Genomic DNA, 144179 nt, shown 5'->3' with positions numbered 1-144179 from the left:
AGTTATACAAATCTGGTTTCACACACGCACTTATCGGATTGTAAAAAGAACCCACAACTTGTGTTTAAAATACAGGGGTGGGAGGGGTGGGGGGAGAAATTGCGTCTTATAATCCGGACAATACAATAAGACATTTTTCGTATTGAAAAAAAAATACAATAATACGAACTATACCGAAGTTTTTTTTTTTTAAAAAGCTAAACAAATGTTCATATGAGTTTACAAATTACTATGCAGGCTTTGTTATGAGTACACATAGGTCGGTTGCCAGCAGAGAGAGGCTTAAAGGCATTTGGTGAGAAGCTCTTGGGGCAGACCTTGAAGTTTAGCAGCCGAATGTCCAACATCCATTTGAAGAATGGACGCAAATGTTGTGAAAGTTTTGGGTTGAATGTGTATATGAGGCAGATATTCCCACAATAGCCTTTTTTTAACTGTTGGGCCCATCTGTAAAGCCAGGACCTATAAAGCCTGCCATGGAACACGAGGGGTTGTTGTGGCCACCACCACGTCTGGCCGCTGTTGTCTTAATGGCGCTGATGTTTATACAACAGGTAGTAATTTAAGGCTGAGTTAACCGAATTTAGCATATTGCTGTTTAATTATTTATTACAAATAAAGTAATAAAATCATCACCTATAGCAATCCTCTGCCGGTTGAAAACATTCCGACAGGACGTGCAGTCATGAGGGTTCGTTTGAACATACTGCACCGTGAAGGTCAGTACAAGTTTGTAAAAGGGGGTGGGTTGGAGGCAGAGGACTAGTTCCAATATCATTTTCTCCTGATGGTTGTCACGGCCGGGAATCAAATTTAGCTCCCCGAGTTCACAGTGTAGTGCGTTAACTACTGCACGACCGCTCGATGCCTTAGCATATTCGTGGAAAAAATGTCAGCAGTGTATTTAATATAATTTAGAGTCTGTAGATTTCGAGCAATTTTTAGGACAAAGTGTTATTTCGCAAAGTATTACATATCTATACTTTTGGGTCCAAAAATAAATAATCATGCATTTTAACAATTAATCAAACATTTAGGCTTCTATTGAAAATAACGAGTTGTTATTTAATTTGAATAATTGGGACAGAAAGCACAAAATTGCTCAGTTTAATCAAATGGTACAGAAGCTTATTGGCTATGTAAATTTATATGGAAAAAAAAACATTACGGGTTTCAAATTCTTAATTAACTGCATGATGTGTTTAAGGCATTAAAAAATATGACAAATTGTCTTCTTACTTATGTTTCATCCACTGGTAACAAAAATGGCTCAGGAATAATTTTAGTAGAAATGTCCTAAAAAATAATAAAAAAGGTGTCAGTTTTGTTGCCAGATAAAAGGGTAAAAAACCAATGATTAAAATTCTGACTTGATAATCAAATCAGCTTTCATTTCACATTCCATAATATATAGTCCATGGTTCAGAGCAGAAATTGTTACCACGTATGGTAGAACAACTTTATTAGTCCATGTTTTTTTTTACTATATGGCTAATGAAAGTGAATAATTTGATAACCTTACTCATATCAAATGGTCATAACATAATTCACCTTTGCTGGGCAGAAAGAAATTGGAACCGCTAAAGTTATTCCACCTCAGATGGTACTGACAGTGAAATATCTGGCCTGAGCTCCTGGACTTATAATAATAAAGGTGTTCTACGTCAAATGGAGAGCAATTTGACCCGCCATTAGGCTGTTTAGTTGAAGACAGGGAATGGGAGAGAGGAGAAATTGTCTTATGAAACAAGTATAAAATGCAATTGTTTTGAATAGGAAATCACAGCTTAACCTGGTGAACTCAGAATAACTGAGAATCCACCATTCATCCAAAATCATTGTCAATTATTATCATATTTATTTCGAATGTTGTCAGTCCTCTAATACACTATTTTAAAAAAAGTGTAAGACTGGAATTGCAGCTAATTACAGTTTGCCACTGAAATATAACGAGAATAGAGCACGGATGGGAAGTTATGGCGTCGCTGTTCGTCCACGCCGCTATGAACCCCGGTGACCCCATTTTAGCCACGGCTAACATCGGTGGTGAAGTGATATCCGAACCAGTCCTGCGCCCCACCGGTATCATGAGCCCGAACTGACCGGCGCGGTGAAGTACGGTCAAACAACAACAAACGTGGCGTGGGGAGGCCCTCACCCGGCAGTGGACGTACAGAGGGCCTCAAAACAATAATCACAATTTTGATTGTGGTTTTCACACCTGATGATGATTGCTTGTGTTGCAGTCGAAACGTCGTGAGAATGTTATTTTTTATATTTTTATTATTTTTTTGTTTCCCTTCTACGTGACTTTACCGAAAGAACTAAGACTATAATAATCACTATGTTTTGTTATTTGAGCACAGCAATTACGATTTCAGATTACATGGTCATATATGCATCACATGCACACGCATTTACTGTCTTTTTTTACTTTTAACTTGTGCAGAACGACTGAAAGGGTGGAGCTGTACTGCCGTCAAAATTTATAAGCCTCTGGGCTGGCATTTTTAAAAGTGATTCTCACATATGTCGAAGCTTCAAGATAAGAATATCCATTACATATAAATGGCATGGAGATACAGTACCACTGAACTATTCTGTCCATGTCACTTTGATTCATGGCGACATCAAAGGCTATTATTTAAAATATATATACAGAAACATCGTATTGTGCGTGACATGTCTGTACCGGTAAATGTGAAAGCAGCTCACGAATGCACACTCCATCTCTATAGTGATCATTTTAGGTCACATTAACGGCTATGGATGAGGTGGAGCGGCGACACAGTAGTTAGCACACCGCGATACGGACCCAGGGACCAGAGTTCTATTCAGCAGCGTGCGATATCTGAACCTAGTCGTGTGCACCCCGCCACCCCTTACATACTCGCACTGAAGAGTGTGGTAAAGTATGGTCAAACAGACCTCGTGACTTACACACGTGGAGACAATTTCATCCAGCAGTGCATTGAAAAGTGGCTGTAAAAAGTACTCTACATATATATTTTTTACTTCTTAGAATGGATATACTGATTAAACCATGAAAAGGCCGCTTTGTCCATTGTTTCAGTGAATATTTAATGATTCTTAGCTACACGTGGGACTGGAAATGGGAAGAAATTACGGGGGGGGGGGGTGGAGCTCATGAATGCACTCCTCACCCCCTACCAGACCATACCAACTGAGCGTTTGCACATATTTGTAAAAAAAAAGCACACCTTTTAAACGATCGTACGTATGTTTTCTTCCCACGTTCCGTTTGGCAGATCCAGCGTGTAACAGACAAACACTTGCAAATTATATATATAATTATATAATATATAGAATTATACCTCGTAAACTTACGTATAATTACCAACCGCGACCATCCTTTGGACATAATTGTCCGTTCGTCCCTCCCTCCCTCCCAGCCAGCCGGCAAAACTTTTTTTTTAAATCTCATTTAGAGCCCTGTCTCCACCTTTCTCTGACCTTCTCTGTGCTGTATATCCCAATTGATCTCAATGGTTTAGTTTGTCTCCGTCTCTCTCTCTCTCTGTTGTCTCTATGACTTTGTTGTTACCTCTTCCACCTCTTACTCCCTCAACATTCCTCTCCTTCCTCCACTGTATCTCACCCACTTCCCTCCCCACATCTCTCCCTGATTCTTCTCTCTTACCTCTCGCCTTCTCCTTCTTCACACCTCTGCCTTGCTCACCTCAATCTCCCCGCGGGCCTCCTTAATCCTCCCTGCCGCTGATTGTTGCATTCCCTCCTCGGTCTACTTTTTTCCCATCTTGCTCTGGCTTTCTTCTCCGTTTCACGCCCTTCCACTCTCTCCCTGCCCCTTTCCTTCCCTGTTCCCCTTCGTCTCTTCCTCCTCTATCTCCCTACCTCACCTCCCTTCTCACCCGCATCCAACGCTGTGGGATGCGGCTGATGTCATCCCGTGCGCCAGCAAGTCAGCCAGGAATCCAGCCAGCAAATGTTTTTCTCATATACAGGTAGACCCCGATCTACACGAGTCCGTTTAGCACGAATCCGTTTTTACACAATTTATCGGTGAAATACACCCCTTCTGCACTCATCCATTTTCTATGCTTCCGTTTTCTCTTTCTCTGCACTCCACCCATCACAGGTCACATGTGCAGACGACAGTACTCTTCACTCTAGGCTACCTTTGTCATCACCATTGGAAACCTCATTTGCCAGTAACAAAATATGATAATTGTTTTTTTACCCTTTTATCTGGCAACAAAACTGACACCTTTTTTTACATGGAGTCATGTTTACATTAACCACAATACCTGCGGTCGGAATGCAAATAAAAAAACATAACTCTGATAATGTATGCACTGTCCTTGAAATTGATTGGTCCACACCCGACACAGCTTTCTTTAGAGCCTCGTCTCACATGGTGTTGGACCAGAAGACGCCTTTTGGCGCCTTTGGCGTCTTCTGGTCCAACACCATGTGAGACGAGGCTCTAAAGAAAGCTGTGTAGGGTGTGGACCAATCAATTTCAAGGATAGTGCATACATTATCAGAGTTGTTGTTTTTATTTGCATTCCGACCGCAGGTATTGTGGCCAATGTAAACATGACTCCTTGTAAAAAAGGTGTCAGTTTTGTTGCCAGATAAAATGGTAAAAAAACAATTATCATACCTTTGTCATCGTTTATTTTATTTTAAAAGGTTATTCATGCATATAATATCCACAAAAAGGCAACAATAAAAATAATTAACCAAAAATATAGTCATAATAAATTAGTAATAATTATATATTTGCCGATCAAGTTGGGGAACTTGGAAAGAAACCACCCGCCCCCCCCCCCTTATCAATGCAATTTATTTATTTATTTATGGAAATTAGTGTTCGGTGAACACGATTTCACCTTGCAGGAAGATTTTCAAGAACGCATCTATCATGTTAATCGGGGACTACGTGTACTGTATTATGAATCAAATAGACTACCAGACCACTACACTTTTTCCCTGGTTCTTAATGGAACGCAGTTGAGTTCAAATGTCCACTCCCACCATGGCGCTCCGGTTCGTTCCGGCCCATTTACACCCCTGGTGTCCAATGCAGCCAGAACAATCTGGAATGCTGTTCTGGTAATTACATCGCCATGCCACATCATTCTCGCCTTATTTTGCCCAACATCTGTTCATAGTATTAGAGGAATATAGGGTATAATAATATAGGGTTATTATTATTATGGATGGATTATAGGTGTTAGTGCCTCACACATATAATCCACGCTCCAAGCCAGCCTAGCAGTGTTCTGGAAAGTGCCAAGTGGCAAGTGAAGCCCTGGTTACACCACATAGCTCGTGGTAATAGCAGAAACACACATTTCAATTTATGAATATAAATGTATGCGCTTGTTTTTTTTGTTAGCCGGTACTGCACTCATTTTTGTCTAATACACCATTCTGTAGAGCCTGACAAATGAAACAAAAATTGCAAATGTTTGGATTGAATATGCATCTGTATGCAATGGCGGAGCCAGAATTTTTTAGGTAGGGGGGGGGGTCAACCCCTCCAGCAATGAGAAATGATCGAGGAGTTGTTAGTAAGTAAGGACTTGTTAGTAAGGAGTTGTTAGTAAGGAGTTGTTAGTAATAAGTAAGGACTTGTCCCTTGCTTTTTATTCGACGCATGTGCGACGATGGCGCAGCCATCGATCGAGGGTCGAATTGGAACCGCGTTGTGTGATCGCCATCGCGCTCGCTGAAGGTGAACGCCTTCAGGGAAGTCGTGTACTGTGTACGCAACTGCGCACAATTCTGGGTCACTTATAACCGCTTTGCCGTTACTTATTGCCAATTATGAACTCAGACTATTGTCCTATCATCTCATAGAGTCCCTGGCACGTAATAATATGCTACACAGTGGCAGTGGGGGTCGCAAAATGCCGATGTATTACTAATACACCCCAATGATCCAATCGAAATGAGGGATTTCGATCGGATCATTGGGGGGGGGCACGTGTCACCCCCCCCCCCCCCCCCACTCGCTCCGCCAGTGTCTATATGTGTAAAAATGTAGGAGACGCTGGCTCCTTTGGAAATGATTTCAGTTTGATTCAACTGTCGCACATGACACGGTGCTCTTGACAGGTTAAATCGAACGGTTAAAACTTGCCTTCATCTCAACAATTGAAGGTCGCAACCCACATTCCTGGGTAATTAAAACCAAAGAAACATTTTCTGTTGAATCAATATTAGCCGGTCAGGTGGCTGAGCAGTGCAGCGAGTGGTTCACAAGCGGAAGGTTGCGAGTTCAAATCCTGACTGGGGTCAAGAACATCTGTACCACGCAGTGGGGACGTCGACAGGGGTTGTCCTATTTATAGAATTGTCCCCACATAGGAATGTGGAATTTTTGTCACTGGTTCAGGGGCTGTAAACAGAAGGTGAGCACGACTTCGGTGTTCATTTGAGCAAATATATGACGTTGATTTGTTCTTACTGGAATAATAATAATAATATACATATTCAACGTGTAATTGCACAATTGCAATATCTTCATATTGTCATCTTGAAACTGGCTCAATTTCCACGGTTGACCCGAAAACCATGATTTTCTGAGCATATCAGAAACCAGATATTCCTTCAGTTGGACATTTACAGAACTGTTGAAATGCATTTTTAAAAAAAGTAATCATGCGTGGTTGATTGGTTTTGGTGTACAACGTTCAGAGATAAATGTGCATGAAGCATCAATATGCCTGTCTAGTAATGTGCACGCACTCTTTGCTATGAATATCAACATGCTTCAACAGATCCATCCTTCGCGCTCACCAGTGCAGAAAGGCAAAATTGGACAATTCTTTCTGAAACGCTTATGGAAAATAGCTGACAGATTCAGGCTGTCTTTCTCTCAGTACAAATTCGTCTGTAATCCCTAAGGTAATGTATAGTGTGATAGTAAAAAAAAACACAGGGGGAAAAAAATCACGCATCTTTTTTCCAAAAATCAAGTGCGCAAAAATTGTTGATATGAAATTGTGCCTGCAATCAATTGCAACGTAACATTTTCCTGCAGTCTGCTAACAAGAAATGCAATGAATGTAAATTAGGTTTATAAAAGAAATGAAAACCCTATATACACGTGAAACGGTTTCACAGGGTTTGTGTTGCATTTATATCTTCATATTTAACCCACACGGGACAGATGTTTCGTTTTGAGAAGTTCCACTTTAACAACAACAACAATTCGCGGTTTTTGAGTGCAGGCCCCAAGTCCCAAAACACCAGTCTGTCGGTAACAAACGGCGCTATTGAAGGTGTAATGGCGAACAGTTAATATCTTTCTTGAATCGAGCAAGGTTATAAGAACTTTTGAAAAAACAGATCGTGGGAGGGAATTCCAAAGCCCCGCAGTGGGAGGATAGAAAGCATCGTTTGAAGTGTTTTGATCCTCATAGTAACACAACTTTATAATCACATTTAATTCATATCGGATCATGTCTACGATTACTATTGTGACCCCCCCCCCCTCCCTCCCACCACCCATTACAGGCAGACAGACAGAGCTAATGCGTTGATGCTTTCAAACTTAGTGGGAACGTATGTTGAAAGGAATTGTCCTACAGATAGAGGCATTCTTGAATCTGTTACATACAAGGGAGATTTCTGTAAAGTATATTTGTATTTCTTTATAATTTATCACGAATCTGTTTTGTTTTGTTGAACATTATCGGGTTTTATTATTGGGATGAGTGTACAGAGTAATATAAATCATAACATGTTAATTGGCTGTTTTGACCACAGCCACTTAAAGATGATGGTGATGTGAGTTGGCCTCAAGGCATAGTGATATTTTTTTCAAATTATTTGTGGTTATTTCCTCTCCCCCCCCCTCCCCCAAAGACATATTTATTCAACTCTGCTATTTTGCATCATGAAATGAGGCAAAAGAAATCAATTTGGAAATCTCACTGAACAATGCCCTCCATCTTCTTTAGTTATTTCGGTAAAGTCACGTAGAATGAGAATAACATAATAAATTGATAAAATAAAATAACACAATAATATTCTCACGACGTTTCGGCCACAACACAAGCGGCCGTCATCAGGTGAAGGGGACGAGACTGTCTGGAGGACAGCGCTGGAGGGAGAAAGCCACGCTGAGGTCACGACCTTTAAGCTGTGTGAGAAGAAACAAAGCGCCTTGGCAAAGGAATTAGCATATAATTTAGCATTGAAATGGCTGAGTGATTAGCTTGTGACTGGTCACAGAAAAGGCTATGTTAAAGTTAAAGCATACACATCCGCAAAGGCACCCCTTGACAAAGGAATTAGCATAGAATTTAGCATTGAAATAGCTAAGTTAAAGTATACACATCCGCAGAGGCACTCCTTGACAAAGGAATTAGCATAGAATTTAGCATTGAAATAGCTGAGTGAATAGCTTGTAACTGGTCACAGAAATAGCTATGTTAAAGTCAGAGCATATACATTCACCGAGGCACCTAGTACAAATCAAACAGGAGAATTTAGCATTGAAATAACTAGGCGAATTTAGCATTGACATAACTGAGTGATTAGCTTGTGACTCATCTTCTTTGGTTCTTTCGGTAAAGTCACGTAGAATGAGAATAAAATAATAAATTGATCAAATAAAATAACACAATAATATTCTCACGACGTTTCGGCCACAACACAAGCGGCCTTCATCAGGTGAAGGGACGAGACTGTCATAGCAGGATACCACCGCAGTCAGTATGCAATGCTGTAGTCATAGCAGGATACCAGCACAGTCAGCATACAATGCTTTAGTAATAGCAGGATACCACCTGCTATGACAGCGCTGTCCTACCAGACAGTCTCGTCCCTTCACCTGATGAAGGCCGCTTGTGTTGTGGCCAAAACGTCGTGAGAATATTATTGTGTTATTTTATTTTATCAATTTATTATTTTATTCTCATTCTACGTGACTTTACCGAAAGAACCAAAAAAGATGAATCATTGCAGTCACGAAAGCTTTAAATCGAAATTTAGCTTGTGACTGGTCACAGAAATGGCTATGTTGAAGTTAAGGCCTACACATCTGAGCTATTCACAGTAACTGGGTATACAATACAATATATAATGAATACTATATAGTGAACCAATAAAAAATACTAAAATATAAATTACCTCAATGTTATCAATAAACTCTATATTCTCCAATCAGCTAAGGTACCAACAATAAATCGTTATATATCAGAATGCTATATGGCGAAAAATGGGTGGTTTCTTACCCTCAACTATAGCAACACGGATAGCTACGGGTCCCGTTCAGACGGACGAGTTCATCCATGGTCGGAACAGAGGAGGGGGAGAGAGACAGCTGCGAGGCGCTGTTATACTCCATGTTGTAAACCATACCATTAACCGTGGTGTGAGATTTATTAAGAGTCAATGCCAGCGAAAGAGCTGCGGTCTGAAGGTCATCGTAAAATACAATTAATTAAGAACGTAAATGTTTAAAACATCTTTCCAATGGTTACTAAGCCAGAATCCATCTTCTCGGTTGAAATTGTCTCTGTGCTTGTATATGTGAATGGCCTCATGAACGAATCTCTCATGGTAGCCGGTTGGTTTGCAAAGAACCTCCGTCTTGGAGAAGTCAATGTCCTGTGAGCCCACTGAATTATAACAGTGATCTGCCACGGCAGAGGAGTTCGTTCTACCGTGTTTCAAGTCTGCTTTATGTTCGCGGATGCGGTCCGAGATATGTCGTTTGGTTTCTCCAATGTAGCTACTACCACAGAGGCACTTTAGTTTGTAAACGCCCGGGTACTGTATGTCTGGAACAGCATCTTTTACAGATGGAACTAGATCACGGATTTTATGTAATGTGTTGAATCGGACCTGGATCTTGTGTTTATTCAGGATTTTGGAGATCTTTTTAGTGACCCCTGCAATGTAGGGTAAGGTGATGGTTTTGAGTGGCTCCACAAGAGGATCCTTCTTCATGACTGGAGTGATGGCTTTGCGGATTGTGTAGTCGGAGTAACCATTAGCCCTGAGAGCCTGGTGTACGTGCTTGAGTTCACTGGTAATGTGTTCCTGGTCGGAAATGCATTGGGCTCTAGGGTATAGAGTCTTGATGAGGGAGTTCTTCTGGGATGGATGGTGGTGGGAATCCGGTTTCAAGTAAGCATCTGTATGGGTAGCTTTCCTGTAGACAGAGTGGCTCATTGAACCATCATGTCTCCTTTTAATTAAGACATCCAAAAAGGGTAGTTTGCCATCTTTTTCGACCTCCATGACTTCTCCAAGACAGAGGTTCTTTGCAAACCAACCGTCTACCATGAGAGATTCGTTCATGAGGCCATTCACATATACAAGCACAGAGACAATTTCAACCGAGAAGATGGATTCTGGCTTAGTAACCATTGGAAATATTTTTTAAACATTTCCGTTCTTAATTAATTGTATTTTACGATGACCTTCTGACCGCAGCTCTTTCGCTGGCATTAACTCTTAATACCTCTCACACCACGGTTAATGGTATGGTTTACAACATGGAGTATAACAGCGCCTCGCAGCTGTCTCTCTCCCCCTCCTCTGTTCCGACCATGGATGAACTCGTCCGTCTGAACGGGACCCGTAGCTATCCGTGTTGCTATAGTTGAGGGTAAGAATCCACCCAATGCTAAATTATATGCTAATTCCTTTGTCAAGGAGTGCCTCTGCGGATGTGTATACTTTAACTTAGCTATTTCAACGCTAAATTCTATGCTAATTCCTTTGTCAAGGGGTGCCTTTGCAGATGTGTATGCTTTAACTTTAACATAGCCTTTTCTGTGACCAGTCACAAGCTAATCACTCAGCCATTTCAATGCTAAATTATATGCTAATTCCTTTGTCAAGGCGCTTTGTTTCTTCTCACACAGCTTAAAGGTCGTGATCTCAGCGTGGCTTTCTCACTCCAGCGCTGTCCTCCAGACAGTCTCGTCCCCTTCACCTGATGAAGGCCGCTTGTGTTGTGGCCGAAACGTCGTGAGAATATTATTGTGTTATTTTATTTTTTCAATTTATTATTTTATTCTCATTCTACGTGACTTTACCGAAAGAACCAAAGAAGATGAATCCTTGCAGTCACGAAAGCTTTAAATCGAAATGCCCTCCATGTGTCAGATTATTTTATGCAGAAGAGATTTCTTACCGGACAGCTCGACAACATCGTTCAAGTTGTCTTTTCATCTTAGACATGAATGCAGTGACGCTTTCAAATGCACCCTGCTTCCAGATTTTAATCAAATGCCTGACTAAAACCGATATTTTTTGTTTAATTATCAGACCTGGAATAATTAAAATTGGAATGTTACGTGCTGAATTTTCAGTTGTGGGAAACCGTTGGTGACTGAGCTGAGACCATCAATTCCTTAAAGGGGATGACCCAGTTTCATTATTGGCGGCTGCCTGTTAATATTTTGCTGTTATAAATTTGCACATGATAAGCCACTCTGTTGAGCTATCATTTGTGGCCAGGTCGCTTCTAAAAAAAATAAGTTCATACCTCAGGGGACTTTACCTGGTAATATTTAAAATAATAGTTTTTTTCCCCTTATTGGTTCTTTCGGTAAAGTCACGTAAAATGGAAATAAAATAATAAAAATAAAACATAGTAAAATAATATAAAATTCTCACGACGTTTCGGCCACAACACAAGTAGCCTTCCTCAGGTGACGAAACAGAACTGTCGGGAAGACAGCGCTTTCGTGAACCCTGCCAAGCTTGGCAGCGTCTTTTAAGCAGGGTGGGAGGAGCAGAGCGCCTTGACGAAGGAATTTACATATCAACAGAAGGATTTAGCATTGATGCTAAATCCTTCTGCTCCTTCTGTTGATATGTAAATTCCTTCGTCAAGGCGCTCTGCTCCTCCCACCCTGCTTAAAAGACGCTGTCAAGCTTGGCAGGGTTCACTGAAGCGCTGTCTTCCCGACAGTTCTGTTTCGTCACCTGAGGAAGCCTACTTGTGTTGTGGCCGAAACGTCGTGAGAATTTTATATTATTTGATTATGTTTTATTTTTATCATTTTATTTCCATTCTACGTGACTTTACCGAAAGAACTAAGAAGATGAATCCCTGCAGTCACGAAAGCTTTAAATCGAAAAACAATTGTTTTATTTGTATATTTTTAAATGATTTGTTTACCTTTCCTATTGTGTGTTGTTGTAACGTTCTGACCCACCCCGACTGGATATCTGTGAACAAGAGCTTTGTTGCTCATTGGATTCCTCCTACAGCATAAATACATTTTCTGATTCTGAACCCAGGATCGCAGTGTGCTGGCTGTTACTGTCTGTGCCGTCTGGCCTTTGATCCACCCGGCTACTTCTCAAATAACAACTTTTAACTGACATGATTACTTTGGCTCACATGACCGCATGTCTGAGGAAGTCCCATTGTTCACCTTTTCACATGTTTATATATCTATGACAATGTATTTTAAGAATATATAATGTAAGGAAACTTGTTACCACGGGATAAACTGTTTGGGGGAAATGTCTGTGAAAATAGGTTTATTATGCAACATAGAACGATAATTATTTACACACCCATCAGAACAGATAGGTTTAATATCTAAGAAAATGCAAATTATTTTGCAGAAGCCTTATAGATCTTGATGTGAAGCTTTCGTGACTGCAGGAATTCATACTCTTTGGTTCTTTTGGTAAAGTCACGTAGGTAGAAAATGTTTACTAATAAATCACGACGTTTCGGGAGCAACACAAGCCACCGTCTTCAGGTGAAACAATGCAGCAGGCGGACTGCTGAGGAGGAAATGTAGCGAGAGTTTTCACAGAGAGAGCGACTGCAACCAAAGGTTATATAAGTTTGTGGTGGGTACAACCCAAGGGTAAGTGGGTGGGACTAGGGATGGAATTTGCAAGTCAATGTAACCGCAGAGAGGTTTGGGGTGGGTGAGCTCGGCTCATCCGAGGATGGGGGAGGGGGCTGCCGCAACAGGCGAGAGGGTGGGGGTGAAATTTACAAAGGGAAAAAGGTGATAGACGGAAAAAAATATGTAAAACTTAGCAAACTTAGAAATGTAATGCAACACAGAGAATCGGCCAACACAACAGTTAACACTTTACCCGGTTGATCAACGTCCTTCCCAAAGATTGCTAAATTTTGCATCCATATTCTCGATTGATGTCAAGTCTGAGTTGTGTGGAAATCCTCCCCGTAGAGGCGGTTCAATCTTGATTTGAAGCTTTCGTGACTGCAGGAATTCATACTCTTTGGTTCTTTCTGTAAAGTCACGTAGGTAGAAAAAAATAACTAATAAATCACGACGTTTCGATAGCAACAAAATTAAAAAATCTTTGGAAGGACGTTGATCAACCAAGTATAGTGTTAACTGTTGTGTTGGCCGACTTTCTGAGTTCAATTACTCTTCTAAGTTTGCTAAGTTATATATCTTTTTTTTCTCTTTTCTCTCTATCACCTTTTTCCCTCTGTAAATTTCACCCCCCCCCACCCTCCCGCCCGGCACAAATTCTGTGCTAAAGCCATGGTCAGAATAAATAACTAAATTAATATATTCAAACTTCATTGATTGTGAAGGGCTTTGGTGACGCCCGTGGCAGGCACAGGAGTGCAGCGATGCAACAGCGTCAAACGAGGTGAACAACGCAGCTGCAATTCTGAGAACGACTTTCCCTCACATTACACTGAGCCGCCAAATCTCATGAAGGCCATTGAATTTACGGTTTATAAATGGTTCATGCTGGACCGATGCGCAGTATAGAGCCTTACACCTATTGGCATCGTGTCATCGTCAAAGTCAGGAGAGGACATTGCGTTTCCTTAAGAACAGCCAGCTTCCCAGCCAATTAAAGTGAGACGTCATAAAAGTCATCAGCGCTGCAGTTTATAAATGGCTTATGCTCTTTGGAGACATTGCAAGGCCTTGCACCTGATCTGTGCAACAATTTGGTTTGTGAAAGCCACGAGCGGACATGCAAAGAACAACGTCGAGCTTTCAATTTCGGGCTGGTGTAACCATAATTGATCCGTGTTTTTTCTGTGGTCAGCCAACCAATGCATGAATATAGCTTACTGATTGACACAGCAGTGTTATAAGAACCCAAGAGCGCTCACTGAAAATTCACCATAAACACCAGGCAAGGTCATGCGAGAGCTTTTGGTCTGTTCTTAATGGCAGCAGGGTACATTTCACAAGTAATGGTGTGTAACCAGGATCATTGCCTGTATTAGTAAACCTTGATGCGTGTGCGTGCGTGCGTGCGGTTTTGCATGTAGAATGTGAATTTTGTTCCAGCGATAAAACAAATGCAGCCAATGGTGTCGACATTCTTCGGTTCCAGATAATACCGAACGAACACACGTGGCTCGATTACATTGGGTGAATGGAAATGAGACATGAAATTAGACTTTTTGTCGTCCAATTCCACTCCAGTATTCATTGTATGTGCATGCCCTCATCTTGTTTTGTTTAACATATCTCTATATAAATTACATCTTCGGTGGGACAAATGTTTAACATTTGAATAACTTGCTTTTTTTTATCTTGCATTGCAAAACGAGGAAATCCAGCAAAGTGGCATTCAACACTAAATTTTTGTAACTGGCCACTCAAAGTGAACATTAAACTTAAAGCTCCGTACTTACAGCTTGGCATTCGAGACGCAGTGAGGGCACATATTGTGGCACCGAACTTGGACGTGTAACACCTTAACTTAGGCTGTTATTAGTCTTGTTGCAGATCATTAACCTTAGCAGTGGGCCACTCAAGAGTCACACCGCGGAAGGTGAATTTGCTTTTTTTTCCCCCCTGCTTCTTGTTGACACACTTTGAGCGCGCTTTATTGTAAGGCTGATCTATACCTGCGGGCAAAACTCTGCACCGATTCCCTCTGCCCGGTTCAGTTGACGGTAACAATGGAGCCAGCGTGCTGCTGGGTGCAATACACAGGGGCGGAGCCAGGATTTCAGGCCGGGGTGACATTCAACACATTTTAATTTCAAGAATGATTAGAGAGTTCAGACTGTTGAACTAGACGCCATCGGTTGGCGACACACTCTGACAATGCAGTTGCACGGAGTCCGCCAGACCGAGTGTCGTACACTTATACGCAGAATGTCACCTCTGTCACCCCCCCCCCCTGGCTCCACCCCTGGCAATACATATATCGAATTGTGTCGGTATTACAGTGTTTGAGAATGCTGCTTTGGTGTAATGGTTAGGAACACTTGGGACTCGCAATCCAAATGTCACACTGATTGTATTCTCTCGGAGCAGCAGTTTAAGGAAAGTGCAAGTTTCTAAAACACTCCCCACCCATCCCACCCACCACCCCGTGGCCTTCTGACTTTGTCCACCCAGAAGGATACATGGATGAAAGGTCACACACGTCACCGACGATTGCGTCATCTCAGCACACCCCGGCGGTATCGTTGCAATCCATTTACAGCACCTTCTGCCGCCTTGGATTGGTTGAAGGACCTTGACATTCAATGATGACATCTATACAAACTGTTGCTTGCATGCCGTACGAAGGAGGAAGAAGGAGAATGGATAAACCAGAGTTTGTCTCTTGGCAGTTTGCGTGCGTGTCGTGGGGTAGAGAGTGGCGACTCCACACCTCTTTTCACGACATACGCAAAGCGTGGAACACGAGGAGGGATACATTTCTTCTCAAGGGTGCTCGCTAAAGCTTCCTCGAACGATGGCACCAGCAGTGAACTGAGAAAGCAATTGCAGGGATTCACCTTTACTTATTTTCTCTACATCTCTCGCAACATGTGTTTCATGTCCAAGAAATGAATCCCGCAAGCCCAGTGGGTGAGGCCGACATTAGTATTCCTGTAACGATTCGCTCCCCTCGCAATGGCGAATTTTCAGGATTCGGGGTCACGATGTAATTCAGATATCGATTTTATTTTATTTGACGAATGTAGCGGCCTCTAGTGGCAGCAGGGATCTTTTGAACCCATCGAATGCAAGACGTAAAATAGTGAACAAGCGAATCAATTTCGCACCTGTACCCATTAATGTTTTCTGAGTCTGAGTTTTTACTCGATGTGACATTGAGGAAATTAATTGAATCTGAAGATGAAAGTCTGACTGCTGTAGTTTATTCCTTATTATGAGGGTGCCAATCTAGTGCGGTGTATTGAAAAGCGGGAACGTTAGGCAGTTCTATCGAAATTGTCCTTTGCCTTTATACATCCACGGGTAGAATTATAACCACAAACATCCATCTTAATCAACATGGTCAAGCATATGTCAGTTGATGGCTCGTTTGGTCAGATAACAAGATACGAAGCAAATAAATCATATATTTTCATGGAAAGACCATAATTCGAACGATGTGCACAGAACGACTTGTGCAAACTCGCTTCAACAATTTTTTTGGAGTGGAATTTTCAAGAACCACCCACACAAGGCAGCCGCGTGCACTTCTTCCGTGCATTTGCAGCGTGTGAGTCGTGGTGGTCGAGAAATTAAGATTCTGCTTGTTAAGCACAAGTTTAATGATCCCTTTTTGCACTCAACCTCTACTCGACCATCAATTACATTCCCTCTACCCCACTCTGCTCACTACCTTTGCACATCTCTCAACTGCGCACTGGGGTGTTGGCCGGCCCTTCATTACCCCCGCATTTCCCAGCGTAATCGCCAAATTAATCTCACCATCTCCGCTATAAATTGCCTGATTGGCCCTCCTCAGTTGCTTAACCTTTTCACCTTCCCTGAATTGAAGCGCATGTTATAATGCCCTTTTTTTTTACCAAATGGAGTTTTCCCTGAGGTATGGATTTTTATGAAGTTGATGTATGGCTTTCACGTCACCGTTTTAAAATCCGTACCGTTTTAAAATCCTTGTTAAAAAAACAAGAGTGGCCAGAAAGGTGGACTTCAGCAGTAGAGAGATGGACTTTCAATCAGGAGATATAGCTCGTTGAACATTCTGAATAAAGATTTACTGAGCCCATCATCCTTTTGGGGTTGATAAAAAATAAATCCTACTTTGTGTTACTTGTAGATAGACTCATCCCCGCCGTAGGAGTGTAGAATGTTGACCCCCAGCTAAGCGCTGTACCGCCTCAATGCTCTTTTTAGCAGGAAATCACTCTTTGACTTTAAACATGAAAATTCATGGACGACTAAATAAACAATGGAACGCTACGTAATATTCGCGTGGGATTGTGATATTAGCAATAGGAAACTTACATATGCAAAGGAGTCAAGTAACTTTAAACACTTGACTCCTATACTCGTGACGGTGAAATGAATTTGATCTAAAACAAGAGTGACCTATTGACCTTTAAATACCATGACGTCGGTTTGCACGATGAGGAGTGGACATTGCTGAGTGGCTTTCCCATCTTTGTGGCCGGATATATTCCAGAACCGCATTGTTCACATCGAATTTAAAATGCATTGCCTAAGCTAAGTCATGGACGTCGAAAGACGCGACCCGCATATCAATGAATGTGTGCACAAACGTGTGTCCGTGCGCCGGTGTAGTGCTGTGTACATTGAAACCAACGTGGGATGCACATTTTATTGTAATTGAATTTAGAGAAAAGCAGTCAGTTGATACGACTTATTTACAGCCCTTTGTCAGTTCACTGCCAGATGAAGATCTTTCCCAATTAGTGTAATTAATGGATGTTGTTTGACCATGCCTCTCCGTGCTGGTCAGTGCGGGTTGATTTAAGGGCTGGTGGCAGGGGTGGAATAGAGCATCGACAGCTGCATTAATGGCGTTGCTATCCATGGCCGGGATTTGAACTCGAGTCACTGGGTTAGAAGTTGTAGTGCGCTAACCACTGCGCAGTGAAATTATTACCGTGCCATGTTTATTGCCCCTCGCTGCATTATACACTGGCACGAATATATGGCAAACTTATGGAGTCGCCACTGTTGTTCATTGCCCATTCTAGTTTACCAGGCAAATCGCTATCTTTACTTTATCATCTAACCAGATCGATTCAGCATAAACATTAACATTGAGTATCGATAATCGTCAGCCATTGTCAATCCACTGCTGGATGTAGGCCACCCTAAGCTGCGGCCATCTGTCACGATTCGATATGAATAGTCACCATTCGGCACACAAGCTGAATTCATCACTATATCTCCACGGTGAGTGTACTCTCTCTCTCTCGCACACGTTCCATTCCTTGGCTGCCCACACACCTTGATTAGGAGCTTTCGTGACTGCAGGAATTACTCTTTGTTTTTTTCGGTAAAGTCACGTAGAAATAATAAAAAATAAAATTATATAATAGCATACGACGTTTCGATTGCAACACAAGCAATCATCATCAGGTACAGAAGAGGTAAATTTAAGAGAGAGAGGAAACACATAACCCCCGTGTCCCCTGGTGTGTCTGTGTTAATTCCCTCTACTTAAGGTCTGCATATATATCTGCGGTTATGTGTTTCCTCTCTCTCTTAAATTCAGCTCTTCTGTACCTGATGATGATTGCTTGTGTTGCCATCGAAACGTCGTATGCTATTATATAATTTATTTTTTTATTATTTCTACGTGACTTTACCGAAAAAAACAAAGAGTAATGCCCACACACCGTCGCTCTTCACCATTGGCCATGGTCCCTTCTAGCGAAGTGCGCTTCCCAAACCCACTCACTTTTATTCACGGTTTGAATGACGCCTTTCACCCGCACGTGTTCTGCGGCCGTCTGGAACGCTCTTCCTTCCGATGTTAGGAAGCCACTGGAGCTGTGCACATTTAAATCTAGATTGAAAACTCATTCCTTTAGGATGAATTTTTGTGTTTAGTTTGTTGCCCTTCCCCCGCAGCTCCGGTTAGCGTGGTTGGCTACGTACGAAAGAAGTTCAACACATACATCCATATATACTGCAATTGTATGCAGTCACGTCTTTGACACAATGTAATTTTAGTGGTTCAATGCAATGGGGGGATACTGTGTGATCTCAATATGTTAAAGGGGCCGTGCATAAATGACGTCGCGTACCTGGGGGAGTGGGGGGACAGACATTTGTGACGATGTGTGACGGTGGGGGGGGGGGGTTGAGAATGTGACGTCACATCAAAATGCGCAACTTTAAATAAATATAGAATTGATATAACAATACTAATTGTTATAACAACACTAATTGTTATAACAACACTCCTACAACATCAGAGTGCAGCGCCACATTAAATACGCACTACAATGACAATAGTTTAAAGCGATTTGAAGCATTTTTTTTATTTAAAGCTTTCGTGACTGCAGTAATTCATATTCTTAGCTCTTTCGGTAAAGTCACGTTGAAGGGAAACAATGAAATAATAAAATATATAAATAAACAAATACACCGTTTATAAATAAATACATTTATGCAAACCGACACACCTGATGACGACCGTTTGTGTTACGGTCGAAACGTCGTGAGAATTTTTATTGTTTTATATATATTTTATTATTTTATTGTTTCCCTTTAACGTGACTTTACCGAAAGAGCTAAGAATACGTTTTGAAGCATGTTTTATTTTCAAAATGGAAATATGGTTTGGGGGGGGGGGGCAGAGCTTTGTGACGTCATATTTGAGGGGGGGGGTCTGACTTTTTGTGACGCCGTGTGACGAAGGGGAGGGGGGTCAAAAATCGTCCAAAATCGCGTGACGTCATTTATGGACGGCCCCTTACTGTGCAATGGCAGCACAACAGAGCACGAAATGCTCAACGTGTGTTATTTCCAAATGTTATACAACAATAAAATTTAATAAAAGTATTCCAAAATCTTCATGCTCAGGGAACTTTGTTTAGCATTTTTGCCCACTTTTTTATGTGCAGCTCTCTGACGCGTTTTCGGGTTCGTAGCACGTGTTGTTCTGCACGATGTCCGACGTTTCACTCCGCGTTACTGGACACCTCAGGAACACGCGGTACAGCCTGACAACACATCAGAGAGCTTTGCGGTGTAATCGTGAAAACCTACTCATATATTAAAATAACATATGAATCATTTGGCGGGACCCCGGTGTCCCGCAAAAATCAGGTCAATAATAATAATAATTATTATTTTTCAGTCCGCCCCACTACGTGACCCCGACAGCAACGCGCCGCCCGCCCAGACTCGCCGTGCCAACAAGCGCCAGCAACAGGCGGCGGCGATCACCACGACGGGCACCACCCCACCGACCAAACGCGAGCCCCGGGGGGGGCGTCCGCCGCAGTCGCGCGTGGCGACGACGAGGCCCTCCTGGTCAGCCGTCGATCCTCAGCTTCTTTGGCAAAGCGAGCCTCACTGCCACCCCCAGGCGGTGAATTTAACGTGTTTGTGTAATTTTTTCAACTTTTTACGAAACTTAGTGTCCCCGAGTAGCTCTCGACGAGGCCGATCGATTGACCGCTAGTTTTGTTGTTGTCGGTAAGGTAACAAGACTCGTGTCGCTACGCGGTTTTTCCCACCCCGGGGCGGTGATGGGACCCCGGGGTCCCGCCAGTTGCTTCATTTGCTGATGTATTAAAATATTGTCTCGACTTTGTACAGTGATCACTTGCTTAACTATGACGGCATATACTGTACTTTGTGATATATTTAATATTCCAATTTCTTTCTAACATTAATTTGTAGGCAAGGAATGCGTCTGTCCTTGGAGGCCTTCATCCAACAGTGGATAGACCACAGCTGATGATGTTGACTTATTTATCGGATAACCTTTTAAGTTGGGCTATTAATCTATGAAAACAATGGAATGCTGGCGTTGTTTTTGTTATAACTATTATAGCTAAGGTTGGGCGTCATCAAAAGCCTTTTTCATTTGGCGTCAGACAATATTGTTGCCAAGGAATGGAATCTCTATTTGAGGCGTAGCACAGCACTACGTTAATTTGTAAAGGGAAAAAAAACATGCTCAGGATGTTTTCACCTTAATTAACTTCAGCCAGCGTGAATGTGTACATTTTAAGTGTCTTAAAATTCCTCGCAGACTGCAAGGGAGAGGCTGGGGAACCCTTCGGCTCGTCTTGCTTTTCCGACCCCGTAGAAGACTGCTCCATAGTTGTCGCGAATTCACCGCTGGGTCCGTCGGGAACCGAACAACAAGAACGCGCGCGCGTGTGCGTGTGTGTGTGCGTGCCCTGCTCCCGCCATGGCTTCTACACGTGCATCCTGAGATGGTCCACACCCATTCATTGCACTCTTTAAAATGAAGAAAAAATAATAAACGCCCAGACCCTAAACTGTCAGCACTTAGTTAACCGTCAAAACACGTTGAATCCCTTGACGCGCGCCACATTGTTCACTCCGTGTCACTCAATGGGCCTCATCCGAAATAACCTGACCGACCGATTAGCACGTATAGGCGGACACTCCAGTGAGGTCTGTTTGACCTTTTTATATATTGACTTAAAATGCGTTTTGCTGTCTTTTTAAGCTGGCTGTAACACATTGTTAACTTTGAAAACAAAATTAAACAAAAAATATGACTCCTGCAGGGTACTTTCACTGTACTTTATTCACAAAGATCTGAAACTGTCACCGTGGCTGGATCAAAACAACTACAATGGCTGTTCTGTGCGATTTTCAGCGCACTCCCTGGTGCTGAAAAACTGATTCGACACGATTTATATCGAATTTGAAATTGTATTACTTCCACAAGCAAGTCTTATAATTTACCACGAGTTATTTCCATTATTCTTGCATGCTTAAAGGCATTGACGCACTTTCAACAGAAGATTTGGTTTAGAATTATCTGACAGGGTATGCGAATTATATCCGTGCATGTAATAACCATGTTAATGTATATTATTTATATATCTAATAAAGTCTGACAGAGCCTCAACACTTATTATTCAGGAGGGTAATGCCTCGAGATGCTTGAGTTATTGAAAGGGGAATCCAGAGCACCCTGCAGAGACACTCCCAAGAAGAGGAAACTCTCCAAGCTGTGCACAGGTAGATTCACAAATCCACTGCTATACTACCATCTCATGGTCAACATCACATTGCAAATATTCATAGTACAGGACGACTATAATGCGTAACATTTTAGAAGAAAAATTCCACATTTAGTCTGCATAAGTGGACAATCCTATCCATTCACTTGTCTGAAGTAATTATAAAGTGCTTCATTCATATATACGTAATTCTATTTTCACCCCTTTGTTAATACAACTGTTAAATGAAGGCAGGCGCATGATGTGCCACTCAGGGAGGCTAGTTTGACCATACTTTGCTCGACTGGTCAGTGTGAAATGGTGAATGGAAGCCCAGGACCAGTTCAGATATCACTGAACACCGTTTCTCGCCCATGCAGGAATTTAATTGGGGTTGCTAACTGCATAGCGCAGCATATAAGCACAAAGCCATTGCTCCGCTCCAATGGTATACGTAACAAACCCTTAACACAGTATTGAGACTTTATATGGCAGTTCTGAGAAAACAATCTGTCTCAAAGGCTGAAAACCATAATTATATATCCATGTTGAACCTTACATCAGGTGGACGTGCATGGTTAATGTTCGTCTCAGGAATATAGTGTGGTCATTTTTCTTACCGTTTGCATGACTGTTCGACAAGTTGAAACATTAACGTTGCTGCTCAGAACAATTGCTTGGAATAATATTGACTGCCACCTACTGGCTGCAGATAAGTTATGCTAATTCCGACGAAAATATTTCCCTTGCCTTAAAGCCCCGGGTGTGCATTTTATTTTCGTCGGTACAGGTGAAGGTAGAGGGACATCCCTGCAATTGCTTGCACGCGCCACTGCTGCTGAATAGGCCCCTGCTGGAGGAAGCTCTAGGGAGTCCCTCCAGGTGTTCGGCCTACTTTTCCACATTGGCCAAATGTCGTGGAAGAGGTGGGAGTGCCCACACTTTGTCGCACCATACACAAACTGCTAAATCAACTGAAGCGTATACAGTGAGTTGATTCCCCAACACCTCCGATTAGCACGGTTGGCTATGTACGGCGCCAAAAGAAGTTCAATGTACATACACATTCATACCGCCGGCGACCTCTGGATTGCAAGTCACAACACCACGGCATTTCCAGTGGGTATTTTATACGAATTCTTTGAGAATTTGGCGAAAGCGTTAAAGTAACGCATTATTAAAATTGACACCCCCTTCATTAATATTAATCAGTGCTAGGCTCCCACGTTAACCCACATTGTCCAGCATGGTGAAGTATGGTCAAACAACCCCTATGAATGGCATGCAATAGGAAGGCCTTCATCCAGCAGTAGATTGACGAAAAGCTATAAAAAATAAATGTCATTATATAAATATAATACACAGTCATTTGGATAAATTGAATAGCATCGCTTGGTGGAAAGGCAAGGGTTGCAGCAATATTGATATATTGGCTCCAGCCATAGCAATATGGAATTTTCACCACTGGCTCAGGGCCACCATTGGAGATGAGCGCCTGAGGTTCACTGTGCCCTTTGCGAGACAGTTGTGATATTCACGGACTTGGTCAGATAAGCGCGCAAAGACAACCATCTCCCGTACAGCGTTTCGACTGCTAGGGGGCATGTGATGTTTGTGAACACTTAATCAGGCCAGCATCTTGCACGAGAAAGTGTCGTGGCCAAGTCCACGCTTGAGCACCTTTGTCTTCCCAGTACTGATGTTTAGACACCACTCCGAGTGCTCACTCAAGGCTGAGTCGACCTTATAATCAAATTCAAGTCGCCGGGTTTGATAGTGCAGTGTGCTAGCCACAGTGCCATCACTCAACCACATGCTTACATTTTTTTTAAATGGCATTGTTTATCCTACTCACATTTCACGCTACTATTTCTGTACAATAGACGATGCGTTCTCTAAAACAGCCCTCAAAAATTCCGATTGTCATTTGAGTCAGGCTGCCTCAACATTAGCCACTGTGCATTTGATTGTGTCTCTTGGAAGCATGTGTGATTATATCACTGTGTGTATAAGTTAAATAATCCATCCTGCATAAGAGGTTTTTTTGGGGTTAGATCGCCTAAATATATAAATGTGTCGTTAAAACCCGCCACCACTCGACACACGTGACAACCCCTACTAGTTGGCTGTGTCGGGTGGTGGCGGGCTTTAACGACACATTTATATATTTACACGATCTAACCCAAAAAAACCCTCTATTATGGATGATATTGGTCGCGAAAGCCTACGTGTTAAACTAATCCATCCTGGTTAGTTCGCTGTGCTTAGCATCTTCATAAGATCGTATTTATTGCAGATTCTATTTTTCTCAAGGTCAAAATTAATGCTGAAGAGATGGATAAAATCTGTTTTGGAAAGGGTATTGTTGGAAATGCTAATGTCGTGGTGCCATAGGACATGTCCCGGGGCCACAATACATATTACAGTACAGCAGCATAATTTCAACTTCACTATTTTACCTTTTAGAATTAGAAGAAAGTATAGGAATATATGTGCAATGATTTATAATCACGTGATACATCCCCTACATTCACTAGCGTGAACAAATGATGATACACCAATAGAAATAAACGTCACAGCAATACTTGAAAATACAGCCATCGTATAACCTCACTGTGCATGCATCCTTTTGCCTAATGCTGGCCATAGTATTATCAGCGCTTTGCGTTTTGGTTAAATATAATGCGGTATAGCGGCACATCGCTGTGTACGGCCTTGGCAAAAAGGCATTTCGTGATGTACTTCTGTTGGTCACCAGCCAGGTTTTATCCGCTGCTAGAGGAAGGCCTTCCATATGTCGTTGTCATCAAATTCCAGTCTTGAGATGTCACGATTCATCCGACTCCCGCTCATGAGTCGACCTCATCGCTCCCTGTCCACGATGGCCATTCTCTCAGGTGTGTATTCTCCGTGTATATATACGCGTTTGTGAACTTTTCAGAGTTCTTGTTTTCCTTGTTTCATCGGAGGCATAGACAAGGGGCACCAAAAACCATCTCGAGTTGTAAAAATCGTTACACAAAAGCTCTTTTTTGAGTAAATAAATAAACATTTGGCGTCATGAATACAGGATTCAGCACGTGAGTGCAGTATCGAGGCCCGGCACGCTAATCGCTCCTAGCTCTTAACGAGAATAAATGCGCACGTGTTTCCCGCTGTAGGTTTCGTCTGTACACATGTGCACGGTGCACAGCTGACAAAGCTGATAACAAAAACAAATCTTATCAAAAGGTCATCACCGTTAAAACAGTTGAAAAAAAATGTCGTTCACATTTGTATATTGCCAGTGGTGACGCACAATATTTGTATGTTGTAGCTTTTTTTTTTAAGAATGTGGAACACTACACACTTTCCGACGTGTAAACATAAGGTGTGCATGCTGAGTTCGATACTTGTTGTTATCGAGATTTATTCGTGATTTCAGGTGCGATCACATTCACAAGGATGGGCTGTGTTGAAGCGTAAAATTGTGGAAGTATAATTTTCGTATAGTTTGTGTGGATTGACGGTCTGATTTGTTGTTTAAATAGCAGCCTGTTGTGCAGTGGCACACACACCCACAACACTGACGAGAAAATAAAATTGTAGCAGACTATTTGTTTGTCAAATAAATGAATATTTATTTTTCGTGATTTAGAAGTTTGACTCTTAAAACGCGTGCCATAACACAGCTGATTAATTTTAAAAACAACTCAACGTAATATATACACAGTAAAAGTTTTACTACCCGGCTTCGCCCGGGTCTTGGATTCTTGTCTTGGATTCATACACGGCATACACGGAGGGTGGGGGGGGGGGATGCGTGACGTCAGCAGGCACACTGCGTGACTCTGCCGCATGCGGGTGACATCACAGATGTGACGTCACCACTCACTTGCCGTGCAAAATATATCCATTATTGCGCCCCCCACACCCCCCCCCCCCCCCCCCCAAAATGTAAAAGTCTATTTTTATACTTTTTACATTGTGTACAGTCTGGAAGCTGCCCACATGCCAAATTTCAAGTTTGTTGCATGTCGGGAAGTATGTTAAACATTTCGAACATTCACACATTTCCCTTTCTTACATATATAGAAAAACTTTGACAATGCCATTAGATTATTGCTTTTTTATTGAGACTTTCCAAATAAATGTAAGATACGTCACATACCATATACATGTATGTGAAATATATATAAATAGTTACCCATGCAGGTACAGTTTTCGGAATCTGTGGTCTTGATTTACAGACAGCCCCCCTGATGTGTTTTCAGGTTGCATTGCCTGCTGTTTGGAACGACGTCTGACATTTCGCACCTCGTGCTGGTAGCTTGGTCAGGAAATTTAATCGTAAAAAACAAGCAGCGGTTGACTACTTTAAAAATTATACACATCGCGTGAGAGCGTGCACTTCTCTATTCGGTTCCTGATAAAGTTCACTCCAGCACCACCAGGCACGAAACGTCGGTCATCGTGCCAAACAACGTGCAGTCCAGCGAGCGTGAAAACAGATTAGGGAGCTGTACAGCACAACCGTGAAAACATATGCAGCTGTTCAATTAGCCGTTGTTAATGTCATAGTAACGAGAAAATTTATGTAATACGTGTAGGAGAGCCATGGTTATAAGAAAAAAATAATAATGCTGGTATTTCACGCAATTGTCTATTTCATTAAATTTCACTCCGACGGTCATAATAAAGCTTATTTTCAACGGTGTGCGATAACACATTTTAAATAATGCACGTGATGGAATGAATACATTTTATATGGCTGTAATCAATGTATTGAGTAACCTGTGAGTGTGAATAACCCTCTTCAAATTTTTATTTGTAATTTTTAAGCAAAGCTTATTTCGGAGTTGTACAATTCTTTCGACCAGCGATCCCCAACCTTTATGACACCAGGGACCGGTTTCGTGGAGGACAATTTTTACACAGAATTTTTGCACAGAACGGGGAGGGGGGGGGGGTCATCATTGGGTCTTTCCCCCCTTTTCAAAGAAGCTCTCCAGCGACGTTTGTTTTTTTACTCATTGTGGCTACTAGGGGTTAGAGCTTGTGGGCTTTATACCAACACTGTGACTGAGACAAGCGCGCAGTGCGGGAAAGAGGCGCGGACGGAAGTGGTAAATGATAAAATAATGGGGGCGGGTTCCACGTGCGGACTCACCGCTCTCACCTCCTGCTGCTGTGCGGCCCGGTTCCTAACAGGCCACGGACCGGTCCGCGGCCCGGGGGTTGGGGACCCCTGGCTATAGACCTTTAACATGGAGTGAGCGTCAAATATTTAAAAAACTATAACGGTGAACGGACCACATACTGAATCTTTAAACATTGTAAACCACGTAATTAACGCACTTAAGACATTCAATGGCCAACAGTTGTGTGAAGCCGAGGCATTTAAACAAGATAGATACAGCCCGTCTATTCCTGTTTGACGCTCTCACCCTTGCCTATGATTTCCCTATATAATTAAAAAAAGCTAAGCAGGTATTTTGCCTGGTTTAGGACTTTACTGCCTGGAAATATCAGGTGCTGTAGGTTTGGACTACAAGGTGTCCAGAGGATGTCAGTGTACAGCAATGGATTCTTGAATCTAGCTTTCCAAAGCTTTGAGTGTTACCTTCTCGTATGGATTTAATCTTTAACCATATATCTCTGCTTTCCTTCCATATGCCCAGCGCTCAATCATGGAATTTTGCCAAACAACGTCATGCAGTACCCTCTCTTTAAAATCTGTGTTAATACTGGATATATGAAGAACACAATTGTTATATATTTGCGTTTTTGACAAAGTTGCAAGCCTATTGTGAAGTGACATGCCTCTCCAATGTGTTTTCAGGTTATCCGTATTACGTTTTGTTTGGCACAATGTGTGATAAAATTGCTCTGTGTGCTGGGAGATTCAGCGGATACTGGTTCACCAAAAACATCGTGCCAAACAAGAACGTGGCATAACCAAAAAGAAACATTAGGGGAACATTCCAGCACAACTGCAAAACCTACATAATATTAATCTATATGTATAATGCATCCCACCACATTGTACTGAACACTAATACGCAATGTGGCATTATCTCATGACAAACTTATCACTGTCAAAATTCAATTCCATTTCTTGCAGCCAGAAAAAGTACAGCAATTACAGCAATCGACAAGAGTCCCAAGATACCCAAGACAATGGCTGCGATTTCGCCAGCCGTCAGCGGACCCGCTTGTTGGTTCGTTGTTGGCACAACAGTGGTCGAAGGAGGAGATGTGGGCGAGGCAGTAGAATTCGTCCCGTTCGCAGTCAATCTATTGTCGTACATGGAACGGTAGGACCGCATCATTGGCCCAGAGTTATCGGGCAGCTTGGCGTTCTGTGCCATAGGCGAGCACAGCCGCCGGGCAGGGATGGAGAGAAGTTTAACTCCACTGAAATCCGGTGGCTCAATGCACACCGGCGCATCGAGCACAACACCGGGATTGCTCCCGAGCCAGTTCTGGAGATACCGAAGCGAACAATCGCATGCCCATGGGTTTCCATGCAGAGTTATCAAGCGCAGCTTCGAAAGCCTGTTGAAGAACCCACTCGGAATCTTGGTGAGCAAGTTGTTATCGAGATAAAGCTCTTCAATTGATCTCAAGTCAGCAGCACCAGCGGTTGAATCGATCTGCGATATTTGATTGTTGGACATGTCAATGACTTTAAGGCTCCCAGGCAGACCTTTTGGAAAATGGGAAAAACGATTTTGGCTGAGGTTAAGATAGAGTAACTTTTCATGGATTTTCAGGTGGCCGTCGACATTATCCAGCAGGTTGTTTTCCATGTGGATTTTTTTTATATTGATAGGAATCCTCGAAGGCAACACTTGCAGGGATGTTTTAGCGCAGTCCATCGATGTTAAATTGCAGCGGCATATGTCCGGGCAAGAGGAAACGAGAGCTAGGTTGGTGCAGATTAAAATCGCCAAGAGAGTCATCGGTTTGCCCATCTTTGTACTTCTCTTCCAGAAAACAAGAAAACAAGAGGGTAAGAAAAACGTCAAGCGATTACACAGCACTTAACCTCCACTTCGTGTTCAAGCCGAGACATCCAATTGTTACACACTAGCTGCTGCAAACGGAGTGATTGTGCTTTTACTCAACACTAAATGTAATTGTGGGATACAAGAAAATGACACCATCATCTGTCCTGAAATTTGTTTTGAGGAATTTACACCGTTTCCATAATTGTTTAATATTATTATAATAACATTATGCTCTTGTCTAAAAACTTCTCATAGGATTCTTAAAATATTTTACTTGCACTAATGCCAATTAGTTTCTGAGATAAGTCTCAACACTCCTTTGTTCAAGAAGGTCTGGCATTGTGTGGCCAATACCATTCATAAGCGAGAAGAAACCAGGGAACCCCGAACAAAACCCACACATATGAGAGAATTTATACTCCAAAGCGTTGCACAGATGGATTCGATCCACAGACAATCCAGTGAGTGGACCAGATTTATCAGTGGACTGCATACAATGTTTGCACTGCCATCTCTTGGCACCTCGCACTCATCACAGCCAAAAGGTAAACGATAAATTACGAATATGAAGTGTAAGATGCAAAATGAAATCTTGCATTTACACTGCTGTCCTTCCAGCAGTATCTCGCCAGAGAAAGGATGATCTCGAACGCTCTGTCGTGGTGGCCCTTCCACCCGCAGTGGCACGGACAAGCAATTCCACCTTTATCTTTTAAAATATATACAGTCTTTTTGTTATTCGGCAGTAAGAACATGAAATCACACTTACTTTTGGCAAGCTTCCTCCGGGAAAGCACGCTTGGGTATTTCGTAGGTGACGCTGACAATTGTACGCGTCGGTGTTTTGCGCTCCCTTTTAAAGCCACTGATCCATCATTTATGGATTAAGAGGCGCAGTGCATTTACGCCAATTACCTGAGAAAGAATAGACGTATTCCATCTAATGTACAGCAGAAAAATGTGCTCCCATTATCCGCAGCATATCAGATTAATCTAATGACTGTGAAATGACAGACCTCACCTAATCACAATGGGTACTGCCCCTGTGTTTTTTTTTGGGGGGGGTGGTTGTGCCGCACTCGTGTTGTTTGGCTCCGCGTCCAACGTTTTGCGCCCACGTGCTGGGAGCTTGTTCAGGAATGCAGCAAGGAGTTCCCAGCACGTGTGCCGTGAAACGTGAGACGTCGGTGCCGAACCGCACGCGGCATACAGCAACGCGCCTGGACAAGCTGTACTGGAACAGCACAACCGCTAAAATCTACACAGCAGCACATGCATTCATTTCATCCAAGTCGTATAAATTAGTAAACTTCTTAAATGGTAAAATGTTGCATCTCTCGTGTTTAAAGTCTATCCCCTCCCCAGATAGTTATCATAGAAATTGCATTTCATAGTTTGAATAGTACACATGCAACATCAATGGTCCACGTCCCTTACGGTTCAATTAATTGTCACGATTCAGGGTCGTGATTCTCATTCAGTAATTGATTGTTTTTAACATTGTTGTGAATGTAGCGGCCTCTCGTGTCTGGAGGTATAATGTGAACCCAACCTATTTTAGATTTTTTAACAAACATGATTTAATGCAGGTATAGTTTATGTCAATAATATATCGATTTTATGATTTTGGAGGGTTTTTTTTCTCACATTTTATTACAACTGTGTTATTTCCACCATGTCACAAAAGTTTTATATTCACCTGATTATGCTTCTAAAATTGTACGATTGTAAAGTTCTATGATAATGCATGTACGGGCGCCTTGGTTTAAGAAAGGCACCTTTAAAGAAGTAAACTTTTGATTTCATTTGAGAAGTCAATGATTCCTTTCACATCGAGAATCCCCTCCCCCCCCCCCCCGAAAGAGATGTTTACACAACTTCCCCTAAAGAGTCCCCCAAGTGGCCTGATTATAGTGTCCACAACAGGAAGACGAGCTTTCGCACAAATTCTGCTGTAAGACTGTTTGCCCGCATGGCGAATCAAACCAATTCTTTGAAACTCCTTTTTCGCTGGAATTCAGGCAAATTAAAAGCAAACGCAAATGTGGTAAGTTACGGTTTTTGTTGTTGTTGTGCAGTTATTAGCGACCAGGCCGAGACCATTACCGTGCCACTCTTGAGAACCCAGCTTAATCGCGCGTGGTTGCCCAGATTCACATTTTGGGATCTCGGCAGTGCCAGCTCATCAATCCGATCCCCGAGCCTCTGAGCTGCCGCTTCTTAAGAATCTATATCAGTGGTATGAATCGTTAAATCCCTAAAGCTTTAAAAACCGTACCTCACACCACCTTCCAACGTTGTATCTTCCTTGAAACTGTCTCGGTGATTTGCGTTGATTTATCAAGAACCGATAATTATTCCCTAAAAGGGGATACAAAGATATATATATATAATGTGGAATGTTTTAGACAATTGCCCTTATTTATAGCACCTGTGCTCTGAGAAATTGCCTTTGGCCAGAAACATTCCTTCAATATTTTTTTTTTCCCTTTCATGGCAGCGTTATTGACAAATGTATCGAGTTGTTGTCATTTGTGAATACGTACCACTGTCAACGTAGGATCACAACATATCATGTTATTCAAGGCATTTCTGTTTTAACGTTCTGATCTTTCACGATTCCATTCAGATTTACACGTGCACGTTGTTTCTGTGTCCGGGTCTGAGCAAGTTGACTGTTTCTTCTTCTTCCTCTTCCTCATTCTCAGCCCAATTCCTAATTTTCAGCCCAGTTCCTCATTCTCATTCCTGTTCACCACGACACAGTTGAGTGGGTGTGCGTGACTATGGTGTGTTATACAATTCTCGGTGAAACTAAACAAAATCCATTGTTCCGTTATGGAGATTTAAATCCCGCGTGGCAGTGATGCGATAGCACATGTGCTATAAGGAAAGATGATTGACACTTATTGACGCTTAATTTCCCTCCACTGGCTACAGTGGCTGTCAGAAATAAGTGCAAACTGTAGTAGATCGTGGTTGGCAGGGCATGCTGCTTTCTTATATGTTATTCAAAATCAGAATGTGTATTTAGACTATAGGAGGAATCCCATGAGCTATGAAGCTCTTTTTCACAAATGTCCAGTACGGGCGGGTCAGCAAGTTACAATAACAAACAGCACAAAAACACGACAGGGGTGCAAAATAGAGAAAAATGCACTAAGTCACCAAATATGAATAAATACTACATTTATTACAGAAGCCAGATTAATCAAGCTTGGGCAAGGCAGAAAAAACAACAACAAAAACAGGCCCAGACCACACCAAGATAACACACAGTCCCTCAAAAAAAAAAGGTTGGCTACGTATGGTGCGAAAGAAGATCAACATATCATAGGGACCTTTCTTTCCAGTATTAAAATACGCAGACATGATTCCTTGCAGAAGGTTCCTGTTTGGTGTTTTGACATCTTAACACCTGTTTTATTGCCAGAAGGGTAAAAACAATTATTAAGCTCAACATACAAACATCGCTACACAGGTAAGGATAAAAGTTCCAAATTATATTCGCAAACATGACTGTATCCAGCACTAACCTTCTGCTTCATGATATTCTTTGGAGACAGATTTAAAATAATAATGGGCCTAAAGACAATAATTTAGAGGGATCCGTTCTTATGGCATTGTGGCCAATCTGCGTAAGTATTCACTTTATTTCTACTATTTTATTGTTATTTTTTCTATCTTCGTGACTTCACCGAAAGGACAACAACAACAACAACAAAAACACCTAAAAGTGACCATTTAAATGTAACATTTCCCCCGTGAATACTTTGATAATTTTGCATCTGTCCTTTATTATTCAAGTGTACGGCCAAAACAGTGCATCGCTCTCTTTGTTTGGATAGTTTCCAGCCCGTTGCGTCACTCTCACGCTGGATGGAGGTCTCCCCATAAACCACGTGAGCAATGGGAGGACGTGTGGACGGCTGGTGACCACGCTTGCCCGGTGCAGGGTGGCTAATGGAGGGGCGCGCGGCACTCTTACTTGCAGGCAATACCCGCCAAAATGTGCAACATTCATCGCACGCCTTTAACTGGCAGCCCGCGGGCCACACGTGGACCACAAAGACTCTTGGAGTGACCATCGTCACTGGGGGGGTGGCTATGGCCCGCTGAGAGTCGTGGTACGCCAACACATAGAGAGATTAACGAGATGACAGGGAGATAAACAACAGGTTACGGTTGCCATCCGTCCAGGTTTCCCCGGGATTGTCCTCGTTTTGAGGAACCTGTCCTAAGCTGGAAAATCTGTAATTTTTATATATATCCATTTTAAAAGTCGCGGTTGTTATAAGTTGTGCAATAATACACCACTCAAGATCACAACATTTACAAGCAATCATCTCCTCTGCCAGGAATACGAGATATTATTATCCCCATTATGTCCTGGTCGTCAACAGAGAGATGGGGGAAGCTCTAAGCACGAGATAAACATGAGCGAGACGCCCGTGTGACGTCATTGCATGTGTATATACGTCATTGCATGTGTATATTCGACATGTGTTCTCACGTGGCTTGCCAGCACACGCTAATTTTATGTTATCTGCTGGAAAATATAGTTGAGGATGCCTGCTATACGTGAATCAAGAGATTGTATCTTAATGTGGTGGACATCCGAAGTTCTTCAAGTGTACACGTGTAGCCAGTACATACTTTTGGTAAATACTGATATGACTTGTGGCTGGTTTATCAGAAATTGGACAAGATAATATGGATACAAAACTTTATTAAATAACATACTTTGCAAAATATCGAAGCACAACCTTTAAGCAGCAATGCTAATTTAGCACATTTTAAAGCAGCTTTCAACGTGACATATAACATATTTCTTGTTAGTCGTATTAAAAAGTATAACATAAGTGAAAACTATGTTGTTGAATTCAAAAGGTATTTTTTTAAAATTAAATACTGTTTACAGGAGGCGAAGAATATTTTTGCCCCATTAATAAAAGTTAATCTTAAAATATTTTGTATTTCAATTCACTTTACTGAGAAACGTATGGCATTAGCTTCAATGTGGCAACATCATCCACGAAAAGATTGTACCATATGAGCATTAGAACACGTGCATACATTCAAGCAAACACTTTATTGATACTGTACGGAGCTTAAATGTACATCGATGTTTTTGTAAAAAAAAAAGGCTGCAATAAATCAAAGCGGCCAGGTAGTGCAGTGGTAGAGTGAGCAGCTCGCAGTCGGAAGGTTTGCAAGTTGGAGGTTGACTCAACCCACAATCCTTCCGAGGTCGATAAAATTAGTACCACTTTGTTGTGGGAAAGGCACCAGTGATTACCCTATGAATAACCTTGCCATCTGCGATATGAATGCGGAAGTTTCACCACGGGCTCAGTGCTGTAGACGGGAGATGAGCAGCACCATGAATGATCATATGAGCAAGATAACCACTAAATGTTTAACTTGACAATGGACTATCAATGGAAGTGTTTCGACGTAAAATAATTTGCATAAATTAAAGCAATATAAGCAATTCACTTATAAACAACACCGATTTGGATATTGGATCGTTTAAACACAGTGGAACAGAGTTTTGATTTTACATATATTTTTTTCAAATTTGCAGCACAAACATGTTTTCCTTAAACAAATATTTAAACACTTAAAAAAATATAGAGATTAAACTGGTTTTATTGCGTAATAAAATCCACATTTGTTGATGAAAACAAAGCGTAATTTTTTACTTCAACGTTGGGCAGCTCTTAGGTGACAACATTTCCCCCAGATCGAATACCGAACACAAGCAACCCCAAATCACTCGTTGGTTCTTTCGGTAAAGTAACGTAGAAAGAGAAAATAATGAATTAAATAATAGCACACGAACTTTCGATTACAACACAAGCAATCGTCATCAGGTACGAATGAAAGAGAATACAAACCTAGTAAACTTAGAAATGCAATGCAATACAACACAGAGAGTCGGCTAACATAACAGTCAACATCCTACCTGGTTGATTACGTGTTGTATTGCATTGTTTCTCTTTCATTTGTACCTGATGACGATTGCTTGTGTTGCAATCGAAACGTCGTATGCTATTATTTAATTTATTATTTTCTCTTTCTACGTGACTTTACCGAAAGAACCAAAGAGTAATTCCTGCAGTCACGAAAGCTCCAAATCAAGATTTTAACCCCAAATCACACATAAAGTGATTTGAAAATAGTAGGGTGCTGTTGCAAAACAAAAACTGTGCATTTATCGCTGTATATGGGAAATAAGAGATGACCGGGGCTGAACTCTGGAAAGTATTGCTCTGCCCCCTTCCTCTATACCATCTCCCTGCCCAATGCTGGTGGTGGGAATTTCGGGAGATGGGTCTTGGTGAGTTGAGTGTTAGGGGTGCCTCTAAAGAGATTCCATAAGAAGTTAAGCTCTGGTTTTTCACATGAATTAAAACGTCCCGGTGTGATGTCAAGTTCATCCAAAGGTTTTTGAAGAAACATGTTATTTCTTTACACTTTACAATGTAAAAAAAAAAGTATGTTTACAGTATCATTGGTTTGTTTTCCATGCACAGTATAAACGAGCACAATACATTCAGTATCGATTTTATGTTGGAATCATTTAAAGTAATTTGCAAATTAACCGCGACATTCCTGCATTACACACCATTTCCAAAATGTCTAAAGTTGTCTTAAGCCAGGAGTAGGGAACCTCCTGCCTACGGCTTCATTTGCTACAGTCCACAACCACACGAGGCCAACTATTTTAAAACAGCCCTCAAATGATCTTTATCCGTCACTGCAAGCATCTTAGCGGCATCAAATTGGGACTTGGGGGTAATCTTTTCGACAAGGCAAACACTGTTCATACATTTAGCACGTTCAATCGCGTCTGTCACAGCAAGGGCCTCTTTGTACAAGGTGGAAAAAACACAAACACTTTGTGTCACGTCATTATTATACACCATCAATTGTGTGTTTATGTGTGGCCAGCCAAACGGTACTTGAATACAGTATTTGTGTATTCGGTCCCCAGCAAAAAAAAGAAATGTTCCCCAACCGCTGTCTTAAGCTCACACCAATGTACGTGTATTAATCAAGCTCATACGATGCATAGATCCACTCGGCTCTGGCAGAGCTGCACCTGTAACAAGGTCAAAAGCAAACGGTTGAGTCTCTCCGGTCATGGCAGAGATACAGATGAGATGATCTCGTTGCACTTCGCCGTTTTTCGTGTCGGCTGAGAGAGCTACCTTGCAGCCCAAGATGATTGTCGACACCATGAATGCAATGCATATGAAGGTCATCACAAGTATGACGATCGCGTACGTCTTTTTACCACATGGACCGTGACATTTATCCACATTCATCGTTGCAGTTGTGACCTGTTGTTTGTCTTTTTTGTGACCCATTGTTCCTTTCTCAGAAGTAATATCATCTTCGTCAAAGCTGGTAACGTATTCATAGTTTGCTTCCATGGCCTCGTCATTGTTAGGACCCTCAATCATCGAATTTATTTTGAATTTGGTCAGAGATGTCTGATTGTTAAAATGTGTATTTCTAGCATCAACCTGGTCGTCCTTGTTCATCACCGGCTGCACGTGTTGATGTTGGTCATCGACGAAAGTCGTGGATGTTGTTTTCTTCGTCTCACTCACATTCGTGGTGCTTGCAGTCACATGAAGCCAAACACCCCAAAAAATGGCAACTGCGTACATCTGACGCATGTTCATTAGAGGTGCACCTGTTAAAACAAGTCACGTTTAAAGCACGTGTTAGCATTGTGTAAAGAGACTGTGACAGCATGCAACGCGACAATCTAGGCATGCGACGATGCGTGGCATTGATTTAAAATGGATTCTTACACTCACAATGCAAGCGTTAAAAAAATGTGTGTGTAAAATTTTCGTAGTTTAAATTCGTTTAAGGGTAGAGCAGTAGAGCAGTGATTAGTGCACTGCCCTATAAACCAGGCGGCCTGAGTTCGATTCCCGGCTACGGCTAACATCAATGGCGAGTGATACTTGAACTGGTCCTATCTTCCCCCCACCTTCACCAACCCGCACTGCCCATAATGGTGAAGTATGGTCAAATACTGGCATGGGGAGGCCTTCATCCAGCAGTAAACGAACAAAAGAATACAAGTCATGATATGTTGTATGTGATTGGTTCACATGAAACCATGCCGCAGCGATAGCCACTTCATGCACCACAGCAAAATAACAAATGTTACTTGAATCAATTCGTGACTGCCAAATTGTGACCATTCGTAGAATCGTGATGGGGGGGGAGGAAACTTGCTGTATGCCTCTGTGAAACGTGAGAAAGAGTGCAGGCCATCATTGCTCTTTTTGTCGAGAGGTCGCAAGGATTATTGAATCATTATAACGCGCATGCCAAGGACGACTACTAACAACCCGTTTCCGTTTCTTGAGCCGGGTGTATTGATGTAGGCCTGTGATGTAGCACTCTGGAGGCAAGCTCGGTGGATCACACAAATTTGTGAGACTCACAATGCTCCTGTGCTGCGAGGTGGCTCGGAGTTGGCAGTACTAACAAGCAAATGATTGTGGAATCTGCCTGTGCGTGCGTTTGAGTGTGCTGTCCTCATATCGGTGGGGTTCTCCCGAGTATGCAAGTTTTTCTCCCGCAATATAAAACACTCTTTTCACAGAATTTAACAAATATCCCATTGCATGACTCTACCTGGAAAAGAGTGTTGAGAATCTGAGGCTTTCTCTGTTAAATAGATTGTATCAATGTTATTATTACTGCATACCAGGATGAGAAAATGTTAACAATCAATTACGTATTTTGACGATACTGCATTGGCAGTGCTTCACAAACACAAATACTCAACAACTTAAATCGTCAACACTGATGTTTCTTTCCAGGCAATGGTCCTTCTTCAAAGCACGCAACATGTTTCAGGGACTCCTCTACTTACGAACGAGTTAGGTTTCAGAGGTCTATTCGTTCGTCGATTTGTTCGTAATTCCAACTTTACTCGCATTGATTCCAAACGTTGTTACGGCATGTACACTAGATGTCACTTGTTCTTCACGTTCTGCAGATGCCACTACTGCCAGTTGAACTTTCGAGAGTTGAACTTATGACTCTCGGTCCGAACAGGCAACTGGACATACAGACCAGGTTTGTTCGTATCTCTGAAAGTTCATAAGTCAAATGTTCGTAAGTAGAGAAGTCCCTGTACAAGATTGTGCATGGTGGTGGTTGTGGAGAGCGGTAGTGTAGCAGTTAGCGTGCTGCACTACGAACCTGGCGACCCAGGTTCGATTCCTGCTCACGGCCAACACTAGTGACGATTATCTGAACCGGTCCTAGGCCTCCCCTAGGTCAACTCAGCCTCAAATTAGTACCCAGTGCGATGTGTAAACATCGCCACTCGGGAGACAAAGGCGGGCGGGCGTGGTGTTGGACACCCACCCCCTCGTATTCTGTACCGGCCTTCATAGGTACTCGTTAATTGCACTAGCCCCAACAGTCTGTTACAGGCTACATGGGCGATATTTGTCTTTGGTGGTGGTACACACCTGTATTCCAGTGGTACAAAGGTGGGGTAGTTGTATCACGAAGCAATCACCTTCCAGGACAGCACGCTGCGTGTGAAGAGAAAGTAAAACATAGAGATTGCTGAATTGTGTGTGCAGAGTTTGCGGTGTCCAACTCCGTGAGTGTCTGAGCACTCACGTGCAACATTTCTCAACAAGCAGCTGGCCAAGTATAGCAGGCAGTGCCGGATTAAGCTAGTGCGGGGCCTCTAGCATATGTGTCGTGAGTCCAACTGAGTCGCAGATGTTGTTCCTTTTAAAGGCAATACATTTAATTGTAACACGTAACACAAAGGGGCAACTGCCCCTTCACCAGATACAGGCTAGGGTGGTGACCACCCAGCTAACTACGCTATACAGAGGAGTTACTGCTACGAAGGGTTGGGCCCTCAATCGGGTCCGCGACCACGTGGTTGCCTCGTAGGACGTAGAGCTTCCAGCTTGAGACTTAGAGCTTCCAGCTTGAGACGTAGAGCTTCCCGCTTGTAGAATGCAGCTCCCCCCGGTCTCTCTCAGGGACCCACCTTATATCCCCCCCACGGGTCGGGGCCACTCCGCCCCTGGCCCCGCCCGCCTTCTGGAGCCTTCTAGCTCCTCTTCCTCGATCCCTCTCGAGAGCTCTCCCCGGACACGTGATCACCCCCTAGCCCCCCCCCTCCCCCACCTGGGGGCCTCTCTGTGGACACTCCAGATCACGTGTCTACGGGGTCAACCAGAGTGCCATGGCCCTGGGCAACCCTGTCCTTGGGATGACTCTCTCCCGCTCCCCCTCGTGGAAGCCCGCACCGCACGCTATGCGTGGTGCCCGCGTTATCCCAGCACTCACCAAGCCCCGCTAGGGCTGGTACTACACCCACCCACGGGGTGTACGCGATGACGGTGCATCGCACGCCACGACACTTCTGGGCCGGCACCATACAGTGACATCCCCGATGTCACTACATATTTTATAAAGTGGCCCTAAATAAAATTAAAAGTAAATATTAAAACACAATTTTTTTACTTGCATAGTAAAGTAATTGCATTTGTTAATTTGCTATACAGCCAGACTATACGACAAATCGCTCACCTTTAATACCCAGTCGTTCATAAAAGTTGAAGGCGGTATAGTACTATAGTAATAGAGCAAGTGCAGAATCGCTGAACTGGGATTGATAGCTTGAAAGCGTTTAGCGCGGGGCCCTTGAAAGTGCGGGTTCCGTAGCATATGTAGCTACTTTTGCTCCTAGGATAATGCGGCACTGATAGCAAGTGAAATATGGTCGTGATAGAGTGGGCAAATAAAAGCATTACTTTGCACTATATAGCATTGTAGAATTGGAGTTAAAACGATTATGATTACTCATTTACCTTATATTTATCCTGAATAAAATATATCCTGGAACATGGTTTGGTTCGTGCACTGTGCTATAATCTTAGCGACCTGCGTTTGATTGCCAGCCACGGCTAACATCAGTGATGGGTGACATATGGACAGGTCCTGGGTCACATGCCCCATCTATCACCAACCCACACTGATCAGTGCGATTAAGCATGATGAAGACAATCAAGCAGTGGACTGAGAAACAGTTATACATTACTATTATTATTCTGACAATTACGGTACCGTATATTTCTTGCTAATCTTAATACAAATAACTCTCGTGAGAAAACACCATTCTGTGATCAATTCCAACTTCGATGACGACAACCACAAGGCGACGAAAACAATTTACAAAAGCAGCAACCACGACCACAACAATTGACTGCGGCCACAACTGGAACCACAATCAAAGCAGTGGCAACTACTCCAAAACCGCCACAACGACAAATACGGCAATCGGCAATAGCCACCAACAACGAAAACAAATAACAACGGCAAGCAAAACAAACACGTGGGTCTTTACCAGGTGTGCAACCCAGTATTTTCAGAAATATAGGCATGGAAAGATCGACAGACGAACGCTCCATGCCGTTCAGTGGTCGATCCAGTCCCCCCCCCCCCCCCACAAACCTCCCCTCTCTATCCGATCATAGCGCAAGTAGGACAGACAGCCATCAAAGCCTCCAGGCGCTCCTCAACTCCCCTCTCTCTCGGTCGCGGTATGCGCAGTTAGGATTTTGTTGCTGTTGTTCGGCGCGTCGCGAATATCGAGGAAGTTGCAAAGTGAGAGCCATTGAATGAAAAGATTGGCGAGAAGCACTGAAGCAATGCACGACATCAACACAGCTGTCAACCCGTTACCAGTGCCCGACCTTATTACAGACCAATTCAGACCTTATTGGTCACCCCGTGCCCTTATAAACCTCAACGTTCATCCTGCAAAGTCCCATCACAAGGGAGAAACACAAACAAATAGACAAATTTATTTTGCCCGTATTCAAACGGCTGTACGCCGAATCGACCTGCAAAACTCAATTTCCCTTCACAAGAATACGGATAAACGGTATGGGTTGACACGGTATGCGACCACGACAGCAACAATCATCACCGCGACTGCAGTACCTGCATGACAAGTGGTGGTGTTGGTGGGGGGGGGCATCGTTTGACGATTTGTATTTCCACTCGTCTTTAATATTTTAAGATACTATTTTTTGTTTATATGTATAATACCATTTTTAGTTCAAAAAGTACAACTATAATCAGTATAAATTGAGAACCCCGTCCTTATGACTTGTTCACATTTCTTCAGTGTATTAAAAATGATTTAATCCATACTTCTTTAACCGTGCGTGGAAGTGGATACAAACCGTAATATTTTATCTCCCCATTTGTCAGTCGTTACACTTCGATTTATAACCGGTCACAATTCGTGATCACAGCGTGCAAATCTTGAAACGTAGATGAATGTTGTTTATCATTGCAATAGAAAACAGTGTAGAATAATCGAGTAGCAGCATCTATTTGTGTCCGAATTAACTGTAAAAAAAAACCCTATTGACTTTAAACATCTTGTGCCGTACTGCATTATTCATATTTTCTATGCTCATGAATTCATGAAAACTCTAATTTCCCTGAGAATAGGTTTTCCCAAAAAATTTTCTGGCAACAAAACAGTTGTGTTAAGATGTTAAAACACCAAACTGAAATCTTTTACAAGGAATCATGTCTGCATTAACCACAATACTTGTGGTCAGAATGCAAACAAAACACATACTCTGATAATATATGCATTGTCTTTTAAACTGATTGGTCCACATCAGAGACAGCTTTCTTTTGAGCCTCGTCTCAAAACGGTGTTAGACCAGAGGACGCCAAAAGGCGAACAGCCAAAAGACAATGCCACTATCAGAGTAATGAGAGGTCGGGGTGAGCATCTACATCATGGGACCTAATTTCCCATGATGTATTAATAGTTGTAAAACAAAACACATTCCAACACAAGCCAATTAAATTCCACTACTCTAATAACAATTTCAGCATTTTCGTTTAACGGGGTGAAACAGATGGTCAGCCCACTGTCAATCCACCGCTGGATAAATGAAGACCTCCCCAGACCTTTCGGTCATGAGTGTTGTATGAGCACGCTTCAGCACGTTGCTGGTGAGTGGTGAAACGGGAGGGGAACCCAGGACCAACTCAGATATCGCTCAACACAAGCTGCTGTTGTTATAGCTGTGGCCTGCAGGAATTCAAACCGCGTGCCATAGCGCAGGACACCAACCAACGCATCACCTTCTTAACGTGTCCGTCCCGATTCACCCCTGTTTTAGACGTCACACGTGTGTTCGTTACATTGTCAATGTGCCAAGCACTTACCTTGTACGCTTCAATCTGCTTTTGTTTTACTTGAGTGGGTAACCCGCAAATATGAGACCCAAGTACGTTCGGTTAAAAGAAGAATGTGTAGCATTGCAGCTTCAACAAGCGAGCATCCACGTGCAAATATTGAGCGTTCTTCCGCAGATTAGCGATTTATAGCAAAAAAACCACGAAGGCAGCCACAGGAAGCTGCGTTCGTGTGTACTGCGCATGTATTTCCATACGTTGGTTCAATTCACGACATTTGCTAAATATCATATAGAAACTGATATTTTAAGTGTATTTTTTCTTCCTCGTTTTACAATACTTTATTAACATATACAGTGCTGTGTAACAAAAAGCTAGTAATACTCATCTCTACCACTTTTTTCAGACGTTCACACATGCTACCGTTTCGTACATGTCTGTATACCTCAATCCCCCAGTGAGTCGGATATGCGACGTTGTACTGATGTTATACTGATATATGTACAGTGAGGGAAAAAAAGAATTTGATCCCCTGCTGATTTTGTACGTTTGCCCACTGACAAAGAAATGATCAGTCTATCATTTTAATGGTAGGTTTATTTGAACAGTGAGAGACAGAATAACAACAAAAATCCAGAAAAACGAATGTCAAAAATGTTATAAATTGATTTGCATTTTAATGAGGGAAATAAGTATTTGATCCCTCTGCAAAACATGATTTAGTACTTGGTGGCAAAACCCTGGTTGGCAATCACAGAGGTCAGACATTTCTTGTAGTTGGCCACCAGGTTTGCACACATCTCAGGAGGGATTTTGTCCCACTCCTCTTTGCAGATCTTCTCCAAGTCATTAAGGTTTCGAGGCTGACGTTTGGCAACTCGAACCTTCAGCTCCCTCCACAGATTTTCTATGGGATTAAGGTCTGGAGACTGGCTAGGCCACTCCAGGACCTTAATGTGCTTCTTCTTGAGCCACTCCTTTGTTGCCTTGGCCATGTGTTTTTGGTCATTGTCATGCTGGAATACCCATCCACGACCCATTTTCAATGCCCTGGCTGAGGGAAGGAGGTTCTCACTCAAGATTTGACGGTACATGGCCCCGTCCATCGTCCCTTTGATGCGGTGAAGTTGTCCTGTCCCGTTAGCAGAAAAACATCCCCAAAGCATAATGTTTCCACCTCCATGTTTGACGGTGGGGATGGTGTTCTTGGGGTCATAAGCAGCATTCCTCCTCAACCAAACACGGCGAGTTGAGTTGATGCCAAAGAGCTCCATTTTGGTCTCATCTGACCACAACACTTCACCCAGTTGTCCCCTGAATCATTCAGATGTTCATTGGCAAACTTCAGAAGGGCATGTATATGTGCTTTCTTGAGCAGGGGGACCTTGCGGGCGCTGCAGGATTTCAGTCCTTCACGGCATAGTGTGTTACCAATTGTTTTCTTGGTGACTATGGTCCCAGCTGCCTTGAGATCACTGACAAGATCATCCTGTGTAGTTCTGGGCTGATTCCTCACAGTTCTCATGATCATTGCAACTCCACGAGGTGAGATCTTGCATGGAGCCCCAGGCCGAGGGAGATTGACAGTTCTTTTGTGTTTCTTCCATTTGCGAATAATCGCACCAACTGTTGTCACCTTCTCACCAAGCTGCTTGGCAATGGTCTTGTAGCCCATTCCAGCCTTGTGTAGGTCTACAATCTTGTCCCTGACATCCTTGGAGAGCTCTTTGGTCTTGGCCATGGTGGAGAGTTTGGAATCTGAATGATTGATTGCTTCTGTGGACAGGTGTCTTTTAGAGTGTGCTCCTAATCTCAGCTCGTTACCTGTATAAAAGACACCTGGGAGCCAGAAATGTTTCTGATTGAGAGGGGGTCAAATACTTATTTCCCTCATTAAAATGCAAATCAATTTATAACATTTTTGACATGCGTTTTTCTGGATTTTCTTGTTGTTATTCTGTCTCTCACTGTTCAAATAAACCTACCATTAAAATTATAGACTGATCATTTCTTTGTCAGTGGGCAAACGTACAAAATTAGCAGGGGATCAAATACTTTTTTCCTTCACTGTATTGTAATATACAACGCAAGTGTTAAAATGTGAGTGATATTACATGGATTGTCTTTAAAAGGACAGCACAATCACACTGATTTTACACCATCCATCACTTTAATATCGCGCCAAAGGATTTACGAGACGGGTAGAATTATTGGTTGCACAAACGTGGCCGTTTAACATCACACACGTGATCTACAGTATAAGTATTCTAAATAAGCCTGAATAAGCAATTGCTCATGAAGTAATTGTTGGAAAATAAAATTACCCTTTAATAGCAAGATTACTCAGCACGAATAGTGTTGCTAACTGCAGGTGTTCGATTTAAATGGTCTAATAATACAGATTTTTCTAACAACAATTTCTCAATGCCAATTGTTTCTCCTAAACAGATACAGACGTACACTATTTTAATAGCAATGCGTAAGTGAAACAGTACGCTACAACCGTTTGGGCAAATGTTTTCAAATAATCCATGGTTATTCACTCTGGGACTTAAGCTGACTTTAGGAGATGACATGGTCCATTAAACCCCACAGACCACCCACACAACTAACTTTCATATGACCCCATGGGCAGTTTAGCATGTAAAAAAATGTACACAATATTTTATTGATTCAGCAGTTTTATTGTACGAAACGTATCCCTTTGCAATGCAATGGTTCGATGCATAAGTGTGCACTCCATGTCTTTCCGACATGCGTTGTTGTCCCTGCGTTCAAGGTTTCCAATTCCTTAATTTAATTTCATGGGACCCTTGCCTCTGTGTCCAAGGTTTCCCATGTCTTAAACCGCTCTCAGTCTGCAGAACGGTGTGAAGGACGCGCATTACCTTTCAGAACATACTGGCCTTCGGTGTGGTTGTTAAACTCAAACGTATCCTGATAAATCCAGTGTTCCACATTATACTACAGCACACCTTACAGCACAATCCAGTTCAGTTCCATTTGGCAGTATGATGGAAATGGCTGGTACTAAGCCATTCATAGCCAAATACTGCCACTCACATAACATAAATATGCATGTAATGACATATTTCAAGGCCATATCCTTAATACACCTATAAAACACCAATGTCATACTGGCAACAAGCTTTAAAATAGAGGAATAAAGCTTCATGGAGAAAACAATTTTCTTCACAACTGACTGGTGGGATTTTTAGTCTTTACTGCACATTGCTACGAGAAGAATTGTCCCATGTTGTCAGTTGTCATGCAACAATACCCATGGCCATAATGTCATTACAGAATGTGTAGAGAATGATCACTTTTTAATAGCTTGTGAAGAGAATTGGCTCCTTTCAAAAGTGCAATTTTATTTAATCCGAAGCTAATATTATACTATCAGCATTACTTCAACGTCTACAGGGTAGACACTAGAAAATTTACTTTAACAGTCCACATAACCTTTCAATAGAAAATGTTCAGTTGTGTTTGCTTTATGACCACGCAAGTCCTGATTGCGAGTGTCAATGTTTCACAATTAGAAATGTACAATATTGGTCAGTTATTAAACAGAATTATTACTTATTTAAACATAATAGCCATGCATGCTGTTAGCAAAGAACAGTAATAGAATTAAGTGTGATCTTAAGTGTTTAAATGTTTAACATTGCTACATATCAGCCAATCGCAACTACAATTCTGAGAATACAGTGTGATGCGGTTGAGAATGTATTTCCCCCTTTTGCAAGCTTAGCATTCATGACCAATTTTTAAATTTGCGAAACAATGTTTTATTCACCTTTAACATACAAATTATTTTAATGCAGCTGCCATAAAAGTGAGACCATTTTGTCCGTTTCAAAAGCCCCCTGATGAACTTCACTTAAGCTGCGTCACATGTTCACCCATGAGCTGATAATTGCGCATTGTGTCTATTTGGTAAATGCTCTTAGCTAATACGTTGTCCTCGGAGCCGTCGTTTGTGATGATTGCATTCCTCAGAGTGGGCAAAAATACACCCGGCCACGACGTTGTAGCTCACGGTCGAACTCATCACAGCAGGCCGACTCACAACCTCCTCAATCCTCCTGCCCTCGACACAAAGGAGCAGGACCGTCACCGCTAGGCGCCGTGTCTTACCGTAGCAGTCCCCCACCCCCCCACCTCCATCACCTCCCTATTAGCGCGTTTGGCTACGTACGGTGCGAAAGAAGTGCAACGTACATCGTCGTCATTCCTCTGCGACCCATTCCCAACAGCAGCAGCAGCAGCAGCAGAATTCCATCTCTACGCCCACGTTGGAGAGACACTCCAAAAGGCCGCACCGATGTCTCGTGGCTTTCAAGAGGCACTGCATTGATGGGCTCCGTGCTATTAAAGTTACCGGTCATTGGTATCTGTGAAATATCGTTACAAATTGCGTTGGTTTCATTGTTCTGCAGTGACATCAAAACACACGGATACCACATTGCTGCATTTAAATTACATTCATTCTTTCATGAAGTAATTTAAAAGAACGCAAACCAGCTCATTTTCTTTTTTAAACGTAAGTTGAAAAATATGCCCGTGCTGCCCTTTAATCAACGTATTATCAATTAATATTACGTCACGCATCGAATCACGTGTCTAAGAATTTGCGTTTTAAATTAATATTCCGTATAGTACTTTATGTTGTATGTAATGGGATCACCTGACCCTTGCAACAACTCGAACCCACAACATTCACCAAAATAAAAAAAAACGGATTCTGGACAACTCAAAATGCCTACCGGATCGCTTTCCTTTCACAGTTGGTGACTCAGTCTTGTCCTGTCAAGGGAGAAATATCAATAAGAGTTTCACAAGAGAAATATCAAGAAGAACATACTGTTCCCATTCTTTTCATTGCCCTATCTTTAAGAGTCACAAGAAAGGAGAATGGTAATGGTTAATTAATTTGAAATGAATATCGGTCCAATCACATTCCACCTACACAGAAAAGGAGTGGGCGCTCTGACACTATATCTTTGTGGAAACTGGCAATTTGCCAGGTTAGCAGCCCACAAGCTGGGAGAGGGCCAATGGTGCCACCAATACAGTGTGATACAGCCTACAAATGGACAAGTCTTACGCAAAATGTGAGACTTGGGGATTTTAGTTCAGATGATTTACGCCTGTTGTAATGGCACTCAGCCAAAAACACGACACTCCTCCATCTGACATTCCTAACGCACTCAACTAAATTGGTCCATTATACTATTAACTATGCCCTGCTGTTTTTTTTAATCGTAAACAGATATAAGTGTCTAGCTGTGTTCAAATAAAAGCATATTGTGTTATTTAATTGTTGACGGGTTTCTGTTATTCCACAGCTGTGTTAAATAGTGCAAGTCATCAACAGATCTTTAAATATCACGTTAATTGGAAGCCAATTTTTTAAAGTAATAACACAGCAGCGGTGGTGTACTTTTTTTTAAAGAAAGAGACATAACTGCGCTCTGTAAATAGGAGTTTAACATTTATTGCTGGACGATCAATTGAGTGTGAGAACTGTTTGATAAGGGTCAAGTTGGTGGCGGTGGTTTCCTGTGAACTGCAGACTTTTCCGTAAACCCTTGTCAAATGCGACCACGAAACTTATTTATTTTAAATCCCACCCCCCCCCCCCCACCACATCATGATTCATGCATTGTGAGTCAAAATGGAACACGACAGAATCCAAAATACCGTGTGTTGTTATGAAATAAAAACTTTGACCGGTACAAAATTGATATTTTTTTGTGATGAAAATATCATAACGTATTCAGAATCCCATGTTTACTTTCGCCATGTGCGCGGTTGTGTATTCATAAATGTGCGCATGTTCATTGAAATGTAACGTTCCGAATTTTATAAGCGAAATAATTCGACTAAAAAATATATAAGCACATTTTTAAACCGTGTTAGTGTTACACATAGCAAGCTCCAAAATGCAGTACCAAATGTGTTGCATCTCTTAATCATTTTGAGAGGCAGGCAATTTGCTTTGGAAAACAGTACGGTGGACTTCATGAATTTACATTGAAAGCTAATTTCTGTAGATTGAATACTCATTTATTTTAAACTTATTTTTGTGTATAGTTTGTTGTCCTTCCACCACACCTCCGATTTGCAGGGTTAGCTACGTACGGTGCGAAAGAGGTTCAACACACATCCATACATATTGATATGTTTAAGCTAAAATAGAGGTGATCGTATTGTAATGTTGGTCGATCCAAATGCCAAAAAGCCAGGGCATTTAATGACACCGCATAAACCAACCCCATCAACGTCTGTCGTTTGTGGGCAAAAAACAGTCTGAAACAGAAATCAACTGTTTTTTTCTGTGTTTAGTCTGGGTAACCTTGGAGCTCTTATCAGATTGAAGGTCAACGATTTTTGTTTTTACAAATTGTATATTTATAGAATAATTTCTATTGCAATATATTTCATATTTGTCACGGCTGGCTACGTACGGTGCGAAATAAGTTCGACATACATACCTACGTGTTAAAAAATAAAGTTAATAATTTGGTTTACAACAGTGTTCTGTCCAGGGTTAGTGTGCAGTATTAATAAAAGAGAATGACTGCATACACGTGAAGGATGGCAAAGCACATTGACACATCAGTAACATCCATGCTCAGGCGCTGATACATCGATGTTTGACCCCTTTGATAGCATTAAAACATCGACGATGTATTCATTTCGACGTGGTGTTTTTCACGCCCGAAAATTAGGCTGAAACATGTTTTGAGCGCCTTGATGGACAAAAAAAAAACTGGTTCCTCTCCAAACGTCATTGGCAGATGTATATGTAGTGGATACAAATGGAGAGAGAGACTTCTCTGGAGGCAACACGTTTATTCTGACAATAACAAAATCCCTAACACAACGGGGTATCTGCCCTTTCCACCAGGTAACCTAAGGAGGTAGTCCCTCCAGGCTAACGAGCCCGAACACAACTGGGGAGGCTATCGGAGACCGGAGCCCGACTCGGGTCCGTGTCTTGTCTTCGGGGCTTCTCTTCAGGGTGACGGCTTCAGGTCTTCAGGTGTACAACAGCAGTCGGGGCTTACTTTGCCCCTGGCCACGCCTCCCTTCTCGAGCCTCCGAGAGGGACCTGGTCCTGGTCTCGTGGTCCCCCAGCCCCGTCTTTGGGGGCCCCCGGGCTCGTACCTCCGGCCACCAGGCCTCCGGGTTCATACAGAGTGCCAAGGCCCCCTGTGAACCCTTCCACCATACCTGGCACTTTCGCCCCCTATCCTCTGGAGGCTGGCACTGCACGTGAAGTGCAGTGCCATCCATCCTTGATACACACAGCCCGGCTCACACATCATGCTGTGGCATCCCACGATGCCACTACATCCCCCCCCCACCTCTCCGTAGCACTCAGCCGTCCAGGCTGACAACTCTCCCCTGAAGCTCAGCCAGCCCGCAACAGCAACATAACGACAACGTGTGCCTCAATAGCAACAAGAACACAGCAAAACACAATCCCAACAATAAATACCCCAGCCCACCTATACAAATGTGCACTATTTACAAATATACATAGCGACCGGAAAAAGGGCAGAAGCAGGGATAGAGGAACAACGCAAAGCGCGCGAAGCGCACGACCCCGCACCCCAACAACCACTTTTTACCAACACTGTGTTCTATCACTCGATATTACAATAAAGGCAACGACAAAAATGGCCTGACGAGTGAGACACGCAATAAACGGTGTGGGGGTGTGTGTGACTGGGGGCCATGAGAAACGAAGAGTTTTGGACCGAGTCCTCGTTGCCGGGCCCCCAGGGGAGGTGGGCCCACTCACCCCGGAGGACCCGGGGGGGACTTGCAAGTGTGGCGGATCAGCCGATTCCGCACAGGGATAATCCGGCTGGGCAAAGGAGCTTCCGGCGTCTGGTGCCGGGGGAGCAGAAAGTGGTGGCGACTGGAGGGGCGTCAGTCGTGCGGCATCTGATGATGAAGTTACAGATTTCCGCTGAGGATGCACCTAAGCAGGCACACTCCGCAGCTCATCGGACACGTCACACACTCGGCCCCTGCATTGTGGAGGTGAGAATGGATCGCGCAAACCAATGAATGGCTTGAGGCGCGACGAGTGGACGAAGCAGCAACGGCGGCCCCAGCGAATTTGCACACATTACGGACGGACAATGCGAACGATCACAACAGGCCCTCGCCAGGGCTTGAACAATTTCGGCGACGTTCCCACCGGAACCTGAAGGCAATGGAGCCATGCCTCGTCACCCACACTCCACTCATGGCCAGAAGTACGTAGACCCCGTAGGCATTCATTAGTCAATTGGCACGAATTAGAATGCACCCTAGAAGCCTCCCGTGCTTCCGACAGCTTCTGAATGTTAAAGTGAAGTGCAGTGCCATCCATCCTTGATACACACAGCCCGGCTGGCGCATCATGCAGTGGCATCCCACGATGCCACTACACATATATGCTGCAAATAGGTTGCAAGTTCTCATTGTGGAGTAGTTGAGTAGTTGAGTGTTGATCCTGCAACAGGCTTTGTGTATTTTTTTTGTGGAATAATACAAACGAGTCAACCTTTCTACATATTTTTGAATTGCGTTTTGAGTGTTGACCCTTCGACAGCCTTGTGCCTTTGTAATTTTTCTATAAAATTATTACTAATTATTTTTCACAATATATCCTGAAAATGTGCATAGGTTTGTGTTGCGTATTGACTCTCCAACAAGAGCATTCAGCCTTTCCATTACAATATTAGATTTGATTTTTTATTATTTATTTTCTTCAACAATAAACATTGCTTTTCAACATTTACACTACTCTTTAAACTCGAACATCAGAAAAAAACAATTATTACTTAATTCCAATCATTCATTGCTCTTCGAAGTTTTCGATAAAAAAACACATTGATCGTTCGATATTTCGATGTTTTCCTTTCGATGTCCCATCCCTACGACTGTCATATATCTGCTGCTGTCCCCTATAGTGCAAGTCTGGCCCCAGTCCTCGCATATGTTCTTAATCTGGAGACAAGATAATTGTCCAATCACGCCTTCCCAATTAATTTTGACAAGTACAAAACTTAATTACAGCCAGTCTGGAGACTGGATAGATCTGTAAGGCTAGTGTTGTCAACCAAAGATGATACATGTTGGCAAAGGAACAGAATGTAAACTTAAATAAGGGCAAATGTATTTAAAAATATACAATAGTTTCATAAACGAAGATGATTTTTTACGTGGTTAATTAGCACAGCACTGTCACAAATCTGACTGAAGATAACACAATTTGTGTTAAAGAATAATATTTTTATAAACCAAGAACATGTTATGATTTTACAGATTAAAGTTAATAATGTACTGTATCTGGAGGGACAGCTGTTTTCCTTACACCCTATATGCATGAACAGTTGTCTTGGCCATCAAGTACAGTACAGATAAATTCCACATATCCTACATCCTATTACCTACTGTTCTTATAATTCGCGTTGCTGAATCACTTGTGTGCTTAGCATTTAAGGACCATTCATGTTTTACCTATGTTTATCTCTGGGGTTGGCCCGGCCTGACCTGATGTAGAAGTGGTCTCTCAGAGTACTCGCACATCATGAATTCTCGTATGTGTGCTTGGGCCCGGATAATAAATGTACTTCTGAAGTGATTGCAAATTCATCCTGTTATCTGTTTATACATGCTTCTACGTGCCGATGAGGAAAAACACGCGTGGATAATAATCGATAACGTGATCCGCTAATCTCGCCATAGAAGACATTTACTGTATCGCAATAATATGCTGAGCTTTGTTAGTAAAACATTTTCAATATGGGTGCCTCCAGCAGCCATTATCATGTTTCTTTACTGGACACTACACGTCGTCTTGGTCATCATTATTTATTGAAGTTAATACAGTAGTTGGCACCCACTTGAGATCATGGGGTCAGTGGCCTACCTATATTATCAGCTCAGGGGGGTGCGGCAATCGGCAGATGGGGCCCCAACATTTGATTTACGCAATTTGTAGAAGCCAAACATTACCGCTATCGTTAAATATGTGGAACGTAAATGAAAGCATTTTCATCAAAAATGTTTGTTATTTTACATTGTTGAAAACGTATCATGGTGGTTGTCAAGGAGGCCCCAACTCGTAACTTTGGCCACCAGGTCACATCTTGACAGACGCCTGTGACAAAAAGCAAGTTCTGAAGATGCCTAGTCAGAAATTAATATCTGGTACAACATATGCATTACCGAAGCTATCAACGGAAGGTGTGTACAGGATTAACTGCACGTGTGGTAAATGTCATGTTGGGCAAACAGGACGAATGATCAGCACAAAGACTAAAAGAACATCAGAGAAATATTAAATTCTCCCAAATACAACTGTCAGCAGTAGCAGAACACGCGTGCCAACAAGGACACTCCAATGATTTTTATGATGACGTTCTACTCCTGGCAAAGAATAATTACATAAAGCTGTCGAAATTGAAAGAAATAAAAATACTCTTTGGGTCTTTCTATCGACGTGACTTTACCGAAAGACCCAAAGAGTATGAATTCCTGCAGTCACGAATTATTTAAGTCGAATAAAAATTAGTTTAGCCGTTCGGATAGCTACCGCCTTAGGGGCCGTCCATAAATGACGTCACGCACCTGGGGGGCGGGGGGAGGGTCAGACATTTGTGACGATGTGTGACGAGGGGGGGGGGGTGAGAAATGTGACGTCACATCAAAATGCGCAACTTTAAATAAATATAGACAACACGTTCTACTTAATTAAATATACTTTTTAATAAATGTTGTCTCCTACAACATTAAGAGTGCAGCGCCACATTAAATACGCGGGATAATGTCAAGAAGTGCACGCTCCGACCACCTGTTTGTCAGAAAGTGCACGCTGTCAAAAAGTGCACGTGTGTGTGTGTGGTGTGTGTGGTGCGTGTGTGGTGTGTGTGATTAAAAAGCAGACATTCTCTTCCCAGAAATGAGAGAGGCTCTCCTCCCACATGCGGTCTCTGAGCGAGCGGCTTTCTTGGGAAAACATCTCCCACGTCCTGTCTACTACAACCCAGACACACATACACACCACACACACACACAACACACACACAAGTACCACACACACACACCACACACATACACCACACACACATGCACCACACACACACAAGTACCACACACACACACCACACACATACACCACACACACATGCACCACACACACCACACACACACACACCACACACACACACCACACACACACACATGCACCACACACACACACCACACACACACCACACACACACTCCACACACACATGCACCACACACACACACCACACACACACACCACACACACACACCACACACACATGCACCACAGACACACACCACACACAAGCACCACACACGCACCACACACACAAGCACCACATACACACCACACACACACCACACACACCACACGCACCACACACACACCACACACAAGCACCACACACGCACCACACACCACACACCACACACACACATGCACCACACACACACCACACATGCACCACACACACGCACCACACACACACACGAACCACACACACACATGCACCACACACATGCACCACACACACACATGCACCACACACGCGTACAAGTCCGACTCGTCGAACGATCAATAGCCGGGATGATGTCACGCTGTGTCGAGAAGTGCACGCAAGCGCGTGCACTTCTTGACAGGTGGTCGGAGCGTGCACTTCTTGACATTATCCCTTAAATACGCACTACAATGACAATAGTTTAAAGCGATTTGAAGCATGTTTAATTTTTTTTGGGGGGGGGGGGCAGAGCTTTGTGACGTCATATTTGAGGGGAGGGGTCTGACTTTTTGTGACGCCGTGTGACGACGGAGGGGGGGGGGGTAAAAAAATCTTCAAAAATCGCGTGACGTCATTTATGGACGACCCCTTGGTGCTGCGTGGAAGCGAATCATCGAATAATACATTATTTAAATGCATACTTCAATAGGGATTACCGTTGGTCCGGCTATTTTAATACACACAATAGACAGGAAGGACAAGTTCAAAGGGCTCGCATAATGTACGTTGCCTCAGCAATCCCCTTCCCCCAGGTGGCACAAGAGCGCAGCTGCGTGGTCACCACATCGACGCCTCTATATAAGGAACGAAACAGTTAGACTTCTCCACAAATCTGTCTGTCGCCTGATGAAGCTAGTTGTAATTACTGGCGAAACGTCGTGCTCAAGATTGTAAATGTTGTGGCTTGGCTCTCCAACACACCGGTTAGTGCTGTACTAGTGACGAATTGGCCACGTTCTGTTTACGTGACAACCCTTACTATTTGGCTGTGTCGGGTGGTGGCGGGTTTTAACGGCACATTTATATATTTACGCGATCTAGCCCAAAAAAAAAACTATATTGTTCTGCCTCACGGTAGGTGTGGGGGTGTGTGTACACAGGAATTTCCTGTTTGGATGTTGAGTTTGGTCACGTGACCAGAAAGTTACGATTTGACATCCTCTAAGCCAGGGGTCACCAAACTACGGCCCGCGGGCCGAAATCGACCCGCGACGTCAGTCCATCAGGCCCGCCGACGGTACTTGAATTTGGTTGATAAAACGTATGGAAAACGAGACGTTGTGATACAATTTAAATATTATGTTTAGAATACTAGGGGATCTTCACGCGTGCGGAGACCTCCTGACTGCTATGTTCCTTAAATGTACTATTTCAAATTATTGTATCTAGATTTTGTTGTTTATTGTAATGTTTGCTTATTTCGCCTCCACCCCAAGTACTTCCCCGGCTCGTGGTAGCTCCGCCTACGCTCTGACGTTACCATGGTTTCCATGGCAACGTCATGGCAACACGTTACCATGGTTTCCATGGCAACACACAAACACGCATCTTTCCCGCCCCCAGATTTTCCAGCTGTCAACACAGGTCCGACGCTCAAGAAATATTTATTTATTATGCGGCCCGCGCTCGTCATTCTTTCAGTTATCTGGCCCATTGTGAACAAAGTTTGGTGACCCCTGCATGAAGCCATGCGGCAGGGTGTCAGCCATTACACAGAGTACAAAATGGTGGCACAAATAGCTTCCCAGTGAAGACAGGTGTATCTGTTCATTGTGGAACTTTAAGAAGCATTGTCTGTAAGCTTGTTTATGTTCTTATAATACTGGGAATGCTGTTATAATGTTATAATGGCCGTTATAATGCTGTAAATGCCTTTATAATGCTGTTAAATTGTTATGATAAGTATGAGGCCTAGTTAACAACGAAGCCTGCCACTTGCCTTACTGTGAATGTTACTTGTAATTGAATAAGTCGAGTCAGACTTGTACCCATGTAACCTTATTGCGATCTTGAGAGCAAGGATAACGAAATATCTCATCCACAGTGTTATGCGTAGTGATGTACATTTAGGCTGCAGTATGGTGATTACACGATGTGCCCTTAACACTGTAGCTTATTCTCTTGTATAGCTATTCACTACTAATGTAGATGCCTGGTCCATTCAGGATCTATTGTTGAGTTTCATGTTATCTAAGACAATGTTATGATGCTGTAGTGTTCATTCATTGTATTGATATTTCCAAGTATTAACAGATGCTGTATTCGTGCTGTGTTTTCCCATCAGTTTTACCTCGTTCAATTCATTAAATACGTTTGGAGTCAGATGTTCACCCTGGCTCTGAAGGTTTATTGAATGCGAGGTTATCTACTCGGATAGTGGTGCAACGTAGCGCACAGCGAGGCCGAGATATATATTATGGAGGTTCTGAAGAGTAATAATGATAGCACGCAAAATAGCACCTTAAAATTGGTTCTACAGTACGTTTAATTTGGCTAAATTCCAGCTGAAAAATAAAAATACAAATTTTAGTGTAATGTGACCAGGATTGCCCAATACCAGGGCTGGTGGCAATGTGCTGCCCCCTGCTGTGTGAACCAGAGGTCACGTGAAGGATTTCAGATGCAGTTCTGTGATATGTTCGTCCATGGGTTGTTCTCAAACATGAACGGGTACGCTGTTCTGTTAGATTCGAATGGATAATTCAAATGACGCTAAAATCACTATCAGGATGAAAGTGTTTTGACTATTAAATACCGAATATTCAGGTTCGTTTTGTAAAACCAGTTGAGAACTCAATAGTCTCTTTTGCAAGTGGCCTTGGTCACCAAAAAGATAAAAGCGAAACTAATTAAATACATTTTCACTTAAAATAAAATATTACAATGAAGCAAAAACAATTGTGTCATCTGTGAAATCGAAATATTGCACAAACAGAAATCAATGTTAAATAATACATTTCCATACCCTTAAGTCGGTTCGGGCAGACTATTTTTAGGCTAATCAATTTAACATTTTAGTATTACGTGCCATGAGTAAAACTATTTTTGGTCAATTGGCAAAAAAAGCCTCCATCATAGGTTCGGTGCAGCATGTTCAACTTTTCTGGGTCTCTATTGCATTTGGCACATCAATGATCTTTTGTGTATTTGTTTTACATATTTCTTAACACCATATCAGCTGTTTGTATTAAATGCGCCTCAGGTGTAACCGAATGACGCGTGGAATCGTTGTCCTGCAGTCTCATTGAGTAATCCCCTGGTGACCAGGGGAAATAAAACCACCCTTCACGAAGTGGCGGTGACGTCAAAACGGCGCTTGTGCCAGGATAGGTGCACGTTGAGTCCACGTGAAGTGTTGAAGGCCCGCCGGAAGGTCAAGGAACAGACCAAGGTGCCACGGGTTCACTGAGATGACTGGCAGATGCACCAACTATGTTACCCACTGTGCCAACTTTCTGCGTTTTACCCACCCAGACTGGACATTTGTGAAAAAGAGCTTCCCAGCTCTTCTATTCATTACATCGGCACATTGCCATTGACAACCGGTTGGGGCAGGCCGCCTACAGGTCTGCCCTTATTGACATCCATAAGGGTTGCCAGCCATTATTAATATTCATAAGGGTTGCCCAGTCATTCTGAATATTCATAAGGGCTGCCAATCCTTATGAGTATTCGTAAGAGTTGCCCACCCTTATAAATAATCATAAGAGTTACAGACCATTATGCATATTCATAAGGGTTGCCCACCCTCATGAATATTCATAAGCGTTGCCGCCATTATAAATATTAATAAGGGCTGCCCACCCTTAAGAATATTCATGTTCCCCACCATTATGAATATTAATAATGGCGACCGATCCGTGCTACTTCATGCATATGCAATCATAAACGTGTTTTGGAGTTTAAATCGCGTAAATATAAATGTGTCATTAAACCCGCCACCACCTGACACAGCCAATTAGTAAGGTTTGTCACATAAACAAAATGTGACAATTACTTTACAAGTTCAGCACACTCGGTGTTGTTGGAGAGTCAACCCGCAACATTTACAATTCCGAGTTCGACGTTTCGCTGGCGATTACATCCATGCGGGTTTAACGACCCCCCCTCCCAAAAAAACCCCTATACAGTTTTATGAATAAATCTTGACTTAAAGCTTTCGTGACTGCAGGAATTAATATCTATCTACGTGACTTCACCGAAAGACCCAAATAATATACTATTATGGATAATATCGGTCGCGAAAGACAAACGTGTTCAACCGATTAATATATTTAAAAAAAATCCATTTATCTTGACAAAAAGCTTTCGTGACTGCAGGAATTCATGTTCATTGTGTCTTTCGGTAAAGCCACGCAATTAGAAAAAAAATAATCAAAATATCACGACGTTTCGATCGCAACACAAGCAATCGTCATCAGGTGGTGTTACATTAACAGGTTAAATGTCTTTAAATTAATAGGTGAAATGATTCACTAACACAGCCACCGTTGCTCGTTTTCCTCGATGTGGCGGTGGCTCTGCGATCTTACATTGACATGCTAATATCTCACGATACAATCGCCACCTCCGCAGCTTCGTCGTAGTGGAGGTAGCTCTCCGATTTACCCGATCTTACATTGACATGCAAATTTCATCACAAGCCCCGCCCACTTCGCTTATGACACCGTGGGCTACGCCCATCTCAAACCCTCCTACGTCAGCAGTCCTCCTGCTGTGTTTGTTTCACACCTGATGACGATTGCTTGTGTCGCGATCGAAATGTCGTGATATTTTGATTATTTTTCTATCTACGTGGCTTTACCAAATAACCCAATGAATATGAATCCATTCATCGTTCAGACCAAAAAGCCGGATTGGACGCTTTGGCGCGGTCACGTGCTAACACAACGTCGCTTTTGTTTGGGCGCCATCTTAGGTAGGGGGTAACAAAAAAACCGCTTCCCCCACCCACCAACACCCATCCAGCCCCCACCACCTGCACCCCACCCACCCCCGGGCGCCTCGCGCTCGACCGTTTTGCATGGTCGATGACGTCACTAAGCCGCCAACCATGCCCCACCCCCCACCCACACACCCTCGCCTCACACACAAACAACTTACCCAACATGGCGCCGAGACGGCTTCACTTGCCCTCCCCCACCACCGTCGTCGCCCTCGCCCTCCCCCCCCTCACCCTCCAACCGTTCCCCCTCCGCTCGCCTTCGTCAGCGATGGCGGCTGCGGGTGGCGGCGTAATGGGAAGCGGCGACGGCTTTTACTTTAACACCGTGCTCAGCCTGGCGCGCTCCCTGGCCGCTCAGAACCCGGCGCCTCTCGATAAGGTTCGTCTTAAAGGGAGACCGCCCGCCCCCCCCCCCGGTTCGCTGACATCCTCACGGTCCGTGCTCGTACGTTGACAGCGTGGAGGTGAATGTGGGAGCCACGGTGCGGGTTGACGGCATCATCCATTGGTGGTTGTCCAAGCCAGGCGACACAAACGCTGAGGGGAACATCTTGGCCAGGCTTGACCGCGGTTTATTTTTTGTGTTTGTTTGTTAAACGGCAGCGGCTATTTATGTCACGTCCCTTTGGACATTATCAGCAGCGTTAACGTCAGTATCGCCATCGGCATTAATATCACCACCATGATCTGAATAAGCATTGCCGTCGTCAACTTAAATGTCGCCACGAATGTCATCATTAACATCAACGTGTGTGTGTATATATATCTCATTGTCGCCAGGTGCGAAATAAGTTAAAACATACGTCTCTCGTTGAAAGTATATCGACGTAAACATCGTCGTGACTTAGAACCTGCATCACCTCCAGCGGCACAGTGGCCCCCCCCATCTCCGTCGTCAGCGTCATGAATATTAAACTCACACCTTCGTTATCATTCGCATTACTCTTTTCATCATCTTGATCATCGTCCTCAATGTCCACGTTGGGTTCACCGTCATCACAGCGATTGGCTCAAGTGGCTGTACAAAGAAACCGCACAATGAATGATGCTGCGTCTCTTGATGCAGGAAACGCGCATGGCACTGGTCATATGCATATGCTGGGCCCTGCTCGGATAAAATAAATTGAAATTTATTTACGGAAGTGTCAATCCACTGCTGGATGAGGGTCTCGTGGATTTGACATAAGGGGCCGGCGATGAATGACGTCACGCACCTAGCGGGGGGGGGGCGATGTGTGACGAGGGTTTGAGAAATGTGACGTCACATCAAAATGCGCAACTTTAAATAAATATAGAATTGTTATAACAACACTAATTGTTATAACAACACTCCTACACCATCAGAGTGCAGCGCCACATTAAATACGCACTACAATGACAATAGTTTAAAGCGATTTGAAGCATTTGCTTAGCTCTTTCGGTAAAGTCACGTTGAAGGGAAACAATAAAGTAATAAAATATATATAAAACAATAAAAATTCTCACGACGTTTCGACCATAACACAAACGGTCGTCATCAGGTGTGTCGGTTTGCATAAATTTATTTATTTTTAAAGGGTTTATTTATTTATAAAAAACCGTCAGCGCCACGCGCAGCGATTTGGCAGTTTATTTAGAAGGACTAGTCCATCTATGTTCTGAAAAGAGGAGGGGGGGGAGACGAAAAATTAATGTATGCTGTCTGAAAGCCACCGTAAGCGTGAACAATCAATTAAGACCTGAAATGGTTTATCAAATCTTTCCAATGATTGCTAAGCCAGAATCCATCTCGGTTGAAATTGTCTCTGTGCTTGTATATGTGGATAGCCTCATGAACGAATCTCTCATGGAAGCCAGATGGCTTGCAAAGAACCTCTGTCTTGGAAAAGTCAATGTCATGTGAGCCTACTGAATTATAACAATGATCTGCCACGGCCGAGGTGTTGGTCCTACCGTGCTTAAGGTCTGCTTTGTGTTCACGAATGCGGTCCGAGACATGGCGTTTGGTTTCTCCAATGTAACTACTACCACAGAGGCAACTTAGTTTGTAGACACCAGTGTACTGTATGTCCGGAATCACATCTTTTACAGACGGAACCAGATCACGGATTTTATGTAATGTGTTGAAACGGACCTGGATGTTGTGTTTATTCAAGATTTTGGAGATCTTTTTTGTGATCCCCGCAATGTAGGGTAAAGTGATGGTTTTGAAAGGCTCCTCAAGGCTATCCACATATACAAGCACAGAGACAATTTCAACCGAGAAGATGGATTCTGGCTTAGCAATCATTGGAAAGATTTGATAAACCATTTCAGGTCTTAATTGATTGTTCACGCTTACAGTGGCTTTCAGACAGCATACATTATAAAAATTTCGTCTCCCCCCTCCTTTTCAGAATATAGATGGACTAGTCCTAAATAAACTGCCAAATCGTTGCGCGTGGTGCTAACGTTTTTATAAATAAATAAATGCGCCGTTTAAAAATAAATTTATGCAAACCAACACACCTGAAGACGACCGTTTGAGTTATGGTCGAAACGTCGTGAGAATTTTTTATTGTTTTATATATATTTTATTATTTTGTTGTTTCCCTTCAACGTGACTTTACCGAAAGAGCTAAGAATATGAATTACTGCAGTCACGAAAGCTTTAAATCAAGATTTGAAGCATGTTTTTTTTTCAAAATGGGGATATGGTTTTGGAGGGGGGGCGGCATTACTTTGTGACGTCATATTTGAGGGAGAGGGGTCTGACTTTTTGTGACGCCGTGTGATGAGGGGGCGGGTCAAAAATTGTCCAAAATCGCGTGACGTCATTTATGGATGGCCCCTAATTTACCAGTGCGGGTTTGTGATGGTGAGGCCCAGGTGTAGTTCACGTACCCCTAGCCACTAAGATTATCCATAGCCAGGAATTGAACTTTAGGTTGGTGGATTCATAGTGCAGTGTGCTAACCACAATGCCAGAGCTACAAACTGTCAGAGGAATGTGCAGTTTCCCCCCCTAAAGACTCTGGATCATCAAAAATTAATCAGAAACACAGGTCCCCAAACATATTCTGAGAATGTGAACGCTTTTCCGATTGTCCCACATGGTGCTTAGTGTTTGAAAACTGAATTGGCCCATGTATCTAGTTTCCTAAGCAAGAGGTATTTTTTTTTATTTAAAGCTTTCGTGACTGCAGGGATTCATGTTCTTGGTTCTTTCGGTAAGTCACGTAGAAGGGAAACAATAAAATAATAAAAATATAAACAATAAAATGATGACGACGTTTTGACCGCAACACAAGCAATCATCATCAGGTGTTGTTTTCACACTTTAGGTTGCGGTTTTCACACCTGATGATGATTGCTTGTGTTGCAGTCGAAACGTCGTGAGAATTTTATTGTTTTATATTTTTATTATTTTATTGTTTCCCTTCTACGTGACTTTACCGAAAGAACCAAGAATAAGAGGTATTTTATTGAACTGACCTATTTGGTGTGGAGCCTTGATAATGCTATATATACTGTACAGTATTTTGATCCTTAGTACCATGGGTCTTGATTATAGTGATAACATTACTATACAAAAACATTAAATGGCCAAACTTGTGAATCAATAATCTACCTGTACATGAGTTATTACAAGTTATTATGTACAGTATATCAATCATATCTTTAATTATCTTTATTTCTACACCAGTGTGATGTCCTTCCTGAGATGGATGGATCAGCAGACATGCTTAGATTATTCTGGTATTAAGAGAATGTATGAAATTACACTATTATAATTTGGTAAATATCACACATGCCTATGAAATATTTATCATTCAAAGCAAAGTCGGACTGAAAGGACTTAAATGTATTGCAACTATTTATATAATCAAAATCCATTGTGTTTCATTATGTACTTTAGATGTATCATTAACCTGCATGCACATTAAATTATAATTTATATTGTGGGATTCTTAGGAAAATTAAAGACACTAACAAACAATATTTTGGAATTGCCCTCTGAACATTGTCTGTTTCATGTGCAGTGTTATAATGTTTTCATCATTTTCATTATTGGAAGACAGTGACTTCCGTGAATCCAAAATAATACTTTAGCAATAGAAATTGTGAATATTCGGTATCACGACTGTGCAATATGCACTGCACTTAACAGACTTTCACATTTTATCGTATGGCTTTGTACGGTCTACAGTGCTTATGGATGTGCTGGTGTTGTTTTACATGTTCAGGTGCAAAAGGTGCTGGGCATGTGCCCATTGGATCAACAAGGGGTATGCCAGCTGGACCACCGGAGGAGGGATGCTGTCATAGCACTTGGGATATTTCTCTTGGAATCGGGTTTGCAGGTACAATAATCAGGCTTTCCTTCCGTCATCTTTTAGAGAGGATGGGGATGAATTAGATCTTTCCACCTCTTACTGTCTTGCTTTATGCTTTCTTTTAGTTGTCACCCTCTTAATTAAACATCACGCTTTACTGTGTTCACTCAGTTCATCTTTGGTCTTCCTCTGTTTCGCGTGCTTGTCTGTGTCATGTATTGTTCCGTATTATTTCCAGATCTGTTCAAGACGTGTCCAAATAACCGGAGGAGTCTCTTGAATCTTGACTATAAGTGTGATCATGTTATTACTTCATTTCTCATTTTCTGTAGTCTAGACACTCAATGTTTTTAATTACCTCATTTTTGTATTCTTAGCTCTTTTGGTAAAGTCACGTTGAAGGGAAACAATAAAATATATATAAAACAATAAAAAATTCTCACGTCGTTTCAACCGTTTGTGTTATGGTCGAAACGTCGTGAGAATTTTTTTTATTGCTTTATATATATTTTATTATTTTATTGTTTCCCTTCAACGTGACTTTACCGAAAGAGCTAAGAATATGAATTACTGCAGTCACGAAAGCTTTAAATCAAAATAAAAACTCATTTTTGTAGTTATTATTTTCAGGCGTACAGGTACAAATCATTACAAGGGGCTGTTGAAATGTTTTACTTTCAGTCTTGATATCTTATTTTTTTTTATCACAGCACAAAGAACACTTGGTTCCTTACCTACTGCAGCTGCTGAAAATGCTTCCTAATGTCCAATGGATTGAAGACTATGTTGGGAAGCGTGACAGAGGTGAACACTACATATATTTTAAACACATGATATCACGGAGCTCGCGGTGGTCACTGAAATTGTAAATATGAATAAAAGCTGTGAAATCTTGTAAATTACTATATGCGGGGAGTGGCCACCAACCCACCCTGACCTTTCTGTGCTTTGTGTTTTTTTTTCTGCGCATTGGCGGTGAAGTTTACCATTAATTACCATGCCAAAATCGTATTAAAAATAATAACTGTTCGCCATGAATTAGGCCAGTGTTTTAGTGATGAGCCATTTGGTTTCATGATGCCAATGGACTCGCTAATGTTGCACTGTAACTTCTGCCATTACAGAGAGGCTGCCCGTGGCGGAGTCATTTAGCTTTTGTTTGGTGACGCTCCTCTCTGATGTTGCTCAGAGAGATCCGCTCATTCGAGAGCAGGTGACAATTGATTGAGACGTTCCTGTAATATGTCGTGTCATTTCGTGAAACAATATAATTGCCTTATACATTTACTAATAGTCAAAAGTGGTTCAGTGAATCTGAATATTTTGATAGCCTCCTTAATTGTATGTCATTGCCCAATTCGCGTTGCTCTGAATAACCTGGTACGGTAATTGCTGTCGGTATGTTACTCGTGAATGCTATGTATTTCTGTAGCCAAAGCTTGATGGAGTACCGTAATTGTTCAAAAGTCAGCAATTGTTCAATTGCCAGTATGGAAATTTTATGTATCCTTAAAATTAATAAGAAGGTAGATTATTTGGATGATAGGGTATGCTATTCATTTAATCACAGTAATACAATGTCATGTATATCTAAACTATTGTGTAAATGTTTGGTAAAGTACATTTTTTTAGTTTATTTATTTAGTCACGTAGGTAGAAAAAGTAATAGATCACAACGTTTCGATCGCCGCACAAGCAGTCGTCTTCAGGTGAAAAAAAGAGGGGGAAATATACTGAGGCAGGCTGTTTATAAAGGTTAAAGATGGGCGGGGCAGCTAACGTTAAATGTAAGCTCGGCGCGGGCCGAGCTCGCCTAGGGTCCGGAAATTTGCTTGTAAATGTAAGCTTGGCGAGGGCCGAGTTCGGTGAAGGCCCGGAAATTTGGAAGTCGGCTAATATTGGCAGGTAGGAAGGGAACATCAAAGCAGTTTAAACTTTACCTGGTTGATCACGTCCTTCCAATGATTGCTTAATTTGTATCCATCTTCTCAGTTGAAGTTATGTCTGTGTTTATAAATCTGGATGGCTTCATGGACAAATCTTTGATGGTAGCCCGAAGGTTTGCAGAGTACCTTGGTCTCGGAAAAGACAATATCGTGTGAGCCCACCACGTTCAAACAGTGAGCAGCCACGGCAGAGGTATTGGTTCTGCCGTATTTCAAATCTGCCTTGTGTTCGCGAACACGGTCCGAGACATGTCGTTTCGTTTCCCCAATGTAACCGCTACCGCAGACACAACTTAGTCTGTAGACACCAGGGTATTGCATGTCAGGAATCACATTTATCACAGATGGGATCAAATCACGGATTTTGTGTACTGTGTTGAATCGAACCTGGATCTTGTGTTTGTTCAAAGTTTTTGAAATCTTTTTGGTAACCCCTGCTATTTTTCGATTTAAAGCTTTCGTGACTGCAGGGATTCATTTTCTTGGTTCTTTCGGTAAAGTCAAGAATATGAACCCCTGCTATGTATGACAAGATGATGGTTTTGATTGGGTCCTCAGATGGTTATCTCCCTATGGTTGGGGATACAGCTTTTGCGGATTGTGCGATCCGAATATCCATTCATCTTGAGGGCTTGGTGTACGTGCTGCAGTTCACTGGATAGGTGGTGCTGGTCGGAGATGCAACAGGCCCTATGGTGTAGTGTTTGGATGAGGGAATTCTTTTGGGCTGGATGGTGGTGAGAATCAGGCTTTAGATAGGAATCTGTGTGGGTGGCTTTCTGTAGATAGTATTTCAATGAGCCATCAGGTCCCTTCTCGATCAAAACATCCAGGAATGGTAGCTTCCCATCATTTTCCGCTTCCATGTTGAATTTGATGGATGGGTGTATGGAATTGATGTGGTTGAAAAATTGGTTCAGTGCTGGCAGGCCATGTGGCCAGATGACGAATGTGTCATCTACGTATCTCTTCCACAAGGAAGGACGTAGGGTGGATGTCTGGATGGCATCTGTCTCAAATTTCTCCATGAAAACATTTGCTACCACTGGCGATAAGGGAGAACTCATTGGGGTACCCTCATTTTGTTTGTAGAATGTACCATTCCAGGTAAAGTAAGTGTTGGTAAGGCAATCCCTCACCAAAGTTCGTGCATCAGGATTCAGTCCCTGTTGGACCAAGTCTTCAATGATTGCAATGGTGTCAGGTACAGCGACCTTGGTGAACAGCGAGACTACATCGAAACTGACAAGCAAATTATCTGGAGACAGTGAGATGTCCTTGATTAGAGAAACCAAGTGAGCTGATATTTACATTTTAAGACCTCCTTTGCCAGTAACAAGATATAGTAATAGGTTTTACCCTTTTAACTGGCACAAAAACTGACACCTTTATTCAAGGCATCATGTTTGCAATAACCACAACACAAGCAGTCAAAATGCAAACAAAAGAATACGCCAAAAGGCCTTTTGGCGTCTTCTGGTCCAACACCAGTGGAGACTCGGCTCTAAGAAAAGTCGTCTCGGGTGTGGACCAATCAAATTCAAGGACAGTGCAAATGATTATCAGAGTTGTCTCTTTTGTTTGCATTTTGACTGCTTGTGTTGTGGTTATTGCAAACATGATGCCTTGAATAAAGGTGTCAGTTTTTGTGCCAGTTAAAAGGGTAAAACCTATTACTACAAGTGAGCTGAGTTAAGTACAGCTGAGGTGGTCTTGCCTGTGAAAGGAAGCAGCGTCTGAGACAGAAATTGGGCCAGATTGTAGGTGGGCGAGTTAATGGTGGAGACGATAGGACGGAGCGGAGTACCTTCTTTATGGATTTTTGGAAGGCTATAAACTCTGGGTGGTCTAGCAGCCGAAGGTTTTAGAGAGAGCTGCTTGGTCGGTTCGATTAGAGAAGTCAAATTAGTGATGATATTGTTGGTTTTCGTAGCCAGGCAGTTGGTAGGATCTCTATTGATTTTGGTATAGCTGCCATCATTAAGAAGGTTCTGAATTTTGTTGTTGTAAGTGGTTTTATCCATAATGACAGTGGCATTGCCCTTGTCGGCTGAGAGGATGACAATTTACATTTACAAGCAAATATCCGGACCCGTAGCCGAGCTCGGCCTTTGCCGAGTTTACATTTATCATTAGCTGCGCCGACCATCTCTAAACCTTTATAAACAGCCTGCCTCAGCATATTTCTCCCTCTTTTTTTCACCTGAAGATGATTGCTTGTGTTGCGGTCGAAACGTCGTGATGTATTATTTTTTCTACCTACGTGACATTACCGAAAGAACCAAAGAGTATGGATTCCTGCAGTCACGAAAGCTTAAAATCAAGATTATTTATCTTCAGCAAATTTTTAATCTGTACAGATTTAAAGTATTAATTAATACAATTGTAGACACTGGCAATTTTTTTTGCGTATATCATAAATATTTAACCTTTTACTGCATTTAAATGTAATTACTCTACTAAAATAATCTATTGAAATGATTGGCAATGTATATTTTGAATGTTCTGTGATTACTCTTTTAACATGTTTATCATTTTAGATTCTGGAAGCATTACTTGATACCTTGCAAGAATTACTTCAAATTTGTGAGGATCCCCATAATGACAGAGGTGTGTTACTTTTTTAGCCTTCCATTTTGATGTAATAGTTTGTGAATTAAATAGAATATATGGTTCATGGTTCTTGGTAGGTTGTTGCAGTTGTGCTGCGTAACTCTCAGCATGTGGAGTTAAACGTCGGACATCATGCTGAATAGCACATGGTTATAATTTGAAAGAAAAACATCAGAGAGATCATTTTTTGCATGATTTTTTTTTATGGAATGATAGTAATGTGTTGTACATGTCCTTTTTTTTCCAGATGTCTGCCAGTATTCAGTGCCTTGCCTTATTGGCATGTCACGAGCATTTGGCCGTTACAGCAATGAAGATGATTCACTTCTTTCGAGGCTATTCCCGAAAGTGACCTTGCAATCGGTAACATAAATTTTATTTCCAACGCATCTGAGCTTGTTTCACAATTCTGTAGCAATAAATCTCAAATAAAACTATTGGACAGCCACATTACATAGCATGTACCATATCGCAAAAGGAAAGTTTGGTGATTCAGTGCCTGCAATTTGAATGACTCGTAGCGAATTAAAACCCAGTTCTAGATTTAAAGCTTTCGTGTCTCTGACCAAATTCGCGAGCACAAATCAGATTTGAAACACGGCAGAACGAATTCTTCTGCCGTAGCTGATCACTGTTACAACACTGTGGGTCATCACGATATAATTTTCTCCGATACCAAGGTTCTTTGCAAACCCACGGGTTTTTATCAGAGATTTGTTCACGAGGCAATTCAGATTTACAAACACAGACACAATTTCAACCGAGAGGATGGTTTCAAATTAAGCAACCATTGGAAAGATCTTCTGAAGCAAACCAAACATTAAACTAATTTTCAATGGTACAGTATATTTTTTCAAGTAGTGGTATCCCAAACTTTCGCAGCTGCTTAAATTCCCTTTTCACACCATCAATATGTAAACTCCCCCCTCCCCTCCCCCCTCGCCGACCTGCACATGTTCACCCCCTCTACACCGTTGATCATACTAAGTCTGCCAATTAAATGCTAATTTTTATGCTAATTCCTTTGTCAAGGTGCTCTGTTTCTTCTCACACAGCTTAAAGGTCGTGGTCTGAGCTTGGATGCTGTGTTCACTCCAGCGCTGTTTTCTAGACAGTCTGGTCCCTTCACCTGATGAAGGCCACTTGTGTTGTGGCCGAAACGTCGTGATTTTTGTTGTTTTATTTTTTACCTACGTGACTTTACCGAATAAAACCCAGTTAATCGATAGCTAATTTGTTCCTGCAGGTGGCACAAACAACAGATCCAGATGCTATTCGGAGGAGATCTTTCCACGATTTCCGCTCCATCATGCCCTCATCATTGATGCAAGCCTGTGGGCCAAGTGATAGCCTCCGACGAAATGTAAATAGCGTCGCCAGCTTTGCGCAGGTGAGTAAAAAATTTGATAACATAGTGTTTATATAATTGACACCTAGATTTCACACATTGATTTCAATAAAATTGTCAAATTATGCTGTTCAGTTACACATTTACAGTTGTGAATTCATTTGAAAACTGAGTGAGCAATTGATTTAGATTAAGCGGCAGGTGCTGCCGTTCATTAATGCATGTTTACCTTAAAAAAATAAGGAACGCTGTACGAATGAACTATAGTAGATGGGATTCTAATTTTAATAATAGATTTCATTTTTATATATTTTAACATTGTGAAAATGTAATTTTCTTTTTTAATTAACGATTTTATGTTGGCTCTGGTTTTTTTGTCAGTTTCAACTAAGTCCAGAAAAGGGTGGCAGTCAGATGCCAAGTTCCCCAGGCTATGCCACACTACAGTACTGGGAAGGTATGTTTTCATCCGTATTACTGTATTTACTTGTAGTGTGCTGATTGATCAATTACAGTTTTGTTCTTACACTTATGACAACGTACGAAAATGCATTTCTGTAGGAATTTATTATTTTTTGTGAAAATTGTACGTAAATGTTTTACGTAACCCCTGCTGTCACGTGAAGCTGTTATAGTCACAATAAATATTTTTTCATTATTATTTAAACATTTGTATTTAAAATAATTAATGCTTTATTGTATTCTTAAAAAGCATTTTCACAAACCTGTATCTTAGATAATGACATGTTCTTCAAATGTATTTCAAATATCTTTAGTTTCTAAAGTTACTATGGTAAATAATACGATCTCTTGAATTGCTGCTTCTCTAATCTCTTTACAGGTGCGTCATATAATGATGCGCCAGTGAATGACCCGGACTTTTACTTCACCGTCCTAAGTTCTAGCTTCTCCACATCGCCTCTCAACACAAAAGACACCTGCCAACAAATGGACACTCCGATTCTACTGCTAAAGAGACTTTTGGACATGGTCTGTGTATTTAAAACTTCACGTTTTTACCCAAGGATTATGGTTCATACCAACTAATAATCCAGAAAATACATGTTTGCCGTTGTCTAGCATGCAAATAAAGCAGAGAAGATACAATTATACATTCATTATACAGTAATAGGTAACTGATCTGTGCTATTTTGAAATCTCTTAGTTAAATGGGAATAGATTGAGATAGATTTACCGTTTTCATCCAATTCTAAGACATTCAGTAAAGTGAGAGCACCTAAAACTTGTGACCAGTGTTAAAGTTATTCAAATTTGGTTACACAATAGATTATAATACGCACCTCCATACTTTGCTTTGAAATACAGAGGTAAAAAGTGTATCATATAATCCAGAGCATATCGTCACATCTGTAACCTCATGGATCCACTTACAGAAGAATGGTTATATGAAAGAAATAGCATTCTGTATTGCAGTAATTTCTGGTAAGATAGAATATTTCAAATAAATTTCGACATTTTCTAATTATTAATTGTGTGTGTTCGCAGGTAAAACGCTTGGTCAATGACAACATGCTCAGAACTCTGGACAAGATTTTACTTGAAACAATTGATGTAGGTATTCATTTATATTGAAACACAAATTATTTCATTTTACTCTGTGGACAAAGATAAGTTAATATATTCTTGTATTGATGTATAATGTGAAATAAATGTTGGGTTATATACTTGTCAATATACATTTACAAAGTGGTAGTTATCGCACACTAATTTTAAACTTGTTATAATGTGGCATAAAGTTGTCAAGACTGTTTTTAGACATTTAAACCAGAAACATTGCATTGCACTTCTGGCTTTTTGAATGTAATCAAATGACCGTACAACATTTTTGTTGGTTAATTTTACATTTTTCCATTTATTGCAGTGTAACCCATCAACATACCTTTACTACAGAAACTTCAGTAACATCCTTTATGTAGCAGCTTTCAAGATGCTCAGGGACACCCTTTTAAACTGTTTGAAAGGTAGGAACCTTGTATGTTATGCGGCGGTGACAATATGATTGCGTTATCACACTTTGCCAATTCACAGCTGCATAGAGGCTACTCTACGTAACGCCTTATATGTCATGGGGGTTTGTTCCTTATGTGAGTCAGTGCAGGTTGGTAAATGTGGCTTCCAGGACCATTTCAGATATTGCCCATTCTATAAAATAAATTAACTCAGATTCACAAGTTCACACTGTAGTGTGCTTACTACTGCACGACTACCACCCACTGATACTACCATGTTATTTTGTACAGCTTTCTGAAAGTGCTTTATTTCTCCATCTACTATGACTTTTGTAATGCTACTAGGACACTAGGTATTTTCATTGAGTTTTGGTCAAGGTTTGTAAGATATTCAGAATGTAACAAGGGTGGTAAAGGTGCAGCACTGCAATTGCTTGCCACTTTTGATGGAAAGGCCTCCACGAAAGGGAATTCTAGAGAACCCCTTTAGAGGGTATGTGGCATTCTCTTTCAAGCTGGCCAAATGTCTTAACTTGAGCCAGCTCTGATCATTGTCCCAGCCACCTCACCACATGTGACCTACCGATCACCAAACTATATTGAGGATGACGTAAAGAATATTCTTGGATGAAAATTTCAGTTTTGTAGTATTGTATTTTTCATGGGAGTTTAATTGTAAATTATTTTATGAATGTTTTTCAAGCTTATTTTTTTCTTTTCACAGATCTGCCTTCAGTATTTGTGAAGGAGGTACATGACTTTGTTTTGGAGCAATTCAACAGCAGCCAAGCAGAGTTGCAGCGAATGCTGCACGATGCCGATCGGCCTCATGGGGAGTCGAGCTCACTCAAGCTCCGCTGCCAGGCAAATGCTGCCTGTGTGGACCTTATGGTGTGGGCGGCTAAAGATGAACAAGGTACACGCAGCAGGACTTATTTACAGCCCTTAGTCAATCCACTGATGCGTGAAGGCCTCCCTAGGCTGTGTCAGTCAGGGCAGTTGTTTGAGATTTTATGTTACCATGTCGGTCAGTGTAAGTGGGTGAAGGGAGTGTTCAGGACCAGATATCAGTCGCCACTTACGTTAGCCATGGCTCGGCATCAAGCTCATGTGGCGAGGTTAATACTGCAGTGCACAAACCACTGTTGCTGCTTCACTCCTATACAGCAGCAGGATGTTGCTTTTTCAAAAGAATGGGTATTCAATAAGAATTGGCCCTGTAGGTGATAGTTTTTTCATTGGGCCAAAAATGTGTGAAATGAGTCGACCGATTATGTAAGTGTCACCCTTTGCAGATTTCAGTTTAAACTGGTCTCATGCAGTAAATGAGGTCATACAATGACTGCAGGGATGGACACTATTTTTAAAGATATGGATAATAGAATTTTTGATCATTGTTTTAGAGAATTCGTTTTCAATTCCAGTAATCATAGAATCGATCATTACTTTTGTAAAACAACTTAAAAAGCATTGCTAAGTTGATAGGAATGCTAAATGACTGAAATTTAACTTAACCTATTTCAGATATCTATCAATGTACACTTGTTGATGTTATTTTTTTGTCATCAGATGCTTTTACTGTCATTGAGGTAACATATGTACGGGGGGCCTATTTTTTGTAAAAGAATGACACTTAGGCCCATATTCTTAGTCAGGGCTCGACTCATGCTTGGCTCTGGCTCAAATGGGTGAAACCTGAGCTGAGCCACTTGAGCGGCCACGTCAGAGCCAAGGTGCGACTTAGAATGCAGCCCAAAAGCTTACCAAATGTGTGGTTATGCTAATTCTTCCTTGTAGTCCTTTTATAAATGCATTGTTACTACTGCTCATGTTTTCATAGTTGATTTGTATTTCTTTCTGTCGCTTTTTGTTGGATTGTACTTTGTATTGTTCGACGTTCATGCCCAATGTTGTTTGCTCCAGTATGCTGGGAGCTTATTGAATTCAGAAACACACGGGTACGGTCTGAAAAAAAACGTCTGAAAGTTCAAAATTGTTTTGGGGTAAGTTTTCAGTAAAGTAACAAGAATGAGTTTGTATCAACGTGAAATATCGATTTTGAAAACTTTCAATCTTTCTTCAGGTGCTGAGACCCTTTGTGTCAAGTTGTCTGAGAAATTACAGACAAAAACATCCAGCAAAGTGATTGTGGCACACATGCCTCTGTTGATCTGCTGTCTGCAGGTATGGTCTTTTAGGAGGAAAATTGTGAAAAAACGTCTATGTTCTTCGATTTCATTTAAAAAACACGACACATGCTCAACGTCATAAAGAACTTTTGTAGACTTATTAATTACTCTACAAAGTTGCACTGACAAATAATATGTACATCAGTATGCCTCTAGCATGTGTGTTAAATGTGGTAATGTTTTAGCATTCCCGACAGACACTAAGGGATAGCTCACCGATGCGCTGTTAGATTGTACAGCATATTTGGTATGAGGTCCGACGTTTTGCTCCTCATGCTGATGATATACATTGCATTATAACATATAATGTAGAATATTTAACATATATTATGAATTAGCCCCCCAGGACGTGGGCCACAAAAAAAACTACGTACAACCTGGAAACATATCGGGAGGCTGTACAGTACGCAGATGAATTTATGTTTTATATTTTAACACACCCTATGTGCTTGCGGATCATTAGGGCTTAGGAAGGCTCTGTGAGCGCTTCCCATCTGTGTCCAACTCCGTGACTGTGTGTCTGCGGGACTTCCTTGTTGTTCCGTCCCCCGTGCTGCTCAAACTCTACAAGCTCCACTGCCAGTTCCAGAGTGGTAAGGAGATGGGTAAGCCATAATAACTTATTGAATTATTGCCTCATGTGTTAGGGAGAGTCTAGCTTCAAAGGGCCATAGAAAAGCATAAAAGCATGCATCTTGTGTTGCGGGAGAATTTAATTGTAATAAACCTAATCGTAAATGCCATAGATTTTGTGTGTGCGTTTATTTGTCACTTACCTTGATGCCATATTTTTAGGCTGCAGTGTGACACGGACTTAAAAGAAGCAAAGACAATTCCTATTCGTTGTAAATGCCTGTGTTTGTAATAACTGTATGTCATGCCTAATTGTTTTATTAGGAGGAAATGACATAAAGATCAGTGTGACGAATGAGTTTGCGGAATCCACTGTCAATGTTGTGGCCAGCAAGAAGATTCAGCCCTCGATGTATGAACAGCTGAGGGATATGGCTATTGACAACATATGCAGGCAAGTCATTGACAAAATATATAATTTTCTGTCAAACACTAAATCAAGAATTGTGGCTCTAGTCAAGCTATCCACAATAACTATTATACATTTTATTATAGTGCAAATGTATGATTGACAATCATCACAAACTAAACATGAATACTATGAACAACAACAAAAGCAGGTATGCAATCTGTATATAAGCCTTAATCGGCAACAACGGCTCATTCCAAATAAATGTAATTCCTACATTTTGTATAATAGTACGCGTAATGCAATTATATTTTCAGAGCCCTCAAGGGTGGTCTTATCGAGGAGCCAGTGATTGTGGAAGCGTTTCTTGCTACACTCTCCAACCGTCTCTACACTTCTCAAGACAATGAAAAGTAAATCTGGTTTATGTGATTGGTATTAAAGTAATGTAAATCTATTTAAAGGAAATTCATTTTATTGCATAATAAGTAATATGCAGAGTTCATTGATGTGGGTTTGCCTCTTTGAGTATGCAGAATTTCAATGAGAATGTAAAATGATAATGCATTTAATACAGGAATGCCTTACTGAGTCTATAAAGACACCTTTTATGAGGCACTGCATTAGGAATTGTATTTATTTCAGGTAATGAGTGTTTGGCATGTGGAAAAGAAATAGGAGTATCTGGAGAAAACCCACACATACAATGGAGTAACACTCAACAATGCTCAGTATAGATAGTGAAGAATTCATTAATGTACTGCCATATTTTGGCATTACCAAAACTTACAGAACCTGGAATTTCCAGGCAGTCTCCAATCCTAATACTAACCAGGCCCAAACCTGCTTATTAATTCATTGTAATTTGAATGATTTGGTGATGTAGGCGAGTGATGAATGATAATGCTTGATGGTATTAATTAAAGGGATGACGATTATGTGGATAATAATGATGATGTTGATGCTGCTGCTGATGATGTATGTTGAAAACTATGGCTGATTTATGGTGTTAAATAATTTGTTATCGATGCAGATTTTGGTGTTGGTCGTAGGGCTAATGATGTTGGTACTGATAATGGACAATATTTTTATTCTTTAATAATAAAACAAGAAATATTAGCATGGGAAAACCTGCATTGTTCCAAAGTGCTTTGTGTCTGTTGGTGGTGTTTAGAGATGGTCAGCTGATTCACGAGCACACAATCCGTGCCTTGGGGCACATCGCTGTGTCTTTGCGTGACACCCCACGCACAATGGAATCCATCTTGCAGATTCTCCAGCAAAAGTTCTGCCAGCCACCCTCCCCTCTTGATGTCCTCATCATTGACCAGCTGGGGTGCATGGTTATTACTGGCCCTGTGAGTGTCTATATCTCTAATTTCATCCATTTAATTAATTTGTGGAATTGGGTTGGATTTAATCTGCATTTGTTATATATGGCAATTTTTCGAACTCATGTGAAAGCTATATTTCCTCGTGCTAATCGGAGGTGTGGGAAACATTTCCACAAGTAAATGGCTTCAGCTCTTCAAAGTGTAAATAACAGTTAATTGGATAATGAAAGTTATATCAACTTCCGTGTGCATTATGCTATGAATATGTGTAGTGGATACAGTCACACTTAATGTTTGGCTTTAACTGAGTTTACTTCACCCCTCAGACAAAGAATTGTTTATTTTAAACTCGATTATTATTTTTGTGCACTACGATGAGATGCTTAAACCCATTTTTTGTTTATTTATATTTCAGCAACACATCTACCAGGAAGTACTGAACCTTTTCCAACAGATCAGTGTAAAGGCCAGCTCTGTTGTTTATTCACAAGCCAAGGATATGAGAGACCATGGCTACAGGTTGGTGTACCACTCTTATGTGACGCTTTGCAGCCGGAGGCCAAGCTGGTATCGCTTTTTGGAACATTTATCTTATCTTACGACAGTGGTTTTGACCGTCAAGTGGAGCAGTGGCACAATGGTTAGCGCTTTGCGCTCCAAACCTGGTGAACCAAGTTCGATTTCCAGGCACGGTTAACATCGGTAGTGAATTATATCTGGACCATTTCTGGGCCTCTTTGCACCAACTCCCACTGACCAGTATGATGAAGACTGATCAAATAACACCCAACATGAGGAGGCCTTAATCCATTTGTGGATTGACATAGGACTATAAGTCATAATAGAAACCATCAGAACACCATTTTGAAAATAAATTGTTGTACTGTTGTTGCTCTGTGTTTAGATTTCATGCTTAATCTGTCATTGTTCCTGGTCATATAATGCTTAATGTAGAGTCAATATTGACCCCCCCCATTTAAGAGTTTTGGGGTGCACATAATAGCTGCAATAATATAAATTCCCTGTTGGTAGCAATTATAAGTTTAACAAAGTATTCTCCCAAGTGATTTAATGAAAGGTTACGATTAATTTCAGCAATCTACTATTTTTAGACATTGCGTTGAATTTAGCGGCCACATCATCCCATGGCACATAACACATCCAAATCTTTGCATTCACTCTGTGCTTACGAATCAGTATGAATCGGTATGAATCCATGCATCGTTACAACACCCCTGGTTAATAGGTAAAGTGTGTGTGTGTGTGTTTTTTAACAAGGCATTGTTCTGTGGCGGTCATCAATGCACTGGCAAACATCGCGGCCAACCTGCAGGGGGAGCAGCTGGTCGATGAGCTGCTAGTCAATCTCCTGGAGCTTTTTGTGCAGCTGGGCCTGGAAGGAAAGCGCGCCAGCGAGAGGGCCAGCGAGAAAGGCCCTGCCCTAAAGGTACCACCAACAGCGGTGTATCTATAAAATACACAGGCGGTACAGTTGCACCAGTGCCCACTCTCCTACTATTTACTATTTTTTATTTCACCAGGTAAGGCGCACTCGGCTATATAGGTATTTTTTCCGAAGCGACCTGGCCACAAATGATAGCTCAGTAGAGTGGCTTATCATGTGGAAATGTAGAGCAGCCAAATACTCGAAATGCACGTTTATTCTAAATGTGGAAGGACAAACCAGAGGACCCATAGAAAAATCGATGCGACCACGGGGAGGACATGCAAACTCAAAATATACAGGTGTCAGGGTCAGGCTCGAATCCACGACCTCCTGTATACCACGCAAGGTAGTTAACATCTCGGGGAGGGGCCCAAGTTCCAGGAAAAGAAACATGGGGAAAGGTGGAAAGGAGGGGGGGGGGGGTTTATTTAATTCCTGGCACCATTGCCCATGCCAGCCACACTACACCACTGACCGCCGGTACACATCCCCAAATGGCAATGCCAGCATGGGCCTTGGGTGGTTACAGCAACACGTGGAGGATCACATTATCTTTTTTTATGTCTTAGGTTTTTTTAATGGGTTGCATTAATACGTGATGGAGCAGTTGCGGCACAGTTGTTTGCACACCGTGGTATGAACCATGTGACCGGAGTTCAATTACCAGTCGTGGCTAACACCAGTGGCCGGTAATATCTGAACCAGTCTTAGATCCCTCTCGCTTCACCAACCTGCACTGGCTATCGTACAGAAGTATGGTCAAACAAACCACATAACCGACATGGCTATGGGGAGGCCTTCAAATATGTTTTTTATGAGTACAACATGTGATCAAAACTCGCATTGCAAACAATTATAGATTTGTGGTATTCATTAATACTGATATATTGTTAAATCACAACTTCAAATTAAGGCAAAACATGTTTACATTCATACCGTTTCATGTATAGCATTTTCAATCCTTCCATGTCATTGTTGAATGTTAAGTTATGATTTGCTGTCACGTGATATGGTTTTCAAAGATAAATGCGCTTGTTTTTATTAACAAAAGAGTCTTAGCGAACCATGCTGCAGAAGAGAAAATGCTAAATATAAAAAAGTAATACTCTTGTTATATCATCATCAGCCATGATCTATCTGCTGCAGGATGGAGGCCTTCCTCAACCCATTACCATGGATTCATGACTCCATATCATTAAATATAGCGTTAAAATATGTCATGTTTTGTTATGTTTTATTGTTTATACATTTATATTGAAATGCGGAAGGTTAATAATTTTAAAGTGTACATTTTAACCATAGGGTTATGAATGTGTTTGAGGCATAGTGGGTAGCTGGTTAAAATGTAACTCGGTATTATTTAAAAGGCCAGTAACTCTGCAAGAGATAAGTTTGTTTGTGACATTCCATCTGATAATGTTTCAAACAAAAATGAGATAACAAGGACCAAAGTGCATTTTTGGTGATAAGGCTGTAAATCAATCTATAATTGACATTTTGACGTTTCTCTATAGTTAAAATGTGGTTGATCCTTTTTTATAGTTTATATGCTTTCCGTAATAGGATATTGTTGTTGAAGTGATCGCATATGAGTAGGATATACTATTCAACTTCAATACAAAATATTAACTGGTGTTACCTATGCTGAGAATAAGTTAAAGTAAGAGAGGAAATATTTTTTTGATTTAAAGCTTTCGTGAGAATGTTATTGTTTTACATTTTTATTATTTTATTGTTTCCCTTCTACGTGACTTTACCGAAAGAACCAAGAATATGAGGAAATCTGTTTAAAATTAAATATTTATAGATTTTCGATGTTTGAGTATGTTGCTTTTTTAGAATCAAGCTTTTATTTGAAACCACTTGTAAATGCAATGAAATAAATATAATCATAAATGCTAAATTCATTTGTTCACAATTGTTTCTAAAAGCCTCAAGCATTAACGTTTGCCAAATGGGAAATTCATGTTTATTAATAATGAACGTGTGTGTTTACAGGCCTCAAGCAGCGCTGGAAATTTGGGAGTACTAATTCCAGTAATTGCTGTGGTAAGTACTAACATCTAATTCTTTATTATTAAATTATTGAAGTATATATATTACTTTAATTATCTCTACGACATCATAAAGATATTTCATGGAGAAATGGAATGGGATTATCATAACGAACAATAATATAATTTGTTACGACACTATCCTTTGCAAAGCATAATGGTAGACATTGACAGCATCTGAGTCACCACAGGACACTTTTATGTCAGTCTGGTCTGTACAATAAAACCCCAGATTGATTAAGTTAAATAAACACAGCACATTATTTTTATGAAATTCAAAGATAATTTTCTTTCACATTGAATGCAATACCACTGCCTAAAGGTAAATTAAATGCTTAATACACTGGATAAAAGTGAGATGGTATGGATGTGGTTTAAACTAATCCTCACCATGCGATACCTCTGACAGCGAATGCTTAAGTGATGCTGTCTGACATCGTGTCTTGTAACTCAAATAGCTCGCACAAAGTTCTTGTTTTATAGATTCAGCAGAGCTTTCCTTTGAAATAATGTTGTTTGGTTTGGCTCACTTGTAGAATAACATTGAAAATCCATCATGCGTTCTCTGCACTTTTTAGCTCTTATCTATACGTGCATACGTTTTTTTTTTAATTAAACCTTGTTCAGTTCTTAGCTGGGTTGGACACCTGGCCCAAGAAAAGCACACTCATAGTGTGATGCTCGTAGACAATGAAAACAAAGGGGCGGTCAGCAACGAAGCGGTTGTGGGATGTGAGCGGCGTGAAGCCAACTGTAGTGACGGCCGCTGCTTCGCTCCCCTCCTCATCAATCTTTATGAAGCCCTGGTGCTGGAACTGGTTTAAAAAAAAGAAAAATGCACAGCTTAGCACCCTCTAAATGAGCGCAATGTAACGTTACATATCTTTCATGAAAGTTACATGTTTTTTTTTTATTGTTCATATATACCTATCATTAGCATGGTTGGTTACGTACGGTGCGAAAGAAGTTCAACATACATACACACACGTTTGGCACTGTGGTCAATCCAGTGCCAGATGAGAGCCCCTCCCCAAGCCATGCGAGTCATGGGGGTAATTTGCTCACATTTCTCCATGCTGTTGAGTGCGTGTTGGTGAGAGTGTGCAACATATATTAGGCATAATATAGTACAACAAAGGATTTTGCTGTAACACCCTCTGCTCACAATGGTGTTAGGCCCACAGCAACCTATAATACCGGTTTTATGAAAGGCAGTTACCAATCTAAGCCCTATCCAGGCTCAATCATGGTTGTCATCTGAGATCTGACTAGATCAGGCACATTCCAGGTAATTTGGCCAGAAACGTACTTGGACTCATATCTGCTATTTAGGTAAGAGCACCATACCGAGCTAACTTGCACATCCTTGGCACCAGTCATCCCAGACAGGTCTGCATTGGCTTGGAACAACTCGGTCACTCCCAGCTCTTTCAAGTTATTTTTGAGATTGTACTTCTGCTGCAAGTTGAATTTGGGAATGATGACATCCCGTGTTCTGCAAACAACCAAAGAAATAGTACATTGAGTACTCTGTTTGCTTTATATAATTCCGTTTGTACATCACAGCCTGGTATATAGGAATCATGCAGTGTTTGCAGGAAAAAATCCAGAAAAGTACAAAGCATACATTGCATGATTTTTTTTTTCTCGGCACACATCATTTCATTTTGATTAAAGAATAAAGGATTTTTATGGCGCCGGCACAGAATTAAAATCACTTGCTTACCTGTTAGTCATTGCTTGGAGCCACTTCTCTAGGAGATCAAAGGAGAGGGCACGTTCCAGTGTTTTGAGGCCACCCTTCAGCTTGTGTGGTACTGCCAAAATCATGCTCACATTGCCCTGGTACGCAAGCTGGAGGATATCACAGCCCAGCTCATGGTCCGTGGTAACCAAAAAGCTCGCCTTGGTTTGCATCATTTGAACCTTGACAGTCTCTTTGTCGTTCAACCGAAATGACCGCACAGAGGTCTGATGTTTTGAGAACTTAATCTCCCATGGCCCTGGAAAATACAGATTTGAATCATTTTTAACTTAAAATTTTCCCAAATAATATTTTTATGGTTAAGAAAAGTATGTGGGCTTGGGCAGCACATGTCGCTAAAATAATTATGGCCAGTGGTAAAGACCTTTCTCGGAGTAGCAGTCAAAGGAGGGAAAGAACCACATGGCCAAGAGAACGGCCACCGTGGAGATGGAGCAATGATATCGGGACGTAATGGTGCTAGATGGTTGTTTGCACTGCATCTGCGAGGGATGGCGATGGCTTGCAAAAGCCTCCATCCTGCAGTCTAATAATCGTGGCTGATGTTGATCATGATGATATATATGTATGTTGAACTTCTTTTGCGCCGTACATAGCCAACAGTGTTAATCGGAGGTGCGGGGGAAGGACAACAAACAAAACACGAAGAGTATTGCTAGGTATTCAAATGTACACTACTGTACCTTTAAAATACACGCTGTTGATGACTAGGAATACGGTGCTCGGATCAATGTTGGTCACCGCATCGGATATTGTCCCCTTGGTGGCACTTGACACCCAGCGATTGATACGCTGCACTGTTGCAGGGTCTTTAAAGTCAACAGTGTGAGCCTCTGCAAAGTATGTCTTCCGGAGGCATTGTTGGTAGGATGGCAGGAGAGGCCACCTGCGTTGTAAATATAGGGCACTTGCCGACTTGAGCGTGTAGCCAAAGTTGTGGCGAAAAAGGCGGTGATTCAGCCGGTGAAAGAGTTTGTGCACGGTCGAAATGTTGTACTTGGAGCTAGAATCTACCAGGCTCTGTAAACAAAAACAAATCAACAACATACAGATGTATTTCTTATTTAAAAATTTGATCTTTATATATATAAAATGGTATATTAGTGATGTGTACACTGTCACGGCTGAGGCTCTGGCTGACGTTTAATCTTAATCTAATTGCTATTGTGTTATGCCACCCAATATCTGGTGTATATGAATCCCTGAGTAAATGATATACTAATATTAAGATAAAATATTAATAATGTACATCGAGTCATGTAAAATAAATAGTATCTCTAGTATGCTGCAGAAACTCGTGTATGCTCTCGAATGGACTGCTTGTGCAAGCTTATGTTTATGTTTAAATCTTGCCTTATGTCACTAAAATCTATTGTTATTGTTCATTTGTTGAACGTCGTCATTGATGTGTAGCCTGCACCAATGTGCTGGGTAAAATTTCACTTTACCTCGAACCCTAAGGCTTTGTAGATTTCCTTGTGTGTGCCTCCATTTGCGCCAAGCGCTATCATGCCCAAGGTAGAGGAGATGCCCAGAGGAGCCAGAAGGAGGTTCTCCCCAGATGGGGTGGACTCGCTTACGGATCGGTACAGATTGAATGCGAAGTCGCTGTTGACAATGGAGAGTCGCTGGATTCGCGTTTTCCCCTGGAATCTTCTCAGGAATAACTTTTTATTGAATGATGCATCCACTAGCTGTGGGATGTTAAGTAAGTCTTCAGGAATGTTCACATATTAGCACGGTTGGCTACATACAGTGCGAAATAACTTAAACATGCATACACATATATATTCTCGGGTCTTTTGGTAAAGCCACGTAGATAGGTTCACATGCATAAATATATTTCCCTTACGACATGTTAGGACATGGAAACCTGTAGGTATAGACAGTTCTGGGTATGCAACTTATAATTGTGTTCTCTAAGGGCTAGGAAACTGAAATGTGATGCAAATATAGTCCAGTGTATGCTTTTAACTATTAAAAAATATGGTTCACTTTGAACCCCCAAATTTTACAGCCAGGAGGTTGATTGGTTTCACTCAACTAAAGTTATTAAAACGTTTCAAGTCTCATACTAAGCACTTAGACGAACATGGTACTCATCACTGAATCAAGTAATAACGACTCGCATCACGTGTGACGATGCCAATAGAAAGTGGGTATGTAATTATAAAGTTTTACTCGCTGGTAAATCATGGAACTTTGTTCATTAAAAGTCTCCATTATTAAATATTTTGCCAATTTTGTATAAAAAAAATTGATAGTCAAATTGAAACCTTTTATGTTATCCAAATGTAAATAGTTGCAAATGAATAATGTGGATTAACTGCCGCTTTTTTTTAATGAATTGGCGTGGCAGATTTTTTTCATCATTCATACATTTCCTAGATGGTTAACTATTCTTTGAATTAAATTAGCGCTGCAGTGGGAAGCGTGAATTATCAGAAAGTGTTTATCGAAATACGTTTTTAATTTCAGTACTAAAACTCAACGTGAAATGTAATAAACCAACTTTTTCTGCATCAACTGTCACGCCGGTGGAGCCATCTTCATTTATGTCATCGATTTCGTCTGGGTAGTCATCATCTTCATTCAGCAGCTTGTCAAAATCGATATAGTCTTCAAGAGAATCCTCATCTGTGAAACCATCGAGCTCCAAAGCTAGTGTGTCATCCATTAAGGAATCTGAAGGTTTGTTTGGGTACCTGCAATGTAATATTATGCCAACGCACTTAGACAAAAGCCCATCACAACATCACTTGGAATGCAACGGCTCTTACATGTCGGAAGTGAAACAGGATTAAGCCCTTGACTTAAAGCTTTCGTGACTGCAGTAATTCATATTCTTAGCTCTTTCGGTAAAGTCACGTTGAAGGGAAACAATAAAATATATATATAAAACAATAAAAATTCTCACGACGTTTCGACCATAACACAAACGGTCGTCATCAGGTGTGAAAAACCAACGGCAACATTTGTTTCTTGCCGTTGTTTTTTCAAGAATATGAATAGGATTAAGCCTGTTTTGTGCTTGGATATGTGACCGCCATGCATTAAACAATTGTTATAGACTGCTACAGGGGCTACATTGTTAGCAGAGGGCAGTGCAGCAACATATGTTGTTGCACTGTACTATGTTGCAATGTATGTGCTCCCTGCTTTCACCAACTTAGTTACCAGCTTGGTGAAATTTGGTCAAATAACCCACATGGCATGGAAATGCCCTCATCTGCAGTCGATTGCAAAATAGCTATATATGTACATTTACTACGACGTGGGCTGTCAAGAGTGTATAAGTGAAAAAAAAAAACATGCTTTTGATCAAATAATATTATTCAGTATAATTGCAAAATTCTCTATAGGTTTAGCGGCACCCTCTGTGCTAACTCATAACTAGGCTCACTTACACAGGAAGGCAACCATATACACTGGTGTATCGATTTGCTTGCTACTTTTGGTTCTCGAGTTAAATGCGGAATCACAGACAAACAATTGTTTTTCAATCCATCAATAGTTGTATGATAATAAAGTTGCACACATTTCAATATTTCAAGTCACAAACACACACACTCGCATTGATGTGTAATTTTAAAAGGACACTTTTATGCTGATTATTTTTTTAGGGTAATGTGCATCATTTTACTATGATATTTCTCAGGTTATAAGGAGAATATTCACACAACGAATCAAAAGTAATATGAGCTGTGTAAGCAAGATTGACACCTTTTATTTTAAGTGTACATTTCACGTGGTAGAGCAAATGGATAAGAAGAAAGCAGTGGCCGGCATTCTTCAGCAATTACTTTTGTAGCCAGTTCTTTTGTCTTGAGATGTATAGATGTGTTAAATACTTTAGTCATTTGAAAAAAAAAACACATTTGTGTAAATATAATAGTCATTCTAAAAAAAGCAATGTTTTATTAACAGATCACATTTAGGATGCTTCTCCGTTGTTGTGATCATCATTATTGCCTTTGTTTTACATAGTGCTTTAACATCAAAACAACTGACCTTGAGAAAGATAGCTGTGCATCTTTGTTGACATCAACAGCTGTCTTGGTTTGGTCTTGTCCCTCAACCCATTGTAAGACGCTCAAAGCAAATATGAGCCCATACAGAAACATGGTGGCAGGGCTTCCTCGTTTGGTTTGAAATTTCTATAATGAGCAATACATTATATATAGCACAACATTTAGGAGTCGCGATACAATCACATGTATTAATATTCGTATTATATTTCATAATGATATCCAGAAATGCATCACTGAGTCAAAATAATTCTTCAGGATTGTCCTGCATTTTTTTTTATCTTTAACAAGTTCCACATTTTTGAGTCTTTTGTGTGGTAAGAAACTGGAGTACGCAGAGAAACTGCACGCTTATTTATGAGGTGATACTACTGAAAAGGTCCACACAGACCAGTTCCGAAGTCATTTCTGCTCTGCCATTTGCTGGCCACCTAGTAGCCATAGCGGCAGTCACAAATCTGCATGATCCACTGAGTTGCCTCCAAACGGCAGGAATACAGGCACGTGCACTGCCATGCCCTACAAATGAGTGCAGTGGCAGATTGCAATTATAACTAAAACATATATCGCTTACGTATTTTGTTATCATACATATTTTACAAACCTGTCCCATATATGTTGAACTACATACATAGTACGAATATTTTAAATTGACATTTTTCTTCAGCGTTGAAATAGCCTAAGTTGTTCACGCAAAAAAAACCTGTTGTCATTTGTTTAAGCTGCCAAATCTGGTTCGGGCTTTGCCTTGTTTCGACAAATGCTGCTGGAAAACATTCCCCAGAAATGTATTAAACACAACCTCCCTGGTAATTTATTATTCAGTCGTGTTTATGTAACTATTTACTTTGTACGTTTAGTCATTGCCATATATCCTCAAATTAAAAATGAATAGTGGGCCGTGTTAAAATGCCAGTTTAAATATACTGGTTGCGTTGAAGTACGATTTTTAAATATTGTAATAAATGAAATATTCTCACCGTATCAATACTTGGAAACATCCGTAGAGGCAGCCTCTGTCATTGTAGACAGGTAAAACATAATAAATACCGTAACTAGATGTGGGGGCCTTTCCTTCAGTTTTTCAGATGATGCACAAATATTTGTCACTGCAGATATGACATTTTGTACCAGGGTCAGCACTTTTTTTCACAATACCAGCTCGTATGTATCATTGGTCAGCTTTAAAATGTTTTATGTATTCGGCTCAGCTGCACATGTTTACATAGTTTTATATTGATGGTGTTATGGAATTGTGTATGTTTTGTATTCCATCAAGAGCAGTAAGTTAACCTTATCCGGTTTTGCAGTTGGAGAAACATACTTTACATTTATGAGTAAATTTGCAATTACATGTATTTCTGGTGATCTAATTTATTAAAAAGCATCTTTGAACTTTAATGCATTTAGGTCGCTATGTTAATATGTTGCAGTCAGTGACTATATGTATTAGATGTATATGGATGCGTTGATTCATGGATTTGTTTGTTTTTAACCCTTTATACTTGGAAAGAATGGATTTTTTTCGATTTGTATATGTTCTATGTAATGGTTTAATGTCGCCCCCGAAGCCACGAGTGACTGTTTTACTGACCAGGAAAGGTCAAACAAAAGTTGAAGTTTTTCACTCCTATTCCTTTTCGTCACCCTGATCCAGAGGGCATCACAATCCTCTGCCATGGATGCCACCGGACACCACAATTGTTTCTCTGCTAAATCCCATAATTGTTGCAAAGTCCATAGTTTATTTCCAAAGTCAGCTATTACAGTATCCTACCACTGTATCTGGCTTACATAAATATACATGGCAAACATATTTCGATAGCTTGCTCAAACAAATGCTATTATGAAACATGAGTCCAAACAGCTCATAGACCAATGAACTGTTACCCACAATGCATTGAGTTTTATATCTGCTAGGCTTTTGCTTGCACTTCATTTCCTATCTGAGGAAACTACTGTCCTCGATCCGATACCACCTTTTGTAATCTCCTCTTCCTCACTACATCCACAACAATTTCTTGTGTTGTGTATGTACAGTGAGGGAAAAAAAGTATTTGATCCCCTGCTGATTTTGTACGTTTGCCCACTGACAATGAAATCATCAGTCTATAATTTTAATGGTAGGTTTATTTGACCAGTGAGAGACAGAATAACAACAGAAAAATCCAGAAAAACGCATGTCAAAATGTTATAAATTGATTTGAATTTTAATGAGGGAAATAAGTATTTGACTCCCTCTCAATCAGAAAGTTGGGATTAGGAGCACTCTCTTTAAGAGTGTGCTCCTAATCTCAGCTCGTTACCTGTATAAAAGACACCTGTCCACAGAAGCAATCAATCAGATTCCCAACTCTCCACCATGGCCAAGACCAAAGAGCTCTCCAAGGATGTCAGGGACAAGATTGTAGACCTACACAAGGCTGGAATGGGCTACAAGACCATTGCCAAGCAGCTTGGTGAGAAGGTGACAACATACTCTTTGGTTTTATTCGGTAAAGTCACGTAGATAAAATAAAACAAAATTAAAGAAAATAATTAAATCGCGACGTTTCGGAGGCAACACAAGCTTCCGTCTTCAGGTGGAAAAGTCAACGCAGAATATCTGTGTCAGGAGCACAGTTCAGAGACAACCGGGATTATATACAGGTTAAGGGAGGGGGGAGGAGTCAGTAAGGGGGCGTGGGTGGGTGGGAGGGCTGGGTTAAGCAACCTTTTAATAGGCTGCTGCAGGTAACAACCACAAGGTGACAACAGTTGGTGCGATTATTCGCAAATGGAAGAAACACAAAAGAACTGTCAATCTCCCTCGGCCTGGGGCTCCATGCAAGATCTCACCTCGTGGAGTTGCAATGATCATAAGAACGGTGAGGAATCAGCCCAGAACTACACGGGAGGATCTCAAGGCAGCTGGGACCTTAGTCACCAAGAAAACAATTGGTAACACACTACGCCGTGAAGGACTGAAATCCTGCAGCACCCGCAAGGTCCCCCTGCTCAAGAAAGCACATATACATGCCCGTCTGAAGTTTGCCAATGAACATCTGAATAATTCAGAGGACAACTGGGTGAAAGTGTTGTGGTCAGATGAGACCAAAATGGAGCTCTTTGGCATCAACTCAACTCGCCGTGTTTGGAGGAGGAATGCTGCATATGACCCCAAGAATACCATCCCCACCGTCAAACATGGAGGTGGAAACATTATGCTTTGGGTGTGTTTTTCTTAAGGGGACAGGAAAACTTCACCGCATCAAAGGGACGATAGACGGGGCCATGTACCGTCAAATCTTGGGTGAGAACCTCCTTCCCTCAGCCAGGGCATTGAAAATGGGTCGTGGATGGGTATTCCAGCATGACAATGACCCAAAACACACGGCCAAGGCAACAAAGGAGTGGCTCAATAAGAAGCACATTAAGGTCCTGGAGTGGCCTAGCCAGTCTCCAGACCTTAATCCCATAGAAAATCTGTGGAGGGAGCTGAAGGTTCGAGTTTCCAAACGTCAGCCTCGAAACCTTAATGACTTGGAGAAGATCTGCAAAGAGGAGTGGGACGAAATCCCTCCTGAGATGTGTGCAAACCAGGTGGCCAACTACAAGAAACGTCTGGCCTCTGTGATTGCCAACAAGGGTTTTGCCACCAAGTACTAAGTCATGTTTTGCAGAGGGGTCAAATACTTATTTCCCTCATTAAAATGCAAATCAACGTATACAATTTTTGACATGCGTTTCTATGGATTTTGTTGTTATTCTGTCTCTCACTGTTCAAATACACCTACTATTAAAATTATAGACTGATAATTTCTTTGTCAGTGGACAAACGTACAAAATCAGCAGGGGATAAAATACTTGTTTCCCTCACTATAATCCAAACCTAAGCGCCCAGCCCCAGTGCCTTAAACTGTCAACATCTATGGTGCCCCCTAAAAAAATGTAGCTTCAAAATCTGAATCATCTCCATACTCCTAGTCTATCAATTTCAAATGACCTATTATCATCCGTGAGTGGTGTCTATCCAATTCTTGCTGTTTGTGAATATGTGGTGAAAAACACTATTGAACAAAGTTGGCAACAAAGTATACCTCTGATTAACACCAGTCCTCTTTCAGTTGTGCATGTTCTTACGTGCCCTCTTGCCTTACAATTAATGTTATAACAACATAGAAGTTCCCCTGAACTTTTGCTACAAACAAAATCACGTACTTGCTTCAAGTCCTCGAAGCAAACCATGGATATTGTATTTCATCTCAGCTCTTTGCTTTCACCTGCCTGACTAAATATTGCATTACTACAACACACATTCTTGGTTCTGTCGGTAAAGTCACGTAGATAGAAAATAATAATACATTTTTTTAAATTTGAATTTTTCTTTTCTATCTACGTGACTTTACCGAAAGAACCAAGAATATGAATTCCTGCAGTCACGAACGTTTTAAGTCAAAATTTGCTACAACGCCTTTTGCTGTAAACTCACCCTGGATTTCCCATAAGCACATTTATATTTGCTTATTTGTTCTGCACCACAAAACTCTGGTAAGTACCTTTCCTCGTATTCTCAGTAAACATATACCTTGTCTATCATCCTTATGTAATAGTATTATAGTGGCCTATTTCCAATCCTGAGGAAACTGTTTCTCATTCAACCATGTAGTAGTTCCTTCTGCCTTCGAAGGTTTAATCTAAATATGCATATCTCTAAGGTTGCTTATTTATCCATTTCTTGAGCATTGCCTGCCTTTTGTAAATTACTTTTCGTCTCCTGCTTGATGCATGCTCAGTGATTGATAGACTCGTGACACACTTAAACCTTATTACCAAAGATAAATTATACTCCTGCTTTATGTTGCCCACCCTTTATCACACTGCCTACGGATGAAATTGTCTATCACCACCTTACGTGAATCTATATCGCCTTACAGGCTCCCAAACAAAAGCCATGTGCATATTTGCTTTACTCACTTCATAAAAGGTTCATATGTGGCTAAACCTAATTCTTGTCTGTGTCGTGCTGTTTTAAACCATGTTTTATCAACTCTGGGGCAGTGGTCTTATACTTCTAATTTTATAGCCACCTGTGACTTGAGTGCACTGCAGATAATTGTTGATCTTGTCGGTCTGAGCTTGCCTGTTTAGAAGTCATGGTGTGGTGCTTGGTTTCAGGTAGAGTACTAAGCAGCAGCTACTCATTTGCCAGTGTATGTGGATGCTATTTTGATTACTGGGTTCTCATCTGTATTTGGCAATGCTGTTATCAAATAGGGATCCCTTTTGCGGTTGTCATTAGCTTACGTATAGTAGGCCTACGTTCTTTTTGGTGATGCCATGATTACCACTGCGCTATTAGGGATGCCATTGGCGACTGGAGACTCATCTATAACATTGGTAGTTATATTACACCAGGGATCCCATATCCTTAAACCAAAACCCCTTTAGTCACTACTTTGACACAATGCCTGTACATGATGCTGCCCATCTCCCGTGGATTTTAGGAACCTCCAGTAGTGGACACTCGAAATTCCTATGGTGGAGTCAACTGTCAATCTGTATTCACTTCTCACAAAAGTGCTCAGGGTTGAGTTGACTCCTGATCTTAATTTTTACTCGCAACCTGATAGGGAGCTGCCTGCTGTTATCTATGTATGTTGAACGCACTGTACATAGCCAACCGTGCTAACTAAAGGTTCGAGGAAAGGACAAGAAACTTAACAGAAAAAGCCGTTCTAAAGAAATTAGGTTTAAAACGGCATAGCTCCAGTGGCTTTCAAGTATCGGAAGGAAGAGCGTTACAGATGGCCGCAGAAGCGCATCTGAAAGCGTGCGATGCAGTGACCATCTTTGTTCGATGGCTAGCCAAAAGTCGCTGTGAGGGTGATAGTGTATGCTTCTTAATGCAGTTAAGGAGGGAATTCAGATGGTATGTTAACGAAACACAAATTTTCAATTGGATAAACGTTGGCGATGTAACATCTGAAGTTAATGAAAGTCTTGAGTGGAGTGTTAAGACATTTTTTGTGATTTTCTGAAATGCATATGCTTTTTGGAGACGTTTTCACATATTTTAGATTTTGATTTAAAGCTTTCGTGACTGCAGGGATTCATATTCATGGTTCGAAAGAACCATGAATATATATTTTAGAATAAATTAAACTATTAATCTTAACGGGATTCAATTAAACATGTTTAAAGTGCCTTATTGTCCCATGGTTTATATGCGTTTTTTGTGTAATTTTATGACTGCGTTGGAATAATCACTTGAAATACTAGTTATTAGTTTATATTCCCGGTAATTTATTGCACTTGGAATCAAACCCGGATTATCGCACACTTATCCCCGGGTATTTTAAAGTAAAATAGAAAAGTCTGTCCTATAATCATATGCTTATTTAAAAAAAAAAACTGGTACTTTACAAATATGTTTTTAAATCATGTTCTCTGGCCCCACCGTGTTAAATGCAGTCTCTTAAATCCTTCTTATCTCCATCTCTGTGGCCTTTTTGTTTGAGTGCTATGAAAGAAGAGGCACTGCCCCGAAATGTCACCATTTATATAAATGTATATATTTTTTCTGTTCAGGCAGTGTTGTTGTTGTTGACGATTGCTTTTTTATTATCTGGTACATTTGTGTGTGCGCGAACATATTTTTTTGTGACTTTGTTGACAGAAGCCACACATTTTGGGCATGGCACTACTTTCTGGAGCATATTATAATCTGGAGAATATTCATTATAGAAGGTTGGAATAATAGTGTGATTTCTGTGCTATGTAAGAAAATGTGTTGTACTCTTGAAGACATTGATTCAAACACATTCCTGCGGAGGGAGCTGGTAGGAACGTTGGGTTGCTCGGTCAATGGCCAGGGTCAACGGCGGCACCACGTGGTGTATTCAGCAAATATGCCCGACTGTGAGGGCGGGCACAAGCCGGCGTGAGTAGGTTAAACGTTGAGTTTTATAAGGGCACCACGGGGTGACCAGCCCCTCCCCACCCAGCCCTACCCCTCCAACCCCCCACCCAGCCCCTCCCCACCCTCCCCACCCAGCCCCTCCCCACCCTCCCCACCCAGCCCCTCCCCACCCAGCCCCTCCCCACCCTCCCCACCCAGCCCCTCCCTCCCCACCCAGCCCCTCCCTCCCCACCCAGCCCCTCCCCACCCTCCCCTCTCCACCCAGCCCCACCCCTCCCATTTTTGGATGCACGACGGACGGACACAATAATCCCCTGTGGGCTGGTGTAACCAGAAGGTTCCTACCAGTAAAATGTAACCAGATCTTGACATTCTTTTGTACCAAAACCAAGAAAGCTTGAATTTTAGAAGAGAAATTTAAGTATCAAATAACTTTTGAAAAAAAACTGCCCTTAAATGTAGTTCTTTGGTTAAATTACAATCATTAAAGAGACCTTAAGTAAGAAACAAAACGTACTTTTCATAGAAAGCAATTGTTTCTGTGTGCAATATACCAACGTGCTCATAGCTTATAAACATTTGAGTTAACTCTTGAGAAATATAAACATTGTAACCATTTTAAGGCAAGAAACTCACACGAACTTCACTCCATTTGTTATATATTTGCCTTCCCTAATTACATGTTTTTATCATTTAGCAAGGTGTGACGTTTTTGAAACATAAACAGAACATTTTTTTTAAGTAATAGCTGAACCAGGAGTTAAATACAGTGATAAGCCTTGATATTGTTTGGGATATTGTCATTTTTGTCTATCAAAAATACCATTTTGCATACATCTTTTCACAAGGACATTACACTGCTTGCATGCAACGCGTGGTGTCGTATTTCACAGCTAGTGTTACAAATATAATGTGCCATCTGGATCCATGCGTTTGTTTAATTTTGTACTTAGTCACGCTTGGATAAGAAAGCAAACATCTGCTAATATTGCATTTTAACAGATTAATTGAGAATAATCAAAAAAATCCAGTATATAAAATAATATTGATGATATTTTTTACCACATTGAAGATCTTGAGTAAAATAGGTTGTCTGCCAGTTGTATAACATGGAAGAGATCATTAACATGACTGTCAAGTGGAGAATTACGCAGGTACTAAAATGACAGATTATCTCTTCTAGTACATTTCCTAGATGGCCGTTTACTCCTCGTGTCGAGCTAAAAGAGAGATCCCTCTGCGGCCAAATTGACCCCAACGTCGCTGCGGCACTTTGCGTATGCTTAACAAAATGTGAATGCGCATTGTGATTTGTGTACGCCCTTTCCCGGGGAGGGCTTTGATCGTGTAATCAGTGCCCTGTGGTGGGGGTTTTGTGCGGGCGTTTGCCGGGCCCGCGGCGACGCTTCCCGTGGTTGCCCTCCGCACCCTCTTCCTCCTCGACGGCTGCGTCGGTCGGGTCCATGACCCGTCCGAGGAAGAGCACGGTGCCTGTAGACGTGTCACGAATGAGGAAGAGGAAGGGCCGGTCCACTTTGAACACGGGGTAAATGGGATTGGTACGGGAGAGGAAAATGCCGGTCACCGCCGCTGCCTCCGCCCCCTCCTCCGTTAAGTCCATGGTGGCTACGTGGGTGACGGCAGAAACTAGCAGGGGCTCCTCGGATATCTTATTGAAGTCCGGTGCCATGAACAGGTCATCCAAACCTGTAAATAGGTTGGGAGAAAGAGGGAATACACAATGTTATTAATGCTATTGTTGATAGCAAACGAACACATCTACACGTGCAGGCGTTTTGTGCAGTGTGTGATATTTGTGCTTGCTTGCATGCTTGGAATGACACTGAGAGACAAAACGAGCAACATGTGGATTAGCGAACAAATGCAATTTTCAGGAACATTTACATTCAAGAAAAGTAAGTGGCTTTGGCGGTAGGACGCGTCTGCACGAGGCATGGTAGCCAGTGGTCGAAACTTAACAACAGAGCGGCAACCAAATCAGGAAACAGCTTAAGAGTGAAGCCAACGCAGAGATGGAACGATTAAATCAAGCCATGTGCACTTGTTAGAAGTTATTGTTTGCAGCAGGTCCATGGGAGATGCTGACAGCTTAAATAGTGGATTGTTCATTTTGCATTATTGTGATCAGTAGCATAATCATGGCTGGTGATGTATGTATGTATGTTGAACTTCTTGCAAACTTTACATAGCCAACTGCGCTAATCTTAGGTGAAATGCTGATATTCTTGATTTGTATTCAGTTACTTTTGAAGTAAATGAAATTAAATGATCAATACTAAATGATTTTACATCTTACCGCATCCTTCTTTAAAAATAGCCCACACAATTCTCCTTTTAAGAAGCTGTCAAACAATATCAACTTGATATAGTTTTCAAGCCTACTGGCTATCAACAAAGATTCGTTCATGAAGCCATCCATATATACAGACACAGACACAATTTCAACCGAGAAGATGGTTATAAACTCAGCAATCATTGGAAAGATGTCATCAACCACTTTGGGTCATGACTTTATTTGTGTTTTCTTATCAACCTCCACCGTCAGCAGTGTGGGTGTGTGGAGCGAGGTGCAAGGATTGCTTGGAGGCCCTTTTGGTGGAGACCCACTGCCGGCTTAGTTGTTTTCTCCGACATTAACATTAGCTGCCCTGCCCATACTGCTGACATGCTTGGGCTACGCCCATCTCTAAACCTTTATAAACAGTTTGCCTTTAGAGGCTAACTCCCCCCTTTTCCTGATGTCGACCGCTTGTGTTGCGATTCACTTTATTTTGTATTATTATTTTTCTATCTATGCGACTTTACTGATATAACCAAATACCTTTGCAATGATTCCAAATAGGATTATTTCCACACTTAACCTGCTTTAACATGCTTAAGATGTTTTGGCGTTCACATATTTTTAAGTTTGTTAAGTTGTTCAATCTCAGTTGCAGCATTTTTCTAACCAAGGTGGTTGAGTGCAGTTGAAAGGTCCTTTTTCATTTTGAGGCGCAGGCGAGGGAGATAGACGATGCGATTTCCTGATTTCAGCTCTGACTCTGTGAGGTTGAGCAGCAGATCGGACGACAGACTCTGCTCCAGGGCCGTCAGGTTGGTCGTCACTTCGTCAGGCAGAAATATCAGCATGTTTTTGTCACCCTGGAACTCAAGTTGTGCAACCTGAAATCGGAAATAAGAGAATGTCCTGTGAATGTTTACAGATAAAAGCATCACCAGATCTGAATGCTACGTGGCTCGTTTGGGATACTCTTTCAGTTGTTTGAGTTGTTATCGTTATTATGAAGGTAATATAGTGATGTGAGAATCTAAAGACATCAATCAAACTGTTCAGAAAAGTAAACGGGCTTGGGCTGGTCATATTGCCAGAAAGGATTGATGGCAGATGCTACAAAATAATGATGGAGCATATCTGAGAAGTACATCCACCCAGGAGATGGAGAGATTAAATCTCCTCCTGTGCAGGATTGTAGGTGGATCGTTGCATTGAAGGGCCATGAGGGATGGCAATGGCTTGCAATTACCTTCATCCAGCAGTAGATTGATCGTGGCTGACGAGAAAGTTAAAGAGCATGGGACGGTGCATAGATAGTTGAGAAACCTACTCGTTTCTTTTTTTGCCGAGACATTTAACCTGCCAGTGTGTGAGGTATCACAATATGACTCTCTACGTGATCCACCAAACACACCTCCAAGTACGCATTACCACCTCGGGCATTTATCTTGGTAAAATAATTAAGTTCATTACAGCCATTGGTTAATCCACCGCTGGAGGAAAGCCTCCCCATGACATGTCCCTCATTGTGGTTGTTTGACCATGCTTCACCGTGTGTGGGTTGGAGAAGTGGGTTGCTCAGAAACGGTTCAGATATTATTTACCACTGACGTTCGCCATGATGGAGACTTGCACTTGGTTCGTAGCACAATGCGCTAACCACTGCATCACTAGGCCCCATTTAATCATTATACTTTCATGACATAGATTAAACAAGACCTCGTGTAAACCGAAGTTTCAGTGATTGTTCCTTGGTATTTTTACACTATTAGTAGTACAGATTCAATTTAATCCTTTTTTGCGAACCAAAATCAGCACATGTCCTCATTATAAGGTTTTGAGTTCGATTCCCATGTGGGGATATTCATTCAGGTTATTTATTTCTTACACTATTCAAAAAACCTTCCTTCAACTTTAAACATCAATAATAACAGTGAAAACTACTTAGTTTTAATCCCGAATATAAATTAAATAAGAGCACCTTCTCCACATGCGAATGGATCCCAACACTTTGTACAATGAGTGAGAGGTCACTCGGCCCCTTACATTACAGCAGAGCTGGCTTTTGGGAGCTTATTTTAAAATATATTGTGCATGTATATACAACCAGGATCTGGTTTTGCTTTGGAAAAATCTGACCTGACACAACTTGGATCAGGCCCATTCAGCTCACATGTGGCCAGTGAAATACAATATTACAGTACAATGTACTTATAAAATATTTAAATGTGACTGCATCCCAAATTGCTGTATGCAAAAAAAAAACAGAAGAGGAAAACATTTATTATTTGTAGCAAATGGAAAAATTAGGGGCGGGGGGGGTGTATGAGACATTTGTATAGATCGAAACGGTCAGCCAGGTTTGATGCCTAAGTTTCAGGCACTGTTGACAAACTTGATGCCAGTTTTTCTTTAGGAACACTGGTGGATGGTGGAGTCTTTGTCAAGGATTTATTTTTTTGTTTGGCAGTATATTCGGTATTTTGAGCCTCTTTATCATGTACAAAAATGTCAAGTAAATCAAGTGTGGAATTTTTGGTCAATAAAGCTTTTAGTGATGCAGCTTACTTTGTATGGCAGGTATGGATGACGTCCTGCCTTTACTGGGTATATAGAGTCATACATCATGTCCACCATGGTTTTGTTTTCTTCATTGATATGGAACCAGACTGGTGATGTATTATCTTTATAGAATTGCTGTTCCCACTTCCCTAAACACATAAATAATCCATAATACAGGGTTTTTTTTAGACATAGCTTCAGTACTTCGTTTTTAAAGTTAATTTCAAATGCCTTCTTACTTGTGAAACTATAATTATAATGCTATGTTTTCAAATGTATTTATTTTAATGTCCACAGATAAGTTACAGCATATATATTAACAAAGATGCACCGAATTTAAATTTAGATTTAAAGCTTTCGTGACTGCAGGGATTCATATTCTTGGTTCTTTCGGTAAAGTCACGTAAAAGGGAAACAATAAAATAATACAAATATAAAACAATAAAATTCTCACGACGTTTCGACTGCAACACAAGCAATCATCAGGTGTGAAAACCACAGCAAGAACATTTTCAAAAATGTAAAAAATTTCTTGCTGTGGTTTTCACACCTGATGATGATTGCTTGTGCTGCAGTCGAAACGTCGTGAGAATTTTTATTGTTTTATATTTTTATTATTTTATTGTTTCCCTTCTACGTGACTTTACCGAAAGAACCAAGAATATAAAGACGCACCACTATATAAAACATTACAACTGTCATAGAGTGCAATATTCTTTCTCATTAAACACATCTGCTTGCAGGATAAATAGTTTTGTTCAATGGTTTAAATAAAGCGAGGTATTTTATGCAGAACATGGAAAAGTGGATGAATAGGAGGCTCATAGTCAGCCTCGTGTGTCTCTCTTATACCCTTGAAGTAGATAGCACTCAGAAGTAGCATTCTCAAGTTGCTCGGTAGCTCCTTAAGGAAATCTTTGATTTTCCCATCCGTCTTTTCTTCCACCCAACTATTTATTCTTTTCAGGTCTTTTTCTTCAGGACCATTGAGGTTTTCTGGTTTTGCATGGTAGTTTTGTTCAACTACATCCAAAAAATCCTTTTTGATTTTAATGTCTGAAAGAAGAACACATGTTACTTCACAAATAATAATTCACAGCACATTGTCAATCCACTGCTGAATGAAGGCCTTCCGCATGCCACGTCGTACAAGATGGGGTTTTTTTTTTTAAATCACATTTCCTCATTCCTAGTCAATGTGGGTAGGTTGATGGGGCTGGGTAGTGTGCAGAACCAGTTAAGATATCACTGACGTTCACTGTGGCCAGGAATCAAACTCGAGCCGCCGAGCATATATTGCAGTGAGTGTGGTGCATCACCACACTCTTTGGTTATTTCGGTAAAGTCACGTAGTCTGAGCACACCACCTCTTTGTTTTTTACAGTACAGTACTTTATGCTAATGGTAGTTTTCAATCTTGTGTCAATGCACTGCTGCACGAAGGTTTACCCACGCCGATATATCGGTTGAGGGAGTTGTTTCACCATACTTCACAACACTGGTTATTGTGGATTGGTGAAGTGGTTTGGATGGGGGGGGGGGTCCACAAGCAGTTTGGATATCACCGACCACCAATGTTAGCTGTGGCTCGGAATCAAACTCAGGTTGTCAGTTTTATAACCACTTCGCCAATGCTCCCTCATTTGTGTTAAATTTTTGCAATAATATCTCTTGGTCCGTTTTTATTAACACATGGAAAACAAAACATATTTACTTCTTGCTGCAAAGATGCGAGCTGCCATTTTGGACACACTTTTCCCAGAAGTTATTTTCTGGATGAGGTCACGGAATGTGCCGTGCAAGTTGGGGTTGCGAAGATGAGTAAAGTAAAGAGCTCTGGCAAGGGCTTGTTCTGTCGCTCCGTGAGCCCCTAAAACACAAGACACAATATCCAGTTTACTCCCCAGTCCAACGGTACGAATTAAATATACTGCATCATTGATATTTTTCTAACTTTTAATGCAGAATATACAGTACATTTGTGTATACTTGCAGCAAAATGTACTTAAACATAATTATGTTCATATGTATAAAAAAAATACTAAATACAAGTGGGATAAAAGTTAATGACGCAGCTGTGATAAGACAGTGGAACACAGATGACGGGCCACGACATGGCTGTAATTTACCCTTCAAATAAGTACATTTTAGCTCATTAATAGCTCGTCTTAGTTATTCAAGATTGAAGTTTAACGTCAACAAATATACAGCCTTTCAATGTCATGGCTTGTCCGTGATGTATTTGTGGCGGATTTGTCTGAAAAGGGTGCCTGATAACAAATTATCTGACTTACATTATAATATGCAGTCCATTATTGTCACGGATGGAAATGGTGCGTTGTTAGATGATCAGAGAACATTCGTAAATGTGCTCACAAAAGTAGCACACCATCATCGTTAAGCGAAAGTTGATGCAGCATAGGGCAGTACAGCCCGTAAATGGCAAGTACATTATACTGCGCAGTGCGTTGCTATCACGGATGGCGAAACGGTGTGTTGTTTAATGATCAGTGAACCTTCCGTATGTGCTTACAAATTAGTTATGCAGCAGTAGTGATAACCAGTGAGGCAGCCCTTACCAGCAGTAAGCATGGCAAGTACCAACGAAGTGGTCAGGGGAGACATGAAGATGTTTTCTCCAGGGCTTTCTTGCGCAACGGCACGGTACAAATCGAAACCGAAGTTGGCTTGAGACATTGCAAGTCGGGTCATGGCGAATGAAGTCGTGGGTACTACCATTTGCTGTGGATAGTCATGTTCCTTTGAAACCAAAAAAGGACAAACAATTTACACCAAAGTAGGCGATAACACTCTTCAATAGACTTCATCATGAATGTGTGGCATATTTTACGTTCACCATCGCTATGTGTTTACTCTCGCGAATTACCTTGTGTTTATTTCTTGAGGACGTTGCAGGCGTCACCAAGAGAAGTAAAGTCAAAATCAGTAGCATTTTTTTTTAACTGAAGGGCTGGAAAATACAAAATATGGTTTAATACTGTTCAGTTTATGTACATCAGTTTACTGTCCACAGTTGCATATACAATGGCAGAGTGACTCAATCCCGTTTAATCATTTGATTATGGTTTTACTAAGTAGACATTTTCTTAAATATACATCGTTTATTTAACAAAAAACTAATTAAATTTCTATTATATATTTTCATCTTACAAACAAAACATACACAGAGAAAATATAAATGTTAAGGAAATAAAAAAGTATTAAAGTTTGTTAACTGCGACTGTCTACCAATGCAACACGTTGATTAGTTGAGTCAATGATTAATAAAAACACATTCTTACAGTATAACCCAGCAAGTATTTTTTTCACATAAAGTAAGACATTTCTTGCATATTTGAATACAATCCCTTCTTTAAGTGTTGGGTTATTTTGTTAGAAGTTAATTGCTTACCTGACTTGTGGAGTAATGAATTTCCTGTGGCCCTGGATCCCACTGTTTTATGCCAGAGATCTTGGGTAAATATTTAGAGGGTCACTGAATAAACGTTTGTGACCTTTCAAAATTGCAGCCTTAAGCAGAATTGGCCTGACTGCTCATTGTGTAAAACATGCAAACGTATGTTTGTTACCTTATATATTACTTCTTTTTATGCTGCTTTTTCATTCAAGGAAAGTGGAGAAAAAATCACTATTGTGGGACAGTGGTTTAAAAGGCTTTTTAAGCCATGCTAAGTATTTTGTATTACCGAAGAATATACAATTCTGTTTTATGAGAGTTCCCGTGTCTCCCATGTCTTTGATTCACAACGGAATGTCACGTTCACACACAAAGTGGTTTTAAGATCCTTCAAAATATCCTAAATACCATCTTACTTGGTTTGTGTTGATGAGCTCTGGGAGTATCAGTGAGGCCCATTTAGTTAACTATGGACAAATGGCTGACGTTATATAGGTCCACTCGCGTGAAGACGGAAATAAATATTCCTTTAGGATGCAAGCCATCACTTGATCCTCATTTTAGCTACATTTGTTTGACATTAACATCAGCATCATGAGCGGTACTAATTAATCTCAGAACGCATTTGATTACATCATGGGCTATGTACGTTATATTGGAGAGTTTACAAACAATTTCGGCATCTACTTTGCTGAGTTATAAAATAAAAAAAAATTCTCGTTTTGTTTTTTTTGTGTGTGTGTTTACAAGCTGACACGAAGGCTCCCTCCGATTAAGGAAGCCAAGCCAAGACTACACAAGCTCTTCAGAGACTTCTGGTTCTACTGCGTCGTCATGGGCTTTGCTGTACAGGGTTCAGGTAAAATTCAGTAACGCGTTGTCCCTTTAGTTAGTCTTTTTCAAAGAGTTTCCACACACGGTGCGTATATAATGAATCACCCTTGCAGCGATGTGATGAAATGTCACGATCCAAAGGCTGTGGCTTGATTTAAGAATCGTTTACTTTTCGCAGTCGTAATTTGGAGTGTTTCTATTTAATATCGTTTGCGTAGTTCTATTCACTCAATTAACCGAAGGATAACACAAGCATATAATTTACATGAATCATAATAGATTATCATTTCATGGTTTTATCCATCATGAAGAGCAAGAGATAGAATAGATTTAAACTTATGATATGCTGCTTCATGCCTATTGCACAATGATCAAAGTCTTTGCTTCGACTTACTGCATGTCTGCATACAGTGAGGGAAAAAAGTATTTGATCCGCTGCTGATTTTGTACGTTTGCCTACTGACAAATAAATTATCAGTCTATAATTTTAATGGTAGGTTTATTTGAACATTGAGAGACAGAATAACAACAAAAAAATCCAGAAAAACGCATGTCAAAAATGTTACAAATTGATTTGCATTTTAATGAGGGAAATAAGTATTTGACCCCTCTGCAAAACATGACTTAGTACTTGGTGGCAAAACCCTTGTTGGCAATCACAGAGGTCAGACGTTTCTTGTAGTTGGCCACCAGGTTTGCACACATCTCAAGAGGGATTTTGTCCTACTCCTCTTTGCAGATCTTCTCCAAATCATTAAGGTTTCGAGGCTGACGTTTGGCAACTCGAACCTTCAGCTCCCTCCACAGATTTTCTATGGGATTAAGGTCTGGAGACTGGCTAGGCCACTCCAGGACCTTAATGTGCTTCTTCTTGAGCCACTCCTTTGTTGCCTTGGCCATGTGTTTTTGGTCATTGTCATGCTGGAATACCCATCCACGACCCATTTTCAATGCCCTGGCTGAGGGAAGGAGGTTCTCACTCAAGATTTGACGGTACATGGCCCCGTCCATCGTCCCTTTGATGCGGTGAAGTTGTCCTGTCCCGTTAGCAGAAAAACACCCCCAAAGCATAATGTTTCCACCTCCATGTTTGACGGTGGGGATGGTGTTCTTGGGGTCATAGGCAGCATTCCTCCTCCTCCAAACACGGCGAGTTGAGTTGATGCCAAAGAGCTCCATTTTGGTCTCATCTGACCACAACACTTTCACCAAGTTGTCCTCTGAATCATTCAGATGTTAATTGGCAAACTTCAGACGGGCATTTATATGTGCTTTCTTGAGTAGGGGGACCTTTGCGGGCGCTGCAGGATTTCAGTCCTTCACGGCGTAGTGTGTTACCAATTGTTTTCTTGGTGACTATGGTCCCAGCTGCCTTGAGATCATTGACAAGATCCTCCCGTGTAGTTCTGGGCTGATTCCTCACTGTTCTCATGATCATTGCAACTCCACGAGGTGAGATCTTGCATGGAGCCCCAGGCCGAGGGAGATTGACAGTTCTTTTGTGTTTCTTACATTTGTGAATAATCGCACCAACTGTTGTCACCTTCTCACCAAGCTGCTGGGCAATGGTCTTGTAGCCCATTCCAGCCTTGTGTAGGTCTACAATCTTGTCCCTGACATCCTTGGAGAGCTCTTTGGTCTTGGCCATGGTGGAGAGTTTGGAATCTGAATGATTGATTGCTTCTGTGGACAGGTGTCTTTTCTACAGGTAACAAGCTGAGATTAGGAGCACTCCCTTAAAGAGTGTGCTCCTAATCTCAGCTCGTTACCTGTATAAAAGACACCTGGGAGCCAGAAATCTTTCTGATTGAGAGGGGGTCAAATACTTATTTCCATCACTGAAATGCAAATCAATTTATAACATGTTTTACATGCGTTTTTCTGGATTTTGTTGTTATTCTGTCTCTCACTGTTCAAATAAACCCACCATTATAAGTATAGACTGATAATTTCTTTGTCAGTGGGCAAACGTAAAAAATCAGCAGGGGATCAAATACTTTTTTTTCCCTCACTGTATGTGCAATGAATATAATATAAATATACCGTTCAGTCAAGCAGTTAATTTTAATTTGTTTTACAACCAAAATTATTACTTAATTTTGATACATTTACACTGCATACTTCAACACTCCTAAGCCGATGCTGCCCACCCTCACCGACGCACACTGACCCAATTGTGTTGAGGCACTGTCAAGGTAACACCCACGAACAGCATTGCATAGGAATACCTTTATCCAGTGGTGGTTTGGTATATGCAATATACATTGCATATGATGTAAAATTTCCATAATAATTTTACAGTTTAGTTGCATATACCTTGACCACGATAAATGGAAAGGAATGGAAGATTAACATTAATTATTAAACACATAAAATGATGATGCTTTGATTTTACATGTGGTGAAATTTATAAATAAGTTGTTCCTCCTTTGATATTACATACCAATAATACAATACCACTTGTTATTCAACTTGATGGCAGTGTGATGGCACTATTAAATTTGCACCCTGAAATGTAACTTGAGTAATCAATTTTTTCAAAATGATGTCTGTAGTGTTCATATTCTTGGTTCTTTCGGGAAAGTCACGTAGAAGGGAAACAATAATAATATATTTTTTATAATTAAAAATATATTATTATTTTATAATAAAAATATATATATTTTTTATTATTGTATTGTTTCCCTTCTACGTGACTTGACCGAAAGAACCAAGAATATGAATCCCTGCAGTCACGGAAGCTTTAAATCAAAATGTGTAGTGTTATTTAAGTCATAACAAACTAAAATACAGGATTACCGTTTTAATTTACAGAATTTAAGTTAAGGTCCTTTACATTTGTTATACAAACTAATTTATTAGCTCTATCGAATGTATATTTAAAAGTACTGTAATTATTTTATGATGTATTATGCCCCTTAATTTTCAAGAAGGCTCTATTTTGTTTAATTGCATTAATCTACCAAATTTATTAAATATATTCCAGCTCATTTAATACCACGTGAAAAATTATATTTAAGAAATCCTTACAAAAATCTCTTATGCGTTGAACTGACACATTTAACAATCATCATGTAACGTCACCGTGTTTTGTTATTTTTCGTTATTTTCTTTGAACCTATCTACGTGACTTCACCGAAAGACCCAAGAATATAATAAAACATCAGTTGCTTAATTCCCGGTCATGATGTTGTATTTGTTTTCAAATTAGGGCTTTGGCCAGAGGAATGGTATGAAGGAGTTTGTGAAATCGCCACCAAGTCTCCGCTCTTGACCTTCCCAAGCGGCGAGCCACTGCGATCGGAGCTGCAGTACAATTCGGCTCTAAAAAATGACACAGTGTCTGCGGTAAGTCAGCTCATCGGGATGTAATGGTTGGCGATGCTGGGCGATTGCCCAGGGTGTGCTACTTTGTAAGCTGGTGGTGCCAAAGTGAGAGCTGGGAAAATCATTGAGGGCCACAAAAAGAGTGATGGAGTATTTTAGAGGTCTCGGAGATAATTTTGTAAACCCGTCAATATATGAGGGAAGGCAGACATGCGTAATAGTAAAAATCATGTAAGAGCATACTTTATTTTTACACTCTTCAGCCTGAGGCTGGTACTGCTACTAAGGGGCACTGGTGCTGTTTGTTTGGTCCAAGAGTAATTATGAATCTGAAGTGACTTAATGTTGTGTACCATTATAACACAATGGGGGTAGTGGTGGCACAGTGGTTAGAAAATCACACAATGAACCTGGCCACACGAGTTTGATTCCCAGCTGTGGTTAACATCAGTGACGAGTGATATCTTCATTCGTTCTTGGACCCCTCCTTCACTGAACTGACCATTGTGGTGAAGTATGGTCAAGTATGGCCAACAAAACCCTATGGGCAACATTGAGTGGGGATGCCTTCATTCAAAAACAGATTGACAAAGAACTGGAATAATAAGTGACTGAAGATGAACTTGTTAAAATGAATGTATTTTTTCGTATGTATAAAAATTAGCTTGATATTATGTGAATGCACAATAATGAGTCAAGAATTTACACCAAATGGGGATGTAGAAAGGGTAGAATTGTGAAATAAATGTATTTAAACATTTGGCTTTTACAGTACACGCAGTATTACTTTTCAATATAGTCAAATGTTAGCATACACATACAATGAGAAACATGTATCATTGCGAAGTATTTATGTTTTCTAGTTGCATTATCCTTACAGCTCAGAAAAAAATTATCTTCTTTGGTTCTTTCGGTAAAGTCACGTAGAATGAGAATAAAATAATAAATTGATAAAATAAAATAACACAATAATATTCTCACGACGTTTTGGCCACAACACAAGCGGCCTTCATCAGGTGAAATAAAATAATAAATTGATAAAATAAAATAACACAATAATATTCTCACAACGTTTCGGCCACAACACAAGCGGCCTTCATCAGGTGATTTATTTCACAATTCTACCCATCAGGTGATGAAGGCCGCTTGTGTTGTGGCCGAAACGTCGTGAGAATATTATTGTGTTATTTTATTTTATCAATTTATTATTTTATTCTCATTCTACGTGACTTTTACCGAAAGAACCAAAGAAGATGAATCCTTGCAGTCACGAAAGCTTTAAATCGAAAAGAAAAAAATGTAGTTTAATCTTGTAGAAATTGTAATTGTTGTCTCCAGCGAACCAACTCACAGTCGCGATTAAGCTAATTCTTGCCTTTTCCCCCGTGTGTCTCCACCTCCCGCTGGTCTCGCACGACCGTTAGCTTGGGAGTGCTATGTCTCCTGCTGGCCACTCGTAGTTTCACCTACAGCACGTAACATAGAGCCATTTCGGAGATTTATTGTTCAGATGTATTTCTCTCTGTTTTAATTTGTAAACAACTGATATTGATTGATTTAGTTGCAAAATAAACTTGCATTGCCTATAGCGGTTTATCGATGCATCAATTCGCCGATTAATATCGTTTCTTAACACCTCATAATTTGTTCATCAAATGGCATTTGTCGGAAATTAATGTTTCCCATTTGTTGATGTCTGTGATTGTTTCGTTGACCTTCCACCCCGAAGAACTATTTAAAATCACTAAAGTGTTGAAGAAAATTATCTGCACTGGAATGAAATCACTACCCGGAATTGTGAAAATTTTATGAATCATGAAAGGGGCGATTCATTGCACCTCCAATTACCTCTATTGCCCACATTTTTATTATACCTAGCTATATGTTGCCTGTGTACTTCTAGGCGGAACTGACTGAGCTGCGGATGAGCAACGCAAACCTTTTGGATCCAATTCAGGAAGTAATTGCGCTCATCAATAAGCTGGATTTTGCCATGTCCACCTACCTGCTGTCTGTTTACCGCCTTGAGAACATGCGGTAAGTTAAACTTTCACGCAACACACAAAAAATCACGAGGCACTTCTACATTATGCAAACACCATGGTCCTCTTGCCTTTCTTTCTCGTCATATGACAAAGATGACATTGTATAATGTGTGGACATTAGAACATTTTAAGACCTTCACACTCGCTTAACTGCCACAGTCCAGCACACTTGCTGGGTAATTGTTGATGTTTGCTTGGGACAGCTGTTTATGCTGTTCAAGAGGTGAAGCCAGTTTGGTTCAATCTGCCGTTGCGACTGCACTGTGATAAGGGGCCATCCATTTAGTACGTGTGCATGGAGGGGGGAGGGGTGGTTAACCCAAATACGTACGCTTGCGTATGGGGGGGTCTACTGACAATATAGGTACGCATAGGGAATGGGGGGGGGGGGGGTTAAACCTCGATAAAAATGTGTCTACATTGGCCTTCAAATTAGTTAGATAGTCCGGCGGTGGACTATCTTTGCTTAAACACGTCAATATGATTAATCCTTGATCGTTTCTGCGTGGATTAATTATCGGCCGTTCTATAGGATTCGGGGGAGGGGGTGCGTCAAGCGTTCGTACGCAGGTACGGGTGGGGGGGGGGGGTTATAAAAAGTACGCGTGCGTACAGGGAGAGGTCAAGTTTTGACAGATTTTTGCGTACGTAACTAAATGGATGGCCCCTAAAGTCTGTGACTTCAGTGTGGTGAGAAAAAAACATGTTTCACAAGCATAAAATAAAATATGGGGCATATGGGACATATATAAATGTTGATGTGGTTCGACATGTAACTTCTAGTTGGCATACTAGCCAACGCCCTGTGTGACACAGCTGATGCTGCCAATGATGTCATCAAGCACACCCCCCCCTCCCACACACACTATTACCTCTCGTCCAGCCACACGTGGGAACATAATTGAATAAGTTATAGTTTTAAATGCGTGTATACATGTAATTTACATGTCATTGACACCATGGACACCCTTGAAAATTAGATTGTGTTCATCCCCCTTTGAATTATTTGTCCTCGTAGAGACAGTGTATTGTATATGCATTTATACAATGTCACTACTCACCACTTATCTTGCTCCGTCCACATTTTCTAATTTTCAAAGCAGCATGAAACTTCTCTTCATATGGTCTTAATTAAATTGAATATTTCAGAACATTCCACTGTCCCGTTGTCAGACAATGTAATTACAACGATAAGAATGAAATCATGTCTCTTTTAATATATATTTTTTTATGTAATTACAGGGTGTCACATTCAGTGGACCAGGATAGGTTTCAAGTGATGTTCCTTTATCTGGAGGACAGAGCCATCCAAAAGGATAAGGCAGGCAAGTGGTATATGCAGAACACTTTATTATGAACAGTCTAATTTTATGTAACATTCACCTTATTTACCAGTTATCTACTTCAGTGTAATGTTTGCTCCCAGACCTTTACTTGAATTAAAATATTGCTTAATGATGAGGTGAAGCATTTTGATAACATACTCATAGTGCCATCTTGTGGATGCATTGTTCAAGAGTACGTGGTTAACAATTTCATTATCTGTTCTTCAGGGATGATGCAGTGTGTGGCGGCTGTAGCAGACCGAGTTTTTTACGTATTCTTGCATGTTATGGCTGAGAAGGTACGTTTGAAATTGTTCGTACAATTAAGCACTTTTAACATAAAAAAAATTGCCAGACGTTCAAGTATATATTTGTGTGTGTTTGTGTGATTGGGGACCTGTAGTGGTTAGTGCGCTGCGGTACAAACCTGGCGACCCGCGTTCAATTCCCACTCATGGTCAACATCAGTGATGAAATATGAGCCGGTCTTAGGCCTCCCCTATATCGACCCAGCCTCAAATGAGTACTTGGTGCAATGTATCTTTGTCTCCACTGGGGAGACAAAGCCAGCCAGATGTGGTTCTGGCCACATCACCCCCTTGTGTGTCATGTTGACCTTCGTAGGTGGTCACTAGCAAGACTTTCCCCAAGAGTCTTGCATCTGACTTTAAGGGTGGTCTTTGTATTTGTTTGTCTGTGCCTATCTGTTTGTGCATGTTTAAAGCCGAAGACCAAGGAAAATGAGCAAGAGTTGGAACGACATGCACAGTTTCTCTTGGTCAACTTTAACCACATCCACAAACGCATTCGGAGAGTATCGGACAAGTACCTTTCTGGGCTGGTGGATAAGTCAGTATCACATATTCCTGCAGCATACAGCATTTAAAACATCAACATGAGATAAGCGTCGTAATATGAACATCATGCAATCATCATGATATCAATTATCGCAGCCACAGCAATTGAAGTTGGATTTTAAATTAAATGTACTGCTTGCAATTATTGCACATTGAAAACAAATTATGACGTTTCAGGTTCCCACATATGCTGTGGAGCGGAACTGTGCTGAAGACCATGCTGGACATTCTGCAGACTCTCTCCCTCTCTCTGAGTGCGGTATGAATTCCAATTGCATAAATAAAATCAGATGACTAAACTTTATAACAGGTGTTTATTTAATTACACTTGAATTTGTATAGTCTTTACGTGGATGTGAGGAAGGGCATTTGGGTATTTCCTCCATGGCTAGACACTAAAACCTGCATTTTAATTTGACCCGTTACAATTAGTTGATTAATTTGATTAATCGACTCAAAATTGTCATAGAATATTTTGTTGTTGTTGTTGTTCACTCGGACCTCAAAATAGTTGCCTACTCCACATCCTACCTCCCGAAGGTGGGAATCCCAATATTAGCTAAGCCACTCCCTGTGTGACACAGCTTATGATGCCAATGAGATCATCAAGCACGCCCATTACCTCTCATCCAGCAAGACACGTGGGAACAGAACTGAATAAGTGATAGTTTAAAATGTCATTACGTGTCATTTGTCAACATGGACACGATTGAAAATTAGGCGTTCCATCTCAAGGGATTTTCCAGGTGAAATATTTTAGTAATAAAACATCTAAGGATTCAAACAATTATTTAGTAAAGTTAAGAATTACTTTACTAATCAGATGGATAGCTGTGCTATAATTTTAATAGTTACATGATTTATGTATCTCTATATAGACCGCTAATTAAAGGGCAAACTATATGTTGTGTGGTGTACTTTCACAGGATCTTCACAAAGACAAGCCCAATTACTCCATTCCTGACACGCCATACATCATCACAGTTCCTGACACCTTTGAAGCCAGAGAGGTAATGAATAGTTTGTTTCATTGTATGAGATAAAATGAAACATGTTGAAAGTGACACTTCGGATGTTGTTATGAAAAGTGACAATAATGGAAGATAAATTAACACGTGCCCTTTTCTATTTTTTTCGTGAAATTCCCAGGTGATTGAAAGATGCATTCACTCTGAGCGAGAATGTCGGTGATTTCAAGCATGATTATAAATAGTCTTGGTTCTTTCGGTAAAGTCACGTAGAAGGGAAACAATAAAATAAAAAAATATATATATTGTGTCCCTTCTACGTGACATTACCGAAAGAACAAAGAATATGAATCCCTGCAGTCACGAAAGCTTTAAATCAAAATTTAGAAATAGTCTCCTGCATTATAAACGTAAATTTTTTAATGGCAACTTGATTCCCTATCTGCTAAGGCAATACATGCATTATTTACGAAGTTATTCAGCCACATACAACGCGAATTGAAATAAACCTAAAGGATCTTGTGTTTTCAGAGCATTGTGCGTGACTTTGCTGCTCGATGCGCTGGCATTTTGCAAGAAGCCATGAAGTGGGCTCCTTCAGTGACCAAATCCCATCTGCAGGTGTGCATCATAACCAATATCCTTGTGATGTTGACTTTAACTCCCGGCCTCAAGAGAGACTTGTATTTTAAACATTGCAATGTGTGAAGTACGTAAGCTGACCTGACGAATACGTCTCTTTGTTTATTTCTTAATGGTTAACATTCCACTGCTGGGGCAAGGCCTCCATCAATATCTTCAACTCTTAGCGATCTCTTGCCACCGACTGCATCCATTGCTGTCGTTACAATCTTCTAATCCCACCCTGCCATTTCATTTTGAAATATTTGTCTACAAATACGTTTTGAACGTAATTTCAAATACTATTGTCACATATATAGTTAGAAGGGGGAAAAAAAATGCCATGTTGATTGTACGCCATTGTAAGTAATCTTTCGATGTCGTTTTTGCTGTATGATTCCTAAAATATATTTTTTGTTCAAAATTTTCAGGAATATTTGAACAAGCATCAGAATTGGGCTGCAGGACTCACACAGCACACTGGCCTGGCAATGGCAATCGAAAGCATTCTGCAGTTTGCCGGCTTCAATCGTCAAAATGCCAGCCTCGGAGTGAGTATGCAACGTCTCGTTGAAAATATTCACACTATCCCCGTCACAGTTGTTCCTATCTCCCATCAGCGATTTGATGAATGGTCACAATGCCGGGGTCACGATTTGATTTGATTTTTTTTCATTAAACTGTTGTCTTGTTTTTAACGAATTCGTTTGTATTTTTTCTCCTTTGTTCTGTCTCATTTGTTCCATCTCATTTCCCTCACTTTAACCGCCATGTGACATAACATTTACATATCGTTTGTATAAAATGTCATTAATCGGTTCTTACAGACATGATTCGATGCACGTATCATGAGCATGAAGATCAACATTAAACTATTAGTTGTTGCATCATTGCGTGCCTAATTTACACATTCTTTTAACGAGAATTATTCAACTCCCGTCTTATCATTTGTCAAGTCACAACAGCTATGGTGGACAGTAGCTAATCTTAACATACCAATGGGAAACTAAGAATGTTAGGGAGCCTTTTACAAAAAAAAACATTTTTTGAGGGATTTGGTAAAATGTAATGAAATTGCACGATCAACATTTTGGCTCCCTGTAACATGAAATAGCTCATTGCATGCTGCACTGACCCATATGCGTTGGCTTTTTTCTGACCATATCCCCTCCCTTTTTCCGCCACGCTGCATACTTTGCTGCATTTTAGTCAACTTCGTCTCTGTTGCCTCAGGTTTGTTTGTTTTGATATATGGCCTTTTTGCTTGCAAATTGCACATCGGCTCAGCTGAATTTTGCACACAGGTCAGGTGACGGAAAATGAGCCAACTTTCTCACCCTAATTAGAATTTTACTTCTTTATCTGGGGTTTACTTCATGCTTTTTATGTTTATGGTTTTGGTCGTAATTATTCAAATTATGTACATTTCTAACAACCTTCGATATCCCTAAGGTTAAACAAAATCCGGCATGTGTTTTCCCATTTCTTACTCGGTCGTTCATTGATAATCTCAAACTTATTTTGTTAATGCAGAGCAACTTATTGCATGACCGGCCGGGCTGTGTGAAGAAGGATTACTCCAGTTTCATGGCATCGCTCAATCTCCGCAACAGATATGCAGGGGAGGTAAGGCACGGATTGAAAATGCTGTGCATAATTGATACACTTAAACCAATTTGCCGCATTAAGGAAAGATAGCAACAAAACATATATCATCACTCTAACCTGTCAATCATTTTGTTGATTGATATGAGTTATGCTTCTGAGTGATATTTATAAATAACCCTATTGTTTCTATGAATCATATATTTTGAAGGTGCTTTTTTTACATTAATTTTTGCATGATACTTCTTTGTTACATTTATGATCAGTTATTTATTTAATGGCTTAGACAGAAGCCTTTTAGTAATACATTATGGATAACATAAGAATTCTAGTCTCAGTGGACATTGATAATTTCCTTAACTACCCAATATTTTGATATTTTGTGGCCATGATTTCCGGGCATATAAAATTGTCCAATTCAGAGTTTAGCACAGCACTCAAGTCGGCATTAAAAAAAAGAAATGCCCCTATTTGCCTAAATCTCAACACACACATCCCTACTGGGAAAATCCAGTGCTGCATCTGTATATGTTCCTTTCTTTTGGGTTGGTAGGTTTCGGGGATGATGGAGATGTACACCATCATGGGGAGTCAAGGCGACCTCAATCGCCTGCTCGTTAAGCAACTCAATGATGCCCTGAGCTCCAGAAACCCAGAGGCTTACACGCAGGGAATGTTCAAACTCGCCGCTCTGCTCATCAACAGCAAGGGTAACCGGCGTGGTCTCTGTGCTACGTGCACTTTTCATTTGTCATTTGTGCACGATACAAACGAATTTAATCGTGAGCTATTTTATTCCACGTAGTTTTAGGCATTTAATACATTTACAGATGACCAAAGTATGAATATGGAAATTATATGTGTAAGCATTCACACCCTTTGCGATTCAACTAATTACCATCTGCTGCCCATTAAATAGCCCCAGCGCCTATAACACCCTGTTTTGTGCATTATGGTCAACATTGCTTTACTACGCTAAGTCATCACACTGGTCAGTGTGGATTGGTAAAGTCGGAGAGCATCGACTTTGGAACTTATTACAGTTCATCACTGCATGTTGCTGCACTGTCCTCTGTTGCCCAGAACGTAGTACAACCTCGCTACAGCCTATGACAACCTGGCATTCACGGATTGTTATCATTCCAAACACTCTCCAGACTCAACCCGGGTTAGCTTCCAAGATCTGATGAGAATGGGCACATTCTGGCTAATTTGGCCATAGGCTACACTTGTGTAAAAGTAACAACTGCAATTCAAATAATTTATACATGTGCAGTGATTGGGGGGGGGGGTTAAGCAAGCCTGAAATAAAACTTGTCAAAGCATACGAGTAGGACTTGAGTGAGGCTCTATAATGTGTCATGCTTTTTTATCTCAGAGTGTGATTTGCAGCTGCTCCATCATCTCAGCTGGGCGCCACAAGAGATGTTCACTGATGCTGGCATGGAGGCAGCCATTGCCTGCTGGGAGTGGCTGCTTGCCGCGAAGCCATGCCAGGAAACCAGGGTGTGTCTCGTTGCAAAACAGAAAGTGTGTGTTTTCCCATGCTGTATGAGATGCAAGGATTCTTTATTTAGGGCAACTAGATAGCTGTGAGTTGTTAAGGGTATGACCAATTTGACCATGCACCAATGGACTGTTGATGGATTTACCGTCCTTGCGACCCATGAGACGTTATAAAATATATACTCCTAAGTGAAATTAATATATGTATTTTTTTAATGCTTGATTGGTACATGAATTGTTCTCAGTGGACCAGACATATAATCCTCATTACTGTCCAATACATTTTTCTTCAAGAAATGAAAGAAAAAGTTCAGAGTAACCTATTAACCTTCATATTAGTTACTACGGTGCAATGTGTAAAAACAAACATTTACATGCCGTCAACTTGTCATTGCAACGTACTGTTGTCTCTTTCAGCAAATAGCTCGTCGGCTCTGCTATTTTTACCTGAGTCTCTCTCCCTGTGTTGCTGCGCAGTTCTTGCGGGAGGTCGTGGGTGCTTGGCAGATGACGGTGGAGAAGCGTATGGGACTTTTCTCCCCTGACCAAAAGGAGGCAGACCCTCTGGCTGCCTCGGAGGAGAGCCAGCCATGCCCATGCCCTCCTTCCATCACCCCACACCAGCTGTGGATTGAGGTGTCAATTATTCTTATGCATCTTTGCTATCTCTCGGTGTATCGAAACAAGATGTAGGCGTGGCATCGGATATTTGATAAAGTGTGGTTCTGGGGTGTTACAGAAGCACAACATGCTGATCTCAGACTCGCTTATCTTGATTAGTTTTGGCAACAGGCTTGGACACCTTACAACATTTAGACATGACTGTTCCAGTAACAAATCAGTCTCTTTTAATTGAACTCCAATTAAATTGGTTATCACTTTCTGTTATTCATCACGAAGTATTTGCATTCAGTGTGTGAATGCCACGGAATCTGAATGCCCGTTACAAACCACAGTTGAGAAAAATATAGTCGGATAAAAAAGAAAACTAAACAATGACACGTAACAGAGCAGCAAGTGAAGGACATCACAGACACGTGGATAAACAGTGATTCATACACATGCACACAAGGGCAACAGCCTTTATAGATTGCCTTTCACTGTAAAAAGTATCACAAAGCATGTATATCATAATTTCCATTAAGAGCTTGGTGCCCATAACCCATGGGTATGACAGTGATATAATGTCATTGTAATATATCATCAAATAATCATCAGCTTTTACGTCATCTTTACTTCCATATTTTCTAAACATGATCACACAGTATATTCTTAGTTTTTTCGGTAAAGTCACGTTGAAGAGAAACAACAAAATAATAAAATATATATAAAACAAATTATCACGACGTTTCGACCATAACTCAAACGGTCGACGACCGTTTGAGTTATGGTCGAAACGTCGTGATAATTTTTCATTGTTTTATATATATATTATTACTTTGTTGTTTCTATAAAGTCACGTTGAAGAGAAATTCTCACGACGTTTCGACCATAACTCAAACGGTCGACGACCGTTTGAGTTATGGTCGAAACGTCGTGATAATTTTTCATTGTTTTATATATATTTTATTATTTTGTTGTTTCGCTTCAACGTGACTTTACCGAAAAAACTAAGAATATGAATTACTGCAGTCACGAAAGCTTTAAATCAAAATATGATCACACAGTATTTATGGTATTTAGATAAATTACGTTTTAATGATTATTTAAAATCGTGAATAAGGAAGAGCTGCTTTAGTCTAAATAATGTAATAAATACAACCAACAGGCAGCAGTGAGACACAGGCACAGCTTTAGACCGGTCTCATCCTTTATTAGGAATCATCAGTATAATACAGTCATTAATGCCTGATGGTTGATAGCATTTTCTCAATTTATCGATGGTGATCTACCGATGACAAAATTACCAAAATGCAGTTCTTCTGAACTGGTGGTTTCCTGTATAGGGCCAAGAGCTATTTGTACACACAGTGAAAATTGCTGAGTCATTGACGCCCTTTGATTTCCGGCGTCCACGAGCTTTTCTGTTATGATGCGTTGACCCGTCATGTACATATTTTGAACCCGCTTGTTGATTTACGCTTATTTGTGTCATTGCGTTGTTTTTATCTCTCGCAGTTTCTGGTGCAGCGGTTTGAGATCGCAAAGTACTGCAGCGCCGACCAGGTGGAGATCTTCTCCAGTGTCCTGCAGCGCTCCCTGTCTCTCACCGTGGGAGGGCCCGACAGTGGTATCAACCGACACGTGGCTGCCATCGGCCCGCGCTTCAAGTCAGTTTTCATTTAATTACCTTAAACACGTCAGTTGCACTTGAGGACACCCGAGTTAATGCATGGCAATTTCAACCGAGAAGATGGATTCTGGCTTAGCAATCATTGGAAGGATGTGATAAACCATTTCGGGTCTTAATTGATTGTGTTCACGCTTACGGTGACTTTCAGACCGCATTCAATTCTTCCTCTCTCTCCCCCCCCCCTCCTCCGTTCCGAGCATAGATGGACTCGTCCGTCTGAACAACCGCTAGTTGCTGTCCGTGGTGCTACCGTTAAGAAAACGCCACTTTTTTCAAATTTCTTGCTGTGGGTTTCACACCTGATGATGATTGCTTGTGTTGCAATCGAAACGTCGTGATAATTGAATTGTTTAATTTTTATTATTTTATTATTTTCATTCTACGTGACTTTACCGAAAGAACCAAGAATATGAATCCCTGCAGTCAAGAAAGCTTTAAATCGAAAAATACTGTGACATTGTATATAAATCAACCCCCAGTATTGTACTGAAGAAGCTTGACTCAATTTATCATTCGGCCTTAAGATTTGCATTGAACTGCCCATATAGGACCCACCACTGTGATCTCTACATTGGGTCAAACTTAACATCTCTTCATAATCGACGGCTTGTGCATCAGATCTTATTTATTCACGATGTACTTACAAAAAAAATCAGCAGACTACCTGCTGGATCTCTTCACTGTTTCGAATAACAAATGTGACCTAAGGTCTTCGTTCATTTACCAGCTTCACATTCCTTAATTCCGTACAAATACTGGAGGAAGAGCCTTTGCTATTGATGCCCTCAGGGTATGGAATGCTATCGCCAATTAACTGCAACTTCCCTCAAAACTGCTTTTGAGGAGCTGTACACCCCTAGCTGCCACTGCTATGCAGAGTGTACCGAAATCAAATGCATCACTACGGATGACTGCTGCAAAGTATGATCTTGAGTTTTTATTATAGTGTGCTGATCTTTAAAGGTGCATTGAAAATTTTCTATACTCCTGCGGATACTCCTGCTGTTATGGAGTGACTCATGCTGCCAGCTATGGCTGCAAAGTTTGGTCGTACATATTATGTATATCGTTTATTGTTTTAAATTTGAATCACAGTTCCTATGATCACTGTTACATTGTTTAAATAGCTTTATTTTGGTGATTTCAAAAACGTATGGTTTAGCCATGTTTGTTTGTTGAAGTACACAGTTAGCCTGATAACTTTATTCTGAATTGTCTTATGGTTGTTATTGTTTGACTTGCATCCCACTGGGATTTTTGCCCACAGTGTTGATATACGGTGTTTTTTCCTGGATTTTTCTGTTGCACGTAGTCACTTTAAGATGTTCTTTATTCATGTTTTTGTTTGTTGCGGTTGCACCTGATTCGAGAGCCGCATGGCTCACAGGGCTTCTCCATCGTAAGAGATGGCAATGGATTTATCATGGCTGATGGTGAAGATGATGATTGTTATCAAAGTACTGAAATATTCCACAGCAGCACTAGATTACTTTGTCTTGATTTTCTGGGTCAGTTGTAAAATAAAAATTCATTCAGGTGGCAATTTTGACGCTTTACAGTAGGATAATTATTATAATATTCAAAGTTTGAACTAGTCATGTTCCTCATCAACGGCATGGTATTGTTTGTCTGACGCTGTCATGTGAAGCTCTTGTACAATTTGTTTTTACGTATTACCTTCATGGTTAATGACTAAGTGTGTGCATTTGTGGCTATCTTTTGTAGGCTTCTCTCTCTGGGCCTGTCAATGCTGCATGCGGATGTGTTGACCAGCACCACTGGCAGGAACGTACTACGGGAGAAGGTCTACTCCACAGCGTTTGATTATTTCAGGTCAGTTGCAAAGCACTTTCCGGTCCTGTTTACACTTGTCCAGATGGTTCTGATGAGTAATGCAAATACATTGCCATGGGTTAACATTGGTAAAACTGACATGCTTTAATTTTGTTTCATTATCAAACGACATGCATGCGAGCCCAATTGAAATTGTATTTTACATAGCAACACAATACAACACAGTACAACACATTTCAGTAGATATCGCTGTAACATACGTGTTTTATTTCACTTCGCATCCTAAGTAAAGGTGGGTAGTATTTACCAAGTACACTGATTGCTGATCCGTTTAAGAAAAATATATTAAACGAATCGGCTCTACATAGTATGTATCTCATAGTCGAATACCACTATGTACAACTTATCTTGTTTTGTTCTGCTCAGTGTTGCACCCAAGTTCCCAACACAGACCACCAAGGCTCTACGCGAGGACATCAGTGTGATGGTCAAGTTCTGGATGGCTATGTATTCTGACAAGAAATACTTGAATGCCAACCAGTTGGTACCACCTGGTGAGTTGGATCTACATAACTATAATTGATAACTATGAAGCCTCGAGGACTGATTGGAAGGAATTAATCTGAGTGTAATTGGATTAATTTTTCATCAAAAATTAATAAGTACAAGAATAATGATTTCCGACAAGGTAAGCTGAGCACAAATCATGTTTAAATAGAAATAGTGTTATTTATATGAGGCCACACTGGTAGTGATTGTTGACCAAACTGCATTGGATTAATTTCCATGTAGCTGTGTATCTTTTGCTGCTTTATATATTGTTAATTCACACTTACCTTGATGTAATTAATTATTGATACATTTTTCATGTTTTCAGGCTGAAGCATTTCATCCTTTCTTTTGTGTTTGTTTTAATTGTTTTGCTGTCGTGTACCTTGCTCATACTTCCACGAGAGTGCAGTGATGTCCATCAAATTTTACTAACTAGCTCTAAAGTGCAACTAATCCTAGCGCGTTTCTCTCCTGTTGATTGCCATGCTGACCGACACCACCTGACCATGCAGTTCACAGGGAAAGCTCAGACTCAGGCTGTTGCTTCTTCAGCCCAACCTGTGTCTCTTCAACCTCTTCTGGGCCTCAGAGCATGCAAAGCCACTCCTCTGAAGGTTTTAGTCTTTGAAGTGCAACGTCATCCAACCATTGAAACCAGCATGACTTGGCCTGATCATCACTGCTCTAATGCCCCATTACTTTCTTTACTTTTGTGCTATTTGTAAGTTTGCATTCATCACTGTTCTACGATGTGGTCTCTTATGATTTGGCCTTGGTAGTGAGCAAGGATCAGGTGTGGTTAGGATCAGGGTGGAGTCCTGGAAATCTTTGACTGCGATCCGTTATCCAGTTCGGAAATGAGTTGGCGATTTCATTGCCTCGATATGCACACATTGTGAGCATCCCATTCTCGGTGAATTAAAGATTCAAGACGTCACATGTTCTGTAATCCTGGCCAGGTTATATATTTATATATTGTTAAATACACATTTGATATAAATTCCTATCCTAATCAAAATTTTGATCCCATAAAACATTTTCGTTGACCCTGTTATGCTCAGTAAACTAGTAACAGGTGTTGCAATGTGCCTTTAAAACTCACCGACCTGGAACACTTATATATAAACACAAACGTATTGTTATGCTTTATTTTACTCAGTTTAATCCGCCTTATTAGAAACTCTCAAAGATATTGAATTTGATTAAAGAGTACAGCATCTGTTCCCTGTGAACTGCCATGGTTTGGGCTGGCCATGTTGGAGGCATGATAAGACTGTCTTCAGAAGCTGACAACTGCATGGCTCCATGTTTAACCTTCTTCTTATCTCTGCAGTCACGAAGCAAAACAGCTGGCATGGTGGTTACAGACAGCACTGTTATTTTTCTCATCGTGTTGTTGTGGTTTTACGCAGGTATTGATCACCTTTCTGCCATATCGGTCAATAGTGCCCTGAAGAGCATAGCAATGTCATGATGATCATTCAACACGATCGATGGGTTTTTTGTGGAAATTATAGTGGTGAAGTCTTGATGTGTAAGGTTTGTTTTTTCTTCTCCAGACGTACAAGACTTCTCCGCAAACAATCTAACCGTCATGAACGTTGGAGATTCTCGTAACAATTTGGATGTGGCCATGGGCTCTCGGCAGCCGGCCAACCAGGGCTGGATCAACACAGTGCCTCTCTCCAGCGGAATGTCCACTCTATCCAAAAAATCAGGTTCATATGTTTGTGTGGTTGTCATTAGCAAATGAACATATCTGTATGTATGTATGTTTAACTTATTTCGCACCATACGTAGCCAACCATGCTAATCGGAGGTGTGTCTGAAAACATAAGCGTCTGAAAACATAACATTGCGTCACCAGTTGTATGTTACGTTTCCATTGTAATTACATTTTGGTCTATAATTTACATGGATGTTCATTTCACAGGTGCATCTAAAAAGACCAACCGTGGTACCCAGCTGCACAAGTACTACATGAAACGGCGAACTCTGCTTTTGTCTCTGCTGGTACGCGGTCACTCGTAGGCAGGCAGAAGTTCATGATATCCCCTTTAATGCTTTTAAAAGTTACTGGGCGAATAAAGTTATATCATGCCAGTGTGCTTATGTTTTTGTTTTCTCCAAGGCTATTTTAGTCAAATGTATGCATAGTGTATGAATGTGTATAATCTTGATATGTTAACTGAAGCATTTGTGTATAGCTTTGTACATGATTATGAAACGGAGACTTCTACACCTTTTCCACTTGCACATCCGGGCCCTACCAGTGCAGTGCCCGTACGGTATGGGTGGTTTTCCATGAGCTATTTGCTGTGCCAAGCCAAAACCAAAGTGAGATACGCTGGCCTCACAAGAAATCTGAATCTGGCTCGGGGACAAGCAAGTCCACGGGGCTGGGATGATGACGCTTTCATTGCATGCAATGATAGTCAGCACAGTGGAATAAGAACCCGGCGCTTCCTGAACTGCATCGGGCTGGCTCAGTACGGCCCCAGTGTGGTCTGGTTGCGCAGTGGAAGAGAGGTTTATGGAACACTTAGCTTGTTTTATGTTCTCTGTTTTTTTCTTTCCTCCCATTTTGGCAGGCGAGCGAGATTGAGCGCTTGATGACATGGTACGATTCTCTGTCTTCGCCTGACATGGCCATCGATACGGCCGGCGAGGAAAACGTGGCAGCTTGGCGCACCAAGTATACCAACCTGACGGAGAAACAGTGGAGGGACAACGTCAACCTCGCTTGGACCATCTCTCCTTATCTCGCCATCCAGCTGCCAACCAGGTTGGTTTTGCAAATGGTTTCTCACCTAGATAAGCACTGATAAAAAAAATATTACAGTGACTCTGGGTATCCCATCTGTATAAAACACTTTACATTACATTTTAAAACACTTCAGTAATGTGATTGTCCTTAGCCTACATCTTAGTTAATTAAACTAATATTGTAGACAGCTGTCTGGTCTGTTATTATATAAGCAGATATTTTCTTTAATGGCTCTAGTAAAATATTTGACAAAGTGAATTACATGGAGTCAGAGACTTGTACAACTGCCATGCATTAATCACATGTAATAATAATAATGTTCAGCCCTTTGTCTCTGCTGGATGAAGACCTGTCCATGCCTTGTTGTCAGTTAAGGGAGTTGTTTTTACCAAACTCATCTATGCTGTCAGTACATGTTCGTGAAGGGGGTCGAGGACAAACATGGTTTCAGATCTCACTTGCCATTGATGTTAGCTGTGTTGCTGGGAATCAAATTTGGGTCAGCGGTTCATCGTGCCCTAACCACTGTGCCACCACTCCGCCCCAGTTCCAAATACACTGTCTTTAACAAGTGTTACAAACATAATCACAGGCATACAGATAGTCAGTAAATCGTAATTCACTTGTTGGTTTTACTGTGCATAAAAATACATCACATTTCTCTCTGAGCAAAGGGAGTGATATGAACCTCATGTTCATAAGTACTTCGATTTGTTTGTTTGGAACTTAGATTCAGGAATTCAGAAGCCATTTCCAAGGAAGTGACTCGTCTGGTCCGGTTAGATCCTGGAGCGGTGAGCAACATCCCTGAAGCAATCAAGGTAACAATCCTTTACAGTTTTACCTTTCAAATAAGAATCGGTGGAATCAGGGACCTCCTTCAACGACCTGTATCTACATTCTCTATTAGTATGTTTAAACATTTAGATTATACATATACAAGTCAGCCCATTTGTATGGTAAATAAATTCTGTGATTACACTTCATCCCTCGTTAAAAAAGCACCATAATCACCCTGAATTACCCAATATCACTATATTGTGAAAGATATCCAGGACGGAGCCTGGTTAGTGCTTGGATGAGAGACTGCCTGGGAATAGCAGGCGTTGTAGACTTAGGACGGAGCCTGGTTAGTGCTTGGATGAGAGACTGCCTGGGAATAGCAGGCGTTGTAGACTTAGGACGGAGCCTGGTTAGTGCTTGGATGAGAGACTGCCTGGGAATAGCAGGCGTTGTAGACTTAGGACGGAGCCTGGTTAGTGCTTGGATGAGAGACTGCCTGGGAATAGCAGGCGTTGTAGACTTAGGACGGAGCCTGGTTAGTGCTTGGATGAGAGACTGCCTGGGAATAGCAGGCGTTGTAGACTTAGGACGGAGCCTGGTTAGTGATTGGATGAGAGACTGCCTGGGAATAACAGGCGTTGTAGACTTAGGACGGAGCCTGGTTAGTGATTGGATGAGAGACTGCCTGGGAATAGCAGGCGTTGTAGACTTAGGCTGTGAAGCGGCTAGAAGATCGCTGCACAGAGATAGATTTTGAAATGACCCGTGCATGGATTTTTCTCTTGGTGTTCCGGTTTCCTCCCTCTCACGTGCAAAAACACTCGTGAAGATAATTTGCCAAAAAAATTCCAATGCGGTAAAGAGAGTCTTGAGACTCAGGTTTTCGTGGACTAACATGTGGAATTACTCTTATTAATCCAGGCGCAGTGACTTGATTGTGTTGAATGGGCATGTCATCGTTTCAGTTCTTGGTCACGGAACACACGGTAGAGGCCGACGCTCCGGAGCTCAGCCACATTCTGTGCTGGGCCCCGACCGACCCCCCTACGGCGCTTTCGTACTTCTCACGCCTCTACCCACCGCATCCGCTCACAGCGCAATACGCCGTGAGGGTGCTGCGCTCCTTCCCGCCGGTAATCCACAGTTTCTCTTGCATGTCACACTTTCTGACGGGCACAAAAAGAGATCGGCGCGAATTTGCCGAGAGTTGCCCTCGAGAGAGAGAGTCGGAGGTCAGAGCACTTGGCCGGTACCTACGATCCTGTGTTTGAGTCCAGGCAGCCCCCTGTGATTAAACCGGGTTTTCAAATATAGCGAGTTAATGGTCACAGCCTGCTCACCAAACAGAAAATTTCTATTCCATTTGGTTGGACGCTTCGTTTAGGAAACGCCGTGCCTGACACTGCCATGCAAGTAACATCCTCTAGCATGGCACGGTAGCAAAATAAAGCGCCCCTGGGGCGCGTAAGCAGTCGTTCTGTAATATAACCTCCTGCAGACACTTCTCTAACACGAGGTGTTGCACTGCTCAGCGAGAGTTCTGAATGTTTAGTTTGTTTCATGGCGTGGCACCAATGGCACAATTGGAATTGTGCATTGGCCACGCTGCAGTTTGTGTGTTCAATATTCATAGCAATCTATTTAAAACTACCGTCTCTCTGCTGGCAGGTTTGTGTTATTCTTTCAGTTGTTTACATATTTGGTGCATTATTCTATTGGTTAATGAAATGTGTCATTATGTTAGCAAATTACAAATTTGGTTATTTTTCTTCACGACGTGCTTCATGATTTGCAACACTAACGTTTGTGTCAAATGTGTGTCTCTTTCCAGGATGCCATACTCTTTTACATTCCCCAGATTGTCCAGGCAGTTCGGTATGACACGGTGAGTTGCACAGCTGAATATTCTCTGCCAAAGGACTTCTTTATTACCAATGTAACAAAACATGTTTCTTGTACTAATTAATTTCATATTCACAATGACACTGAATTTTTGACAGCGTGCATACAAATGTTGGTTCTTAAGTGCAAACTACCTGTGCTTCACAGATGGGCTACGTAAGAGAGTACATTCTCTGGGCTGCGAAAAAATCTCAACTGCTCGCCCATCAGTTCATATGGAACATGAAGACCAACATCTTCTCAGATGAGGAAGGCCACACAAAAGATGGTTTGTGCCATTTATAATATCAGACTTAAGTCCTTCCTTGTCTCGTCCATTAATTAGTTTATCTTTTGAAAACACTTTCTCTCGTTTTCAGCACCCGTTCACCCCCATTCGAATTGTCTCTCCTGAGCCATTGTTTTATTCTGGATTGCCGCTTCTTCACATGTTGATTATGGATGGAAAAATGGTTGTTCTGTCCCTTGTGTTCTTTATGTTATGTATTGCTCCGTAGGGTGACAATAAAATGACGATTTGTTTGATGGTACATTCATCCCATCTTATGACGGTGAATGTGTTGTGCATGTGTCCGTTTTCAGTGGAGATTGGGGAAACTTTGGAGAGCCTGGTCGATGAGATCACAAATGCGTTGTCCGGTCCAGCGAAAGAGTTTTACCAGCGCGAGTTCGACTTCTTCAACAAGATCACCAACGTGTCTGCCACCATCAAGTATGCTCCGTAATCTGTGGAGTTCTAAAATGGACTTCAGTATAGAGCACTAGAAAAATCGAAAACCTCTGAATATCACCCAGGCAGTGGTGGCACACACCTTTAATCAAATACTGAGTTGGTAGATCGCACAAATGTTGCGATAACTCCCTTCCAGTGGGCGTACCCTGGTTTGTCAAGAGAAGGCAATACGGAACAAATGTGGGCTACACCTGTGCTATCTGTATGAGATAGGTGTTTCCCCCTCGCAGGCGTGGGTTTTCTCTGGGTGCTCCAGTCTCCTTCAAAATGTAAATGCTCTTTAAGTGGCCGATAATACCTTGATATAAAGCAGAGCTTGGGCAATTGTTGGCACCGGCTCATCGTTTGGCTGCCTTCCTGCTTGTCTGTGGTTCCCCGTGCCTCTGAATCAGTCTCTATGAAAGTTTAGTGAATACTGTGTATGTTACAGGTTTAAATTATTCTGAAAGCTGTTTGACTTGAACTGAAATTGGTTACCTTTTTAAAATAATGTTTATTATGGTATTGTTTTTTAACCTAATTACATACACTTGTATGTGTTTTTACGAACTGGAATAGATCATTAAACTTTTAAAATTATATTTAGTTATTAAAATGTATTAAAAATGTTGGTGCCCTCATACTTTCATGATAAAGCAATGAGCAAAACAATTGTATATCATTACAGACCCTATCCAAAGGGTGCAGAGAGAAAAGCTGCATGTTTGAAGGCATTGTCTGAAATCAACCTTGAACCAGGTAATACAAAACGTCGCTTACTTTGCTGACATTCAGAAATGTGTGAGTAGAAATTAAAAGAAGGCCTAAGCTTTCTAATCGGTTTGATGACCCTAATATTGCACATTTGACAAAATTTGGAAGAAGTGTATGAGTGAATGTTTGTTCTTTAATGACAGGTTGCTACCTTCCAAGTAACCCTGAAGCTATAGTGCTGGATATTGACTACCAGTCCGGGTTGCCCATGCAAAGGTGAGTCCTGGTATATTTGCTTTGCGTTTATGTTTAACATATATATAGGGGATAAGTTAACACTTTACATTTCAATTGAACCAAACCCCCTTTTTGTCCAGAATTGTCAAATATACAGACCTGTACATAATTACCGGTATTCATAATATATACATATACTGTATATAATAGTGACACTAGCGGTTTGGAATTGGCTGGGGATTCGGGGATTGCTGTACATCGGGCTTGCTGATACTCGCTCATGATTTCACACCGTGATACGAATGGCTTGGTGGACGATGTGTTCATCTGCCACCAACCATTTTTCTCGTTTCAGCGCGGCTAAAGCACCGTACCTGGCCAAGTTTAAAGTCAAGCGATGCGGCGTTTCAGAGCTCGAAAAAGAAGGTACAGGAAGTGCAAAATGTTTGTTGTGCTGCATTTCCAACTTGTGTATTGCAATCTAGATTTGAGTTTTCGTGACTGCAGGGATCCATACTCTTTGGTTCTTTCGGTAAAGTCACGTGGTAGGTAGAAAATAAATTAAATCACGACGTCCGTCATCAGGTGGGACAACCACAGCAAGAAACAATTGCTGAAGTGGGCAAGAGGGCTGCTGTAACAAGAGGCTATGTAGGTAAGAGAGGAGCCAGGGAGGAGAGATAGAGAGGGGGGGGTGCGGGGTAGGGGGAGTGGAGTGCAATCAACTGACAGATTCTTAATGGTTGGCTTCCTTCAAGATCAAGTACCAGAACTTGTATCCATGAAATACGTTCACTCTCTTTAAAACGCGTTTCCTCTTCCGCTTTTTAAAAATGCCAGGGTTGATGTGCCGGCGAGAGTCGATATCCGGCACTGGTGATGACAAGAGGAAGGTTAATGAGGACATTTACTGGCAGGCAGCAATCTTCAAAGTAGGAGATGACTGCAGACAGGTGTGTGTGTGTGTGTGATGCAATTCCTCAACAATCGTTACCACTACGTGTTATGCAATTAAACACTTTTTCTTACAATACAGATTGAATGTGTCATTTGCAGTGCTGTTTTACTGAAATAAACAGCGTGTTAATTATCGTAGTCCTATGCTGATCCATTTGTCATTGCCGTTCTTCTTTGTAACACAGGACATGCTGGCCCTTCAGATCATTGGGCTCTTCAAGAATATTTTCCAGCTCGTTGGGATGGATCTGTTTGTGTTTCCATATCGAGTGGTGGCCACTTCTCCTGGGGTCAGTGATAGCAGGCTTTGATTCTTGGCATTTTTGCTATGTAAAAAAAAATGTTTCGAGATTAATAGCTCAGCTGCAGCATGGACCATTGAAGCGTAACTGAATACATTCATGAGCACTCACAGAAAGTCCGGAATATTTACATTCCTTAAAAATGCAAGAGTTTATTAACTACAATGAAACACATGTTGGGCTAAACCAGTGGTTCTTAACCTGGGGTGCACGCACCCCCTGGCGTGCGAGGATGCCCTTTCTGGGGGTGCGAGACATGGCCAGATTTGTTTAGAAGGTAAATAATCAAAAACACAAATTAAGTAACATAAATTGTTTTTTATGATTGAGAACCAAAGCAGTGCAGGCTGCAGTAAAGGTTAAGAACCACTGGCCTAAACTTTCTTAGCTATCTAAACAGCATGCGTATAATGTATCTTTATCAAACACAAAATATAATCTCACGTGTTTGGTTTATTTGACTCCCTTCTCTCCATTGGTAATGTTCAACGGTGTGCCGCGATGCTCACGGCTGTTCCGTGTTTCCCCTCAGTGTGGTGTCATAGAGTGCATCCCAGACTGCAAGTCCCGTGACCAGCTGGGTCGTCAGACAGACATCGGTATGTACGAGTACTTCCGAAACCAGTACGGGGACGAGTCCACGGAGGCCTTCCAAAAAGTGAGCAATCTCTCTCATATTCGTACAATTAATAAATAGGCAAAACATCTGTTTCACCAGGCTATTATAATGGTGAACACATATAGTCATGCCATCACCAATAGTCCTCCACTACCAACACACGATTGAGTTTTTTAAAATATATAATCTCTGAATGTGTATTGTCATTATCAGTTAACTCGTACACGCTTAATTATACCATTATGGTAATTGCACTGAGGAATAGTTTTGTACCTTACCAATCATTCAGGCCAATCTGGTGGTTGCAGAATGAGACATTTTGTGCATATATTTATTTTATCGTTTTCCTCTCGTCTTTGTCAATACCAGTTAGATACACCAGGGGGTGGTATTGAGTTGCTTTTGGACCTTTATTCAGAGCCTTAAGTAATACTAAAGAGCTAAAATGGTTATCGCTACTTTTAGAGTACTCTTAAGACATTACAGTGTTACAACATGGTGTGCGGCCATGCTGTAGACTGCATTTTTCGGGACAAAAAGAGATGTTTCGATTATCGTTAAATTACCATTTTTCATCTTACGTAGCCACATGTGCTAGTTGGAGTTGCTGGAACTAATTAACACTGCTTGAATAAAATTATTTCTGTCGTGCTAAATATGAGCATTCATCACTTTTTTTAAAATTGACTCTGTATGTATTATCTAGACTGTTGTGGTGCGTATGTCGTGAAATTTGTAACCGTTTAACGCTGCATGTTTGTTGTTCCACAGGCTCGTTACAATTTCATCCGCAGCATGGCAGCGTACAGCCTGCTTCTCTTCCTCCTTCAGATTAAAGACCGCCACAATGGAAACATCATGTTGGACAGCCAGGGGCATCTCATTCACATCGGTATGGAGTGGTACATTATCACGAAAATGCATTTTTGCGTATTGCGTTACTAAACAGTTCACTTACTTTTGAACCATTATGTACCTATAAAATGGCAGGCAATCAACTTCTGATTTTGCTGTTGTTGTAATGTCCTGCGTTGCACATGTGGTATATGTGTGTTGGGGTGCTAGGGGACACAGGAATGTTGTATACAATCCAGTTAATCTGGGTTCACTTGCTGGCCATGGACAACATCATTGGCAAGTGGTATCTGAATCTATCCAAAGTCTCCCAAATGTCACCTCAACCTTAAATTAATTCCTGTGTGTTTTTACTGGCCACATCACTCCCTCGTGCACCATACCAGCCTAAATACTTGCTAACAGCATTTGCCCAAACAGTCCATGTATGAATTTTCACCCTTAAACTTTCGTGACTGCAGGAATTCACATTCTTTGGCTCCTTCGGAAAAGTCACGTAGATAGAAATAATAAAATTAATTAAATTAAATTAAAAATAAGAAAAACCAAAAACTCACGACGTTTCGAAGCACAACACAAGCGGTCGTCATCAGGCGCCTGATGACGACCGCCTGTGTTGAGATCTGATGACGACCGCCTGTGTTGAGATCTGATGACGACCGCCTGTGTTGAGATCTGATGACGACCGCCTGTGTTGAGATCTGATGACGACCGCCTGTGTTGAGATCTGATGACGACCGCCTGTGTTGAGATCTGATGACGACCGCCTGTGTTGAGATCTGATGACGACCGCCTGTGTTGAGATCTGATGACGACCGCCTGTGTTGAGATCTGATGACGACCGCCTGTGTTGAGATCTGATGACGACCGCCTGTGTTGAGATCTGATGACGACCGCCTGTGTTGAGATCTGATGACGACCGCCTGTGTTGAGATCTGATGACGACCGCCTGTGTTGAGATCTGATGACGACCGCCTGTGTTGAGATCTGATGACGACCGCCTGTGTTGAGATCTGATGACGACCGCCTGTGTTGAGATCTGATGACGACCGCCTGTGTTGTGATCTGATGACGACTGCCTGTGTTGAGATCTGATGACGACCACCTGTGTTGCGATCGAAACGTCATGAGTTTATATTTTATTGTATTTCTATCTACGTGACTTTACCCAAAGAACCAGAGAATAGGAGTCCATGTATGATGCATGTTCTACCTTTAGAATGGTGACATGGCCTTGTGTTCACTGCTTTTTGCACAACTTCATAGGTCGAATCTCTCTGAAGTAATTCGCAAGAGTAGGCCATTGTGTGCTGGATTCAGGGTTCAAGTCTGCCAAATCTAAAATTACCTGCAAATTACTCAATTAGGATTATACACAGCAACCATCACCCCCTACTGGCAGATTAATGCCCCAAGTCAATCCTGTTGATCAGACTGCTTCGGTCTCTTGAGTCCTTACCTGGTTAAACAAATGACACTTAAAACATATCTGTGTCTGTGCTTGTGTATTAGATTTTGGGTTCATGTTTGAGAGCTCCCCGGGAGGAAATCTCGGCTGGGAGCCAGACATCAAGCTCACGGACGAGATGGTGATGATCATGGGTGGCAAAATGGAGGCCACCCCATTCAAGTGGTTCATGGAAATGTGTGTCCGCGGATACCTGGCCGTCAGGTACAAGTTGCTGCGTTATTTGAGAGTTGTTTAGTTTTGAGGTGGCCGAGTGGCTCAGAGGTTCCAAGCGCTGATTGAACTGGGGTTCTGGATTGTGCAGTGAGTTGATTGTCCAGAGGTAACTAGAAGGCATTTGGGAGGTATGCCTGTGACATACACTTCTGTGGGCCAATCTATAACACGATGCTGCGCAACCAGTGTGCCCGTTGTGCCGTGTTATTTTCAGAATTATCGAAGAACCTCACATTTCGCAAGCTAGGACAATCAAACTCTCCATGCCTTTCAGTGGCCGATCCCACCCCCACCGCAGGCCTCCCGCCCCCTCCCCTCGCCATTGGTTACAGTGTCAGCCCCCACCCCTCTCAACCCCCTCGTGCCAACACCCACAGTTGGGCACGCAGTGCGCCGCGAAGATGGAGCAAGTTTGAAAGTGCGCCGCGGAATTACAAAAATGTTGAGAAGCACTGCTAAAACACAAAGGGTTGCGCTGCTCTGCGAGAGATCCGAACGGATACTTTGTCTCATGGCAATGACAACGATTGTACAATCGCAATTAAAATGGGAAAAAAAGAAAATATGTTTTGAAGAATATTTGGATTTGACATTGGGTGAGACTGAAAATCGAGCATTTCTTGGCATCATTGGAATGAACATTTAAATTGGCAGGCCCTTGTGCAATAGACCATCCAAGCCCACTTACTTGTTTAATTAATAGTGTAGATTTTTTCCAGTCAACGTGGTACCTCTAACTTGGGCATGTTCTTTGATGCAAGCAGGCCTTTTATTACTCCTGAGAAGTCAATGAATGCCTAAATATTCAACCGTAAACAGATTTCAATTGCATTACGTTTCTCATCCTGTTTTTTCTCCATTTTTACGTGCAATAAACATTGCAGCATGCTAAAATAATGTTAATGTTAGTGTTACAAAATTTATAATATTGATTGCTGTTGGTTTAAACTTAAATTTCTGTATATTCTTTCATTAACAGACCATACATGGATGCAGTCATTTCTTTGGTGGCCCTCATGCTTGATACTGGTCTGCCATGTTTCAGAGGCCAGACCATCAAGCTTCTTAAGTAAGTACAAGTACATGGCTTTGCACTGAAGCATTGACGTTCGTTGTAGCATTTAACAAATATGAATATGCCTTATATGTTTTAGGATGGAGTATCCACCACATTTCCAGTTATAAAGTTCCGCAGATAACCCACAGATGTCGTACGTTCTTCTCAAAAGGTTGTTGAGCACAATTAAAATCATGCAGAATTTGGTTACCTGCAGAAGGTAAAGATGCCCTAACCGTATTATTAAGAGCAGATTAATTCTTGCCAGTGTTGAAGCAAAAGTAATGCCCATTTCGAATTTTGGTTCACATGTGCCATTATTTGATTCCCTAAACAGACAACGATTCGCACCAAACCAGAGCGAGCGAGATGCAGCAAACTACATGATCAAAATCATCCAGAACTGCTTCCTCAGCAACAGGTACCAGTTATCTTTCACTCGTGTGTGTTCGTGTTCTCATCCTTGAACGCCTGTTGATCCAGATGCCTTTGTGAAATCACCTGAAAATTGCATATTTTCGTACTGTTTAATTGAATTCACATTCATTAAAAAAGTTTACAATTTAAAGACTTGTTTTCTTACATTCTACAAGGCGATATCTTGACAGTTTTTTATCACCGCCCTTTCTTTCTGTGTTCACAGGAGTAAGACGTACGACATGATTCAGTACTACCAGAATCAGATTCCATATTAGCTGAATGTTCACGTGTTGGAGCTTTGCACTTTCTTGTTTCGTTGTAATAAAGGCGCTTTACCTCCCTGATTTTTTGAAATTATTACTCCCTACTCACATTCTTTTCCATGCCGCCTTAGTTCAGGCCTATAGCATAATAAACTAATTATCATTTATTCCATCTTAAAACAGGTGATAAAACGGATGATATTTGCATGAAATTGTAGTGCGTTGTATAGCTCTTAAGTTACAAAATGGTAGACGTAATTTCGAAGCACTTTGCACAAACCCCTTGTTACGATTCCTGAAACTTCATCCCGTGATTGCGAACCAAAAAAACACCTGCAGCAACTCACGTTTCAGTTTTGTTTCTTCAAAAGATCAATGTGTGCTTTGTTTTACATGTCTGATATACCATGAGCCCTATAGTTTTCCTCACCTTGTATTATATATATGTCAAACATATCAAGAAGGTGTTGTAGATCGTTCAGTAGTTTACAGTAAAATTATAAATGTGCAAATATTGTTTTAAATTAAACTTTCTTGAGGATGAAATATAATTAGAATATAAAACTGTGACAGATACCGGCATTGTTCTAAAAATGTACAAAATAATAAAGGCGACCACTCTTTGATCACAATACATGTTAACTTTTTTCTGTACAGTATGCCCTCGCTTGTGTCAGTATATTAAACAGTTTATAGACTTTTCATAGGTCTGAACATTACTTGAGGGAATAATGCCAATTATTATTTACCCAGGAAAGTTTTAACAACTCTATTTTTTTTCAGGAGGGGTCTAGATTTTGATTATTTGGCCAATTCAATTAACATGTGTTCAGCATGTGCAGGGAAAACAGAAAACCCAGAGAGGGCTCACCACATTGGAGGTGGTAACGAAAGTCAGACACAGACTCAAGAATCCATTACTCAACTGCCATCTCCAAATCACCTCGCAGTACCATGCTTTAAACATCTGGCAAGGCCTGGTCGTTTGGGGCCGTCCATAAATGACGTCACGCACCTGGGGGGGGGGAGGGGGTTGAGAAATGTGACGTCACATCAAAATGCGCAACTTTAAATAAATATAGACAACACGTTCTACTTAATTAAATAGACTTTTTAATAAATGTTTTCTCCTACAACGTCAGAGTGCAGCGCCACATTAAATACGCACTACAATGACAATATGTTTAAAGCATGTTTTATTTTCAAAATGGAATTTTTTTTGGGGGGGGGGCAGAGCTTTGTGACGTCATATTTGAGGGGGGGGGGAGGTCAAAAATCGTCCAAAATCGCCTGACGTCATTTATGGACGGCCCCTTACCCATCCAAGTACCAACCTGCCTCAAGTCTGCCTTGCTTCCAAGAGCGGGTGCACCTAGTGATTTGCTTTTGGCTTTAAAATAATATTAACCAAGGCCGATTGTTTTTTTGTGTGTTTACGTGTCTTTTAATTGAACCGATTTGATCAAACCAGCAGTTCTCTATGTAAAATAATTATCTTTGAATATCTGCCTCCTTCAAGGAATACTTGTTTTCAGAAATATTTGTCTCTGAAAGGTCAGTACCTCGCATCACCTATTTTTCACCAAACCTTCACCGGCAAGCTTCAAATCCACGCGGGCCTCGCTTGTTAGACGACTTGCATTCCTTGAGGATGAAGAAGTTATTTGATTCTCAAAACTTTCAGGCGTTGGAATTAATGCCCAGTGGAGCGCAATTTGTAATTGCCTGCTCTTGATAGTAATAAGGGACAGCCTCCGTGTGGGATTTCTTTCATCCAAACAAACCGGCAATTACGTGCTCCGACTCTCACGCAATGGCACACGATACCACACACGATACTTCCTTGGTGGTCTCTCCGCAGATACGGCAAAATCGTATTTTTAGCGCGGAGCTCATCAGCCACAAACACCGCCATATGGTTGACCAGTACGCCGCTAATGCTTTAATGTGTGCTCCGTCGGATGACTTTATATATATAAAAAATAGGAAGCAAAATAACTAAAAATAGCTAACTTTATATAATCGTTGTTTAGCTCGGTATCAATCCAACTGCTGGATGAAGGCCTCCCCACACTGTGTCAGTCGTGGAGGTTATTGGACGATGCTGGTCAGTGTTGGTTGGTGAAGGTAGGGAGCATAGACATTGCAGCTTAATCCGATAGAATGGCTTTTGTTGGGTTCCTTCAGCTGACAATGCAGGCCCCTCAGGTGGCCTGGTGAATAGCTCAGCACTCGAGCCACGACGACACCGCTCCGCCAAAACTAGCCTATAGGAACGGCCGCAGTCATTTTAAGATAAATGTAACTGTATAGCAAGTGTGATCGGTTTATTCAATATGTATTGTTTCAACGTGAACCTTGGTCGTTGTTTTACCAAACCCAGCCTCCCGCAAACGATGCCTCGTGTTTATCTCACCATGGGCAGCATCAGTATTCCAGGCAAGTGGCTGAATGACCGATACACATTCATCACGACAGGCAATAACCAAACGTTTGTGTTCATGTTTCCATGTGACAACGACTCGGTAATATACACATTTGATACACCGCATTTGGAAGCATGGAATGTGCGAATTTAGTAAAGCCAGACGGGCTGACAGACAAACGTTTGTCACAATCCCACTAATCTGGCTGTCGCCTGATGAAGCTAGTTGTAATTACTGGTAAAACGTCGTACTGAGATTGTAAATGTTGTGGCTTTGGTCTCCCAACACACCGGTGTGCTGTACTATTGACGAATTGGCACGTTCTGTTTACGTGACAAACCTGACTAATAGGCCGTGTCGGGTGGTGGTGGGTTTAACGAGACATTTATATATTTACGCGATCTAACCCAAAATAAAACCCTGTATTATGGAGACCAACGTTTTTGTTTTGCCTTCAAAGGCGTTTAAAGAACAAAGCCTCGCTCGCACTCGGCATTATGTTCTGCAATGCGTGCAAGGAATGTCCCCCACTTGTGGCATGGCTCACGAGGTATGAGCCCCACTCCCACAAGACCTCGCCGGCACTCCGCGTGTAGGCGCCGCCTATTGCCGCCGGGCTGCCTCAAGTCCATTGGAGAGGGGGGAGACCCCCCCAACCAATCACGAGCTCACACAGCTCGGTGACAAATCACGTATGAGTCATAGGGCATTGTGATGATTCAACGGCAGCAACCAATGGCGGTTAACCCTGTGTGTGCCCGCAAGTCCGCGTTTGGTTAAAGGATATATTATTTTAGAAATGTTTACAAATTTATTTGTTTTCCTAACAAAACCATCAAAACGTAATTTATACGAAGGATGCTCGTACCGGTGGCCGTAATTATACAATAGTGTTGCAATAGTTTTTATTACATTTTTATAAAAGGTGTATATGTCGGCATTATTATTCACAAAATCTTCCCCCCCCCCCCACGTTTTTATTTATTTAAACATTTATGCACGAAGTAATTGCCCGTTGTAATGTTTAGGACAGGAAAAGCAAAGGGTCTAGACTCTGTATCAGAACAAAGGAGCCATCATGCAAAGCGATGTAGGGAAGTCCCTTTGTACGGTCATTTATTTTCTTCCAGCCGTTCCTCGACACAACAAAAAAAACAGGCCCGCCAAGCCTCAAGGGATGCAACACCTTCGCGTTCAACATTTCCATCCGATACAAGTACACACGGGTGGGGATTAGCACATACATTTCACACCCACAGCTTTAATGTCCATCATTTATCCATTCGTTAAACCCGCCACCACCCAACACAGCCAAATGGTAAGGTTTGTCATGTAAACAGAACATGGCAATTTGTTACTGGTACAGCACACTGGTGTGTTGGTGAGTAAACCCACAACATTTACAATTCGAGTATGACGTTTTGCCAGTAATTACAACGAGCATCATCAGGCAACGGCCAGATTTGTGGAGAAATCCTCCCGTTTTGTTCTTGAATAAAAAGTAGCAAATATTATTAAAGAATATGAAAAGATTAACGTGTATATATATACACAATAGATCCTCTAAATTTCGAACACGCACGGTTTTGGTGAGGTTCAGAGACGTGGAAAGCAACAGACAAGCGGGGTAGGAAAACCGACGGAAACAATTGCCCAAGCTCTGTGGCCCTATATAGGGATGTTTGGCCAACTCTGTTAATGAGTGGTTATATATTTGGGAGGATATCGGAGTACCCAGAGAAAACGCATGCATGCGCGGGGGAGTAACACTCAATCCGCGGACAGATGAAATACAGACAGAAATGAATATATACTTGCTGTAGAGTGCTGTCTAACCGTGATAAGCCAGGGCATGTTGACCATGCAAGCCAGCGGGTTCGGGAGTATCACAAATCTGTGTGATCTACCAAACCCTTGCCCCCACGGTGCCAGGTCGTAGGTGCGTGCTACCAGCACCCAGATAATTAGCGGTTTGAACTGCGTGGTTGAAATATTGGCAACGTTTTCACGTCATAGTGAAGCATTTTTGTAAACAAAAGACCTTGAGTGATCTTCCAACAGCAATTCGATTACAATCGCACTCGCAATGTTGGTGAATACCTGCTACTCTCAAATCCGAACGTGATGTGAGTCACCAGTGACACGTATGACATGTGGATGTATAGAGGACTGACACTGATCCAATACCATCTACACGCTACCACGTTTGCCCTTGTGTAAATTTAGTTCTCCAAGCTCCAGTTAATGTACACATTGTTTAGTAATGGACGATACCTTCATGGACATCCTGTATACTGTGTTCAAGGAAGCCCTTGAAATGTTTGTAGATATAATCCTCGGCTCTCGTTAAAAAAAGAAAATACACCGGATAAGCATTCAACACTTGCTTTCCACTTGAGGTGTTATCTACTTGAGGAGTAACGGTGCATTGATTAATTGCTTAATGTCGAATTTTGCGTTGTGCATGTAAGACTATTTTTTTGATTTTGCAAATCCTACGCTGTTACATTTAGGCTAGTTCAGAAAACAAAACTACACGTGGAACAGAATAAAAACAATGCGAGTGAGATGGTAAAATACAAAAAAAAACATTAATCGAATTGCTGTGGGAGATGGGAGGAAAGTGTTGGCCCGAGGTTGAATTGTTCTTATATCCCTATTGTTTAAACATTTTGGAACGGTAAAACTTAATTATATATTCCATCCATCAAGATTTTAGGCAACAATACATGCTATCGCTTATTTTTGTGGCTGACCGGGCTAATGCATTTGAATTGGAATTACAGTACTAGAAATGGGTTCATTTGCACAATGTAAATCCTTTACGTAATTATTCCATTAAAGTATAGATTTAAAATATTCCCCAAATGATATTTAATGGTTAATTTAAAACACATTTATTGAACAATTGGAATGAATTGGACGATTAATCGATTCCTGTGTAAGAATCAATGTACTTTAATTTGCTCAAGATCTACGTGAGCCAAGCGGTAGCACAATAGATAGTACACGACCTGCCATGAACCCGGAAACCTGAATGAAATTCTTGGCCATGGCTAACGTCGGTGGCGAGACGTCATCTTAACCCGTCCCATACCGTGCATTCACCAACCTCGACTGACCAGCACGGTGAAGCATGGTCAAATGACCACAATGAATCGGCACAGCAACCGCGAAACGCGGATGCCTTCATGTCTCGAAGTGCATTGACAAAAGTCTGGCAATTATTAGCAGGGGGGAGAGAGGGGGAAGGGGGGTTAATCGGTCCACTACGAGTAATTAACACAACGAGGTTTAATTCACACGCAGTGACTGTCAGACAGTAAATCATGAACGCTTAAGAAATTACAGATCTAAAGATATACACTCACTGCCTGTTCTGTCCGTTTCGGGTTCACATTGCTCACGAAGAGGCTGGTTTTTTTAGGTTAGTTTTTTTAATATATTTAAGGTAAAAGTTATTGATGATGTCTTCAGCTCTTGATGCCGTCATTCATGTGGTGCATGCAGTCGATGGTGAAACGGATCTGTAAAATATGGTTATTTGTATTAACACCAACGTCGGTATGAACATTTTCTTCATTAAATACACAGAAACGATATTGTAATTTTTCAAATGGGTTTGTGACAAAGACATTTCATTTGCGTTTTGCTTAAAGTATGTATGAAGAAATTAGTTTTCAATCTAAATTTAAAAGTGCATAGCTCCAGTGACTTCCTAATATTGGAAAGAAGAGCATTCCAGACGGCCGCAGAAGCGCATCTGAAAGCGTCCAATGCAGTGACCGACTTAGTTCGACTTCCAGCGAAAAGCCGCTACGAGGATGACCGGAGTGCCAAATTGAGTACAGGAATTAACTCATCATCTTCCGTAACAGCTTAACTTCCCCGTCAGATATTTCGCGAGTTTACACCAAAAACAGCATCCACGGTGCCACAATTAAGCGCCGTGTGCCTATTTGCAGCTAATTACACGACCCGGGTGTGTGCACGCGTAACTGATGGAGAGTGGTGGCGGAGTAGGTTTGTCCACTGCGTTACGAAACCCAGTGATGTGAGTTTGAGATCTGAACAGGTCTTAGGTCTTCCTGTAGATATACTCAGCCTCAAACGTTCACACATCAGCGCTGAGGAGGCATTCAGCAAGGCATGGTCGCTGATCATATTACTTCCTTGTGTATCGTGCCAGCCTTGATAGGTGCCCATTAACAGCACTTGTCCCAAACACTCCAAATATATACCAAAAATACGTTTTAGTCCATCTGCCTATGGGCTAATCGGCAGCATATGTTTAAGCAAGCATACCCTTGACCCGTTTTGACCGTCTGGGTCTCATCAGTAGATTAAGGCTTGTAAAAAAAAAATGCTGCTTAGTTGCCAAATTTGTTGGCAAAAGCACTCCATTTCAACAATGGGTCCGGCCCTGTTAAACGCAAATAGCAATTATTGCACACAAATGCATTCCGTGTCGTTGCGGAGAATTATGGTTACGAGCATGTACAGCACCGTTTAAATCAAAACAGGCCGCAGTATACAGGCAGAACGGAGTTCTAAACACTGCAAAGTTACATGGGATGCATGTGTGTGTAACGGTGTAAACGTGGGGGAAGGAAAACAAGTTTAAAGTCAGAGAGATTAATAGTCAGACGATAACTACGAAAGTAACCTTTTGCAACGCAGACGTAGAGCCAGTTCCTTCAGAGACGCTCTGGTCAATGTGCTTCCAATCAAAAAGATGACGGGCGTGCTCAGGGTGTTCAGGATCCGCAAGGTGTTGAGCGGGTTTTTGGCATTGTAGGGCGCTGATATGCACATGTCAAATCCTGCGCATATTGCCATGCCGATTAGGCTGGGCATCCAGAGAATAATGAACATTGTGGACGCGATGATGACGAGATGAGCCGCACGCGCCTTGGATTCTGCTCCAGGCTCGCGACTTTGCTGGCGTCTGGTGGTTATGTAGATTCGGGTGTTTATCACCACCATGACCACGAGGAGGAATATGCTGACAACGGTGGTTGAGTAGGCTTTGTAAGCGAACTTCGAAGACGATGACATGTTCGAGTTCATGAGTAACGTTACAAGTGGCACGAGCCAAGTGAAACCGATGATTAGCATGGTTTTCCTTCGAGTCATTTTTTCCACGTACTTAAAAGGCGAATGCACGGCGTAATACCTGTCCAGCATGGAAGCGAGCAGGGTCAGCAGGGATACACCGTGAATGACCGGAATTACAATTGGCGGGCTGTATGCAGGACCAAACTCATCCTTGACGTCGTAGAGGCCGTTGTAAAAGAATCCGGCACCGACGAGAAAATCGCTAACGGCGAGGCTCAGGGTGTAGAGGTAGTTGTTTTGTTTCAAGAGCGCTCTCGAGTTCACGAAGGCCGCGATTAGAATCATGTTCGACGCGACGATCGAGGTCGCTAAGCACGCCATTAGCGCGAGCAAGAGCGCATCGCCAGGAGTCTCCACCAATTCTATCAGCGACACTGCCATGTGTGTGACCCCACGTTGCAATGTGCACAGTGACCATTCGCCAGGTGCGATAGCGTGCAAAAGGCTTCGGCAAATAGCCCAGGCGGCCCTATAAGAACCGTTTACATTTCCTTAGAGGCTCATTAGGATGATAGGTATAGAGCAGGTATCATCGATGTAGCCCCCTGTATTTGCTAACATTTTTGGAAGGAACTATAATTAACCGCTAATTAAAAATTCACGAGGGTGTAATCGTGGCCCAAAACAACACAAGGACAAATCGTCGTTGGAGGTGCCGAAAAAAAGGGAATTCGCATCAGCGTGTGTTACACCTCGAGAAATTATTCCAGGCGGACCTGGATGAAACTGATGAAACAAAGCCAAACAGCGAGAACGGGTATGGAGTGCATTTCGACGGTGTGACGTACACCCGACTAGTGTGTGCCAGCCTCAGAGGCCATCTACGACCCACAAGCCCATGGCGATACAGCGGCCGCTGCCGCTGCTGCTGCTGGAACCTGCGCACAAACCTCGCGCGACGTTACGGCGAGCGCCGTGGAGGCAGGTTCGGATTTTCGCCGTCGCAAAAGTATCTACTACATATGTGGTAGCAGCTACGGGCCCCGCACTTTCAAGGGCCCCGCGATAAACGCTTTCAAGCTATCGATTCCGGTTCAGTGATTCTGCACTTGCTCTATTACTATAGTACTATACCGCCTTCAACTTTTATGAACGACTGGGTGTTCTCCTGCTGTATCTGTTCCACCTGATGACGGTCGCTTGTGTTGCGATCGAAACGTCGTGATTTATTTTATTTTATACCTACGTGACTTTACCGAAATAACCAAAGAGTATGGATTCCTGCAGTCACGAAAGCTTCGAATCAAGATTGGGTGTTTAAGGTCAGCGTTTTGTCATATCTGTGGCTGTATAGCAAACGAAAAAATACAATTACTTCACTAGGCAAGTTCAAAATGTGTTGAATGTTTACGTATTTATTTATTTAGAGGCCTTGTATAACATTTGTGACAGGCTCCGCACTAGCTTAATACGGCACTGTGTGTAGGGGAGTCTCCAGCCTGAAGATCTTGAGCCAGCTACCGGCAAGCAGAAGCTCGGGGTCAGTCCTTGAGTCTGAGCCAGATTTGGCGACAGAATTAAAAAGTGTTGTTGTTATTCTATAAGAGATTGGTACGTGAGCATTCGTGACAGACTGGTCTCATGACCGTGCGTGATAACAAATGTCCAGACGTACTCGGTTGAAAAAAGCCGATATTGAATGAAAAGCAGCGCACAGACGTCTGCGTTTCCTTCTATGACATGGATCGGAAACAAGGACACTGGAGAGATGTATTCTGGGAATGACATATGTAGCTTAATCAATAATTTCAGTAGTCGTAAGTTGAAGCTGAATACTTTGACATTGTATAGGTATGTCAAAACGGGTTCAGAGTTTGCTCGTCTCGAAACAATGCTGCTGAAATGAAGCGCTCCCAGAAGGCCGTGCGGCTGATTGGTTGTGGGAGAATAATTTTATTTTTGTTTAATGTGTAGAGATGGAAATTAGTTTTCAATTTATATTTTACATTTGCAACAAGCGACCATGTTGCCGGCTGCATATGCATGGTATTGAAATGTTGATACATTTTACATTTTAGTATCCTGTTATTTGGTTTAGTGTGAGCATTTTTAGTTATTCGTATCATCAGTTCGTGTAAATTGTGTTGGTTGTCTCAATTGATTCTCACTTAATAAAATAACAACTTAAGCCATTGGTCAATCCATGGCTGGATGAAGGCCTCCCCACACTGTGTCAGTCATGGGGATTGTTTGACCATACTTCACCACACTGGTCAGTGTAGATTGCTAAAGAGGGGACCCAAGATTGGTTCAGTGATGCGAGCCATGGAGAAATCTAACTCAGGTCACCGGGTTAATCGTGCAGTGTACGAACCAATCCACCACCGCTCATGCCCGAGAAAATGTGATTTATTGAACATGAAACAAAGACATTTAATAATATTTAGCAAGTCATATGCTATAGCGTTCTGCTCACATTTAATCCTCCCGTGGTTATGTTATTAATTTTTATTCATAAATGGCACAACAGTTTATAATTAACTAGCTTTACTACCCGGCTCGCCCGGACTTGGATTCACCACGCCCGGCCGCCTTTGTCTCCCCAGTGGCGATGTTCACACACCACACCAGTTAATAGTTTGAGGCTGAGTCGACCTAGGGGAGGCCCAGGACCGGTAAAAATAATCGTCACCGGTGGTGGCCGTGAGCGGGAATTGAACTCGGGTGGCCGGGTTCGCAGCGCAGCGTGCTAACCACTACACTACAATGCGTTACTCTTCCACACACACACAGACACACACACAGACACACAGACATAGACACACACACAGACACACACACAGACAAACAGACACACACAGCGCGCTAACCACTACACTACAATGCGTTATGCTTCCACACACACAGAGACACACACACAGACACACATACACACACACAGACACACATACACACACACAGACACACACACAGACAGACAGACACACAGCGCGCTAACCGCTACGCTACAATGCGTTACGCTTCCACACAGACACACACACAGACAGACACACACAGCGCGCTAACCGCTACGCTACAATGCGTTACGCTTCCACACACACACAGACACACACACAGACACACATACACACACAGACACACATACACACACAGACACACACACAGACAGACACACATAGCGCGCTAACCGCTACACTACACTGCGTTACGCTTCCAAACACACACACAGACACACACACAGACACACATACACACAGACACACACAGACACAGACACGTACACAGCGCGCTAACCACTACACTACAATGTGTTACGCTTCCACATGCGCGCGTCAAATGACAGATTTGACGTCACAGCTCACTTGCCGTGCAAAAAAAATATGCATTATTGAGCTCCCCCCCCCCAAAAAAGTGTATTTTTTATAATTTTTGCATGGTGTACAGTCTGGAAAGTACCCACATGGCAAATTTCAAGTTTGTTACATGTCGGGAAGTACGCTCAACATTTTGAACAGACACACATTCACAACTTTGCCTTTTATATATATGGAGATAATAACTTTTGTTAAAATGTTATGTTTCCATCAGTTAGAAGAAAATACTGCCATTATTATTTATGTGCATCATTGTTCTTAGTTGACATTACAATTATTTTATATTCTGTTGAAGTCCAACATTTGATGATTTTTTTTAAAAACCCATATGGAATGAAACAAACTGCATTATTACTCCCGTCTCTGATACTTCCTTCAAAATAATGTCCAAAGGAGGGCCCACACATCTGGGAAACTAGTTTCATGACGCCGCAATTATTTCCTCATGTATTCAACTGCAATCACAGATGATTAAAACACAAGCATTACATTATAATACTAAACTATAAACTTTTTATTTTACCAGGTAAGGCCCACTGCGCTATATAGCTCTTTTTCAGAAGCGACCTGGCCATGAATGGTAGCCCAACGAAGTGGCTTATCACGTGGAAATATATCGCAGCCAAATACTATAAACGCACGTGTAAAGTACAACAACAAAGAGCCATCGAAATCTGAAGAAAAAAATTGCGAAACATTCGTCCTGCAAAGTCCCACTTGTCTAGAGATTTCAGTTTCAGGGGTCAATTAATTGTCCACCGGCTTGCGCCGGCTATAGCTTAAAATACCCACGCCCGTGGTGTGCTTGTTAGACGCCCTGTTTACCTTTGAGGGAGGGATAGCAAAAGACTGCCTGGCTCTGAGTAGTGCATGCCAGAGTGAATGCCCAGAAGGACGCCGTCTTAATTGCTTGCATCAGCACGGCGACCTCCTGCCGAGAGCCCTGTTGACCAAGTCTCAGGATGATGGTAAACAGGAGGGAAGTGTGTGTTGGTGTTGTCGCTTCACTATGGATACCGCTGCCCTGGTATTTTTAACCCGATCCTAAGCGATCATCTTAACAAACAAACGATAGGCTAAGACTCTGGCGTATAAAATACGCTTTCACACGTGTGTAAAATATTTGTGTGTTTTTTTTAATTAAATGTATACACATAGTCGTGTGCTGTGCCACATTTGTGTGCGTGTGTGCACCTGAGGTCGACTCAGCCTCAAATGAGTACCTGGTGCGGCGTGTAAACATCGCCACTCGGGAGACAAAGGCGGCCGTGCGTGGTGCTGGCCACCCACCCCCTCGTGTGCCGTTCTGGCTTTCATATTTGCTCGCTAAGAGCACTTGCCCCAATAACCTGGTGAGGCTATAGGGGTATCTTTGTCTTCCCAACAGTCGGGTGAAGGCTTTACGGCAGATCTTTGTCTTTGTGGTTAGACGTGGGGAGCGGTGCCCCGGTGATTAGCGCGCTGCGCTACGAATCCGCATAGCTCAGTTCAATTCCCAGCCATGAAAAACGACAGTGGTATCAGAACGTGTCCTGGGCATCCCCTAGGTAGACTCAGCCTTAAACGAGTACCCTGGAGCAGTGTGTGAAGATCGTGACGAAGGGTGCCAAGAGAGTTGTTCGGAGTGATCCCAACCACAATCCCCGCTACGTGCGCTGCACAACGACCACAATGGGTGCTCGCTAACAGCACTTGCCCCTGCGGCTTGGCCAAGGCTACACGGGGGATGTTTTGTCTTTGTGTGCTCGCTAATAGCACTTGCCCCTACGGCTTGGTCAAGGCTACACGGGGGATTGTTGTATTTGTGTGCTCACTAAGAGCACTTTCCCCCAACCGCCTGAAAATCTGTACGGGGGAAGGGGGGGGGGCGGACTTCAGAATGTTTCTGTATTCATACCGGAGGAATCCGATGATCTATAAAGCTCTTTTTCCCCCCACAGATGTCCAGTCGAGGGAGAATGCACCTTGGCGTGTGCGAGGGAGAGAGAATGGAGAATGAAGGCAATTTATTGCACCTCAGATTATTTTTTGCTGACACATTACATTGCCGGCCGTGCGCGCATCACGGGAGTGGTTGTGGGTCTGTCTCCCCTTTAGGTTGACTCGGCTTTTAAACGAGTATCCGGTGCATCGTGTTAGCTCCAGTTGTTTTGGAGGGGGAAGCAAGGCAGAGTGAGGTTGCCGCCCGATCACCACGATCCGTGCCGTCATCGTGTGCCGGGCTACACGAGGGGGGGTGGTGGTTGTTGGGTTTTTTTGGGTCCGCATGTCGGAGCTTTGACACGGCAGCAAATGCGACTGCGCTGTGAACGCGGCGGTCTGAGGTGGCACGCAATTGGAAGAAAAATAAACGGGCAGTGTCCCTTCTTTATAACCGTTCTTTGATGCGCTATGAATGAAGGGCCGTTGGCCGAAACGATAGATTTGTTTGAAGGCCACAGGGTTATTTACTAAAGCGTTGTGTTGAGTTTATCATTGTTAGACGATCGCTCGGCCTATCAATCACGCGTCGCGTGAACGTTATTTGCGTGCGCGTGCGTGTGTGTGTGCGTGCGTGTGTGTGTGCATGTGTGTGTGCGCGTGTGCGTGTGTGTGCGTGCGTGTGTGCGTATGTGTGCGTGTGTGTGCGTATGTGTGTGTGCGTGTGTGTGTGTGCGTGTGTGTGCGTGCGTGTGCGTGTGTGTGCGTGTGTGTGTGCGTGCGTATGTGTGTGTGCGTGTGTGTGTGCGTGTGTGTGTGTGCGTGTGTGTGCGTAT

General features: G+C 41.6%; 3 protein-coding genes and 1 long non-coding RNA gene across 8 annotated transcripts; 1 reads left to right on the top strand and 3 right to left on the bottom strand.

Annotated features, from left to right (window-relative positions):
• Positions 1–33581: 33581 nt before the first annotated feature.
• Positions 33582–42336, bottom strand: LOC116939108 (uncharacterized). Its single transcript, XR_004402372.2, has 3 exons — positions 42145–42336; positions 38388–38453; positions 33582–36577 (listed from the first exon to the last, which is right to left on the bottom strand). It is a non-coding gene; the product is annotated as an uncharacterized LOC116939108 (long non-coding RNA).
• A 16300-nt stretch (positions 42337–58636) lies between these two features.
• On the top strand, positions 58637–131197 carry PI4KA (phosphatidylinositol 4-kinase alpha). Of its 4 annotated transcripts, none has more exons than XM_032947060.2 (57): positions 58637–58797; positions 62624–62740; positions 63424–63517; positions 63838–63926; positions 67200–67269; positions 67520–67635; positions 68519–68662; positions 69002–69077; positions 69462–69610; positions 70127–70192; positions 70503–70602; positions 71315–71506; positions 72674–72774; positions 73243–73372; positions 73677–73806; positions 74079–74174; positions 74936–75119; positions 75511–75614; positions 76374–76542; positions 78541–78591; positions 100317–100425; positions 103612–103748; positions 105631–105764; positions 107015–107097; positions 107326–107396; positions 107822–107946; positions 108132–108213; positions 108881–108964; positions 109454–109543; positions 109975–110094; positions 110753–110776; positions 111077–111169; positions 111702–111858; positions 112527–112654; positions 113132–113290; positions 114773–114924; positions 116673–116780; positions 117168–117295; positions 118853–119011; positions 119227–119306; positions 119885–120078; positions 120791–120881; positions 121809–121976; positions 122675–122728; positions 122893–123013; positions 123328–123457; positions 124146–124216; positions 124375–124447; positions 124764–124834; positions 125249–125361; positions 125551–125655; positions 126200–126325; positions 127058–127178; positions 128654–128813; positions 129805–129894; positions 130220–130303; positions 130526–131197. In XM_032947060.2, the coding sequence occupies exons 1-57, from the start codon at positions 58687–58689 to the stop codon at positions 130575–130577; spliced, it is 6336 nt and encodes a 2111-aa protein (XP_032802951.1). In that variant the 5' UTR covers positions 58637–58686; the 3' UTR covers positions 130578–131197. The 4 variants fall into 4 exon arrangements, with proteins under 4 accessions (XP_032802951.1, XP_032802950.1, XP_032802953.1 ...); XM_032947059.2 differs by having other exon boundaries at positions 73243–73384; XM_032947062.2 differs by lacking the exon at positions 110753–110776.
• On the bottom strand, positions 77337–85610 carry SERPIND1 (serpin family D member 1). 2 transcript variants are annotated; one of them, XM_032947064.2, is made up of 8 exons: positions 85370–85610; positions 84373–84518; positions 82874–83066; positions 81810–82055; positions 81045–81381; positions 80323–80599; positions 79944–80091; positions 77337–79411 (listed from the first exon to the last, which is right to left on the bottom strand). In XM_032947064.2, the coding sequence occupies exons 1-8, from the start codon at positions 85388–85390 to the stop codon at positions 79220–79222; spliced, it is 1560 nt and encodes a 519-aa protein (XP_032802955.2). In that variant the 5' UTR covers positions 85391–85610; the 3' UTR covers positions 77337–79219. The 2 variants fall into 2 exon arrangements, with proteins under 2 accessions (XP_032802955.2, XP_075917963.1); XM_076061848.1 differs by lacking the exon at positions 85370–85610 and adding an exon at positions 84994–85288.
• On the bottom strand, positions 91933–99581 carry LOC116939107 (pigment epithelium-derived factor-like). The gene is made up of 8 exons (XM_032947065.2): positions 99561–99581; positions 99036–99119; positions 98728–98908; positions 97863–98018; positions 97001–97204; positions 96155–96297; positions 94260–94473; positions 91933–92997 (listed from the first exon to the last, which is right to left on the bottom strand). Exons 2-8 carry the CDS (start codon positions 99099–99101, stop codon positions 92642–92644), a joined length of 1320 nt encoding a protein of 439 aa, XP_032802956.1. The 5' UTR covers positions 99102–99119; positions 99561–99581; the 3' UTR covers positions 91933–92641.
• Positions 131198–144179: the final 12982 nt, after the last annotated feature.

Source organism: Petromyzon marinus, chromosome 5 (genome assembly GCF_048934315.1).
Source record: "Petromyzon marinus isolate PM22_M1 ecotype Great Lakes invasive population chromosome 5, UKy_Petmar_22M1.pri1.0, whole genome shotgun sequence".
NCBI classification, from domain to species: Eukaryota; Metazoa; Chordata; class Hyperoartia; order Petromyzontiformes; family Petromyzontidae; genus Petromyzon; species Petromyzon marinus.
This window is presented reverse-complemented; position numbering and strand designations above follow the sequence as displayed.

Excerpts from the sequence above, each read along its gene's own strand:
- PI4KA (XM_032947059.2), top strand. The coding sequence starts at position 58,687 with ATGGCGGCTGCGGGTGGCGGCGTAATGGGAAGCGGCGACGGCTTTTAC. Across the intron at positions 111,859-112,526 it reads TCTGCTCATCAACAGCAAGG|AGTGTGATTTGCAGCTGCTC; the intron begins GTAACCGGCGTG and ends TTTTTATCTCAG. Across the intron at positions 117,296-118,852 it reads CAACCAGTTGGTACCACCTG|ACGTACAAGACTTCTCCGCA; the intron begins GTGAGTTGGATC and ends TTTCTTCTCCAG.
- SERPIND1 (XM_032947064.2), bottom strand. The coding sequence starts at position 85,390 with ATGTTTCCAAGTATTGATACG. Across the intron at positions 84,519-85,369 it reads TGTTTCCAAGTATTGATACG|AAATTTCAAACCAAACGAGG; the intron begins GTGAGAATATTT and ends TGCTCATTATAG. Across the intron at positions 79,412-79,943 it reads AGGATGTGCAAGTTAGCTCG|TTCCAGCACCAGGGCTTCAT; the intron begins GTATGGTGCTCT and ends TTTTTAAACCAG.
- LOC116939107 (XM_032947065.2), bottom strand. The coding sequence starts at position 99,101 with ATGCTACTGATTTTGACTTTACTTCTCTTGGTGACGCCTGCAACGTCC. Across the intron at positions 98,909-99,035 it reads CCTCAAGAAATAAACACAAG|GAACATGACTATCCACAGCA; the intron begins GTAATTCGCGAG and ends TTGGTTTCAAAG. Across the intron at positions 94,474-96,154 it reads ATCCATACCTGCCATACAAA|GTTGCACAACTTGAGTTCCA; the intron begins GTAAGCTGCATC and ends TTCCGATTTCAG.